Source organism: Hibiscus syriacus, unplaced genomic scaffold (assembly GCF_006381635.1).
Source record: "Hibiscus syriacus cultivar Baekdansim isolate YM2019G1 unplaced genomic scaffold, ASM638163v2 tig00111843_pilon, whole genome shotgun sequence".
In the NCBI taxonomy this organism is placed as follows: Eukaryota; Viridiplantae; Streptophyta; class Magnoliopsida; order Malvales; family Malvaceae; genus Hibiscus; species Hibiscus syriacus.
The window spans coordinates 282,964-420,734 of record NW_024063198.1 but is presented as its reverse complement, the minus strand read 5'-3'; the positions used below and the strand labels follow the sequence as shown (position 1 = coordinate 420,734).

At 34.8% G+C, this 137,771-nt stretch overlaps 7 protein-coding genes and 3 pseudogenes across 9 annotated transcripts; 6 read left to right on the top strand and 4 right to left on the bottom strand.

The window, feature by feature from the left end:
- The first annotated feature begins 20,417 nt into the window (after window positions 1–20,417).
- LOC120172174 (plastidial pyruvate kinase 4, chloroplastic-like) lies at window positions 20,418–24,536 on the top strand. The gene is made up of 5 exons (XM_039179705.1): window positions 20,418–20,548; window positions 20,855–20,949; window positions 21,236–21,660; window positions 22,121–23,770; window positions 24,272–24,536. The coding sequence occupies exons 2-5, from the start codon at window positions 20,908–20,910 to the stop codon at window positions 24,405–24,407; spliced, it is 2,253 nt and encodes a 750-aa protein (XP_039035636.1). The 5' UTR covers window positions 20,418–20,548; window positions 20,855–20,907; the 3' UTR covers window positions 24,408–24,536.
- A 1,439-nt stretch (window positions 24,537–25,975) lies between these two features.
- Window positions 25,976–26,141, bottom strand: LOC120172178 (annotated as a pseudogene).
- Window positions 26,142–26,510: 369 nt separating this feature from the next.
- LOC120172153 (vacuolar protein sorting-associated protein 32 homolog 2-like) lies at window positions 26,511–27,167 on the top strand. Its single transcript, XM_039179694.1, has 3 exons — window positions 26,511–26,606; window positions 26,739–26,852; window positions 26,979–27,167. Exons 1-3 carry the CDS (start codon window positions 26,511–26,513, stop codon window positions 27,165–27,167), a joined length of 399 nt encoding a protein of 132 aa, XP_039035625.1.
- A 2,469-nt stretch (window positions 27,168–29,636) lies between these two features.
- On the top strand, window positions 29,637–32,941 carry LOC120172146 (probable protein phosphatase 2C 76). Its single transcript, XM_039179687.1, has 8 exons — window positions 29,637–29,750; window positions 30,522–30,649; window positions 30,854–30,952; window positions 31,222–31,380; window positions 31,724–31,810; window positions 31,943–32,034; window positions 32,418–32,492; window positions 32,765–32,941. Exons 1-8 carry the CDS (start codon window positions 29,650–29,652, stop codon window positions 32,921–32,923), a joined length of 900 nt encoding a protein of 299 aa, XP_039035618.1. The 5' UTR covers window positions 29,637–29,649; the 3' UTR covers window positions 32,924–32,941.
- Window positions 32,942–34,273: 1,332 nt separating this feature from the next.
- On the top strand, window positions 34,274–36,398 carry LOC120172145 (low affinity inorganic phosphate transporter 4-like). The gene is made up of 2 exons (XM_039179686.1): window positions 34,274–35,176; window positions 35,686–36,398. Exons 1-2 carry the CDS (start codon window positions 34,282–34,284, stop codon window positions 36,396–36,398), a joined length of 1,608 nt encoding a protein of 535 aa, XP_039035617.1. The 5' UTR covers window positions 34,274–34,281.
- A 10,887-nt stretch (window positions 36,399–47,285) lies between these two features.
- LOC120172154 lies at window positions 47,286–55,324 on the top strand (annotated as a pseudogene).
- A 9,724-nt stretch (window positions 55,325–65,048) lies between these two features.
- LOC120172164 lies at window positions 65,049–66,593 on the bottom strand. Its single transcript, XM_039179697.1, has 6 exons — window positions 66,506–66,593; window positions 66,331–66,405; window positions 66,084–66,147; window positions 65,966–65,993; window positions 65,580–65,650; window positions 65,049–65,071 (listed from the first exon to the last, which is right to left on the bottom strand). The coding sequence occupies exons 1-6, from the start codon at window positions 66,554–66,556 to the stop codon at window positions 65,049–65,051; spliced, it is 312 nt and encodes a 103-aa protein (XP_039035628.1). The 5' UTR covers window positions 66,557–66,593.
- A 6,524-nt stretch (window positions 66,594–73,117) lies between these two features.
- LOC120172150 lies at window positions 73,118–111,019 on the top strand (annotated as a pseudogene).
- A 12,714-nt stretch (window positions 111,020–123,733) lies between these two features.
- On the bottom strand, window positions 123,734–128,825 carry LOC120172147. 3 transcript variants are annotated; one of them, XM_039179688.1, is made up of 11 exons: window positions 128,681–128,824; window positions 127,721–127,729; window positions 127,483–127,671; window positions 127,249–127,385; window positions 127,011–127,055; window positions 126,870–126,923; window positions 126,539–126,643; window positions 126,252–126,455; window positions 125,952–126,037; window positions 124,364–125,385; window positions 123,734–124,267 (listed from the first exon to the last, which is right to left on the bottom strand). In XM_039179688.1, exons 3-11 carry the CDS (start codon window positions 127,661–127,663, stop codon window positions 124,044–124,046), a joined length of 2,058 nt encoding a protein of 685 aa, XP_039035619.1. In that variant the 5' UTR covers window positions 127,664–127,671; window positions 127,721–127,729; window positions 128,681–128,824; the 3' UTR covers window positions 123,734–124,043. The 3 variants fall into 3 exon arrangements, with proteins under 3 accessions (XP_039035619.1, XP_039035620.1, XP_039035621.1); XM_039179689.1 differs by lacking the exon at window positions 127,721–127,729 and having other exon boundaries at window positions 127,483–127,712; window positions 128,680–128,825; XM_039179690.1 differs by lacking the exon at window positions 127,721–127,729 and having other exon boundaries at window positions 127,483–127,626; window positions 128,680–128,824.
- Window positions 128,826–131,544: 2,719 nt separating this feature from the next.
- LOC120172162 lies at window positions 131,545–136,405 on the bottom strand. Its single transcript, XM_039179696.1, has 10 exons — window positions 136,351–136,405; window positions 135,838–135,935; window positions 134,580–135,505; window positions 134,327–134,538; window positions 134,111–134,214; window positions 133,926–134,016; window positions 133,495–133,570; window positions 133,285–133,399; window positions 132,665–133,196; window positions 131,545–132,091 (listed from the first exon to the last, which is right to left on the bottom strand). Exons 1-10 carry the CDS (start codon window positions 136,359–136,361, stop codon window positions 131,599–131,601), a joined length of 2,658 nt encoding a protein of 885 aa, XP_039035627.1. The 5' UTR covers window positions 136,362–136,405; the 3' UTR covers window positions 131,545–131,598.
- Between the last annotated feature and the right edge of the window lie 1,366 nt (window positions 136,406–137,771).

Below are 137,771 nucleotides of genomic sequence, written 5' to 3'. Positions count from 1 at the left end.
AATTACTAACTGTGGAGTAGGTGGTACAACCACCCCCTCATATGCCCCTGCCCCAGGAGAATTCATATGATTCAGGCCTGATAACCAAAACATAATCTGGTCAACCAACAATTCTTGGTTCCTAATGATGGAATCCAATGTATTTGTTGATTTGACTTATTTTTCTTGCAGTTCCTTCTATAACATTAGCATGTTCTTCAAGTTGAGCAATCTAGCTTCCATTTCTTTTTGTTTGAACGAATATTGTAAGGATGAGGTGTGTACAATAATCAGTGTATCCAATGTTTGTTCCTTTTTTTATGAGAGTTCTCTTGTTAGTTAATGTGAATGTAATGAGAAAAGAAAAAGAAAAAGAATATGAAATATGCAAGAATGATGATGCATAAGTTTCGAGGCAATGATCCAAAAACATGTCTTTTGTAAATAATCTTTATTGGGACAAATTTTTATTTCTTAAGAGATAAAACCCTCGAGGTACATTCTGAATAAGTTCTAACCCCCGAACAACTCTAACAGGTTGGCTAATCTTCTATCTTCATCTGTCGTGAACTGAATACCTTGTCGGCCCACTCTGGCTTTTTCGCCAAGTCGTGCAGGTGATGTGCCGCTTTCTGTACTTGTTCCAAGAAGTTTTGAATGACTGTATCTCTGGCTTTCACTCTCTGCCAAACCTAATCCCAATGAAACGCCATTGGAAACCTCCATCGACGGGAACTATCTGAAGCTCACTTGCTTGCTTCTTGAATTCGTCAACAATGACCTCCAATTTCAGCTATCATTTTTCCATCTTGTTCTTGTTGTCTTTGAAGGGAATATCTAGGTCATTAACCTTTTTCTCATCTGCCCCTGTAACTTTTGACAACTCAAAAAGTTAACTTTTGATGTGCTCGGTGTAAATCGTGGTCTATTCTGGGTCTTTTCTGACCATAGCCAGACTTTTGCGTTTATCACCTCTTGTATTACAACCCCTTCATCCATTAATGCAAATTATTTATGTTTAACTAACACATTTTGGTGGATCAACACCTCTTTTGAATTATGTAAATGATAAAAATAAAATGAAAGAGAACAAAAATGAAAGGAAAGAGTTAGTGAGGTAAGGATAATAATCAAAAAATAATGAAAATAAAAAGTCCTACCCGGACATGATCTCTATCCTGCAAGTTGATTTTGAACAAGTCATAACCACATAAACTTCTAGTTCACATGCTCTGAACAGAAAATAAACAGGAAATAATCTCAAAACAGCCTAGGTTTCGAAATGAATTTTTGGGGTGAGCTCTAATTCCTTGTAGTCTCCTGCTTTAGGTTCTAAAGAAGGTACCCGAGTTCTCTTTGTCGGTTCCCCCTTGGGTTTGCCTGACTCTTAGTCCTAAGCCCATTACAAGATTATGTGGACTAATTTAAACTCGAGATGATACATTCCCTTATGCCCATTCAAAGAATAAATTCGCACGAAGACATAAGGTATATGAATCCCGAAGGTTACTTGCTAGGTCCACACGGAGAATAAATTCTCACGAAGGCATCGTTTTTACCCCCACTTAAAAAGGATTCGGAACTCGGGTATAGAGCTAGAGATGAAAACTTTTCCAAAAATCTGAAATCATTGAAAAAAATGTCAGTACAACTATTTATTTGAAAAAAATAATCAAAGATAAATAATAAGAATCAAAAAGTTTAATTAAAATTTAAACTTATAATTTTCGCTAAAAAATACAACTGAAAATTAATTCTGGCTTGACTCACTTACCTGCCCCCAGCGGAGTCACCAATCTGTCGTAACCATCTTTCGGGTAGGCCCAGAATTGGACTTCGACTTGAATAAATGGGTTAGATTCACCACCGATCATCTAAAAAATATGTAGGTTAATCGGAAACCATCTTACATGATATATGTTTTACCATAAATATGTCATATTCGGGAGTCGGTTACAGTAAAGGAATGATTAACACCCTTCAACTGCCCTTTCGACCATTTAATTTGTCGGTTGTCTTAATGGCGGAAATTTGAAATTTAAATTGAAATTTAAAGTTTCGATTCAAATTACTCACCTTTGATTGGTTAAAGTTGTCCATAAAAAGTTGAGATAAATATTAAATGGTGAAATATATAAATATAAAAAAGGAAAAAAAAAATAAAATAAATAAATAGATAAATAAGTAAAGAATAAATAAAATAAGAATATTAATAAAACTACAATAAAAAAGAAAAAAAAGGTTCAATTTTGTAAGTAAAAAAATGTTATGAAGATAAATTTTAATAAAATATAAAAAAAACCTGAAAAATAAATAAATACATAAATAGATAAAAGTCAAAGGATCAAATTGAATTAAATTGGAATTTATGGATTGAAATTAATACTAAAAATGAACTGCAAGAGAAAAAATTAAGGGGTTAATTCGTAAATATAAAAATAAACAATGTTTAATTTGATTAAATTGAAAATTTGTAGGCAAAATTAAAACAGGTGACCAAAATGAATCACACTTCAAAGCTGAAGGGACTACAAAAATAATTTAAATATTTGCTAATTATACACATGTCCCTCATCTATAAATAGCCCTAAACCAAAAATATAATTTCCAACCTTCACCAAAAAACCAAAACACTATCTAGAAAAACTCTCCACTTTTCAACCAGCCCCGATGGCTGGCCACCACTCCAGCGAAGCTTCACCGCTCCAATCGTCAGCTCTGTTGTCCAGAAAACAAAAGATTTACCCTTGTCGAAATCCCTCGACCCCAGGAATCCGAAACCAAAACCTAAATCCCCAAAATCCCAAAAAATCAGCGTAGATCTAGGTTTAGTTTCTCGGTTTTTACCTTTTTTTCCAGTGAACTGTTCGACTTCTGGTGGCTCATTCTTCTCCGAGCCTAGATTAGGGCTGCTTTTGTTTGTTTTTTGGTATTTTCTTATCTGGTTGGATTGTTTTTGTGTGACTAGGTATTTGTGGTTTTCTGTTGGGGTTCGATCTTTGGTTGCTCGACTTTCTTTGTGTGTTTTCTTGATGTTTTTACTTGAGATTTTGCTTGTGGCTCTCTGTTTGGTTCCGTTGTGTTGTGGTGTGTTCTCCTCAATAGCTTCAATGGGGATATTTATACCCCACCGCCGGAGGATATCTCCGGGATTCATGTGGGTTGTTTCCATGGTTGCAAGTTCGTGTGGTTATGGGTTGATCGAAAACCCCATGATAGTTCAGTCCCGGGGATCTCGGTCGGTTGGTAACCCAGATTTGGCTGTGCTGTGATGATATTTGAGGGTTAAATAAACCCTAGCTCTCTTGCAATTTTGGTCGTTGATCTCCATCTCGATCTAACAGTTATAGGTTATGCAACGTTGGGACTAAATGACAAAACCCTATTCCTCTACTGGGTCAGACAGACGGGCTTGGGCCCTTGGATTTGTATCTGGACTTGAAATGGACCTGAAACGAAAATAAATAAATAAAAATAATAAATAAATAAAAATAAAAATAAAATAAATAAAAATAAATAATATTAATATAATATATAAAAATATCATTTTTAAAACTATATATTATATATGTTTTTAAAAATTGTTTTCAAAACCATATAATATATATATTTTCAAAAATCATTTTCAAAATCATATAGTATATATATATTCAAAAATCATTTCTAAAAACTATATATATTTTCAAATTGTTTTCAAAACTATATATATATAAATATATTTCAAAATGTTTTCAAAAACTATATTATATACGTTTTAAAATGTTTTCAAAAATATTATTATATGTTTTTAAAACATTTTCAAAAACTATTATATATATATATATATATATATTTCAAAACCGATTTTTAAAAGTGTATTATATGTTTTCTAAAAACTATATATTATTTTCTCAAAATTTTCAAAAAATTATACTATATTACCATATATACTAGATAAGCCTCGGTCGAAAATAAATGTCTACAGGTAATTGCAATGCTAGCTTGACACAAAAATGAAATTGTAAATGGGGAGTAAAAAAAGGGAATCTCAGAAAGAGCTTAATCGTTTTCTCTCTTTGATAGTCGACATTTTATTTTGGGGATTTTGATAAGGTTTTTATGGGAATTTCTACATTATTTTATGGGGGATTATGGATTTCTGCTTGGTTTTTGGTAATTGATTTTAAGGGTTGCTTATGGATTGGAAGAAGTTGTTCTTGAGTGTGGAAGAACAGTCTTTGGATTTCTTCCCCCCCTAAGATTTGCGATGGTTCTCCAATGGCGATCCTTCTAAATGATGTCTTCGATGAGGGAATCTCAAAAATTATGGAGATAACTCGACGATCAAAATTAGTCTTGCATGACCAACCTTGTATGTGTTTTCTTTTGTTAATGCCACCACAAGGGACTGAGTTTTAGAGAATGGTCCTAGGCACATTCAACATAAATTGTTGGTGTTGAGGAAGTGGGAGCCAAATTTTACAAAGCTCAGTTTGGATTTGGAAAAATGCTTATATGGATCTAGCATTTTAATGTCCCTTTGGAATTGTACTTGAAAAAATGAATTAGTTACATTGCAAGTTCTCTTCGGACTCCATTGTATATGGGCTTTATCATAGCTTCAAAGGAATGAGTGGAATATGTCAAAGTCTGTGTAGAGGTGGGAGCTGGTTGTAGAGTATCGAAGGAGGTATCTGTCAAGATGAGCGATGGGTCTATAGGGGAGGTGAAGGTTGTGGTCCTATAATTTTCCCTTGTTGCTCTTACCATAAGCCTTATGGGCACTTTGATAAGACTCATGAATCATTTTTAACTACTCTAATTCAGGATGAGGGCAAGGGAATAATGTCCATGAGGATCTGGGGAGTCTTGCTGTAAATAAAGAAGGTCCTATGTCCCAAGAGGGGGTGAAAGAAGGGATTTCAGTGGCTCAAAGGAGTGTTGTCAAGAGTGTTGTTCATGAGACTCCTAAGAAAAGTATTATCCATCCTCATATAAAACAAGGCAAATGAAGGAAAAGAGATAAGAATAAGGTTGTAACATCCACCGACCAATGTAGGTGATTCGATCCGAGGTATCACATTAGGGCCACCGGAGCCACCCACTATAAAAATTTCAGAAAATTTAAAACTTTTATTAAAACATGTAAAATCATAAAATGATTTATAAATACAAAAGTAAATTTTACCAGTATTTACAAATAAAATAGGTTTTCAGACTCATGTATAAAATAAAATACAACCTACATGCCCCCTAATCACATGTACCATACTATGCAAACAACGCCAGAAAAACTCCCTTACTAATGTCGATAGTTGTACTGGTTCAATCATTTTAACCTGAAAAGGGTAACAGAGTGAGCGTTGGAAAGCTCAATAATATAGAACTACTAGATGATGTTGAGGAACATGCAGATAACATATAGGCATAATTTTCTTATGGGTTCAAACATCTATAGATTTTTATGCTGAGTAGAGATCCAACTGATATTTCAGGTAGTAATGGACAATAAACTTTGAGTTCACATGGAAATATTTCGGATAATTGAGTTCAGGAGATCAGAATAGGTTGTCTAGTGTGTTATCGCAAAACAATTTAAAACATGTTTTCAAAACCATAGTAGTCCTTCCAACCGAACGCCCACGCAGTTCCCCAGAACTATATAACCTAAGAGATTACCTTGGGGCCTGAGAGCCTACCCAAAACAATTATTGGGGCCACAGAGGCTTACCCAAGAAAAATCTCAAGGCCCTAGAGCCTACCCAAGGGTTGCCTTAGGTTCATAAGGAATTACCAGTCGGTGCAGAACCTAATAAAGGAATTAACCGCATCGACTGAACCTGCTAGTCTTCATACCAGATCCCATAGTATCCCAAATAAAACATTTTTCGTAAAAGGAGATATCGAAAATCAGATTAGAAATGAGAACAGAAATCATAGCAGAAATCAGAACAGAAATCAGTGAAAATATCCATGTGATCGGGGAACACACTAGAGGTTCCAGATATGGTTCACAGATACTGGATAATCTTATCGGATAGAGAAACATTGATCTTCAGTATACTGATAGAATACTAGAAATTAGAATCATTATCAGAAGAGTTTATTAGCTGACGGAATCATCAGTTCTTCAGAATGTGATTTATCATGATCATATAATATTCGGACATTTTTCAGAGTCATTAAATAATCAGAGGGGTATTCAGAAATACTTTGTATTTGAGTTACTTGTGTATTCAGATATGACCAGAATTATTTGAGCTGATAAAAGAGAACGAAGATTCAAGAAATTTAGCATCTATGTTGATAAATCATATTATCTAACAACTCGAAATGAACAGCTCCCAAAACTAATGCTTGTCAACTGTTCAATTCATTGTCCTTACAGGGTATTTACTATTTAATACCAAATATTATTTTCTATAGATCATCTTCAGAATCATCACTGAATAGATCTTTCGGCCGGTCTTATTTCATTTCTAAGTTTCAACAATATCACAAATGATGTCGTACTTGTTTCGTGATTCCAGAGTCTTCATACCATATCTTAGAGTATCCCCAAAAAAATATTTTTCGTAAATGGGGATATCAGAAATCAGAGCAGAAATCAGAACAGAAATCAGAGCAGAAATCAAAACAGAAATCAGAGAAAATATCCATGTGATCAGGGAACACATTAGAGGTTCCAGATATGGTTCAAAGATATTGGATAATCTTATCAGGCAGAGAAACACTGATCTTCAGTATAATGATAGAATACCGGAAGTTAGAATAATTATCAGAAGAGTTTATTAGCTGACGGAATCATAAGTTATTCAGAATGTGATTTATTATGATTATAAAATATTCGAACATTTTTCTGAGGCATTAAGTAATCATAGGGGTATACAGAGTGATTTGAGCTTATAAGAGAGAATGAAGATTTAGGACATTTACCATCTATGTTGATCGATCGGATTATATAAAAACTTGAAATGAACAGCTCCCAGAACTAATGTTTGCCGACTGGTCAATTCATTGTCCTTCCAGGGTATTTACTCTTTAATACCAAAAATTCGTGTCCATATATCATCTTCAGAATCATCACTGAATAGATCTTATGGTTGGTCTTATTTCATTTCCATGTTTCAACAATATCATAAATATTGTCGGACTTGTTTCGTGATTCATGACCCATAAAGACAGTACAACATCCATATTTATTTGGATTCCTTAATTAATCCAAGAGATTTACTTATTCTAGGTCATAAAGGTATTTTGGTCATTTTGGTGCTCAACATTATTTCAGTCATTTCAGAGCTTGAGAATATCCAATCATTTATGGGCTTGGTGATATTCTTGGGTCATTTGCATTCTAGGGGTATTTTGGTCATTTTACAGATCCAGAGTATTTCAATCCTTTCATTCCGTCCAATCGTATTATTTAATTCAAACTTCTAGTATCTTGTATAAGCCATATTAGGGTTAGAATTCGGTTATCCATTTTTTCTAAGCAAAACTAGTATTTTCTATGCACCTCAGTAGTTCCATCTGATCAATATGTCTTTTCAGATTTATTATCCAACTTCTAGGGACAATTCTTGTCTTTTTACGACATAAAGGTATTTTCTTAATTTTATCTAATTCAAAGTATTCTCATAATTTCTCATCCAAGTACCTTTTAATGAGATAAATTATAATTTATAGATCCAAGGTTGACTGCTTTATCAATTAATCACAAAACTTGTAATTTAATTCTAATGGTCCTCCACTTTCTTATATTATTCATCTGATCCATATTCAGTTACCAAATTTTTACCGTATTCGGATCGAGTGTATGAACTAATTAACTACATAGATGGGACCAAACATTATCTTATTCATGCATTTATCAATATTAACATGTTTCATAAAGCATAAAGAGGTAGTAATGCATTACCTCGATTTTTGTGCCATACTGATTGACTATTTAAACTCCATTTAAACACCCTCGATCTTGAAATCAACTTCCAATAATTCCTCAGATACATATCAACAGAAATTTCATCGAAAATAGAGCTTAATTGCGAAAAATAGATCGAATCGACGATTAATCAGTGAAAATAGCTTACCGAGTTTGAATTTGACCAAACATACCTCAAAAATAGACTCAGGACTTCGAAAAAATTCAGGACAGGTGTACCTGGAAAAGTCAACGGCGGTTAACGGTCAACGGTCAACGACTCGGTCAGCGGCTTGGCTCAGCTCAACTCGGCGGCTTGACACGGCTCGGTCCAGACCAGTAGACTATACCCACGCGCAGGGAGAGGTTTGTGCGGAAGCACTGGTCATCGGTTCGGCGTGAAATTTTCCAGATTTGTAGATCGTCACCCCAAAAATCTCATGCAAGTGTTATTTTTCGATGAAACATAATGGATTTCAGAATTTTAAAACGTACAAACCTCCGACGATCGATTTTGGTAACAATAGCATGACGATTTTGGTCGGGTTTTGAGCGTACGATGACGGGAGTCTGATGGTGCAGATGGTGTGATAAAAGGGTGGCCAAATCGACTGAAATCGACGGGAAACCAACGACGATCGAGTTAAAACTTATGAAGCTCCGGTTGAGTTTTACGGTGAAGAATGTTGATTCATGATAGGATAGGGTTCGAGTTTTGTTCACCGTTCGATGGTGAGTCTATTTATGGTTTCGGATCGACGAACGGTGGTCACACGGTGGAAAATCAGAGCTTGAAAGTGCGTTGACTAGAAAGGGAAAATTGGGAACTTTGTTTCTGGTTTGTAACCAGAAACTAAACTTTAAACATTTCAACATATTCTTTGCCGACACAAAATGGGTAAATTTGTGTTCAAGTCCCTAAATTTTCCTACACATCCTAAAATGGTCTACCAGCTTTGCAATTTTATAGTTTAATCCTCAATTTCTTTCAAAATACCACTTTAATTCAATACTTTATAATTTCTAAAATTTAGCCTCTAAATTGGGGTGTGACAATTCTCTCATCCTTAAAGAAATTTCGTCCTCAAAATTTATTCATGTCATTGAATTGCAAAAAAAGAAACTTCCATAAGTTATTCCATGTCTTCTTATAGCTTTTATAGAATTATTGGTCCTCTATTAATCTTTAACCACCTGAGTATACATTTTCATCTAAACTCTCCCTTATTCCAAAAAATGAATCAGAACGGGTTTATCCTTGTAGAATCAATTCAGCCTTGGTTACGAGAATAGGTTAATAGAGCAATAATATATCTTAGTTTCATTTCGGCTGTCGGATCAAAAATTCTCAGATGAGTAACTATCATATGGCTCGTAAGGTACTTTACAAAATTTCGACACACATTATTGATATTCTTTTCTGCATAGGTCGAGCCCTAACGAGTAGATAACATAAGTTAACTCGTCACAGGGAGGTACTCGACCTTAGAGTTCTAGCTTTGAGAAGTACGGTTGTAGTCTAGGGGCATGTACTGACAAGACATTTTTTGACATTCGACCGGCCGATCTATCCAAAAAACTTGACTCAACCTAAGCTCTGATACCACTAAATGTAACACCTACTGACAGATGTAGGTGACCCGATCTGATCTAAGGTCTCACATTAGGGCCACCGGAGCAACCCACCGTAAAAATCTCATAAAATTTAAAACTTTTATTAAAACATGTAAAATCATAAAATGATTTATAAATACAAAAGTAAACTTTACCAGTATTTAGAAATAAAACAGGTTTTCAGACTCATGTATAAAACAAAATACAACCTACATGCCCCCTAATCACATGTATCATAATATGCAAACAACGTTGGAAGAACTCCCTTACTGATTTCAATAGTTTTACTGGTTTAATCATTTTAACCTGAAAATAGTGAGTAACAGAGTGAGCTTTGGAAAGCTCAGTAATATAGAACTACCAGATGATGTTGAGGAACATGAAGATAACATATAGGCATAATTTTCTTATTGGTTTAGACATCTACAGATCATTATGCTGAGCAGAGATCCAACTGATATTTCAGGTAGTAACGGATAGTAAGCTTTGAGTTCAGATGGAAATATTTTGGATGACTGAGTTCATGAGATCAGAAAATGTTGTCTAGTGTGTTTCCGCAAAACTATTTAAAACATGTTTTCAAAACCATAGAAGTCATTCCAACCGAATGCCCATGCAGTTTCCCATAACTACATAACCGAAAGGATTACCTTGGGGCCTGAGAGCCTACCCAAGACAATTCTTGGGGCCACAGAGGCTTACCCAAGAAAAATCTCAGGGCCCTAGAGCCTACCCAAGGGTCGCCTTAGGTCCAAAAGAAATTACCAGTCGGTGTAGAACCTATAAAAGGAATTAACCGCAGCGATTGAACCTGCCAGAGTCTTCATACCATATCCTAGAGTATCCCAAATAAAACATTTTTGTAAACGGAGATATCAGAAATCAAAGCAGAAATCAGAGCAGAAATTAGAATAGAAATCAGAAGAAATCAGAACAGAAATCAGAGAAAATATACATGTGATCGGGGAACACACTAGAGGTTCTAGATATGGTTCACAGATACTGGATAATCTTATCAGGTAGAGAAACAATGATCTTCAGTATACTGATAGAATACCAGAAGTTAGAATCACTATCAGAAGAGTTTATTAGCTGACGGCATCATCAGTTATTCAGAATGTGATTTATCAGGATCATATAATATTCGAACATTTTTCAGAAGCATTAAGTAATCAGATGGGTATTCAGAAAATACTTTGCATTTGAGTTACTTGTGTTTTTAGATATGACCAGAGTGATTTGAGCTGATAAGATAGAACAAAGATTCAGGACATTTACCATCTATGTTGATCGATCAGATTATCTAACAACTCAAAATGAACAGTTCTCAGAACTAATGCTTGTCGACTAGTTAATTCATTGTCCTTCCAGGGTATTTACTCTTTAATACCCAAAATTCTTGTCCATAGATCATCTTCAGAATCATCACTGAATAGATCTTTCGACCGGACTTATTTCATTTCCATGTTTCAACAATATCATAAATATTGTCATACTTGTTTCGTGATTCATGACCCATAAACACATTACAACATTTATGTTTATTTGATTCCTTAATTAATCCAAGACAATTACTTAGTCTAGGTCATAAAGGTATTTTGGTCATTTTGGTGCTCTACATTATTTCAGTCATTTCAGAGCTTAAGGATATCCAATCATTCATGGGCTTGGTGATATTCTTGGGTCATTTGCATTCTAGGGGTATTTTGGTCATTTTACACATTCAGAATATTTCAATCCTTTCATTTCGTCCGATCGTATTATTTAATTCAAACTTCTAGTATTTTGTACAAGCCATATTGGGGTTAGAAATCGGTTATCCATTTTTTTTAAGCAAAACTAGTATTTTCTATGCACCTCAGTAGTTCCATCTGATCAATATGTCTTTTCAGAGTTATTATCCAACTTCTAGGGACAATTCTTGTCCTTTTACAACATAAGGGTATTTTTGTAATTTTATCTAATCCGAAGTATTCTCATAATTTCTCATCCAGATACCCTTTAATGAGATAAATTATAATTTATATATCCAAGGCTGACTGCTTTATCACTTAATCACAAAACTTGTAATTTAATTCTAACGGTCCTCCACTTTCTTATATTATTCATCTTATCCATGTTCAGTTACTGAATTTTTACCGTATTCGGATCGAGTGTAGGAACTAGTTAACACACAGATGAGACCAAACATTATCTTATTCATGCATTTACCAATATTTGACAAAATAAATCTTAATTGTAAAAAACAGACCAAATTGAATGATTAAGCAGCGGAAAACAACTTATCAGGTTCGATTTTGACAAAACGGACTCAGGATGTCAAAAACGTCAGGATAGGTTTACTAGGAAAAGTTAACAATCGATCAACGATCAACTTCTCAATTAACGGTCAACAACTCGGTCAGCAGCTCTGCTCGACTCAACTCAGCAGCTTGCCTTGGTCCAGACCGGTTCAGCCAGTCAGTACCCTCCCAGACCGGCAGATGACTCCTACGCGCAGGGAGAGGCACGTGCGACGGCTCCAATCATCGATTCGGCGTGAAATTTTCCAGATTTGTAGATCGTCACCCCGGGAGTCTCGTGTAAGTGTTATTTTTCGATGAAACATAATGGATTTCATAATTTTAAAATGTACGAACCTCCCCGGGAAATTTAAGGGAAATTGAGAGCTTTTGTTTCTGGTTTGTAAACAGAAACCACACTTTAAACATTTCAACATATTCTTTGCCGACACAAAATGGCCTACCAGCTCTGTGATTTTACACTTTAATCCTCAATTTCTTCTAAAATACCACTTTAATTCAATATTTTATAATTTCTAAAATATAGCCCCTAAATGGGTGTGACTCTATATCCCAAGAGGGGTGAAAGAGTGGATCTCAGTGGCTTAAGAGTGTTTTTAAGTGTTGTTCGTGAGATTGCTGAGAAAGTATTATCCATCCTCAAAAAAAGCAAGGTAAATGAAGGGAAGAGATAAGAGTAAGGTTGTATTTACTAGTTCATCTAATAGTTTTGAGATTCTTGGTTGTACTTTGGAAGAGGGTGAAATTGGGGGAAGAAAGCCTAGGCTGGCTTCCCAGGATATGGTTGCTATTCTACATATATGGAAGTAAAAAAGAAGGACATGGAGGAGAAGAGTAAGAAGGCCATTAATGATGTTGCAAGTTCAACATGAGGTATGATTCTTCCCAACTCTTTATGACTGTCATTTTTTGAAATGTAAGGGGTTTAAATCACCCTAAAAAGCAATATAGTGTGATGTCTAGATTTGAAAGTTTGTATGAGAAATTTTTTTGTCTAATTAAACCTAGGGTTAGATATATTAATTCCCCTACTGTTGTTTATAATTTACTGATGTGTGGAGTACTTTTTTGGAATTATGATCATATGGAGAATGGTAGGATATGGGTTTTCTGGAAGAAGGGGTTAAACTTTTTTGTTATTCAGATACTAGTCAGACTGTTTCTATTTAGGAAAGATTAGGGGGTACCGGTATTATTGTTATTGTCATATATAGTAGTAATGATAGGAGTATAAATAGACCTTTGGAACCATTTATAGGATATTGATGGTAGAATTGAGAGTTCCCTTTGGTTGATTAGTGGGAACTTTAATGTCACTGCCAAAATTGAAGAGAGCTCTAATTTTAGGGAGGTTGGTGTTTATGCTACCTCAAACATAGATGACTTTTATAATTGTTTGGGGAGTTTAGGTCTAGTGAATCACCTTTATTTTGGGCCACTCTACACTTGGTAAAACAAATATGATACAAACTTTCTTGCTATGAAACTTAACAGGGTCTTAGTGAATGCTTACTAGTTTGACCATTTTACTAATTCTTATATGGAATTCAAAGCTCCTTGGGATTCTAATAATTGTTTGGTTGCTATGTGTTATGATTAGGAGAGTTTGACTTCTAGGGTAAAACCCTTTAAGTTTTTTAATATTTGGACCTTACATCCTAAATTTAGGAGTATTGTTAGTAGTTCTTGGTGTGAGGATGCTAGGGGGATCCTATGCAAGTTCTGTTCTACAAGCTGAAAAGGCTTAAGCTTAGATTGAGGGAGCTGAATAAGATTCACTTTTGTTAAAATATCTAAGATGTTGCTTGTAACACCCTCAACCCGATCTAGAAGAAATCAATTAAGGATGTTAACAAAACTCAAACCAAAGTGAAATATTCAAAATCATACGTAACAAGAACTTAAAATCATAAAAACAAAATTTGAATAATCATAATTCATCTTATCACCGATACTATCGTTAATAGCCAAACATTATCATATTATAACTTAATTCATGCTTATGGATATTTTCAAACTCATAAAAAAATCAGGGCTTGTCTATAAATATTGAAACTATGAGAATTTCTCACTTAAACATTGTCACACAATTAATACTTGACATATTATGGATATTATATCAATTTAATCATTTTATGGTGTTATTCCTTTTAAAGGTTGATATTGGAACTTTTCAAGAACTTGGGGATTTAATCTGAATTAACCAAATATGATCTTAAAACAAACATGATATCTTATACATAAGAAGTTAATATTTGTTATTAACTCTTAATAAGGTTAAGGATCATTATTAATCTTTCAAAAGATTGGGGACTAAATTGATAATTATAGAGGTTAAAGATCTATCTTAAAAAACATATTAAATTTATTATTTCATTAACACATAATTCACATACTCAGATATCTGATTCCAACATAAATTCCATATGAAAAATCAGGTTGCAACCTAAAATTTGGTTTCTATAATAAAATAAGGTTGCAACTGAAAAGAAATCAAGTTACAATGTGATAATTAGGTTGCAACTAAAATCAGGTTTCTACATGATCAATCAGACTGCAACCTAAAAGTTCGGGTTTCCATATGATAAATCAGGTTGCAACCTAGAATTCAGTTTTATATGATAATCAGGTTGCGCCTAGAAATTCAAGTTTCTATATGATAAATCAGGTTGCAACCTAAAATTTCAGGTTTTATGATAATCAGGTTGTAACCTAGAAATTCAGGTTTCTATATGATAAATTAGGTTGCAACCTAAAAATATGTTTCTTAAATTGAGTTTCGGGTTTTTCCATTATACTTATTCTGGTTCAAACAAAACTTAATTACTCAACAATTTGCATTTATCAACCAACATACAATCAAATACATGTTTCATCGTAATAACAATTTCATGCCAACATGATTATGCCAACTACCTTATGGTTTATATACAAATAATCATACAACATGATCATTCATAACCATTAACAATATTTCTTAGCTATCATAGGAGTCTATCCAAATCAACACATCAAACCTATTATCATAATCATGATTATCCAAATTAATTTCCGCTTAACATACCAAGCCATAACATGCTTATAATCTTTCATGCAACTTATCAAGGCATATTTATTCGATATGAAAGAACTGCACATACCTTACGACCTTATAGCATACTTGTAAGGACTTGTCCTTTAATAACAATCACTTTCCGGACTCTATCATGACCAACACATACACATATACACCAAAGTAAGATTTTCAAAATTTGAACTAATTAACATACGACCTTAGTTACTTACTAATTACACGACAAGACATATACCACCCTCTAGGAGTTTAAATGCAAAGAAATTACAGTATTTACTTTGGAAGTGACTTGCAATGTCCTAAATACAATCGGTGAGCTATCAAACTTATTTTCTGAAATGGTGAAACACAAAGAATGCAAGCTTATATAGCTTAGTGAGGTAGTTAACATAATATAAATAAAATGAACAAAACATATTAGGTTGTTATTAATATGCTTGAATGACAATTGACACAATGAACTTATCATAACAAGTAAATTTCAAAGCAACTACAAATAGCATAATTCATCAAGCATGACTTCCATGTAAATAACATGTATCATAGCATGAACTTCCATGACATGGACTTATATAATATGCCTAGCGCTAGCTTAAGTTATGGAAAATCATAATCAAATCATAGTTTAATTTTCTTTTCATGGTATCATAATTGTATTAATTCATTAACTTAACCGATTGGATTTCTTAGTAAGATTTATATCATTTAGAGTCATTATTTAGCCTATTGGATTATAAGTAACTATGGACACACGAATCCCCACCTAAACTGTCACCAAATAACATATAATTATTTATCCCTTTAAATTATTACCAATGACTAACAACATATCCCTCTTATTGTCGCCAAGTAAGGATCATAATCCATGAATCGTAATCCAACCCTATCATAAGCTCAAATGGACTCTATGTCATGCCAATTTATCCAAACTAACTTAACATCCAAGGACATATTCTTTTTAAACTTGTCACATACGAATTTTATCTTGGCGTACCAAGTAACATAGTTGAGCCTTAGCTCTTTATCATTCACATGGTTTCTTATCTTGGCTTACCTAGTAACATAGTTGAGCATTAACTCCTTATCATTCACATAGTTTTTATTCATGGATTTCAGCACAATTTACCTTATTTTCAAAGAACATGTCATAAAATGTTTTCACCACTGAAATTAACACATATTATGTTATTTTCATTCTTACACTAACATAACATTAAAGCTTCACATAATGCATGCTTGCGTAGTACACATTATGAACACATAGAATTTATTATAACATATTTTATTTCATACTACATACGAAATTTATTTATTTCAAGATTTCATATCACACACATCATAGTCACATGCTCGTGAAACATAATATAAGGTAAATAAGCTTACCAAGCTTACCAAACTTATCTTGGTATTCACGTTGCCATTAATGTTCTATGTGAGCTTAAAACACATCAATTTAATTCACCTATAAAACATTAAAATGTCGAATCGGAATGACACTTAGTCATTCAAACACATAAACTACACTCATTGTCTATCTCACATCATCATACCAATATCGAAAGCTTGATTCTCTCTTCCAAATATGAGTTTCTTCAATCTATTTCATATCAAGTATAGAATCAAACACAAAATTTATAAATCAATCATTCAAAACACATTATAACAATTTTTGACGAACATGGAAGCCTTAATCTTTTGATGTTCTAAAGCCTTAAAAATCATGGAAATATTATCATGAGGCTTAGAATCACTTCTATTACAAAGGAAAACCACTAATTCACACAAACCCTCATTTTTAGGATTTATGTATCAAGAACACTTAGGCTCTAAACATAACAAAATTGATACCAAAAGAAAGTTAAGATCATGGGCTTACTAAATATGTACTCGGATTTCCAAATTAGTGGCTATATTGCAAAGAATTTAACTTGAAAGTAATGAGTGCTTGAAGAACGGTCTTTAATGGTGGAAAGGGAAAAAAAGGTTGATGATGAGTGAAAAATATCTTCTTAGACTTGTTTTTAGGGTGTTACATTGTTACTAAGAGGGACCAATTGGAAAGACATCAACTTTGGTTTTGTCTAAGCCTATTTTAGAGAATATTGATATGGAAAAACAGTTGGAGTTAGAGTTAGCTGATCTTGAACAAGTTGAAAAGATGTTCTATAAGTAGAAAAATAAGGTTTATTGGATTTAGGAAGGGGATCAATGTACAAGGTTCTTCCACTCTCAGGTTGTTTTAAAGAAGAAGAGAAATACTGTGAGAGTTTTGCTTGATGAAAATGGTAGCATGTTGGAAATTTTTGACTCTATAGTTGCTGAATTCATTCATTTTTTCACTAAGAAGATTGGTAGTATGGATGAAAATGTTAAGGGGTGTAGTGTTGAAAGTTTGAGAGAGTTACATACGGATGGCTTACCTGATGGGGTAAAGAGGATAAGGATAAGACACCAGGGCAAGGATAAGGCACCAGGGCCTAATGGCTTCACTTCAAGATTTTTCAAAGTAGTCTGGGATATTATTGGGACTTATTTTACTACAGCAACTAAACATTTTTTTGCCACTTCAAGTCTTTTTCTTGCTTTTAATGAAACTACAATAACTTTGGCGCCAAAACTGTCTAATTCCTGCAGAGCTAAAGAGTACAAGCATATATCTTGTTGTTATGTGGTTTATAAAACCATTACAAAGATTCTAGTTAACATGTTTGATGATTATTTTCCTTGTCTGGTTTCCCTCAATCAATAAACTTTTGTGAAGGTTAGAAGAATAATGGATAATACATTCATTACTCAATAGTTAGTGGGGGGTTATGGTATAAGTACTATTTCCCTTAGGTGTACTATTAAAGTATATTTATAGAAGTCGTTTGACTCTCTCAATTGGGACTTTGTTTTGAATGCTTTAGGACTGCTTATGCAGTTATGGACTAGATCATGGCATGTATCAATGATTTCAGTTTCTCAATTTCTCTAAATGATAGCTTGATTGGTTATTTCAAAAGTAAGAGGGGTGTAAGGCAAGGGGAACCTTGTCCCTTTATCTTTTTTTTTTGCTTTTCATGAGTTTCTTAACTGGTATGTTGAATGAAGCTATTAACCAAGGGATTTTTAGTTATCACCCTAAGTGCAAAATGATTGGACTGACTCGTATGTACTTTTCATACGATATTTTAATCTTTTTGCAAAGGAACACATGATTCCATTTTGGGGTGCACTTTGTGCTTGAGAAATTTTATGAAATTTTAGGATTAAGACTTACTGTAAAGTCTGAATTGTTTGCTTCTGGTGTTTTAATGGATCAATTGGGGCTTATACATATTCTGATCGGGTTCTAACTTGGGAAATTGCATGTGAGGTACTTAGGGGTGCCTCATACTCTTAGAAAGATGTTTGTTAAGGACTATGACATCCTTATGGAGAAAGTGAAGGCAGAGTTGAGGCAGTGGTTTAATAGATTTATTAGTTATGTTGGCAGATTACAACTCATTGAAGATGTGCTTTTTAATGTGGCAAATTTTTTGTGTAGGTAGCTTGTGTTGCTTGTTGCTATGATTAATCGTGTTGAACAACTTTGTACTAGATTTCTTTGAAAGGGAAATAATATCCTTGTAAGGGGAGCTAGAGTGAGCTGGGACAATGTCTGTGTCCCTAAATCTGAAAGGGGTTAAAAATCAAGAGATTAAAGTGTTGGAATAAGCCATATATTCTTACCTTGTTGAAGAAGATTCTTGCTAAGGAGGGGTCATTGTAGGTAGCTTGGATTCAGGATTATGTTCTCAAAGGAGTTGATGTTTGACAGATGGTTAGTAAGCTTAATTTTACTTTAGGGTTGATAAAAGTTATAAAGCTGAGAAGTGAGTTTCACATGTTGTTTCTTGGTGCAAACTGGTCAATGATGCAGACTAGGTGGTTTTGGAGTAAGATAAAAGTCATAAGGGAGAAATTGGAGTGGCATAGGTTATTGTGGTTTTCATTGAATGTTCCTAAACATTCAATCATTGGTTAGATTGCTTTTCTAGTCAAGTTGTCCACTACTTGATAGAATGTTAAAGATGGAAATTTTTGTTGATGACCTTTGCAGGAAATGTAGATGCATGCTGGAGATTAGGAATCACATTTTGCAAATGTGCTTTTACGAGGGAAGTGTGGAGGGCTATGATTAGGTTTTGCAGTGTTATTCGTGAAGTGACGAATTGGGAAGGTGAGATTGCTTTGGGCTGTGGCAGTCTTGAAGGGAAAATCCTTGATTGTCTTCATTCTAAAGATTACTTTGTGTGCTTACATTTACTACATATGGGAGAAGATGAACTATAGAAGGTTTAGAGAGACTATTAGGTGGGCTAAATCCACGAGATGATGTGTTGGGATTATTTATTTCACGAGATAATGCTATCTCCATATTATTTGTTGAGATAGGGTAAAATCCACAGTGCAACCATAGGTCGTCATGCCGTCCCCGCGAGCTGTTGAAGGTCGCCATGCAATCCAACCAATCAAGGTTGCCATATAATTACTGCGACCAAGCTGGTAAGAAAGAAGATAATGAGAGTTGTGTGGGGCTGCAAAATCATGACATGTGTTTCAAAATTTGAAATAAAAATAAAAATTCAACTTTCACTTGCCAAAAGGAAAAGAAAACAAACGTAGGTGAAACCAACTTTACAATATTTGGGCCACACAACTCTCATTACTTCTTTCTTACCAGCTTGGTCGCAGCAATCACATGGCGACCTTGCTTGGTTAGATTACATGGCGACCTTGCTTGGTTAGATTGCATGGCGACCTCCAACCATGCGCATGGCGACTTTCAACAGTTCGCGGGGATGGCATGGCGACTTACGGTTTCACCCTATCTCAACAAATAATATGGAGATAACATTATCTCATGAAATAAATAATCCCAACACATTATCTCGTAGATTTAGCCCTATTAGTTGTGTAGGGGATATTTTTTCTTGTATTAAAGATGTGGTTATAATTAAAATGTATAGGAATTTTGTTACGAATGATCCAATTAATTTGATTCTTTGTAATGCTTGGAAATTTATAAGGGATCCCTCTGTTAGTGTTGTGGTGCTATAAATGTTCTTTGTAGCAGCAAGTTATGCTGCTTCTTGGGTAATACAATGAGATTTATCCAAAAAGGAAATGAAACTATAAAATTTTTATTTTTGGGTGAAGAAGATACAAAAAAAAGTGATGTGGATTATACATAAATTTTATGTCAATAAAAAATAGTCTACATCAACACACATAACTATTGTTTCACTCTTTTATTTATGATATAACAGATGATAATTAAAATAAAAATAAATCAAAAAAATAATAAATAGATTTTTTTTTCAATTTTAGTAAAATGAAGTGAGAAGAAAGTTGAACAATAAAATTTATAATTTCCACAATAAAAATCAAAATACAAACGTTGACTACTTACAATGTCGTACTCCCGAATAGGCGGCTTTGTCTAACACTACATAGCTGCCACGTGTCATATCTTAGCCTATAAAGGCACGTGTTATCCACACTTCCCTGCTTTTCAGATCTCATCCCTTTTTAACTTTCATGCTTTCATTCCTGGCGCAAAACCCAAAAGGCAGTGTCGCCGCGGCGTAGGAACACAGGCCGACAAGCTCCGGGAAGGGACCAAAACCTGACATCAATACGCCGTTAAAAGGGGTACCTGATTGCATTCCTATTGTGTTTATTCTCTATTATTCCAATATTTTCTCTCAATTTCGGAATATCAAAACCAAGAGAACAGTTGTTCGTGATTTCGTTTCCGTTTCCAGAGAATTATCGATGTAGTCTTCTTCTTCCACGAAAAATCCTAAAGGAATGGAATTAGTGTGTAGTTTTCGTTTTTCTTCTTTATCAAAATCAGAGTGTTGAAATCTGTTTTTTTTCCTTTCGTTTGATTGGTTTCAGATTTATTGATGAATCTGAAGAGTTTTTAATGGGGATATTTGTTTTACGTGTTTGTAGGTTCGAACTTTCTGCAATCTGATTCTGTGTCTGAGCCGAGGATCAGCTTATAGATGGCGGCTTCTATTATCACAAATCATAAGCCTCTACGCCATGTAATTTCCCCCCCTTTCGTTCTTTATAATTACCATGAGTTATCCAGAAACGCTTTCATATCATTAAAAAAAATTCTAACGAATTATTTTCGGTATATTTATAAAATTATTTTAACACTGAATTCCTATGGATTTTTCCTTGTAAATCCTATACACATGATTATTCCCCAATTCTTTCATTTCTTTGGTAGGTTTTATTTTTGTAGTTCCATATATATATTAGTGATTGGTTTTCTCGATAATGTGCTGTCTACTTTTAGCTAAGCTTGATATGCTTCCTTTCCAGGCCATCCACGCTGCTGATGTTTTGGAATTGCAATTATGCAACCAGAGGGGGAAGTTTGCAAATCTGCCTTGCAGACTTAATGCAAGGCAGTCAGAGAAAACTGTTCAATTATGGCCAAAACTGAAGAGCACCCTAACCATGAAGACTGCAGCTTTTGCTATTCCTAACAGAAACGATGAATCTGAACTAAGCGGTTCACATGCTTGTTCCGATGATCAAGTGCTTATGCCTTCCAAAAATAATTATGGCTCCTGTGATCTGTATGAGGAAGCTGTTGGTTCTCTTCCAGAATCAGGTTCTGGTATCTTTCAGATGGTTGAACACTCGGTAAATCTGGCTAGCCTCCTGGACAAATTGAAGGCTGTACATTTACATGTGCTAGCGTCTGAGCAGTGGAATGCTTCTAGGTTGAAAATATGTCACAAGTATGTTTTGAAAGTTGGAACTATATCTGTTCTTATGTTTGTCTTCAGCAGTACTGCCAGTGTCATGTCATATATCTAGTACCCTTCATTGGTTTTTCAAAGTTTTCTTCCTTTGACTAATCTATTGCATATATATTTATTTGCATAAATTTAATCCATCATCTTATAGATTGACATACATGCTCTCTTTTTCTTCTGATATAAGGCATAATTGGTCAGTCTATATAACCTATCTGTCAAAATTTCATTTTCCCCTCTACTTAAAATACAAAGCTTGTCTTTTATGATTTGTATGAGGTTTTTTAAAATCGTAACATCAAAGAAAATGGAAAATACATAAAAGTACTTAGTCGAGTGACTTGTGAAGAGATACCTATCTCAATTGGAAGCTACCTTTTTATGCGCTTCAGGTTTCTTATTTTCAGGCATTTTCTGATTTACAGAGACTTTCTCATTGCAGAAATTATATGGAGAGTGCAACAAACTTAATCCATTATTTGGCTTTGAAATGTCTTGACAACGAGCCACTCAAAGAAGATCTTGCTTTGATCAGTCTACTGAATCTGGAGATGGTAAATTCATGTGTCTTAGCCAGTCTAACCACATGCATTGAACTGTTGGAGAACCTACAGTTGAAGTCCGTTAGAACTAACAAGAAAGTAAGTGCTGAAATTTGCACTCAGGAAACGATATATCAACAAAAGAAGGGGCATTTTGCAATAGACACACTGAGAATGAAGGCATTTTCAAACCGAGAGTTATTATTGGGACCGCTTCGAGGTAGCAAACTGAATCATATAATGACAACAGTTGGAGAAGAAGCTGTTGAGAGTGAAACACTAATACCTGATCTTATGAAGGCTAGGACCTCAATTATCAGAATCAATTGTGCTCATGGAAGCCCTGAAAGCTGGAGTGAGATAATCAGAAGAGTAAAGAAAAGTTCTCAAATGCTGGAGGCCCCATGCCGAATTCTTATGGATTTAGCTGGACCAAAACTTCGCACAGATGATCTAAAGCCTGGTCCATGTGTTGTAAAAGTATCCCCCAAGAGAAATGCTACCGGAAATGTGATTTTTCCTGCACAAGTTTGGCTTTCTCATAAAGGAGCTGGTGCTCCTCCTCCTCATCTATCTCCTGACGCTGTTCTATTCATTGATGACCAAAATTTTTTGAGCGAGATCAAAGTAAGTGATACTTTGAGGTTCTTTGATGCTAGAGGTAAGCCAAGGATGCTAAAGATCTCCAGAGTCTGTCACGTTTTTTCTGGTACTGGCTTTATGGCAGAGTGTTCTAGAACTGCTTATGTTAGTTCTGGAACAGAATTATATATTAAGAGGAAGAAAGATAAGTTCCCTGTTGGAAAAGTGGTAAATGTCCCTGCTAGAGAGTCATTTATCAGACTAAGAGTTGGAGATATACTAATAATATCACGGGATGACACATGTGACCAAGATAATTCCAATGGGCACGAAAGTGGTGTCCATAGAATAACATGTTCATCGGGCTATCTGTTTGATGCAGTCCACCCTGGAGAGCGTATAGCTTTTGATGATGGAAAGATTTGGGGAGTCATTAATGGAACTAGTATTTCTGAGATTGTTGTCTCAATCACTCATGCTGGCCTCAGAGGGACTAAACTTGGATCCCAGAAATCCATCAACATCCCAGACAGCAATGTTAGGTTTGAAGGTGTGACTTCAAAGGATCTAGTGGATCTCGATTTTGTTGCTTCCCATGCAGACATGGTAGGTGTATCATTTATTAGAGATACTCGTGATATTATTGTGCTTCGCCAAGAACTGGAGAAAAGGAAACTTCAGAACCTGGGGATTGTTTTAAAAATTGAAACTAAAAGTGGGTTTGAGAAGTTGCCCCTCTTGCTCTTGGAGGCAATGAAATCTTCAAATCCTTTAGGGGTTATGATTGCCAGAGGAGATCTTGCTGTGGAGTGTGGGTGGGAAAGATTGGCTGATATACAAGAGGAGATATTATCTATTTCCAGTGCTGCTCACGTACCAGTTATTTGGGCAACTCAGGTCCTCGAATCACTTGTAAAAACTGGTGTTCCGACGAGAGCTGAGATTACTGATGTTGCAAGTGGAAGGAGGCAAGTGATCGAATTATATTTCCCTAGCTATTTCCGTATGTTATCAATGAAATTTATCTAATGATTTATAATTAGTTTGAGCTACATAGGCACTCCCAGAACAGGCAGCCAACTTTACATGCATTTTTCAGTGCCCATAGAGCAAACTTCATTTATTAATGTTCCCTTAGAGCAAATTTCATTTATAAATGTTCTTCTGACTGTTATACCAGAGCATAGCAAACTACAAATACATTTCCTTCTGTCATGTATAGTGTTCTTGCCCAAGTTTGAAACTTGAAAGCAATCTGACCTCTTTTCTCGAACATTTATTTGTTTAAATTAATATATATACACAAACACACTAGCAGTAGGCATACCACTTCCCTTCGAAATAGGATTTCAGTTAAGGTCTTTATGTTTATTTTGTGGATTTTGCCCATTTCTCCTGCTGGAAGTCGATGCTTAAATGATCAAATGCATGGAAATCGCATGATTAAAAGCTCCTCTTAATTTTTCCAGGGCAAGCTGCATTATGTTGAACAAAGGGCGACACATCGTAGAAGCTGTTTCAACTCTAGATAATATCCTCAACTCGAACTCGAAACAGATGAAAGCAGAAGTTAGGTCACTTGTTCCATCCAGCCATCTCTTCTAGGGTAGTCCAGTTTCTTGCATCCCTATCTTATTCTTGGACTATGTAAATATCATTAGTATCAGCAACATGCAACCAGCTATAACTGCTATTTCAACTCTAGTTTATATCATGCACCGGTCCTATCTTATACGATTAACAATCATTTATATTCGAAACGCTTCCTTTATCAATACCATGCCTATTTCAATATAGGTACGAATCTGCATATGCACATCATGTACAAAACCCAGACTCAATCATTGGCAACTTTCATTCACTCATATGTTATTCCTGTCATTTATTAAAAGGGTTTTCCAAGCAATGCAATGCAAAGAGGAATGTCCCTAACAGTGTATGCCATTGACATTTATTCACATTTCAATATTTTCAATACGCACAAGGGAGTTTAACTTAAGCCATTTATGCTTTCATTTATCATTCACATTAACTAAAATCTATTCATATTAAGGTATGCAAGAGTTCTTAAAAAGTTTCTAAAACTCTTAAGCACAAAGAACATGCAATCGTGTAGAATTCAAGGGCAAAGAAATCAATCCTAAAGTCAATTCTACAAATCTCAACAGTCATGTTGTAACACCCTAATCCTATTCAACCCGAAGATCGATGGACTAAAACCTTACACGGGACCGCCAAAATGGTTGACCTAAATTTTTTCTTAAAACAACCATCAGCATGATTAAATCATCTCATAAAAATAAACATAAGTTAGACATTAAAATAAATCAATTGCAAAATAACAGCTCCGTCGTGAAAATCCAAAATACTTAAGTTTAATAAACAAAGTTTACAACTCTAATACAAATAAGGTCCCTGTGAAGTATATGCCAATACTAAGTATTCAAGACACACTCTAATCAAGATAATCCAAGCTAGAAGTTTACAATTGGCGATGGCTCCTCAATCCGTCCAACTAAAAACACGCGGACGAAAACACATTTCAAACGTTGAGCTCACAAGCTCAATGCCACACAAATAATCACATGGGCATGCAACGAGTATAAGCATGAACATGCAATCAATCCAACACACGAAAAAAATAGACATCATGGTGTAGTCAGAGTTTCACATAGCATCTCGGGTTAGGTAGATATTGGAAGAGAAAAATAAATGTCAACAAGTTGTTCGTGTTAAACGGCTTCAAGCCTCTCATTTGACTCTTGACAATTAGAATCACCACCTGGAACAACAAACAACAAGTTAAAAACCAAACTAATAGTATCAAATTAAATGGCCATATATTTGCAGATTGAAACAAAGGAGTTCCTATTATAATTTTGTAACTTTTAATAGTTTAAGGACTCAATAAAATATCATCCAGGGACTATTTGTTTACTTTACCCAAAATAATTCAATCAAACCCAAAGCTATATAAATTGTTGTAGAAGTATTGAGAGAGTTATAAACGAGTCGAGTCAAGCTCAAATATTGTCGAACTCAACTCAAACTCAAAAACTTTAAATATAAGCTCAACTCGACTCAAAAATTCGCGAGTCTAAAATTTTCAAACTCGACACAAACTCGAAAGATAATATTGAAACTCGACTCGAACTCGAAAAAGCTCAAACTCAAAAAATAATTCAAAAACTCAATTGAAACTTGAGGCTCAAACTCGATTCAAGCTCAAGCTACAATATAAGGTTCTCACCCTCAAAAATAAATTTCATATCTTATGAGCCATTAGCTTATGTATCAGCACACTACACTTGATCTTAGCCAAAAGGCCGAGAAATATATACTTAAATTCTTAACGCAGGCGTTAGTACAATCCTTTTATAACTGCTCTCCAGCGCTCTAACTCTTTTCAGCGTCCGGTGTGGGATATAAATTCAAAAGGCTTTGGACTAAAAATGAGCCTTTTTCTGCGCAATAGCACTACCTTGTCTTCCCATCCATGAAGCATCTTTTACTTTTCCTTTCTTCATCTCCTTTATGTTCTGTAAATATTTAGATTTATAAACTCCGAGTTGCATTCAAGATCGATCAATAAATCATATGCTTTTCTTGAAATTTTCTATCAATAAGAGTATTTTGTTGATCATTTCCTTTTTCTGCAATGATCGCTAAATCGATCGAGGAGGTGCTAAAGCTACAACCGAACTGTAGATGATAATGTTAGAAGGTGCTAAAGCTACAACCGAAACTGTAGATGCATTGAGAACTATAGCAGCTGCAATGAAGGCAATGCAAAAAGCAACGTACGTACATATTTATCTGTATTGTTAGCTGAGAATTTTCTTTAAACTTGCAATCTGTGCCATGTATTTAGCTGTTGGTACTTATTCTTGGACCTTCATGAAACACTATTTTACTGAAAATATCTATCTTTACAAGAACATAGATGATGTCGACAAAACAATGGACGAGATCAACGAACAAACCGAAAACATGAAACAGATTCAAGAAGCACTGTCAACCCCTATTGGAGCTGCAGCTGATTTTGACGAGGTTATTACTTTTAGTCGCATTCTCTCATCTTCTCTCATCATCTCCTACTATGTATCCATGTTTAAATATATCATGTCTACCATTTATACATATCGAGCAATGAGTCGAAAACTTTTGATGTTGTAGGATGAATTGGAGGCAGAACTGGAAGAACTCGAAGATGTTGAGTTGGAAGAACAGCTTCTCCAACCCACAACAGCTCCTGCAGCACAGGTGCAGGTGCCTGCTGGCAGGCAACCGGCTCGTCCCATTCCTCAAAAGTGCACGGCTGATGAAGATGAACTTGCGGCATTGCAGGCTGAGATGGGACTTTGAGGTAATCTTCTAATTCAGCCTGTTATATTTGTAATCTTCTAATTTTGTCATTAATCAAGGTTTACGTTTTTATGATTCGAGTTAATTTATTTTTATTTTATGTTTTGATCACCGTTTGTTTTGATAATGAACCTATTGATTGATTTGACCAAGTATGATTTATTAGTTTATTTACATATAAACTCTTGTTAATTTCATTAATTTCATTTTGCATAATTTGTATGTTACCTTCATGTGCATAACTTAACCCTTATCATATAATCGGATTAAGGGTTTAGGGTTTAGGATTTAAAACTTAGGGTGTAATCTAACATGTGTTTAATTAAATGAGATTTTATTTTTCTTTTAGTATCCTATCACATAATCAGATTAAGGGTTTAGGGTTAATGACTTATAATTTAAGGTTTAGGGTATAATCTAACATGTGCTTAATTAAATGAGTTTTTATTTTTCTTTTAGTAATATACAATATAACAATTGGACTTGGGTCTCTTAATTAAAAAAAATTAAAATTTGAGGCAGTTGTATTATAGAATTTTTAATATATTTTTAAAATTTTATAATTATCAATAATGTATTTTTAATAAATTTTTTATAATGTAATTTTAAAAAAATATAAAATTATAATAGAATATTTTTTTGAATTATTTACGAGTTTTTCAAGTCGAATATCGAGTAGTTCGTTTCGACTCGTTAAGAACTCGAGTCGAGTCCATTCGATCCAAATTTTTATCAAGTCTTGATCAAATCAATCTCAAGTATCTCGCGATCTGCCTCGTCTTATTTACAGCTATATTGAGAGAAAAAGATGGAAAATTCTAAGCGCAAGCGCAGAGGAGAAGCCTCCCAAAATAGAATTGGATATGCATGGAGAGTGCCACGTTTCCCCTTCTCCCTGTTGCCAACCGACAATACCTCTTACTGCTTCCTTCAAATCTCTCTCGTCTTCTTCATTTTCCTCTCTATAGGCTTTCACATTTCCTTCTCATTCCCATCACTTTTCTTTTTTGTCGACAGAAAACGCTGCACGACGCGGTCGATTCCCGCCGATTTCCATTCAGTTTCGGATCCTCCACGTCGTCCGACCTGGGCCCTGCAATTGCTGTTCGTTTCCCTCGATCGGATCCGGTTCTTTTATCCGGACTTTTCCACGAGAGGTATTTTTTCTTAATTTACAGTTTCGTTTAAATTTAATCGAGAACGCGGTCTTTCCTTCATATGTATTCAATCTCTGTTGCATGATTTATTTACTCTAGAAATGAGGCGAAGTATATCTAATATTTGGAATCTCACCTTAATAATGCTAATTCTTGCTGCTTATGGACAAACTGTATTCCTGTTGTATTCATATATTACCGTATATTTTTATATATTTATATAGATTTTGATACAGTGAGTTTTTTTGTGTGTGTGATATAAGTTTTAAGATATTCCTGTGGAGTTTTAGTTGCCTTTTTTGTTTGTATCATGTATGTGTTATGTTGTGTAATCGTATCAGGTCAAGGTCTACTTTTGAATAATAAATTAGTTCATCTAAATATATATTATTATTATATTGAAATTGAAAGTGTAATGATTCATTTTTTGTTTGAAGCTATTCAATCTACTGAATTGTAAGAGTTAATTATGTTTTGGTTGTCTGAACAAAAAAACGCGTTAAATAATTTTGTGGTCCTTTTTGTATAAAGGGGAACAATAGCAGTTGGAATTAAATTGTAGTTGTAATCACGTTTTCAGTTGTATGCTTATCGCTATTGCGGTAATAGTGTATGCTATTACTGTCATGGCAAGTATCGCAATTATGAAATAACTATTTTGGACGGAACTTTTACCGCTATATAGTGAACCACTATTTCGATAGCAGAATGCTATTTAAATCCCTGATAGCAGTACATACAAAAATTAAATTTCCCTGTTAATTAAAACACTATGGTTGTTTTTGATTTTGTAATCTTGCTGATTTGTGTTACCCACCTTTGCTCGTGGGTTCAGAGAGGAAGCCAGGGGGCAGGTAGGGGACTTGGCCCCTTTGTTAAATGGGCAAATTTCATTTTTAGTCCCTTCCAAGTATTATTAATTCAATTTAAGCCTCCTAGTCCTTTAGCTAAATGAAAATGTTGCATTTTTAAACTACGTAATTAATTTAATCCATTTTAAAATAAATTTTTTAGCTTTAATCCCCAAATTTTATAATTTAACTTGACCGTATACATAAAATTTCTAGTTTTGTCTCTGCGTGGGTGTAAATATTCGTTACCATTTCAGGGAAGTTTTGCATTCAATACATTACTTTTACTGAATTTAAGAAATAATAATGTGTTGATTATGATTTTCGTTCAATAAATATCACCTTAAGTTCTATCAATTGATTAACATTTTCCTTCTTCAAACTGGGAATATAGGAAAATTAAGGGTGTTTTTATAAGGTACTGTAAGGGGTTCGTATGCTTGTGCTGAATTAACCTTTTTGTTGAGTGCAAGGATGATGGTTGATTCAGGCGCAAAAACAGAACAGGTTCCCATTGTTAATAAGATATCTGAGAAAGGTGGTGATGGCGGATATGTTAGTGGAGGTTGGAAAAGGTAGATACCCTTTTTCACTTGTTCTAAATAGTTGTTTTTCTTTCTTATCATATACATTACAAAACGTCATGATTTATTTGTAAAATGATTTTTGTTTGTATGCTGGTTTAGTTATTTACTCTGATTTGATAATTTCTTTGATGGTTTAGTTCAATTAATGTGTTGCCTAATGATTGAAAGCTAGACGTTTTGTTGTTGGTACTATAAGCTACCGATCATTTATGCAATCTGAGAATTTTAACAATGTCAATTGTACATGTGTTGATATTGGTACAGTCTCGTAAATTTGTGCATGGTCTCATAGTGGAATAAGTGAAAAAGGGTCTTTTAGTTCATTCTTTTCATCTGTTTGTCTTTACATCCACTCGGTGGTTACCTAATTACTGGGTGATATGAAGAAAGAATACTTTTGTTTCCTTGCAACACTTGTAATATCATTGTTAATATCAATTGTATTCTCTATTTAATTTCTTTTACTTTCCAAAATCACCTTTTTCACAACTCATAAGTATTCTCCTCTTCAAGTTCTTCACATAGACCATGCTTCTCACCTGAATTTCTACATTTTGCATACAATCATCAATCCTTTCCTTCTTGTGTCCAGAGGATATAAGTTATTGCCTATATTCATGTATGACTGTTGTTTTATTTGTTGATTTAGATGTTTAAGAGATTCAATTTTGTTGTTGTAATTTTGTACAAGTGATGCTATTAACCAATATTGGATTTTAAATCACTCTTACATGGTAGGTTTCTTGTTTGCTTTGACAGTGAAGATGGAAACTTAAGCTATGGCTATTCAAGTTTTAGGGGAAAGAGAGCAACCATGGAAGATTTCTATGGTATTAAAACTTCCAAGATTAATGGGAAGACGGTCTGCATGTTCGGAATATTTGATGGTTAGATTCTCTTCTAATTTGTTGCCTGTGGAAGGTTATGAAATAAAAAATGTTGTCTTTGTGCTATTTATACTATTTTCCATCCTGGTTATGCGCTTTTAGATGATGAATAATGATTCTAGAGAACAAGATTTCCTTTGATACCTGAAATGGAAGTTTTTTGTTACACCCCCCCCAATTGAACAGTATTATGTGTAATTTCAGGGCATGGTGGTTCTCATGCTGCTGAGTATTTGAAGCAACATCTTTTTGAGAATCTAATGAAGCATCCAAAGTTCATGAGCGACACCAAACTTGCCATAAGTGTGTTCGACATCTTTGATATTCTCTATTTATGGAATATTTTAAAATGTTGCATATCCTACCTTTCACACAAACACGCCCCAAAAAAAACCCGAAAAAAGTGTTGCATATCATTTGCTATCAGCCCTCTATAGAGGATCCATGCATTACAAGTTCTAATATATCTTTCTTGTTTTAAGCGAGAGATAGGATTGTATCCTACATAAAATGATTACCAAGTCATTTTAATCCTCTTTTATTCATTTTGGTTTTATTGGATATGCTTCTAGGTGAAACATATCCACAGACTGATGTAGATTTCTTGGATACTCAAAGAGATACTTATCGAGATGATGGTTCAACTGCTTCAACAGCAGTGTTGGTTGGCAACCATCTATATGTTGCCAATGTTGGAGACTCAAGGACTATAATATCCAAGGCTGGAGAAGGTACTCCATACTCTTTTTTTTTTTTTAAATATTGAGTATTAATTTGTTACTTTCAAGTTCACTGCTACATGCATTAACATATTTTGCCTTTAAATATTATTAGTCTTACTTGAAGTTGATGTGAATGGTTCAATGATATTGCTTGAGGAAATAACCCAGTAAAACGGGAAGAAGGCCAGGCCCCATATTCTGAACAATTTTCTTTTTTCTTCCTTTACCAACTATAGATGATGTGATACTTGTGGCTTTATTAGTTTAACCTGTGGCTAATGTGGTGATGAATTTTGAGATGTTTGAATTTTTAAGCAGGATTTCTAAAAGCAACTTCTTTTACCTTTTCAAGCTATCCCTCTCTCGGAAGATCATAAACCTAATAGAAGTGATGAACGAAAGAGAATTGAAAATGCTGGTGGGGTTGTTATGTGGGCAGGTAAAATTGTTTAAAGATCTAGCTTGTGTTATTGAAGCCAGAACAAATATTTTCATTTATACCTGGTACTCAAATCGGAAGTTCCGACTCCTGAAATTTTATATTGAAATGTCTTGTTGATAATATTGTTAGGAACTTGGAGGGTAGGAGGTGTATTAGCTATGTCTCGAGCTTTTGGAGATCGCATGTTGAAGCAATATGTTGTTGCAGAACCCGAAATTCAGGTGATCTTCAAAATCATATACTAATAAGCTAGTAACTGCTCTCATTTTATTTAATTTTGCTATTAATTTCTTGCTTTGGCCTTGGTAGTATGGACTCATTTGGAAAAAGCATCATCTGATATGAAAACGTTGAAAATTGTAACATCCTATTTCCATCCTTCTTAATTCACCACAACCATAAGTCAGAATCTGATGTGTTAGAATGAGATGATGAAGTAAAAATGTACTTGTTTGTTCTTTTTAATTCGACTATAAATGTTAAATAACTTTGCCTCATTTTCACTTCTATTTTTCCTTGCTCCATCCTATTTTCATCGTTTTGTGTTCAAGTTGTTTTTTATCTTCTAATGAGATACTTGTATTTCTTAATGTTCATTTCTCAGTATACAGAGATAGATGAAGAGTTTGAGTTGCTTGTGCTTGCTAGTGATGGTTTATGGGATGTAGTGCCTAATGAGGTAAACCTCTCTCTAAAGTATCTGTCAACGTATATCAACCATGTGCCTGGTCTTCATTTCGATTTGTGAGCAACGTCTAATGGTAAAGCTGTACTTATTCGGGACATTTGAACTTACTCCAAGGAAAGAAAAATAAAAGGGACAACCAGCTCCTAGGAGCTTACTGATTTGACAATGAGTCCCGGCAATATTAGATTAGTAGATTGGTTGATCTTTCAATGCTTGAGGGGATTTTTGTGTTTGCTTGTTGTAAACTAAAATTATGTTATCAGGACGCTGTTTCGCTAGCCGGGGCAGAAGAAGAACCTGAGACAGCTGCCAGAAAGTTGACAGAAACGGCTTTCACACGCGGGAGCGCCGACAATATAACATGCATTGTGGTTAGATTTCACCACGACAAGGCAGTTCCAGTTAATCCCAAACATGGGTAAAGGTCCCTTATATATATATATGTATGTATATGGTTTGCATTTGATGTGTAGATTAATTGGTAATTTTTTAATTTCGAAATCTCTATGTGCCTTTTAAGGGCAACGTGCATTAATTATTAAAGGACAGATTTGTTTGTTGGTTTTGGTTTCGGTTTCCTAATGCTCTGTACATGGACCTCACGTCCTATGTATTCCGACTGTCATTTCATTGTTTAGGTTGAAGTGTAATAAAAACCATTCCGGTTAATACAATAATTGGTCATCTACAAGTTATTTTCACTATACAACATTTAAAATATGCTTTATGAGACGGTTTTGTATAACGAATGAAGCTTATGCCGTCCATACAATCACCGATTTTTACACGCGGAAAAGATAAAGAGAGAGCCTCCACTATCGTGTGAAGAAACCAATCTAAGGTCTATAATACACACTGCCTTTACATGCAATAGCTGTTACTGTCATGAATGTCTTCCGTTTTCGGTAGCAGACTGCAAATTACAAAGATATTCCACCGCTTTCATCAACATAAAAACAATTCTTATGTATTATAACATACTCCACATTTATTTATGATTATTATAACATAATAGGGAATAAGTGTTGTATTTCCTCAGCATTTTTTTCACAAATCATGTTTCTGTCGTCACCTCTCGTTTATCGATGTCGTCCAGAGGAATTCTTTCGTTGATCATAATCTAGACTTAAATCCTTTAATCAGCCTATCCCTTTATATGACCTGCTTACATTATCTACTACAATTAATTGTGTTGTCATGTGATCATATCTATTTTCATGTCAATCTATTAGTAGTCATAATAACTTTACATATCTATTTATCATATCAATCTACTAGTGGTCATAATAACTTTATGCTCATAAAAAATCGAAAAAATTCTTTCTCTCTTTGAATATGATATACTGTGATTTTTAATTCATCGTTCTCCCTAAAATTACTATATGATTTTTCATCCAAATCATCTAAAGAAGTAAATCGCCTAAGACTCTCGTAACTCAAATTATTCCGTGATAATATTTTATTTCTTTTTTCCAAGGTGAAGCAAGTTAACTCAAATTAAAGTTAAATTATTGATATAGGAATGCATGAAAGAACGTTTTGTATATGCATAGTTGTGTATTTACGAATCTCGAAGGCACGGATTCAAGATGATTTTAAGGTGGCTGTTTGTTGTAAGCTAGTAGAATATCCTCCATTTCCATGAATTTCTTGTTCTAACACCAAAGCCTTGATATCAACGTTTGTAGCGTTGTTGTTTTATCCCTTCAATGTCACAGTTTCCTATATAAAATGAGCCACACAATCAGCAATCAGATCAGGAAATTAAGCTGACAAAACAATGGCATCCGGCAACAATCTAGCAGTGCTAGAAGCTCTCGACACTGCCCGGACTCAATGGTACCATGTGAAAGCTATCGTGATCGCCGGTATGGGTTTCTTCACAGATGCTTATGATCTCTTCTGCATCACAACCGTGTCCAAACTCTTGGGCCGCCTCTACTACTATGATCCTACTTCCGGCAAGCCGGGAAATCTCCCCCACGGCATCAACAACTTGGTCACCGGTGTAGCCTTATTCGGAACTCTCAGCGGCCAGCTTGTGTTTGGTTGGCTCGGTGACAAACTTGGCCGCAAGAAAGTGTATGGGATCACTCTCATCCTCATGGCAATTTGCGCCATTTGTTCAGGCCTGTCGTTTGGGTCCACCTCCGGTTCTGTGATCGGAACCCTTTGCTTCTTCAGATTTTGGCTTGGTTTTGGCATTGGCGGCGACTATCCTCTTTCCGCCACAATCATGTCGGAATACGCTAACAAAAAGACTCGTGGGGCGTTTATTGCGGCGGTTTTCGCCATGCAAGGCGTTGGGATTATATTTGCCGGCTTGGTTTCCATGATTCTTTCGGGTATCTTCCTTGAAATTTATCCCGCACCCAGTTTTAAAGATGATCATGTATTCTCTACACAACCGGAAGCTGATTATCTATGGCGGATTGTGCTCATGTTTGGTTCTTTACCGGCTCTTTTAACATATTATTGGCGGATGAAGATGCCGGAAACCGGTCGTTACACTGCAATTATTCAAGGGAATGCTAAACAAGCGGCGGCCGATATGGGTCGAGTTCTCGAAATCGAACTCGATGTTGAGTCAGATAAGCTTTCACAATTCAAAGCGGCGAACCAATACACATTACTATCACACGAGTTCTTTAGACGCCATGGGTATCATCTGATCGGTATTGATATATTTTAAATCAAATTATAACTGATAATTAAATCAGATTTTAATATATTTTAATTATTAAAGACTATTTAATATTTAAATTTATTTAATAAATAAATATTTATTTTAGTAAATAAATATTAAGAAATAAAACTTATTGGTAAGTCAAATATTTAACTTTACAAATAGAGAATATGTTAACCTTTAGAATTAAAAAAATTATTTTAAAGAAATATAATCACTTTAAAAATTATATAATTTGTGGGATTTATGTTGGAGAGATGATTTTGTAAATATATTAGAACAATGTTTTAAAATACGTTAAATTTTAATATAGATATCAAATTTTAGAATAATCATATAATTATACTCTTAATGATCTATATATTTATAATATATTATTAGTTTTATCATAGGTAAAAAGTAAACAAAGTAGAATCATATTAAAATTTATGTATTATTATATTTTATTTTACATTGATTTTGGTTGGTTTATTATTTAGGGTTTTAAATTGTGAACAGGTACAATGAGCACTTGGTTCTTGTTGGATATTGCTTTCTACAGTCAAAACCTAACCCAAAAGGACATATTCCCAGCCATTGGTTTAACCAATAAAGCTCCAGATATCAACGCCATTAGAGAAGTGTTCGAGACCTCGCGTGCCATGTTCGTTGTTGCTTTGCTTGGTACATTCCCAGGGTACTGGCTCACTGTACTTTTCATAGAAAAGATCGGTCGTTTCGTCATCCAACTGGTTGGATTCTTCATGATGTCCATCTTCATGCTCATTCTTGGCGTCAAATACGATTATCTCAGGGATCATAATAAGTTCCTGTTCGTTCTTCTTTATGGGTTAACGTTCTTTTTCGCCAACTTTGGCCCCAACAGTACAACCTTTGTGCTGCCGGCGGAGCTGTTCCCGACCAGGGTGCGGTCCACTTGTCATGCGCTGAGTGCGGCGTCAGGGAAGGCCGGAGCCATGATCGGAGCTTTCGTTGTACAAACATATACGTTGGATGAGAATGTTAAGAAAATCAAGGCTGCCATCGTCGCTTTGGCCTTTACAAATATGTTGGGATTTTGTTTCACATTCCTGGTCTCGGAAACCAAAGGACGATCTTTAGAAGAAATTTCAGGCGAGGATGGTGGTGGCGGTGGCGACCAAAATGAAACTCGGATGGCTGCCACCGTATCGGTTTCTATGCATGGAAACGGCCGCTTTGAAGAGATTTGAAGGGTAAGATGACCTAAGGAGCTAGCTTAGAAGCGTGAAGGGGAAAAACTAAAAGAAAGTGTTGAATAAATAGGCGAGAGACGATGGGTTTTCTGCCTGGGTTTTATTTTGGATTTTAATGATTTCGGGGTGTAATACGTATAAGAGCCGCAACCGTTGCTATCTAGGCCAATATTGTGTAAAGGGTGATTTCCTCATGTACACGTAAACTACATTGTTAAAAGCCACTAATTGTATTATATAAATCTAATTTAGGATCATTAGAAAATCTTAGCAATTGTATTCTGACATAATTCAAAAATATATTCCTAACTTTTCGGCTTCTCCTCAAGTTGCTAAATGGTGAGGCATTATAAAGAAAAACAGGGCACCAATAACTTAAAAAAATCCAAAATATAATTTGTTAAAAGTACGGCAAAAACCGATTTCTTAAAGTAAAGTTGAAAAACGACAAGAATCCGTTGTAATTGAAAATGTTTTCAAAAGTGTAATTTTTTTAGGTTAAACAGGATAACATTTTACATTAATCGAAATCGCAATCGAATATTTTTGATTTCAACCGAAAATATTATAGATTTATATTAATTTTTTAGGCTAAACATAATAATATTTTAAGTTAAAATAACATCTTGAATTAATAGTAAATTAATTGTTGCATAGCATAAGGGCCCCAATAACATAATCATTAAGGATCAACTTATCTTTGAGGGTGTTTTATACTAGATAGAGACGGACGTAAAATTTTATATTATAAAATCGAATTTATAAAATTCTAATTTTATATTATAAAGACGAATTTATAAAATTCTAAGGGATGACAAACTTATAAAACTTTAGAAGATGAGAAAATAGATTTTCAATTAAAAATACATAGAAAATATATAAATTTTTTAAGGGGAAACTGTCCGTATCCGCTCCCCTACGCTCCCCTCGGTCCATCCCTGGCACCGGATGTATGTAACTTTGTTCAACACTTGAGCTGTGTCTGAACAAATAACTATATGTACTCTATGTTTGCTGGAATTATCACAAAGCATGGTTTAAACGTATAATATAACTTGGAAAAAAGGAAAACAAAATCATAATACAATGGGCCATATATCTATATGAAATGCACGATAATTAGCTCATAAAATGGCCATAACTTGCTTACTTCAATCTAAGAGACTAAGACAAGAGACGGCAAGACGAGAGAAAAGGCATAAGATTGCAAATTTGCTGTGCTAGGATATCCTCAAAGTTCAGGAAATGCAACTGCTTGATTGAAAGATATACATGATGAGGAACTAACTAAAGGTGTAGACACGGGTTCTCGTTTTTATTATTATTATTAATTTACATATTACAATTTTTAAAGGCCCAATATAATCAGGAGCCCAACTACAAGCAGACAACCCAGCACTCAAGACCCACCACCCGACCCGGTATCAGCCCAAGACCCAAACTAAAACCTAGGATCTGACCCAACAGCTGATCCAACCCGACCCGAAGAGGACCCGAACCGGACCAATCTTCAACCTAGATTAATTAGGGTTTAAACCCAAAACATTATCATCATCAGCCGCCATCGCTCAGGGCAGAATCTAAGTAGTCCGCCGGCGCGTGAGATGCACATGCCACCTCTTCATCTAACCAATCGGCGCGTGAGCCACCACCGACACTCCCGAACCGACTGTCGTCACCAAAACCTGCCAAGCAACGATTGAATCGTCACCCACAGTGCAAATTATCACCCAAATCAGAGAGAATAGCTGCCAAGTCAGAAACCCTATTTTTAAACACTATAAATCCTGAAAAATTGGGATTTTACCAAACCCCAGTTAGAGAATCATTCCCCTATGATAGATATCTCATCATAACTCGCTCAAAAGTAATCCATAAAATCACATGCAACATAAAAAAAGGGCAGCAACCAGAGAGGAGATTCGGTGAGGGTTAAAAAATGAGAAAGATTTAAACCATAAACCCAAAAAAAGAGAGAATGAGACATGCCTTTAGCCAGATCTAGCCCTTCGTTGGCCTCACCGAAGCACTATTACCTCATTACCGAAGGTAATTTTTATTTTGGGTTCGGTTCTTGGGGCAAAGGAGAGCCCTGATTTGGGTTTCTAAAATGTGTTGTTAGGTTGGTTCGAGTGAGAAAAGAGTGACCGAGAGTCCAGGGGTGTGAGGAGTAGCTTTGGCCTCCATTTTCGGTGTCGCACACGACGGTTGTGGCCCTCTTTTTTTTTCCTGGCAGTGAAAGAAGATAAAAGGGGGAAGAGCTTTTGGCTATTATTTAGGGTTAAAAAAATGAAAGAAGTGAGGAGAGTGGGCGGTTATGGCCTTGTTTTTAGTCATATATAGGGTCCTTGAAACGACGTCATTTGTGGGGAGAGGATTCAGTGTGTTCGGGTTTGGGGTTAATTGCTGGGATGTTCCTTGTAGCTTTGTAATCTCTGCGTGTTTTGGGTTTTAGGGGTTAATATCATATTTGGTCCCTTTAGTTTGTAAACCTTTTGTTTTCACTAATGAATGAAACTTTAAATTCTTTTTACTTTGAGTTCCTAGCTTGTTTAACATTGCAATTTCGTAATGGTTTGTTTTAAATTTTTTATGGTATTATCCCAGTTTGGTCATACTGTTTTAGTATATTTGTATTTAAGCAATGCATATTTTATGTATCTCATTCCATTCCTTATTTATTTATTATTATGGTGTTTTTGTTTAAATTACTATTGTTGGCCTAATATTTTATATCTTTTCATTTTGGTCATGCATACTGCTTTGGGTTTTATTTCGGTTTTAATACTCATATTAAGTAATATTTGTACATAAGCTATGATTTATTATATTATTATTATAGCTTCAAATTTGTTGTTTTTGCATATTTGGACACTTATTTTTGTACACATTAGTATTATTAATTCTACCTTATTTTTTATCACCATGTTTTTCTATATACAAAAATGAGGAAATTTTATTGTAAGAGAAATCTACAAAGATATCTCCCAAATACAAGGGAAAGTATCTTTTCGAAGATTTTTCGTACAAATGTTTTTTATTCAGTATTTTTTTTTATCTTTCCGTTTATTAATTTTTGGTTATTTTCTCATTTTTTTCATTTTTATTTGTGTTTTATTTTTACTTATTTTATTCTTTGAAAAATATGAAATAATATCTTTTGTGAGGGGAATATATGGGATAGTCTCCTAGCTGTAAAGGAAGTGCTTTCTCGAAGATTATTCACACAAAAGGTCGTTAATTGTCCGAAAATTGACACTTCTTGAATAAATTCGAATGAATAACAAGATCGTAATTTAAATATATTTTTGAAGTTTGTAATTCCCAATATTTAAACAACATATAATCGCAGGTACCAAATTTGGGCGTTATGGGGTGTTCACCCTTCCCCATACGTAATCGACTCCAAAACTCTTAAAATGAATTTTTGGTAAAGCGCAGACCATTTTTCTTCTTTTAAGGTTTCCAACCTCCCTAACTTAAAGGTTGGTGGCGACTCCAAAATCAAACTGTTTTACAAATCATATTTCATCACCTTCCCCCTGAATTTAATTTTTTAAGTCTAACGGACTCCCTCGGGGAGACTTTATGACAGCTTGGTGACTTTACTAGGGAACTCGACAGTCAGGCCATAAACGATTATACGTTGTTTTATATTGAGAATTATAAAATTAAATTGTATTTAATTTACGATCCTTTTATTTATTTTGAGTTTCAACATATTATGCATTATTTTATTTTTTAATTAATTGATTTTTGATGTTAGTGGTTTTCAGATTTGAATAGATTTTGGAAAATATGAGTGTTGTTTTTTTGTCTTGTTTTAAAGGTTTGTTAGTTTCTCCTCAAACACAACGTGTGCATTTACATATCACAAGCTCACTTACGAGCTTTGTCCCTTTTTAAGTTAAGGTGAAAGCTTAGCCTACGTGAGATAAATTGTTTCTTTGCACGGGTTTTAGCAAGTAGCATTTGGGGTTCATATACCTTATGTCTACGTGAGATAAATTGTTTCTCCACATGGACATAAGGGAATGTATCCTATCGAATTGAACTCGATCCGCACGAGCCTGTAATAGGCTAGGGTTGAGGGTTTGGCAACCTAAGGAGGCACCAACATGGACAATTCGAGTATCCTTTTTCTTAGAACCCAACACAGCATATAGTGAGTCCTAGTAACCCACCCCGATAAAATTCATACCGAACCTCTGTCCGTCGGTAGGTATCCAATATAAGTGTACACAAAGGAGAAACGACTCTAAATCTCTTCTCTTTACTTGCATTATTTTATTTGCTTGATATTTGAATTCTTTTATACAAACACATTTTCTATGTTTGATTTTTTTTATTGTTTGACATTGTATGATCATCATAAATAAAAGAAATGTGTTGATTAACCAAGTAATCATCATAGTAGAAGAGTGACCATTAAAATGGAAAAGAGCTTTCATAACAAGGAAGAACACAATCCGACGGTCTGAGCTTGGTAGTTTGCCTGGGATTACGTATCACAAAACACATTCGTAGATTGATCTCTCTTGTAAAAATGAAAACTCTTTTGGATAAATGGAACTTTTTCTAAGAACGGTTACTTTTGGAAATCGATACCTTTTGCATTTACATTCTGCACTGCATTTATTTAAACATTTTCACATTTTTTTACATTTGTATTTGCATATTCGCATTCTGCATGGCATTCATTGAAGCATTTTTTTACATGCATTAATCATGGAATCATGGGTTTATCTCGCGGAGGACTTTGAGGAAATGCTTCTAATTTTGCAACTTCTTTCATATAGTATTGAGAATGGAATCGAAAGAATCGAAAAATAATTTTATGGTTCGTTTTGACTAAAATTGGGTTTTCCTTTTTAAAATAAAAAATGTGGTTCGATGGAGTCGCCACAAATCTTTGTTTAGGATGTGATTGGATCACATAAAAATATTTTATCATTTTAATAAAATTTAATTTGAAAAATCGTTAAAATAACGTTTTGGTCTACTTTTCCAGAAAAAAGTGATCGGAAGTCGATTACATGTGGGGAATGATTAACACCTCCACAACGCCCGAAAATCGGTACCTAGTCGATTAATTATTATTACAAATTCAAATTTTTATTTAATTAATGATCCCTTTTTGGTTAAACAAATACAATGCTATTTAACAAATTAAAACTTTTTGAGAGAAAATTAACAATCCATGCATTTAACTGGAGAAAGTTAAACACACAATTTAAGGTAGAGTGACACACCTCTTATTTCCAACTAAAGCGATGAATCACTAATTTTCTTCCTAGAAATTTTAAAGTTAAATTGTTAACATTTCAACGTTTCAAACCAAAAGGAAACACCACCTAATATAAGGTAGAGTGACAATTTTGCCTTAATCGGAAGGAAACAATAAATATTAAGATCATTGTATTCTTTTACCTAAAGTTATGCCACAAAAAAATCTTATTAATGGAAATTATTGTTCCTTTAAGATAAATAGGGGATGTTCAAATATTTATAAGTATCAAAATTAAACCTCCAAATAAGGTCAAGAGGCTCACCTTCGATAAATCTAAATATGGGAACATCTCTTTCTACCATCCTAATCAATTTTAAAAGTTGCCATATTTTTTATGGTTTCACTAGAGGATACCCATTCACTTTAAACTATCTAGGTGGATTATGATAACTCTCTTCAATAATTTGAATTAAATGTGCATTGCCTTTTAATTTATTATGAAAAGGTTGAGTGATGCGAATGAGGATATCATGCTTATTAGAATAAATAAAGATGTCATGTAATCAAGCAACATGCTTCATAAAATATTAATTACAAAATCAAAGAATCAATTTAATTAAAATGGTAAGATTATAATGCAAAGAGTTAAAATTACATGAATAAATGGAAAATGCTAGTAATTAAAAATATAAATAATCCAAAAGATATGAAAAGTAAATGCAAAAAAAAGGTATAAATACCAAAATTACTAAAAACTAATAAAAGGTAATATACATATGACAAGAATAATAGAAAGTAAAGAGAAAATATAAAAAAATAAATAAGAATAAATAAAAAGTAAATAGAGATAAATAAAATAAGTAAAAATATGTATATTCTATAATGTGAATATACATTAAGAGAATACAAAAATAATTAAAATCATAAATATAAATTGTGAATTTAAAAGATATGAATATTAAATATAAAAAAATATTTACTAAAATTAATCATAATAAAATAGTATATATAAAAATGAAGAAAGTAATAAAAAGTTTAGATGTAAAAAATAGAAAACAATTTTTTTCTTTTGATTAATTTGTGGTAAGTACAAGGCAGTACTTATTCAAAAATAAACTTTTAACCATGTCTTCAGGAATAACGACAATTCCTTTACTACGGAGATTACTTGGTTCGTGCAAAAAATAATAATAAATAAAAGGTAAATGTAAATAAAAATAAAATATATAAAGATATGATATGATACCTAATAAATATAATAATATAAAAATATATTTTTATATTTTAATACTAAATATAAATGATATAAAAAATATAAACATAAGTAGATATGAAAAGATAGGGTGTGTAAAAATTATATATATATTGTCGACACATTTTTCGCCCGGGCGGAAAAGGATCGATATCGACTCAGGGTTTTTCTCTTTGAAAAGCGTTTCAAAATGTGAGGAGTTGCTACCAATCATTTAAGGTACGATTGGGACACCATAAAAACCAGGTGATTTTTCATTTTATTTTTATCAAAATACTAAGTTTTTGGGTCTGTGAAATTCAAAAATTAGGTTTAGAAGTCGGTTACGTGTGGGGGGAAAGATTAGCACCCCCACAAGCGCCCAAAAATTGGTACTTAGTTGATTACTTTATATTTAAAATCGGAAATTTTGAGTTCAATCTTTATTTAATTTAAAAATCATTATGGATGCAAAAGTTGAAAAATATATTCGTTTATTGAGACCGATAGCATTCGCCCCCTAGCATAAACGCAGGAAATCAACTATTGTGCCTAATAACTGAACATTTCCTTAATTTTAAAAATCATGATGCGGTATTGAAAAGGATGTCGACATATTTCAGGAATTAGTAGTAGTCACCCCCGAAGCATAATTGCAGGAGATATACTATTAACTCCTTAATAAGTGAACATTGCCTTATAGTTTAAAATAAAATGCGATCAAACAAAATTTATTTATCCTAATTAATATAAAACTAAATTAAGGTTATTTCAAGCTTAAAGTTTCAAATTATGAAAGTTAAATGACCTAAAGGCTCAAGCCTAGATGTTTAGGTTCTAATATTAACCCTATTTTATTTTTATACCGATTATTGAATCGAATAATCGAGGTGGTCCTTTGAGCATTTAGGTGAGGGCCAACTCGTATCATTCCCTAAATTAAAAGACTAGTTTGAAATATAGTTAAAAATGGAAACTATTTAATCTATTTAATTATGTCAATCTTATAGTTCTAATTGAAGTTCAGGGACTAAAAGATCAAAAATCTAAAAATATTGATTTCTAAAAAATCTAAAAGCTTAAAACCTAAATCAATAATTTCTAAAGTTAAGGACTAAGTCTAAACTAAAAACCTAGTTATTATCTAAATTATTAAACCTAAAGTATTTTTTTAGAAAGTATTAATCATTAATAAATTTTAAAAGCCGAGCAATCGGTTCGAGTAATAGGGTATTTTATGCGAAAACTCGACTCGAATTGCTCCCTAATTAGACTAGAGTGTCATCCTAATTTCTAAGTTCGATTCAAAAATTAATCTAATTTAACACTAAATCTAAAATTTAAACCATGAAAAAACATTTAATAAACCTAATTAAAAAAGAATTCAAACAATAAAAAAATAATATAAAACATAAAATAGAAACATAAATAAAAATTAAATAAACTTAAATATAAGGACCTAATTGCATAAATATAAATAATAATGACTAAAATGAAAGAAAATAAAAGTTAGTAATTAAATAAGAAATCAATAGTGACCAAAATGAAAAAATTAAAATAACAGTAGCTAAATCAACAATTAACAGTGACTAAATTAAAATCAAACAAAACATAATGATAAAATTACAATAAGTTAGAAACGAAAGGTCTAGTGACCAAAATGTAAAAACACAGCAAAGTTTAGGGGACTGAAAATGATAATAACCTAAAAATATAAAGCATGTTAATAGAAAAGGCAAAATATCAATTTTGGTCCCTGCAGGGACCAAATGCAAAAACATAACAAAGTTACAGGGTTTTAATCCGTGAATAACCCCTTAATTTTTTTATAAATACCAAGTTTTTGTTTTTTTTCATTTGTAAGCAAAATCAGGAAAAAAATGGAGAATGCACTCCCTTCTCAGTCAGCCACCTCAAACCCCTCTGGCTGTCGTCAGACCGCCGCACATGGTGGCCGAAAATCTCAAAATGACCCGAAACACTCAAAACTTCCCGATCTATCTTCCTAAACACCTATCTAGGCCTAAAGCTAATAAAAAAGGTACTAAATAACCCAAAAAGGTCCCCTGACCTTTCGATTTTCTCACCCTCCGACGACCTTCGTTGAAGACGAAACGCCCTCTAACAACCACGGAGATGAGACGACCCTTCGGTTCATCTCCCTCTTCCCAGGTAAACACTCACTCTTTTTCTCCTTCTTACTCTTTATTTACTATAAAAACCATAAACATCATTTTTTTATTTTCTTTTTATTCGAAAGAAACACATAAAAAAATATACCTCAAAAAACTATTTGTATTGCTTCTGAAAAATGGGGAGAAAAATATCCCTCTTTGTTATTTTGTTCAATTTTTATAACCGAGATGATACATAGGCCTAGAATAAAATAAAATCCTAGATATAGTGTTGAACTCTATTTGGGATTTAATGTCTCGGATTTTTCGGGGTTTTGTTGGTTCTGACTCTGTTTTCTCTATTTTCTGTGTTGCTGAGATGATGGCTGCTACAGTGGAGGCTGTCGGTACCTTGGATGACAGCAGTCGGCGGTTGGCAGGTCTGGTGGCAGTGATATCTGAAAGGTTTTTAGGGTTAGGTTAGGTTTAGGTTAGGGTTATGTAATGGGCCCAGGTTTGGATACGTTTGGGCCAGTGTTTGGGTTTTATTTTGGGCCTAGTTTAGGGTTTAGTTTGATGTTTTGGGGTTTGGTTTGGGTCTGTTTTAGGTTTTGGGTTTGAATGTTGGACACAAGTTGTATAATTAATCTAAAAAACTGATATATATATATATATATATATATATATATATATATACACACAATGTAATTAACGTTAATAACAGAAAAACATATATAATATAGAAAAATAAAATAAGAATGATAAGAATTAAAAAATAATTGGTTTTCATATAGAAACCTCAAGAAATATTAGATTTAAAAAAATATTCGAACTCATTTTTCTTGTTATTTAGTTTCTCTCCTTCTATAAAGTTTAAAAAAAATAATAAAACTATAACTATTAAGTAAACACGAATAAAAGCCAAGAATAAAAAGAGAATTATCTTGAAATGAAATTTCTCTTTTATTACTTCTACTCTCCAATTACAAAAGTATTCCCTCTCTCCCGAAAGGAAATAATATGTCTGTACATAAAATGAATTTCTATTTATAGGTCTCAAAAACACTAAAAGGGAGAATTCTAGCACGTTCTTCATTAATGCTAGATACAATAATAAAAAATCCTAAAATAATACAAAGATCCTAAATTAACCTAAATAAATTATGGAAAGTATAAAGTTGTATTTAATTACAAGTATTCAATAAAATTATTGAAAATTCGTAACAAATTAAAATTCTCATATTGGGTCTGTATATAATTTTTTTGCACGCGCTTTCTTTGATAAAATAAACATATTTTTAGTTTTCGATGTCCGGTTGATGCATTTCAAAATATGTTGAAAAGCTAACTAAAAACCGGTCATATTTCAAGAAGACATCGTGACTTGGAAATACACGAATCTCACTTGAAAATTTGTTGCAAATCGGATGATGTTTCATGCTTTAAAATTCACTCTGATAAAAAATATTTAGGCCTTAAAAAATAGTCCGGACAAAAATCGGGTATTACAAATAGTAAAAGCTTTCTGATTAAAGATGAAAGAGTAATGATGAATAGGTGCGCGAATAGAATCGTATCAATTTTACTATTTACAGTTGTAATGGTATAATTTTGATATGATTATATATGATTTATCCGTATAAGTTTATAACGTTTACTCATATGGTAGGTTGCATCACCGACTGGTTCATTTATATCAAATGATAATATACGATTATTAAATCATCCATTGATTTAAATTTATGATTGTATGAAGGAAAGGGAATGGAAATAGGAAAGAAACATTTTCTATCACTTGAAGACAACTTCATATTTGTCAATGACTCTTGTGTTTGTTTAGTTTTCTTATTATTAATTTAGTCAAACCTTAATCTTTTATTATTAAGAAACCATAGGAATACAGGTAATGGTGAATCAACTCTATAACCCTTAGCTGATCAACTAACAATCTGAATACATTTTATTATTTTCTTCTGATTTGTCTTTTCCGATCAGAACATCATCGAAGAAAACAAAAAACAGTGATAAACAAAAATGGAGTGAATTTATGGAGCTAATGGTTGCTATCCATTATCATCTTTCCTTTAAGTTTTGGTGTTAAACTATATATATTTATATATATATTCTGTCAACCTGTATGTGGAAAACATGTGTTGGTTGTGCTTGTTTATTCTGTCACACCCTATCATCTTTCCATACAACTCTCTTCGGAGCTTCTTATTTAAACCATTTACTTTTCTTCAACTGTTGTTCAAATTTCGTATAGATCTCTCCAGGCGTCATCATACCATTGCTGCGGGCGTTTCGGGATGGACCATCGAGAGAATCGGTTCTCTATCGAGTTGCAGGAATCGGACGAGCTGGTTCCGGCGCTCCTCAAACTTCTAACATCCAATGAAGTGGCTGAGTTTGATGATATCATAGTGAGTAACACTTACATCTTCTATGTAACACCCATCTCCGTATATCTTTCCGTACACGAGATATAGATGTCACATCACTTTTAAAACAGTGTTCCATTTGAAAAACCCTTAAAAATTTTGTCTTGAAATTTAAAACTAAAAGCATTTTTATACAACAAGAAAAAGTCGTTGAAACTTATTTCCCAAAGTTATCACTTTAATTACATTCTAGAGCAATTTTTCTTAATTTTGATTACATTCCAATAATTTTTCAAAATAACATGATTATCCTACTGTTACTGATGAGAGTCAACCTTAGATTGATGATGCTGCTCCTGCTCCCAGTACCCGACTAGTCTTTGATGTTACATACGCGTGAAATCAACACACATTATGTATATACTTAGTGAGGCATAATATTGTAAAGAATCTGCAATTTATACATAAGTATTTCATGACTATTTAATGACGAACTAAATCGCATACTCCATAATGATCAGATAAAATCCTTCTCAGTTAAACCAAATTTTACTTTCATACAATCATCGAAATCATTCTTAGAAGTCCCATCATACCTATCCTTCTGTAAATTTTTCCCAATTATTCTTTAATTGTCCTATGTACGTTAAATGAGAAAGTATTGTACATGTATTGCACCAAAGTGCCAAATGGTCCTTTATCTTTTATAATTATCATGAGTGATACTTTATATACCATTAATATACCGCTACGTATTTTCATTTGTGGCATCCTTTCATGCCAATTATGCGTTGTTCTTCATCTAACTTGTATTAGTGACACCTTCTGTCAAATTGCACCATTAGGCATTAGTCTTTTATCCTAAAGGCATTTAACCTTTCTTCTAACTTGTATTATTCATAATACCAATTAACTCTTTCAATTCATTATAACTTCTATAGTTTGCACACGTAGTGCCAATACGATAATTCATAAACTTATTATGTATTTCTTAGCTTTTGCACACAAAGTGCCCATATGGAAATTCATAAACTTATTATGAATTTATTAGCTTTTGCACACAAAATGCCCATACAGAAATTCATAAACTTATTATGAATTTCTTAGTTTGCACACAAAGTGCTCATACAGAAATTCATAAACTTATTATGAATTTCTTAGTTTTGCACATAGTGCAATTTGGTAATCACCATACATATATTAAGCATCATGCATCTATAACTATCATAACATATAAATACATAATGAATGTACTCACTCGGCTTGCCTCGTTATTATATCCAAAATGCAAATCTGACTACTCAGCTACTTTATCTTTGCCTTTCGTTTTGATAGACTCGAGAGTTTGATTACGATCTACATAAGTATCCATTAAAGACATATATCATATTAAATGTTAGTATATTCCCTAACATTTATACTTTAATAATATTCGCAAGTACTAATATTTAAATTTCTATAACAATTTCAACTTATCTTATACTTTTTGTCTGAATCACTATTTCAAAACATTTTCTCATCTTTTATTATTTATTCAAATAAATTCTAAAATTTTAAATCTTTTCAATAAAATCACTGACTTGATATTTGGGGTATTACAATTCTCTCCCTTAAGAAAATTCATCCTCGAATTTAAAGACTTTATGCTTTTACCATAACACTTCAACTAGAGAAATCATTTTATTATGCAGTTTCTTGATTTCTCGACTTCAAATCCTTATTGGTTCTTTTTCATAAATCAAATATGATGGATAATTAATAAGCAACGACACGTGAAAAACATTATAGGTCTTGTCCATTTCGGTAGAGAAAAGCTAACTGATAAAATCTCATAAGGTTCAATAATTCTCAGACTCAGTCCAAGCCGCAATACTTCCTTCCAAAGCGATACTTTCGGAAAAAACTTTATCGCCTTCTTGCTATTCAATCACTTTTCTCTTTAGATCAGCATAACACTTTTGTCAATCGGAAGTGATCTTAAAAAATTATCTTGGGTAACTTTCATTTTATAATCCATTTCTTTCATTCATGAATCGAGATTGATTGAAACAATTTAGAAGATACTTAATGTTCAGTTTTTTCTCTATAGTACGTCAGACATTTTGCTAAAATTTTCGTGATGGCTCTTTTCAAACCAGGCTACCTAACCGGCTCTTTAAATCTTGGTACCTCTTGTTTCAGCTTGAATGTCTAGTCAACGGACTTAATGCCTCAACAAGAATATCTTTCTAAATTCTTAATCGTCAAGAATACAAAATCTCCCACGATAATACGAACATCCGTCGAACCTGACCTCAAAAGTCCTTAATCTCTTCACTTTCTACTTATAAAATTCTTAATAAAAAATATTCATCTTTACTTTGTAATTCTATTATTAGCTCTAATAAAACATCGGTGTCATCTTTAATTCATTCCACAGTGTCATTTTCATTCAACGCTAATTTCACATCCATAGCTCGCAAAACTAAAAAAGGTTCTGAGCAAGTACCCTCCACAACAACATTGACTTTTCCTAGAAGATAATCAATGATCACTTCATACACCTTTAAAGGTTTCATCCATCTTTTCTGTCTCAGGTTCACTCTCTTCAATTCCACTAGTATTTTAGGCATGTACCGTAACCTTACCTTTGTGCATAAGCACACTTCTTAAACTGTTGATAAATGCATCAATAAAACCACATAATCCTTACCCAACTCAAGCTGTATAAACATTGATGTCTCTATTACCATCCTCTTTCCTTTCAAAACTCTCTTGACCCTTTTTTGTTCTACAAAAGACATATATTTCTTTAAAACTTGGTTAGCAACAAGGCTAACATCGAAAAGTTTTTCACTAACTTTCAATAGTAACCAGCAAGCCCTCAAAGAAATCTGAACTTCCAGATCATTCTTTGGGAGTTTCCAATTACTACAACATAAGTTTTCTTAGGATCTCTTCTTATACCACATGCTAAAACAACCTGGCCAAAGAAAGTCATCCATGCTAACCAGAATTTCACATTGGTATATTTTGGAATACAAGTTCTTCTTTCGAAGAGTCTTGTTTAACTGTCAAAAATCTATGCAAAACCATATAGATTTATCTTTCTTTTTGCTAATAACACAATTACTTCCCAAGATGAAATACCCGGGCTAATAAAACTTTGATCAATCAACTCTTATAATCGAGCCCCTAATTCTCTTAACTCACTTAAATCATTTGATACTAAATCATAGAAACATGTTCAATACCTTAATAACCATAAACCTTGAATTACACCTCTCGATCTGGAGGTAACTCAATAAATTTATCTGAAAAGACATTCATAAATTCCCAATTTTGTGAAATTATCTGATAATTCTACTTTAATTAATTGAGTATCTATCACTTTAACCATAATATATATATATATATTCATTTTCTTCACCATCATTATCGATATCACCTTGAACGATGATTTTACTTTCTCTTCAAAACTATAATTTTCACACCCTCTGTATCTTTCTGAACTAATCATCTCTGGAGACAATCAACTTATACTCAATATGATTTTAACTCATCAAATGACAATTCCATCAAATCCATCCACCGGAAACATAGCCCTATGAATCTTTATTAAATGTTTACTAACTGTCAAACTCACACTTGTATTATAACCCGCTAGGGTTTACTGTTATCATCTAACTTGAGATTAAGTTAAATAGAATACTTTTATTTTAAAATCTTTCATTTCGTTCTCGAGGTAATCCATGTAACTTTTCAGGATCCATATAAAATATTCTCGTGCAGTTGAAACATTTTCTATCTAAACTATGAAAGTCTAATTATCCACCTCATTTAATAAGAAGACTTGACAACTTTGTAGCAATAACTTCATAGTAGTTAATGCCAAAAAGTTCTCGAGAATTAATATCGATTTTAAATAATAATTTGTTGAAGTAGGAAATGGCTAGAAAATGTTTTTCACAAATTACCTTCTACAAATAACTCAATGAGGTCCATAGAACTTAACATATATTCTTAGCAAACTTATAATCAGTTGATCCACTAATAACTCCTCTTTCTATAAACTTTTAGCAATCAATGTATTTACCACTTACTCATTTCCTCAATTATTTAAGCTTACATGAAGAAACCTCGGAATCATCTCTAGATTCAGAAATCTCCTCAAGATCCTTATCTGATTCAACTTCTCTTGGGTCGATTTTTATCTCGACCCTCTTTTCAATATCATCTACTTTATTACATTTGTCCTTAGTTTCTGACATCTATTAGGACATACATAATAATAACACTTAAGTTAATAAGGAGTGACATCAATCATACTCTAATTGACACCATATCAGTAACTTTGACAATCTTAATGGAATGTAATTTTTTTCTCAATTCAATTAAACTTGATTTCGACTGTGAATCGGCTAAACCTGTAGCTCTGATACCAATAAATGTAACACCCATCTCACATATATCTTTTCGTACACGATATATAGATGTCATATCACCTTTAAAACAATTTTTCATTTGGAAACCCTTAAAAATTTTGTCTTGAAATTTAAAACTAAAAACATTTTTATACAATAAGAAAACAGTCATTGAAACTTATTTCTCAAAGTTATCACTTTAAATACATTCTAGAGCATTTTTTCTTAATTTCGATTATATGTCAGTAATGTTTCAGAATAATATGATTATCTTACTATTACTGATGAGAGTCAACCTTAGATTGATGATAGTTGGTCCTCTTCCCAGTACCCGACTAGTCTTTGATGTTACCTACGCGTGAAATAAACATATGTTAAGTATATACTTAGTGATGTATAATATTGTAAAGAAACTGCAATTTATACATAAGTATCTAATGACTATTTAATGACGAACTAAATCGCATACTCCATAATGATCAGATAAAATCCTTCTCAGTCAAACCAGATTTTACTTTCATACAATCATCGAAATCATTCTTAGTAGTCCCAACATACCTATCATTCTGTATATTTTTCCCGATTATTCTTTATTTGTCCTATGTACGTTAAATGAGAAAGTATTGTACATGTATTACACCAAAGTGCCAAATGGTCATTTATCTTTTATAATTATCATGAGTGACACTTTATATACCATTAATATACTTCTACATATTTTCATTTGTGGCACCTTTCATGCCAATTATGCATTGTTATACATTTTCATTTATGGCATCCTTTCATGTCAATTATGCATTGTTCTTCATCTAACTTGTATTAGTGACACCTTTCTGCCAAATTGCACCATTAGGTATTAGTCTTTTATCCTAAAAGCATTTAACCTTTCTTCTAACTTGCATTATTTGCACATTTATGCCAAATGCACAGTTAGGCATTAGTCTTTTATTTTAAAACAGTTTCTACTCTAATAATTATTCATATTACCAATTAACTCTTTCAATTCATTATAATCTCTATAGTTTGCACGCGTAGTGCCAATACGGTAATTCATAAACTTGTTATGAATTTCTTAGCTTTTGCACACAAAGTGCCTATACGGAAATTCATAACCTTATTATGAATTTCATAGTTTTGCACACATAGTGCCATTTGGTAATCACCATACATATATTAAGAAACATGCATCTATAACTATCATAACATATAAGTACATAATAAATGCACTCACCCGACTTGTCTCGCTATTATATCCAAAACGCAAATCTGACTATTCAACTATTTTATCTTTGCCGTTCGTTTTGCTGGACTCGAGAGTTTGATTACGATCTACATAAGTATCCATTAAAGACATATACCATACTAAATGTTAGTATATTCCCTAATATTTATACTTTAATAATATTCACAAGTACTATTATTTAAATTTGTATAACAATTTCAGCTTATCTTATAATTTATGTCTCAATCACTATTTTAGATCATTTTCTCATCTTTTATCATTTATTCAAATAAATCCTCAAATTTTAAATCTTTTCAATAAAGTCACTGATATGATATTTAGGGTATTACATTCTAGTTTGAAGACGTGATCTTGTTTTATATGTTGTTGTTATGAATTAGTAATGTTGTTTGGGCAGCCGGAAAGTGAAACATATGTTTCCTCGAATCCGATAAATATTTCTCAACCCAATGGTCATCAGAGGAAGCTTTCTGTTTCAATCAGCATGCCCTCTTCTTCTACAGGAGCTAGCTCTGCATGCACCAACAATATTTTAAATGTTGAAGAAGATGGCAAAGGTTTCAAAGATTCTTCTCCGGGTGAGGCTTTGAGTAAAGCAAAGCCAAAAGGAGTCAAGTTCCTCTCTCAACCAATGCCCAAAGGATCAGTCTTTGGGGAGGCAGCTAATATTACACACACCAATCGACATCCTAACATTAAAAAGCTCAAAGAAAAGAGGTTCAATTCTTTCAAAACATGTTCAGGTAAACTTGAAAGACAGCTAACGAATTTACGTAGAAGGCGGTTGGGAAGTGAATCGGAAGACGACACTGCACGAAACACAAAACATGAAGCGTTACCTGTGGACCGATACTTTGATGCACTGGAAGGACCAGAGTTGGAGACCTTAAGAGTATGTTCTTATTTTTATCATCCTGTGTTGAATACTTGTCTTGTTTGAAGAATCTGAGACTATTTAGTTTGACAGGCTTCGGAGGAGATTGTGCTTCCGGATGGCCAGACTTGGCCTTTTCTTCTAAGGTATCTAATCTCTTCATTTGGTATCAGTCTAGCTAGGAGTTAGCAGCCAAGCCATTATGTGGAAAACCCTGGCCACTGCTAACTCTACAAAATTTCTTCACGTAAGCCTCACAGTAAATCTCATCCTATGGTGGATATCAATCGCTCTAGTAGCCGCTGTTTCTGCCATCTACCTTACCAATGTGGTTCTCTACTTCGAAGCTGTTTGTCGAGAGTATTACCATCCCATCGAAGTGAAATTCTTCTTTGGTCCTTGGATATCTCTTCTATTCTTAGTTCTTGGAGTGCCACCTTCGGTTGCATCGACCGTGCCAGTAGCTCTATGGTATGTTTTAATGATGCCATTTGTCTGTCTGGATTCTGGAGCTTAAAATCTATGGACAGTGGATGTCGGGCGGTCAATGGAGGCTTTCGAAGGTGGCTAATCCTACGAACCATCTCTCGGTTGTTGGGAACTTTGTTGGGGCACTATTGGGTGCGTCAACGGGGCTTAAAGAAGGGCTTATATTCTTCTTTGCAATTGGATTGGCTCACTATACAGTCCTTTTTGTAACCCTTTTCTAAAGACTTCCAACCAATGAAACAATCCCCAAAGATCTCCATCCTGTGTTCTTTCTGTTTGTTGCAGCACCGAGTGTTGCTTCAATGGCATGGGCCACGATCCGAGGCTCCTTCGATTACGGATCATGGATTGCTTACTTCATTGCTTTGTTCCTCTATTTCTCACTGGTAAGTTAGCCACTTTGCTGTAGGCTGCACGCTTAATCAAAGCTAAACTATTGTACTTGTACTATGTTTTGCAGGCAGTTCGGGTTAACTTTTTCCGAAGATTCAAGTAAGTGCAGCACTATGACACTATCCGTAGCTTATAAAGTTCAGCTCTTTTAGTTGGTTTGGTTCTGATTTCTCTTCTATTTACAGGTTCTCACTGGCCTGGTGGGCGTATACGTTCCCGATGACTGGTGCAGCGATTCCTACTATGAGATACTCAGTGCAGACACAAATGTAGTAACCAAGACTTCCTGTCCTGCTCTGTGTTGTTGCTACACTGACCGTAACAGCTCTGCTCGTAACGACTACGTTGCACGCCTTTGTCCTACGTGACCTCTTACCCAATGACATTGGCATTGCTATTAGCGACAGAAAACCGAAACCTCAAAAACAAGTGGTTCAAACTTATACGCCATGGAAGCTCAGATCATGACATTGAAACTTTCTTGAAATTTTCAAATTCTGACAGAAAGGACATAGAAGGTGCACTGAAAATTCACACTGCTGCTACATGAGTCTAGAAACTTCATGATCAGCCTTAGTTTGTTTGGAATCTTGAGCACTGTGACATGTGAGGAAAGTCCAACTGCGGAGTTGGTATCCAGTGACCATGTGTGCACAGAGAGAATAATGATTTCTGGGTGTTTTCAGAAAGCGTTGAATCTTGATTAGCTGTAAATTGCAGTGTGTATGAGACATATATTGATATAATAAATAAGTTCTTGTGATGTTCTTTAAAATAAGGGCTGGCTGTAAATTCTAGGAAATCAGCATTCATGGACACTAGGAAGTATCCTCGCATGATATGTTACTTAAAATATATTTATTTTCTTCTAGTATTCGTGTTTGATATTTATATTAGACATATGCATATAAAGATATGATTTTTATGTACATAGACAGATACATGATTTTATGTTAAGGGGATAAATTTGAACTTATAAAATTATATGAAGGCGAACTTATACTTATAAAATTTTAGGGTGCAAAAACAAATTCTCAATGGAAAATACATAGGAAAAACGTAAAATATAAGATAATTTCAAAATTTTAGGGGGCAACTACCCCACGCGCCCCCTTCGATCCATCCCTATTTAAGAATCTTTTAAATAAGTATAAACTTTTTTTTAATTAATACATATAAAACCTTTAAATACTCGTACCCAATATTCATACCCTTAATTGTATTTAATTGTACTATCTTAAAATGCTAACAATTCAACTGTGTCTTGACACGTAGATAGCTTTGAACCATATGTCCTATCTAATTATTTAAAATAAACAATTAAGTTTGCTCTCTCTATGAACCCTTCTAACGTTAACGATACTCCGGCAGCTCCTTCCTTGGATCCGGCCAACCCCAATGATACTAAAAAAGTCCGTTTTAAGGAACCAGACCCAGGTGATCCAGGCAATCCTGAGGCAGTGGTAGAAATGTATAGTATAAAATTACAGTTGCGGATTTTGTTGCGGTTGTAATGTCGCAGTTGCGGATGCTGCGGACATTACATAACGTGTTGCGTCTGTTACAGGCGTGATCTCTTCTTAAAAAATCAAAATACGTCTAAAATATTACATTTATACATTTTACAGTTATCTTTTAATATACTAATATTAATATATTCTTTTAATATTTTATTTTAAAAATAAAACTTTAATTTCATAGATAAAAATTTATTAAAAACAAATATAAATCATAGATGTGCTATCATACTAGATAATGTGTAATAACAATTATAATGTTAATGAATAATATATAAACAATATCACTAAAATCGTATCAAAGTTTTTATATTATAACATAAAAATGTTCATTTTACATAATTTAGAAAGAAAAAAAATACATAACTACAAATATAAAAATTTTATATCTTACAGTTCACCACCAAAATGAATGGCGTGACGGATCTAAAGCATTTTCATCTTCGTCATTGTCTTGATTTTGATTCCTTACTATTCGATGTGAAGAAGACATCAAATTATGTGCGTCGTAAGATGCATCATTGGTAAAAAAACATGTTGTATGATAAAATTTTATAGTAAATAGATTAGATAAAATTTTATAGTTTCATAGCAAATAGATAAAATACATATACTATTATAGTATTATAAAGTGAATTCCTCTCTTATACAAAATTTATATAACAATAAATAAACATCTAATTATGATAGTTAATGTTAATATAAAAAATTTAATTTAAAATTAATCACGTTAATTTTAGATATGAGAAAATTTAAATTAAATTAAATTTAATGTAATTTAATTTTAAAATAGCATTAATAAATTAATTAATTAATTCAAATTTAAGTAACTAATTTTAAACATAACTATTACGATATTATTAATGATATATATATTTATAATTCAGTTTTAACAATTAAATTAGAATAATTCATCTATGTAATTTTATATTTAAGATAATTTCAAGTTTGTTGCGGCGTTGTGGCACGATTTATAACGTATTGCGGTATTACGTAACAGTTTTTTACTGCAACAATCATGATACGGTTCCTTTATCGCGTTGCGTCGTGATAACCTTAAAAAACGTTACGCTGCTGTCGTTACGCTGCGTTGCGGCCGCAATTTAGTACTATGGTGGTGGTAGGAAACAAAGTCCAAGTGGTTGAGTACAAGAACCTTCATTTGATCTATTTTACGTGCAGCGGATTCAGCCATCTCAAAGACAATTGGCCCAACTTTTCCCAGAGACAGGAAGGAACAACTCAACATGTTCAAACCTTTCCCCAGTCTAATTCAAGTCCTAGCCATCCGACGCATAGCACTGCGAGTAAACCTGGGGCCACAAGCATGGAGGTCTTTAACCGACCGGAAACCAACCAATACAGGCCACGGATGATAGTCAAAAGACGCCGGCACCATGCCCCAACGGATACTTCCAAAACAACGACACCAATTATGGAAAATGTGGATCCTAGGGTGAAATCGGGGGGGACAGAATGTTTCTTCAAACGTGAAAGGAGAGAATATGCGAGTTCAAGAGAATACCACGCCTGCCATCCGTTGTGTACTGTTTCCAATAATAATCCCACCAATCAAATCCCTCTAAATCTGTCTAAATTCTCCCTCCTTGCAGATAAAGGCAAGAATGCTTCTAACACAAATGGTAACTTGAAGGTGGCCATAATCGACGCATTACTGTCCAAAACACCCCTAAGACTAGCAAGGTAGTGGAATCATGGATTCCGACTCACGCCACTCTACCCGTGCATGGTGACTCCCCATGCAATGCCATGCAGACTACTGAAGACACGCAAATGGGATTACCTCTGCCTGCTGAAATGGTAAGTGTCAAGGGTTCTAGTTTCATTTTAAATAATAACCCTATTTTCGAGAACTCTCTAGGGGTGCAATTTAACACCCACACCCACACCCACACCCGTAAACATCTAAAATTACGAACTATATATGTCACATCAAACTGACTAATGTTCATTATTCACAATTGCTTAAAAAATTTGTTTCTTTTAAAACATTCTTATTTTCAACTTTTAAAACTAGTTATAACTACTAGAACTTCCGTACTATTTAAAAACATAATATATATACATATATATATATATATATATATATATATATTTATGCATGTCAAATACTGATAAACTAAACTAGTCAAATTAAATCATCCTAATTTACTATTACAAATCATTTAGTCATAACTGATAAAGCAAACTGACAACATAATTATACATGCCACTACTAGTCAAAAGAAACATCAATGATCTCTTACTAATACTGATATTATAGATAATCTGTACACGATGCTTGGGAGGCTCCTCGCAAAACGTTCGTATCTTAATCAGACCATACGCATAAAAATCATCACGCGCTAAGTATAACTTAGTGAGACAATAACTCTAAAGGTGAAAATAAATAAATAAAGTATCGAAATATATAAAATCATTTAAAATAAAACAGATAGAACTTTCATAATATTCAAACCGGATATTTCATGATGTTTCATTATTAGAAACCTGAAACGAATCATCTTATGATTTTTACAAAAAATCATAACAATTCATATTAGACAGAATAATCAGTCAACATTCTTTTATAATCAGACACTTTTCAGAATTTTCATATTTCATTTTTATAGACCAAAGTATATTTAAGAGAATATAATGTATGTGAGTTAGACGAGTGTGCGCAATACATATCTCAGTGCTATCATCAGAATCGGAACAGATAATCACACACGATGCTATCACATCGAAATCGCAATATGCACACAAAGTACAATCACATCGGAATATATAATACTAGTGTACACTCTGGTACACCACAATATATCAGAATCGGAATATAATCACTCCTCCTCATGGCATGTCAATTGTACATTTGACTCTCAATATAACATGCATTAGGCTTTCAGTTCATTTCGTAAACATTTGATAAAAATTATATCAGAATTAGAAATATATTTAAATCACATTCATAAAACATGACATATGCAATTCATTACCCAAAGTCATTCATAAAACTTATTAAAACATTACGGATATAATTTCATAATCAAAACATAATTCATATATTTAAAATAAATAATTTGAGGTTGACTTAGCACAAATCATCATCAATCAAAATAATTAAATAAATAAATTGCACTCACTTTTGTCTCACTACCAAACCTTTATATAATAATCCTAGTCACGAGCTTTGTCCGTTACTTTCGGATCGTTAGGATTGTTAGGTTTCTTGTAGTCTGACAATACCAATAATAACACAAAATGTTCGAACTATGTATTAGTATTGTACTAACATAAGCTGATTTTAATATTAAAAAATCTATAAAATAAAAATCGAGATTAAATCGATATCAAACAAAATCATATTTCCATTATAATTTCCAACTTCTCAAAATACTCTTCCAAATCCATGGATATTTATTTTAATCCTTAACCCTTCATCTTTTGCTAATTTACACAAATAAAAATAAGCCACAAATTGTGAATTCTATTTTTTAGAATTCACCTCAACCTTTCCATTTAATTCATAATGGTCCTTGACCATTATGATCATTGCACGTTAATTACTAAAATTCCAGCACTTTAATAAAATACCCAAATCAATACTTCAACATTCAAAACATAATAATTTCAACCCAAACTTTCCTAAACTTTCAATTTTCAACCACCTAACTTTATAATTTTGTAATTCAACCCCAACTCAATGTTTAATTCAAAATTCAGCATACTAATAAATTTTCCATCATTCAATAATTTACCCAAACAATACCTCTGCATTTAATAACTTGCAAACAAGTCCCCAAGGTTTTAAGACCTTTCGAATTCACTTCTTCTTCTTTTTTTACCAAATTTGCAATTTGTTTCCAAACAACTTTCCAACTTAATTTACAGCATTACAAATATCAAAAATTAACATTGAAACCTTCAAATATTACATTCTTACAGTAATATCCCACAATTCCAAGAACTTGTAAACAAGCCCTTTTTCACTTTCAAGTTCCAAATTGATCCAAATCAATCTCCAAATCACATATAATACTTCTAATATCATTTTTAATCCATAGGAAAATTTTCAATATTTTCTTCCATACGGCCAAATGTTTCATGTTACCTAGGGGAAGTTTTTGTTCAATTTCAAGCATTAATTCAACCTCTTATGATTAAATTGATGCATTTCCAATCATCACAACATCAAATTGAATCAAAATCTTAACACTTCCATAAACTCTAATTAAGTGAAACCTTATATATGCATGTACAATTAATTTTAATCATTGTACATGCTTTAGAAATAATCACTAACACCAAAAACATAAAAATCCTTCATCAATTCTTTAAAATCACTTAACTCTTCATAACCCTAATTCTCAAATTTCATCACACAATCATCTTCACCATGAAATATTTATATCAACTGATAGAGAATTTCATGTAGATTAATTCTCTATCTAAAGCTTAATCCAAAAACTAATCATTTAACTTGAAAAATCAAAATACAAATCTTACCTATTTTTGCAAGGGAGTTTCGGCCAAGGTGAAGAACAAGCTGAAAATGGCTTAATTCTCTTGATTATTCTAGTATTTAATGGATAGTACACATGGCATTTATCTAATTATTTGAATTTAAAATTCAATTAACGAGAAATTACAAAAATACCATTAATGAATCTTGAAAATTACCAAATTTCATTGTATTATCTTCCAAAAAAATATTTCTTGGTCAAAGATGAACCAACTTGACTTTTACTTTCTAATTTGTCCATGCAATTTTCAAAAATTGCATTTTAGTCATTAAAATTCCATTGTTAGGTCAAATCTGAAAACTTACATTGTTTTGAGACAATTTTCTCTGATCTAAAATATGAAAATAATATTTCCAACCATTTTCTAACATCCTTCCAACTTTCGTAAAATTTTTGATTCGAATCAATTATCCGATTTCAATACCGAATTTCATTGCTTTATAATTTTTAACAAAATCCCGTAACGAAAATCTGATTCCCACAAAAATTCTTGTTTTAAGCCAAACTATTCATTTATGGGCTAAAATATATAACTTTTCAAAATTACAATTTTGGTCCCTAAACTTTTTGAAGTTTATATTTTAACTACTAAACTTTCAAAACTTATATTTTAGTCTTACACAAAATTTGGGGTATTACATGCAGGGCCTTAGAATGGATTCCTCACTTGACTCCAAGACCTATACAGTGATAGGCTTCATCAAGGGAACCCTTCATATTTCATCTTGCGCCAAAACCGAAGTTGTCACAAGCAACCCTCGTCGTTCAGTTGCTCCTAAAGAGCGGGTGTCCCCGTATGTCGTCCGAAACAAAGGTGCCAAGCTGTAAATAAAAAATTCCTCTTAACATAATATTCATGAAGCCATCAAGGTTGTAGTTCAAAAGCATTGATAACTAGGATGGTTCCCAAACCATGACAACAGACCCGAAAATGAACAGTTCGAGTGGTCTCCAATAATGGTTTTGCCTCTCTTATCTATTTTGTTATGGATTTCAAACTTATAATATGGAATTGTCAAGGTTTTGGTGGACATAGGTTTCCAATGATTTTTAAGGAGTATTCTTTGGAGCATAAACCTGACATGTTTGTCATCATCGAGTCTAGTATTAACGGAAGCAAAGCATACCAAGTTATATCAAAGTTGGTTTTTAAAAATTCTTTCCGAGTCAAAGCGACTGGATTTTCTGGAGGGATTTGGATGCTCTGGAATCATTATATCTCAGTTGAGGTTCTTATGGCCCATCCACAATTCACCCCATCGAAGGTTCACAATGGTCATTGGCCTCCTTTCTTTGTTAATTCCGTCTATGATCAGTTGGATAAAATAAAGTGCAAAGCCCTTTAGAGAGTCCTCGGTAATTTCCATATAGATAGTGGGAGGTCATGGCTTCTTGCGGGTGATTTCAACGCTATCCTTGCTAGCAACGAGAAAAGAAGCGAGCGCAGGAAGGGTACCGATTGTAAGCTGTTTTAGGAGTTCTTAGATCATTATCACCTTGTCGACTTGGGTTTTAAAGGGCTGCCCTTCACCTGGACGAGAGGTGGTGTTTTTGAAAAACTCGATCGTATGATGGCCAATAAAAATTGGACTTCTTTCCCCGACTCGACCATCGTTCACCTCACTAGAATTAAGTAGGATCATTGTCCAATAATGATTCATTCGACTAAGGCTCCCCAACCAAGCTCCAACGACCTTTTCGCTTCCTTGCAAGATGAACCAAACATCTTGATTTAACAGTTTTATCAACAGGAAGTGGTCTAACGAAGGTAACATTCTTAACTTCGTGAATAATATTTCTAATGCTCTCAAAAATTGGAACATGAATATTTATGCATATCATCCAAAAGAAGAGGAAGCTTAAGGATAGACTCACGACTTTGCAAAAAGAGATGGATCTCAATGTGAATGAGGACCTAGTTCTTGAGGAGATAGAAACTTGTGCAAAGTTAAAGGACATCCTCGATCACGAAGAGCTCCTATGGCATCAGAAATCCCAAAGGACCTGGCTCATGGAAGGTTATAGAACATCAAAAGTTTCCATGATTGTGCCTTTAGTCGATGCAAGTCAAACCGGATCCTAGCTTTGAAAGTTAGCAGTGGAGAGTGGTGTTACGATGATGAAACCCTTCATCAGGAAGCCACTAAATTCTTTAAGTTTCTCTTCCACGATGATGGTATCAATCCAATCAGATTTTCTAGTAGGTGTGTTTTCCCCGCCTTTCCCAGATGGATTACAACATGCTTGATTCGACTGTCTTTGATGAGGAGATTAAGAGGGCTCTATTCGACATGCCTTCACTCAAGTCCCCCGAGAATGATGGTTTACACACCCTTTTTTTCCCAAAATTAGCGGCATATAGTGGGGAACTCAGTTTGTTCCTGGGCCAGAGGTATTTTCGAGGGTAACTCTATTGAGCTGAAGCTTAACAAGACCCTTCTTATCCTCATCCCCAAAATAGAATCCCCTGAGACTTTCAGTGATTTTCAGCCTATTAGCCCGTGTTCAATTTTGTACAAACTCGTGATGAAGATCATTGCCATTAGGTTCAAGCGCATATTTTCGAAGATCATCGGTCCTCACCAAGCTAGTTTTATTACTGGGCATAATATCACAGATAACATCATCATTGACCAAGAGATTGTCCACTCGATAAAAAAGAAAAAAAGGAAAGGCGAATTGGACGATGATTAAAGTCGACTTAGAGAAAACATATGATCGTGTGAAGTGGGACTTTCTCTCAGACTCTATCAAGGACATGGGCTGCCCTGCCAATATCCATCATATCATTATGGACGCCGCCATGTCTTCCTCTATCCAAATTCTTTGGAATGGCTCTTTGTCTGAAAACTTCAAGCCATTTTGGGGTATTCATCAATGGTGCCCGCTTTCGTCATATCTCTTCGTTCTTTGTGTGGAGCGCCTCGCCCACAGTATCCACTATGCTATGGACTATGACTTATGGGAACTTATGGTCTTGTCGCGCGAAGGACCCAAACTTTCCCACCTCTTTTTTGCAGATGACCAGATTCTGTTGTGCAAAGCTTCTATGATTCAAACCTCCCTCACTGGCACCATCCTCGATCAATTTAGCGTATCCTCTGATGAGAAAGTCAATTATAGTAAAACTAAAATTTTATTTTAGGAGAATATCGATAATAATCTAGCTGATCGCATTAGCTTGTCTCTGGAGTTCCAAACGTTCCAGTGATCTTGGCAAGTATAAGGGTTTACCCTTATTCCATAGTTGAGTCACTACAACAAAAAAGAGTTTTAGCGGCGCTTTTTTAGTCTTATAGCGGCGTTTTAAGCCCCGCTAAAAGTATTTGCGGTGATAGGAAAAACGCCGCAAGAAGCGCCGGCAATACCAGCGCCGCTAAAGTTAGCGGCGTTTGAGAACAAAAAACGCCGCAATAGGTCAATATCTATTACGGCGTTTTTTGAACAAACGCCGTAAAAGGTCGATATCTATAGTGGCGTTTTTGGAATAAACGCCGCAAAAAGTTATGATATATAGCGGCGTTTCTAGAAAAAATGCCGCAAAATGTCAGATCTATAGCGGCGTTTTTGGATACAAACGTTAGAACAAACGTCGTAAAAGGTCAGACCTATAGTGGCGTTTTTGGACACAAACGCCGCAAAATGTCAGACCTATAGCGGGGTTTTTGGATACAAACGCCACAAAAGATCAGATATATAGCGGCGCTTTTGGATACAAACGCCGCTAATTACCATTCTTTAGCTAAGATTAATTGATATTTTGCATATTTCATTTTTGTTATACATCACCTAAATTCAATATCATGTAATTTTATATAAATTTTAACAACAAAATAAATTAAAATTTATAAACATTAAAATTAAATGTAATATAGCTTTGATGTTCATTACATCGAAAATATTGAGTTCAAGTCCACATATGGAAAGAAAAATAAATTAGTATGCATATAATATAAGCTACAAATGCCATTTGGCTGGATTCCTGGCCTAAAAGCTATTCCAAATTTTCTTGGAGATTCAACTTCTACAACTCCTCCCATTTTCTTTGTCTGCAACCATTTTCAAGGCCATTTTCCGCACTGTTCCTGTGACAAGAAATGATGCTTTAAGATTGGCATAGCCTTCATAGCAAGCTCTACTTTACAAGAAAGGAAACCATCTACATCAATATCATTTATAAGAATTAGATCAATATTCAAATACAGTATAAGATGAAACAAATAACTTGTCTCCATAATTGTTCATTTTAAACAGCATCAACCAGATCACCTTCACCAAAAGTAATATGTGGAAGTTAATAAAATTTTTAAACTAACATAAAAAAGGAATATATGGTTGTATCAAGCAGAAACAAAAACGTGGAAGCCAAGGACCTGCTAGTCTAGTACCACAATAGTGTTACTCCAACTCATTATACGACAAAATTACACCCAAAATCTCCATACTATTGCATTCACACTTTTGCAGAGAAAGAATTTAAAACAACCTCCGCGTTAAGATTATTTTCTTATTTTGACATACTGCCTGACCTAGTACCTCTTGGTAAGCCGGCCCTATTGCTAACTGCTAAATGAGCTTGATAGTACTTAGTTGCCAATGGTCTAATCCAGATAAATTGCTCATCAAATGAACAATTAGAATATACAGGAACTAAATTCTAACAAAACCCCAAATGCCACACCATGTTTTAATAATAGTAACCAGTTTAAACAAGGAAAAAATGCTAATAGGCATTTGGTAAAATTAATATCATAGAGGACGTTGATCAATATCATACCATCGCCAGAAGAGAAAGCCTTGCATGACTTTTGCATGATAGTCTCCGACTGAATGCTAGAGATGACATCCCTGCACATAAGAAAAGCTATCAGGGGAAAGAAGTGCCAAGGAGCGGTAAACTGATCTAAAGAACAAAAAAAGCACGTGCATTGGAATTTCCTTTCTAATTTCCCTGCCTAATATAGTTTCTGGATAAACAAAAATGAGGTGGACTAATTAACACTGAAATGGTCCTTCTGGTAATGATAGATATGCTAATCACCCTACATAAATCATATCACTCCTGCAGTTCACTCATATCCTCACCGTGATAAGAAATGACAAACAAGTGACAATATAATTCCAAAAATTGATGTGGGTTACAAAAGTTCACTACCAACTAACCTTGTCTTTGTCAAGCCAGCAGAAGAGCCTGAAATAATGAAGAAATAATTTCAATTAATAACAACGACAATCAACATAATTTTACCAAAATGAGAACAAAACAAAGCCAAAGATTTACCTGGTAGAACAAGATGAGAGAAGTTGCGGACATGGACAATTCCCCTCGGCTGAAGAAACATAATCTGTTCAAACACTTAAATTTAATTCTCGTGAGAATGGTTACCAATGTATGATAAAAATCCAAACATCTTCTACATAAATTAAAGGTTTAATAGCAACAAATAACGACATCAATAAAAATTCAAGAGAAACCGAACCACTAGCATGGTTATCGAATCATATTCAATTTCAACTGAACTATTTACCTCTTTTCCAACATTTGAAGACACTCTAGATGCTGAAACGCTCTGCCGAATCACCTGCAAGGACTTCCCTAATACCTGTAAAAGAAATGGAAAAAACAATTCAATAAAATCCAAGTGCTTTATCCTTTAGCTGAACAAACCACAATTAAAATAAAAAGAGGTTAACAGTTCTAACCGAAGCTGATGAACCTCCGGTCGCAACTTTTCTCCTTAAAGCGCCCAACATCACCGCTGTCCAGAAGCTAAACGCAAAACTCAATAATATAAAGGAGAAATCAAATAATAATTTATAACATAATAGATAGTCAGATATAACTGCGTGGATCTGAATCTAAACATTGAATACAAATGAAAAGGGCAATAATGAGAGGCGAAGAAAAAATTATATATGGAAGAGAGGTTTAACTTAAACCTGATTCCTGCAGACAAATATGAGAGTCCTCGAATACACTGTGATTTGCTAAAGAAAAAAGAAAATATCTAACAAGTTTTTTTTTTGGTTTCTTTCTTCGACAGTGAGGGAGAGAAACAGTGAATATCATGCTAAATACCTCGCGATTAACAACAAAAATGGGGCAATGTTTTTCGATAACGTCATGCCAAACAGTTCTAGACTGAAGACAACTTTGCATTTGCAACCTTTTTTGTAGTGAGAATTTGTTTGAACGAAGCGTTGAGAAGAAGAGCCCCCCATTGGAGAAGAAGCAGCAGATGGGTTTGAGTAAACGACGGGAATGAAAAAATAGGTGAAGGGAAAAAAATGAAAAAGGGTTAAAGGGGTCTTAAAACTATAAATTTGCGGTACAAACGCCACTAAGTACGAGTCTTTTGCGGCGTTTGTATAAAAATGCCACTAGCGTACGAGTCTTTTGCGGCGTTTTTATAAAAACGCCACTAAAGTACAAGTCTATAGCGACGTTTGTAAACAAAAATGCCACTAAAGTACAAGTCTATAGCGACGTTTGTAAATAAAAACGCCACTAAAGTACGAGTCTATAGCGGCGTTTTTAAACAAAAACGCCACTAAAGTATGAGTTATAGCAGCATTTTTATAAAAATGCCAGTAAAGTATGAGTTATAGCAGCGCTTTTATAAAAACGCCACTAAAGTACGAGTCTTTAGCGGCGTTTGTATAAAAACGCCCCTAAAGAACGATTCTATACCGGCGTTTGTGTAAAAACGTCACTACAATACTAATCTTTAGCAGCGTTTTTATACAAACGCCACTAAAGTAAGATCTTTTGCGGCGTTTGTTCAAAACACGCCGCTAAAAATGCAGCTATAAACCCATTTTGCTGTAGTGAGTCACGAAGAACACGTTCCAATTTATCACTGATAAAGTTCGTAACAAGCTGAATCAGTGGGGCCTCTAGACTTTCCTTGGCGAGTCGAGTTACCTTGGCAAAAGCCACTTTCTTGGCAATTCCTAATTATTTCATGCAGACAGTAGATATTCCTAATGGTGTGTGTGACCAAATAGAGCAAATTGCCAAACAATTCATCTGGGGTGGGACAACTAATTGCCCTCGCGCTTGTTAATTGGAAGAATTGTTGCCAACCTCCGAGCCATAGTGGCCTAGGAATCCGCTCGCTGCAAGCCCAGAATGAAGCTTTATTGATTAAACTAGGCTATAACATCGTCATGCAACCATAAGCCTTGTGGGTGAAAGTTCTCCGATCTAAGTAAAGAGTTCAAGGAAGTATGCCTACCCAGCTTGAATCTAGGAAGGGCTCTTTCGTTTGGAACTCTCTCGTGCGTATTTGGCCTTTGGTCTATGAAAATACTTGCTGGTCTATTGGCGATGGACGCTCTACGTTCTTCTGGACTGATACATAGATTTTGGGGCATGAACCTCTTATTTGTTCGGTTGAATCGTCCAACATTCCGGATCCTATGGCTATGGTGAGAGACTATGCCACCAACAATAGTGATTGGATCGCTCAAATGCTCAAGCAGGTCCTTGATGATGAGAACTGTCGGTGGGTTCTTTCCACCCCTCCTCCGTGCGATTTGATTGGTAAGGACTATCCTACTTGGTGCCGGGAGTAAACTGGTCACTGTAGCGTCATTCTGCTTATAAAAAAATTCATGGCTTTTGGAATTATCGTAAAAACATTTGGACTTCGCCTGGAATCATGATGGACCTCAACACGTGAAGCACTTCCTTTAGCTGATCTTTCACAAGCTATTATGACTAATTCTGAACAAGCGAGACGTGGCCTCACTACAGATAGGGATTGCCTTTTTTACCACAATGGTGAATAGACTATTATCCATGTTTGGAAGCAACTGATACCTCCTTCTTCTGAGGTTAGTTTCTTTTCATCAGATTTAGATGAGTGGCTTTGTTCTAATCTCACCAGGAATGCATGTTGGGATCAAACTGACTACCAGTGGAAGCACCTCTTTGGTATTCTTATTTGGAGCTTATTGAAGCAGAGGAATATTTGGTTTTCAACGGGAAGATCTGTTCTACCCCTGAAATGATTAAAGCAGTCTGGACATGGGCTAAAGTAATCAAAACGAACCATCGAGAAGACGTTCGCAAAACTGGCGCCAATAATCGAAAGAAGCAGTGGCGACCACCCGAGAATGGCATCGTAAAGCTGAATACATACGAGGCGATGAAGAAGCCAACAATGGTGGCGTTAGGAGGAGTTATCCGAGGCACGGATTCAAATTGCGGTCGCGGCCGCGTTTTCGGTCACGTTGCGTTTATCGTGGTCACGGACGTAACGAATGTTATCGCGGTCACTGCGGGTATCGCGAACGTGAATTTTTTTTAAATTCGCACAATTTATTATAAAATATAGTAATTATAATTATAATTATAAAAATCACTTTTAATGATTTTAGAGTATTTTGTAACACTTATAGACTTTTATTAATACATAAATACAATTTTTATCATAATTAATTATTTTTTTTATTTATTCATAAATTTCTTAAAAATATTATATTAACTCATTACAAATAAAAAAATAAAAAATATTGAGTTCAACATAGTGTAGGATTGTAGAAAGTTTTCAATGCAACAATTGCATGTTACTAAATAAATAAATTTTTATTGAAATCTTAAAATTACAAAAGAACGAATACTTACATGTCTTTGGAAAGACGTGACCTAAAATATTAAAAACAACATAATATTTTAGGTTACGCACAACTTAAAATGTTTTCTTACTTTTTCTTAAAATGTTAACTTTTCTTACTTTTTTTCGAGTGCAAATATTCTTCGTAATATTTTAGGTTGCAACAAAAAATATTACATTTTTCATAATATTTCAGGTTAAACCGAAAATATTAAAAATATATGAGCTTTTAGGTTGTGCGTAACCTAAAATGTTATGTTGTTTATAACATTTTAGGTCACACTTTATAATATTTTAAGTCATACATTTTTTAATCTTATATTAGGTTACGTACCCTAAAATTCCTCCAAACGTAGCCCATTAGCCCAAACATGGAGACCTGATTTTTCTTTCTAAGCCCAAGGGATTTCCCAAATGTTTCAAAAAACAAAATGGAAGATTAGGATGAAAAAAAATCTTTACTTAATAATTTTTTAATTATTCATAATATATACAGTCTATATATATATATATATTACTCAAATTCAAAAACTCTATAAAAATCAAATTCCTTTTACCTTTAAAATTTACTTTTTGGAGTTATTTTATAAATCCAAAAAAATGATCTAAAACATTTAAATTATTAATTCAAGTTATAAATCTCAATTAATATTTAGATTTGATTTATATTTAAGTTTTTGGAATCTGTTATTAATATATTATATGTTTACTAAGAAATATATTGGTTTAATAATTAAATTATAAAAAAATATTTTAATTATCTAAACATTCTTAAGTTAGATTACTAAATTAAAATGATGTTTTATTGAAATGTTAGTGCCTTAAAAGTTGAGTGCCCATTTGGGCAATTTTACCCCTATTTCCAGCCTAAACCCTAAATCTAAAATAGATCCGAAAGCGGTGAAATCAGACTTAATCATTATCCTAGACTTCGGATCTCAACACACCCATCTCGTGGCCTTATTCTTCTTCAGATGAAAGCTTGAAACAACAATTAGAGGAATTATAGAACAGCTTGGAAAGAAACAGAGATTTGAAGCAACAATTAGAGGAATTACATAATCAAACTTGATGTTTGGTGTTGTACGGGGATTAATGGGAAAAACGGTCCGTTATAGAAGAGATCGACCGTTACCTGTTAAATTGCGGCTGTTATCGGTGTGATTCCATTTCGCACCGTAATTTCGGCTGATATCGATAACGGGAGCCGCCAATACCGTAATATAACGGCCGTTATACCGTTACACGGCTGTTTTTTGAATCCTTGATCCGAGGTAGCAGTGGTAATTGGCTTGTAGGGTTCCATCACACAACATCGGGCGATGCTCGACTTATCAAGCAGAATTGTGGGTGATCTTTGATTTCTATAGCTTGGAACCAAAGATGGAGGAACTTTATCATTGAGACAGTTAATAGCACAGCAGTTCATAGCCATAACTCTCAAGTTCAATTGTTTGAAACTGCCCTTACCCGTTGCATCCGCATACTTCTGGAGTTAAACTGGAGCGTTAGGATCAACCATATTAACTAGGAAGCCAATGATCTTACTAATCGACTTGCCCACCTGAGAAGGAATGTTCTTCAGGCATAGTGCTTCTACACCAAATACCAAGCGAAGTCCTTAACACTTTTGACAAGGATAAAGCTAGTATTGACAATGATTTAAACCACTGATTGTATCTGATTATTTTTGTAACAAAAGAAATTGTACTATCTTAGTCTTAGGAACTAAATTTTGTAACAAAAAAAATTGTACTATCTTTGAAAATAATGTGTAATCTTACAGTCGTATTGAACCTCTTTCATAGATAATATCTCCATTCACATTTTTCGTTTATCAAATATTAAAATATTTTATATAAATCTATAAAATTTTATATCCTCCCATATTATTCTCTGGTCTTCGACAATCCTCCTGAAATATCATTTTTAAGTAGAGTCGCTACATCTATATGAAAGCATTCAATTTTTGGGGCTTTTGGAAACCTAGGTGTGTGGCTTAGAAATAGAATCAAACTTAGTGTTATGGGAATATTCGGATTCAAGAGTCCTTGATGATTTCCGATCATGATTCAGAGAAAAGATGTGACTCTTTCAGTGACTTGGACCTATCTTTGCATGAGTCTAACTCTAATCATGAGTTATATGTCTACGTCGTTCAAGAAAGAACGAAGTTAAAGGTGGTAAAATTTTAACTTGTCGATGGATCTGAAAAATATTTTTTTAGACAGACATTATATAAAAGTTTTATATGAGATGACCACAAATAAAACTTCAGCAGATGGATAATTGATAAAAATATGTTATTTCTTAATTATTTTAAACTAAAAATATATATTTGAAATATTCTATTTAAATATATTTAAGCTCACAAAAAAAAAAAATTAACGGACAAATACACGTTAAAAAGGCTTAAATGGGAAAACAACAGCAAAACCCTGCTGTAGTGGTGTTACGTTTTCCGATCTGAAAACCAGATTAAAAAACCCAAGGCATTCCTCGACACAGAAACACAGCTCTTTTTTTTTTTTGGGGGGTTTTGTTTCTCAGATTGGCTCCATCAATCACAAAATCGTTTATGACGCAGGCCACCATCTGAAATTTATTTTTCCTAGGTGAAGTAATTTCATTTCATATTCCTTTGAATTTATGCTGAATTTGTAAACTTTATATGTTCTATTTTTTGCTTTTAATGGTCGAGACTTTCTTAAATTTTCGTCCCAATTTCTGATCTTTTTTCTTCTTCCCATTTATATGTTTTTTGTGGCAATTGATTTGAGTTCATTGCTTCTGTTTGACTTTGGCGGCACTAACAGCTTTACTCCTTGGGTTACTTTCTTACCTACCAGTTTTATCATTTGATAATTAGGGCCGTTTGGTTCAAGCAATGTGAGATTCTCATGAGAATGAAATTCACATTCTTATGTTTGACTGGCCGGAAATCTCATTCACAGTAATGTTTTATTACCTATAGTAGATTTTTTTGGCATATATTACCGGAAATGTCATTACTTCCCTTTCCTTAAGTAGTGTTAGATTACCGGCGTTTTGTACTAAAATGTCCTTACATTTTTTTTTAAAAATATCATTCTTATGTCATTGAATAATAAAAATTATACGAAGGTTAAATTACAAATTTATCCTTAAACTATTTTAGATTTACAAAAAAATATAATTAAAATTTTATATGAAGTTCAGGGGTTAAAATAAAATTTTACCATTTTATTAAACATTTTTATATTTTCAATTTTGTAAAAAAATATAAATTTTATGAATTTAATTTTTTAAAATTTTTTTAAAGAAAATATATAAATATTTTTCAACTTGTTAAAAAAATAAATATATAATAAAGACAATTTGATCAAATATGCATTCCAATAATCTTTTATTCCTTTAACCAAATACGGTAATCTTACATTCCTGCTAAACCAACCAAACACAAAATACGACATTCCCAGTAATCTTATTCCCTGATAATCTTACTTTCCGTGAACCAAACACACCCTTAGGGTTTTTCAGTTTTCCGCCAATAATAGAACGGGGTGTGCAGAAACTATCCTCACTTTATTGAATTAGAAAAATAGTGATCTTTCCGAACATGTGTGTAATTTAACTTAATTTCTGCAATAGCTGAATAAGATTTGTTTCAGGTAGACGATCCCCATGGCTGCTTCAGAAGAGAATGATGCATTGTTTCCAATTTTCATTTTAACAATAATTGCGCTGCCTTTAGTGCCTTACATAATAATGAAGTTGTGCCGACCTGCATCTAAGAAAACTAAGGTCATTCATTGTCAGTGTGCACAATGCTCTCGCTCGGGGAAGTACCGCAAATCCATATTTAAACCGTCAGTCCTTTTCTGGTCCCTTTAATTTGTTCTTGAATTTTCAGTTTATTAGGAGTTTTTAACATTTCATCTGCATTGAGACTGTTCGGCTTTGGAATTTTTCTTGCAGATCTCAAACTTCTCAACGTGTAGTAACCTTACTCTGGTGCTGCTGTGGGTGGTCATGATATTCCTTGTTTATTACATTAAAAACGTTAGCCAAGAGGTAAAGACATTTAGTTAGATTATGATTCTATATTAATTTTAGATCTTGTTATTCATATATTCTAGATGCTCTGTTATAGTTGTGCTAAATTAACTGTTTTGTTTTTTTTTCCTGATTCAAGTGTTTGAACCTTTCAGTATACTAGGATTGGAGCCTGGAGCTTCAGATTCTGAAATAAAGAAGCCATATTGGAGGCTTTCTGTTCAGTATCATCCAGATAAAAATTCAGATCCAGGTTGAAGGTGTTTTAGTTATTCAGTTGTATGATTTCCCATATATGACCTGTAGGTTAGCAAGAAAAATTAGGCATTTGAATGACAATTTTTATTTACTTATAGTTGCATTTATATTATCTTCTAGAGGCTCACAAGTATTTTGTGGAGTACATAGCCAAGGCTTATCAGGCTCTCACAGACCCAATATCCCGTGAAAATATTGAGAAATATGGTCATCCGGATGGAAGACAAGTAATTGATCTCTTATCTGATAGAATGACCAGCAGTTCATTTTAATACTAGTCACTATTATAATTAGCCCTCTTCAAGAGTTAAGACTGTTATCTTTTTGATGCAGGGATTTCAAATGGGCATTGCTCTTCCTCAGTTCTTGCTAGACATAGATGGGGCATCTGGTGGCATACTTTTACTGTGGATTGTCGGCGTTTGTATTCTCTTACCTTTGGTGATTGATGTCATATATCCCTCAAGGTCATCAAAATATACTGGAAACTACGTCATGCATCGAACGCTGATAAGTACTTAATTTAGTTAATATTTTATTTTTAAATTATTCCTTAATTATTGATTTTTGTGGCTTATTTGTGTATTTTAATTCATTTTCTGTACAGGACGTAAGATTCTGGAAATTATACGAAAAAGACACAATTCTGCAGTTTTTTTCATTTTCAGAATCAAAGCTGGCTGGAATTCGGATTTGAATTAAACTCAAGTTTAGGATAAGATTTAAACATTATATTTTATCGTTGTATTTTAGTTTAAATAGGTTTTAGTATTTTAATTAAGTTTTAGGATATTATTTTTATATTTTATCGTTGTTTTATGTATTTTAGTTTAAATAGGTTTTAGTATTTTAATTAGGATTTAGAATATTATATTATTTTTTTAGGTATTTCAGTTTAAATAGTTTCAAGTGTTTTAATTAGGATTTAAGATGTTTTAACTTGTTTTTAGGAATTTAAAGGCTATAAATACCCTCTAAGGGTGTGCCTAGAAACACGTCTCTTTCATCTGAGAATAAAATCTTATTTTTCTCTCTAGCTTTCTCTCTCTATTTTTCGCATACTTTTCTATTATGCTAAGTATGAATTTGGTCATGTTTAGCTAATTTTCTTTCAAGCCGAAGTGTAACAACCCGGAAATTTCAAAATAATTTTTAATTAAAATTTGAGGTTTTAATTGTGAAAATTTATAAATTTTGGAGACTAAATTAGAAGTTTTTAAAACTTGTAGCTTGTTTTAGAGTTAAAGAAAATTTAGGGACTAAACTCTGAATTTACCTAAGAAAAATTGTTAAGTTTGGTTGATATATACGTGCAATTGGTTTCTGAAAATCAGAAACCAATTGCTCCCAAAGTTCCCTCCCCCAACCTCAACTTCCAACCTCGATTTCGATGCCGTCCGACCTCCGATCGTTGTTTTGAAAACACCGTAGTGTTCATCATCGAGCGAGGAACAAATCCCTTAAGTTAATTGAAGTGAAACGCTGCCAAACACCGTGAATTTAAAGTCAAAGCCTCAATGTTTTTTTTAGCATAACCGCCTAGAAAATCCTAAATTCATTGTCGATCGTTGCTCCGTTTTTGACACCTCCTGCACCATCGTGTTCATTGTGTCGTTCCGAATCCACCGGTATCCTCCTTGTCTTCGGCGGCGGCGGCTCGTGTGGAGGTGAAGCGGTCAAAGTTTTCGATTTGTTAAAATCGATCTCTCCGCCGTTCAAAAATTTGAACCGAGATTTGTAAGTATCTCGAAATCGCTCAAAATATTTTTTAGAAATTTTTCCGTGAATTTTACGCTGCTGGAAGAGCACTCACGCGTCCCCACGCGCCGCCACTACGCGTGGGAAAGATTAAAATGACCAGTTTGACCGGTTTTTCAAAGAGTTTGGCCGATTTTGACCCGACCCGTTAACCCGACCCGACCTGATCGTTGACCGTTGACCGGGTGTTATTTTAGTAATTAATTCGAAATAGGTGCTATTTCAGTAATTAATTTGAAATGGGTGCTATTTTTAGTAATTAATTCGAAAAGGTACTATTTTGTAATTATTTTAAAAAGGGTGTTATTTCTGTAAAATGGTCGACAATTTGTTGACCGGCTATTAAATGACCGTTAATCTTTTCTGAGTATACCTATCCTAACAGATTTCGACGTCCCGAATCTGTTTTTGGGGTCTGTTTCACCAAATTCAAATCCGAAAGTCTCCAAATCGTCAGTGAAACTCGTTATATTTGATTTTGACCAAAAATTCAAATTTTTGGAAGGTCATATTTTATGTATTTTGACGTCTTGAATCTGATTCTGAAGTCCGTTTTATCAAATTCTGACCCGAAACCCTGAATCGAGCATGTGAAACCAAAAAGGTTTAGTATTTTGATTATTTATTTGAGATATGGTTAAGGAATTGATTAAGTAAGATATTTTATGAAGGTACTCGTGTTTCACCTGAGCGAGGACTAGTCAGGTCCGGTATTGTCTGTTTGTCATATCAGTCCAAACCGCGTATTACAAGAATTACCCGTAGGTTTCCGTATATTATTTAAATAAAAATTAAGATTATTTATATTAGGATTCTAATATGGATTTTTTTTCCGATTCGTAGGATCTAGCGCTGCAGCAGAGCGTGATCGACAGACCCAGTAATAGGATTCCCTATCTGATTTCTCAGACTATTACAGGTGTGTTTCCTGAAGGTGTTATTTTAATGTGTTAAAATATCGGTCTGAATACCGTTTGTTTGATATATGATTTATGGCACACTTATGATATGATCTCTGGTTACGGTATATTTTTATACCTGATTTCTGAATATGGCTTATCTGATATATAATTTAATGTACGTTAATGATTCGATTTTATTTGTTTTCTGTAATTCTAAATATGATTTCTAAGCATGAAACATTTCATGTGTTAAAGTATTAATCATTGTTTTCACTCGATGCATTCATGTTTAGTAATATCATTGGGGGTGTATGTTGGAGGAAAAATATATGCAGGTTCCTCAGCTGTGTGCTCAGGGCCTTACTGTTGTGCCGGGGTTGTATGGTTATGGGAAACTACACATTTGTTGTGATCGGATGGTGGTAGTGTTCATATTTCTTTAACGACATGCTTGCATAAATCGATTTTACTGAAATATTTTTATCAGTATGTTTTTATATACACTGTAAGGAGCACACTGGGCTTTTTAGCTCATTCTGTAGTTTTACCCTTTTTCATATAACAGCAGACTGTAAGCTAGCAGATTTGGCATTAGGGAAGATCAACTACTTATTTTGTACGAACGTATATCTCTATATGTTTTTCAGTTGTGTTTAGTGACATGTATTTGCTATCGTTTTGGATATATCTGTATTATTAATATTTTGTTCTATATTACATCTAATGTATTATATGTTATTTTAAATATAAAAAAAATCTCTGAATGGGATATGTGACCACTTAGGTTTGGGTTTAACTTACAGACCGGATTTGGGGGGTTACATTTGGTGGTATCAGAGCTTTTGGTTTTAAACAATCGGACTGTATATGGGTCCTAAACTTTGGATTTAAAAAAAATGTGTCACCTTATGTTATGATTTAAAGTTTTTTTTGAGATCCCTGATGCTAATCTGACATATGTTTCAAATTCTTTCTGTAGAGACTTATAGATCCAAAGATGAGTGCTGCTAGAGGTCGTACAACAGTACGTGGACGTGGTCGAGGGCAAGTTGCTCGACCTTTCTATTACGATTGACGACCCGATGTCTCCACGTGATCCTCCTGTTCCACAAGTAGATCCGACCCTTTCTCATGATGATCAGTTTACTCCTATGAGAGACCCTCCTGTTACTGAAGATGAGGATACTGATATGAATGAAGACACCATTAATAGAGCTATCGTTCGCATGTTTCAGAGAGCTGCTAGAGCCCCTAGTAACATGACTGTAGTGGAGATTTCAAATTCTTTGGTCGCTGCTGGTGTAATTCCATTCGAGGGTATTACTGGTGGACCTCCGACAGACGCTAAGTATTGGCTGGAGGACACAGAGAGGATTATGGATGAGATGAACCTCAGACCTGAGCAGCAGTTGAAGGGGGCCCTAACTATGTTGAAGAAAGAGAGCTTCAGATGGTGGCAATCAATTTCTGGTAGTATTCCGAGAAACCAGTTAACATGGGATCGTTTTAAGGCGCGTTTTTAGAGTCGCTACATCGGAGAGATATACCTGCAGGAGCGACGTCAGGAGTTTCAGAATCTAGAGCAGGGTAACATGTCTGTTATGGATTACGAGGTTGAGTTTATCCGATTGAGCTGTTATGCTCCTGGATTTGTTGAGACAGAGATAGATAAATGCTTGAGGTTCGAGAATGGACTTCGATATGAAATCAGGAGCCGAGACCGGGAGAGGAATTTTGATGCCTTGGTTGAGATAGCCAAGACTGCTGAGGAAATAGATCGACTGGGTATGGAGCACAAGAGAGATAGTGATCGAGCTCAAACCCAATTCAGGAGACCTTCTGGTTCTAATTATTCATCTGTACACCCCAGCAAGAGAGGAAGGGGTGAATTTTTCCAGAGAGGTGGTGCAAGTGCCAGGACTGTGGCATCTGGTTCTTCAGCTGTTCAGTCTTCTAGACCTGTTGATTTTGGGTCGCAACCATGTAATTATTGTGGAAAACCTCATCCTGGAAAATGCAAGAGAAAATTAGGTACATGTTTTAAATGTGGTTCTGGTGACCATTTTATAAAGGATTGTACATGGTCAGGTCCTATAGTTCAGACACCAACTCGTACTCCTGCTAGTTCTCATAGTACAGTTCAGACCCCAGCAAGGGGTCGTACTCAAGAGAGAGCACATGGATCCACTAGTAGAGGCCGAGCATCTCAGAGTAGGGGTCCAGTCAGATCTGAGGCCAGACAACCTGCATTGGTTTACACTGCCAAACTTCGACAGGATCACGATGGGCCTAATGTGACTGCAGGTACTGTTACTATTCATTCAGTTCCCTACTTTGCATTGTTTGATAGTGGTTCCACCAATTCCTATGTATCGCATTCTATTTCTGAGGGTTTAAATATTCCTGTTGAGAATACTGAGCATTCGGTGATAGTTCAAAGTCCATTAGGCAAGTCTATAGTGTTGGATCGTATTTTTAGAGAATGTCCTACAAAGATCAATGGGGAGATTTTTCTGGCCGACCTGATGGAGTTACCCTTTGAAGAGTTTGATTTGATTCTTGGCGTAGATTGGTTGGACAAACATCGAGTAAATATTGATTTTGAGACCAAGAGAGTTGTTCTGAAAACCCCAGATAATCGAAAGATTGTAATGATCGGAGAACGCCGTGGATTTCTGACGAATGTTGTGTCTGCTTTGGTAGCTCAGAAGATGATCAGGAAGGGTTCTGAGGAGTTTCTTGCTTATATTTTGGATACTAGGAGTTCTCAATCTGATATTGAAGGTATCCGGATTGTCAAGGAATTTCCTGATATTTTTCCCCATGAGTTACCTGGATTACCTCCAGATAGAGAAGTCGAGTTTGAGATTGAAGTCTATTCTGGTTCCACTCCGGTTTCAATGGCTCCTTATTGTATGGCCCCAAAGGAGCTTAAGGAACTGAAAGTCCAACTCCAGGAGTTGTTGGACAGGGGATTTATCCGACCCAGTGTATCACCGTGGGGATCCCCAGTTCTCTTTGTCAAGAAAAAAGACGGGACATTGAGACTCTGTATTGATTATAGGAAACTGAACAAGCTCACGGTTAGAAACAAATATCCTCCGCCCAGGATCGATGATTTATTTAACCAATTTCGAGGGGCTTCTATCTTTTCAAAGATAGACTTGAGATCTGGTTATTACCAACTTAAAGTGAAAGATTCTAATATCCCGAAGACAACTTTCCGTACTCGGTATGGGAACTATGAGTTTTTAGTGATGTCATTTGGGTTAACAAATGCTCCTACTGCTTTTATGGATTTGATGCATTGGGTGTTTCGACCTTATTTGGACCAGTTTGTAGTTGTGTTCATTGATGACATACTGGTGTATTCTAGAAGTGAAGCAGAATATGAGAAGCATTTAAGAATTGTTCTACAGACTCTAAGGGAGAATAAGCTATACGCTAAGTTAAGCAAGTGTGAGTTATGGCTCAGCAAAGTGACTTTTCTTAGACATATCATCTCTGCTGATGGCATTTAGGTGGATCCGAGCAAAGTGGAGGCTATTCTGAACTGGAAGCAACCCAGGAACGTATCTGAGATCCGTAGTTTCTTGGGCTTAGTTGGTTACTACCGTCATTTCGTTGAGGGGTTCTCCCTTATTGCAGCTCCTCTGACGAAACTATTGAGGAAAGATGTTCCATTTGTCTGGTCTGAGGACAAACAAGCTAGCTTTGAGAAATTGAAGACTGTTCTAACTCAAGCCCCAGTGTTGATTCAGCCTGAATCTGGGAAAGATTTTTCTGTCTACAGTGATGTCTCATTCTGGATTAGGATGTGTTTTGATGCAAGATGGGAAGGTTGTCGCTTATGCGTCACGTCAGTTAAAGCCGCATGAGCGTAACTATCCTACTCACGATCTGGAGTTAGATGCTGTGGTTTTTGCTTTAAAGATCTAGAGGCACTACCTCTATGGAGAAAAGTGTTATGTCTATATTGATCATAAGAGTTTGAAGTATCTGCTTACTCAGAAAGAATTGAATTTGAGACAGCGTCGCTAGTTGGAGCTTTTAAAGGACTATGATTTTGAGATAGAATATAATCCATGAAAGGCTAATGTAGTGGCCGATGCTTGAGCCGTAAGGTGATTTCAGATTTAAGAGCCTTATTCGTCAACTTGAGTTTATTTGATGACAATAGTCTGTTAGCAGAGTTGCATATTAAACTTACTTTGGCCGAGGAGATTAAGGCCAAACAGCTCCTTGATAGCTCATTGTTTCCCATTATTGATCAAGTTAAGCAGGGATCGAGTTTGGAGTATACTGTGGATAAGGATGATATTTTGTGTTTTCATGGTCGTTACTGCGTCCCTAAAGATGATGAGTTGAGACGAGTTATTCTTCAGGAGGCTCATAGTAGTCCTTATGCTATGCACCCTGGCGGGGACAAAATGTACAATAATCTCAAGGAGCGCTACTTTTGGACTGGTATGAAAAAGAATATTTCAGATTTTGTGGCAAGGTGTTTGACTTGTCAGCAGGTTAAGGCAGAACACCAGTATCCATCTGGATTGTTACAGTTAATTAAGATTCCTGAGTGGAAATGGGAGCACATTACGATGGACTTCATTACTGGTCTTCCTCTGACTCCTTCCAAAAAGGATTCTATTTGGGTGATTGTTGATCGACTGACCAAGTCAGCGCACTTTATCCCTATTCGGGTTAATTATTCTCTGGACAAACTGGCTAGATTGTATATTTCTGGGATCGTTAGACTTCATGGTGTTCTGTTGTCTATCATATCTGATAGAGATCCGAGGTTCACTTCCAGGTTCTGGAAGGCTTTGCACGAGGCTCTTGGTACTCGTTTGAATTTCAATACAACTTTTCATCCTCAGACTGATGGACAGTCTGAACGAGTTATTCAAATGTTGGAGGATATGTTGCGGAGTTGTGTGATTAATTTTCATGGTAGTTGGGAAGATTTCTTGTCGTTAGTTGTGTTTGCTTACAATAATAGTTACCAGGCAAGTATTCATATGACACCGTACGAGGCTCTGTATAGACGTAGATGTCGTACTCCTATTTGTTGGACAGAGTTGCATGATAGAAAAACTTTGGGTCCAGACTTGGTTCGAGAGACTGAAGATACTGTCAGACTGATCCGTGATCGCTTAGGAGAGGCATTTGATAGGCAGAAATCATACGCAGATAAGCGACGCAAGGATATCGAGTTTGAGATTGGAGATCAAGTTTTTTTTCAAGGTATCTCCATGGAAGAAGGTATTGAGATTTGGACGTAAAGGAAACCGAGTCCGCGATTTATTCGGCCGTATCGTATTCTGAAGAAAGTCGGACCTGTTGCTTATCAGCTTGAGTTGCCTCCTCAGCTCAGTCGTATTCATGATGTTTTTCATGTGTCTATGTTGAGGCGATACCGTCCAGATCCAGATCACATAATTCAAGTTGATGAGGTAAAGTTGAGACCTGATTTGTCATATGAGGAAGAGCCTGTTCAGGTTTTAGAGAGAGATGGGCGAGTTCTTCGGAATAGGCGTATTCCAATGGTCAAAGTTCAGTGGAGTAATCGTAGCCCCTCAGAAGCTACTTGGGAGACATTGGAGTCAATGGAGGTACATTTTCCTCATCTATTTTCATAAGGTAAATTTCGAGGACGAAATTTCTTGTAGAGGGGGAGAATTGTAATAACCCGAAAATTTTAAAATAATATTTAATTGAAATTTGAGGTTTTAATTATGAAAATTTGTAAATTTTGGGGACTAAATTAGAAGTTTTTAAAACTTGTAGCTTGTTTTAGAGTTAAAGAAAATTCAGGGACTAAACCCTGATTTTATCCAAGAAAAGTTGGTAAGTTTGGTTGATATATACGTGCAATTGGTTTATGAAAATCAGAAACCAATTGCTCCCAAAGTTCCCTCCCCTAACCTCAACTTCCAACCTCAATTTCGACGCCGTCCGACCTCCGATCGTTGTTTTGAAAACACCATCGTGTTCATCATCGAGCAAGGAACAAATCCTTTAAGTTAATTGAAGTGAAACGCTGCCAAACACCGTGAATGTCAAGTCAAAGCCTCGACGTTATTTTTAGCATAACAGCCTAGAAAATCCTAAATCCATTACCGATCGTTGCTCTGTTTTTTACATCTCCCGCACCATCGTGTTCCTTCTGTCGTTCCGAGTCCACCGGTATCCTCCTTGTCTTCGGCGGCGGCGGTGCGTGTGGAGGTGAAGCTGTCAAAGTTTCCGATTTATTGAAATCGAGCTCTCCGCCGTTCAAAAATTTGAACCGAGCTTTGTAAGTATCTCGAAATCGCTCAAAATAATTTTTAGGAATTTTTCCGTGAATTTTACGCTGCTGGAAGAGCCCTCACGCGTCCCCACGCGCCGCCACTACGCGTGGTGAAGATTAAAATGACTGGTTTGACATGTTTTTCAAAGGGTTTGATCGGTTTTGACCCGACCCGTTGACCCGACCCGATCGTTGACCGTTGACTGGGGTACTATTTTAGTAATTAATTCAAAATGGGTGCTATTTCAGTAATTAATTTGAAATTGGTGCTATTTTTAGTAATTAATTCGAAAAGGTGCTATTTTTGTAATTATTTTAAAAAGGGTGCTATATCTATAAAATGGTCGACAATTTGTTGACCTCCTTTGACCAGAATTTTGACCGACTTTGACTGGCTATTAAACGGCCGTTAATCTTTTCGGAATATACCTATTCTGACAGTTTTCGACGTCTCGAATCTATTTTTGAGGATCGTTTCACCAAATTCAAATACGAAAGTCTCCAAATCGTCAATCAAACCCGTTGACTTTGATTTTGACCAAGAATTCAAATTTTTGGAAGGTCATATTTTATGTATTTCGACGTCCTGAATCTGATTTCGAAGTCCGTTTTACCAAATTCTGACCCGAAACCCCGAATCGAGCATGTGAAACCAAAAAGTCTTAGTATTTTAGTATTTTGATTATTTATTTGAGATATGGTTAAGGAATTGATTAAGTAAGATATTTTATGAAGGTACTCGTGTTTCACCTGAGCAAGGACCAATCAGGTCCGGTGTTGTCCGTTCGTCAGATCAGGCCGAACCGCGTAATACAAGAATTACCCGTAGGTTTCCGTATATTATTTAAATAAAAATTAAGATTATTTATATTAGGATTCCAATATGGATTTTTTTTCGATTCGTAGAATCTAGCGATGCAGCAGAGTGTGATTGACAGACCCAGTAATAGGCTTCCCTATCTTATTTCTCAGACTGTTACAGGTGTGTTTCCTGAAGGTGTTATTTTAATGTGTTAAAATATCGGTCTGAATATTGTTTGTTTGATATATGATTTATAGCACACTTATGATATGATCTCTGGTTACGGTATATTTTTATACCTGATTTCTGAATATGGCTTATCTGATATATAATTTACTGCATGTTAATGATTCGATTTTATTTGTTTTTTGGAATTCTGAATATGATTTCTAAGCATGAAACATTTCATGTTTTAAAGTATTAATCATTGTTTTCACTCATTGCATTCATGTTTAGTAATATCATTGGGGGGTATATGTTGGAGGAAGAATATATGCAGGCTCCTCAGCTATGTGCTTAGGGCCTTACTGTTGTACCGGGGTTGTATGGTTATGGGAAACCTACACATTTGTTGTGATCGAATGGGGTAGTGTTCATATTTCTTTAACGATATGCTTGTATAAATCGATTTTACTAAAATATTTTTATCAGTATGTTTTTATATACACTGTAAGGAGCACACTGGACTTTTTAGCTCATTCTGTAGTTTTACCCTTTTTCATATAACAGCAGACTGTAAGCTAGCAGATTTGGCATCAGGGAAGACCAACTACTTATTTGTATGAACGTATATCTCTATATGTTTTTCAGTTGTGTTTGGTGACATGTATTTGCTATCGTTTTGGATATATCTGTATTATTAATATTTTGTTCTATATTACATCTAATGTATTATAAGTTGTTTTAAATATAAAAAAAATCTCTGAATGAGATATGTGACCACTTAGGTTGGGTCTAACTTACAGACCGGGTTTGAGGGGTTACACGAAGGCTAAGCGAAGACTCAATTCTAAACGTGAGAATTGTAAGGTACTTAAATCGCTTCAGATTTTCTCTCTGTTTTTTGAGCTTACTTTTCAAATCAAAAAGATTTCGACATTGGTCCGGATATTATTATGGTTAACGTTTGAAGAAGGATTTGCTTATTGAAGCATATTCAACTTCTCGAGAACACACTTAGTAGCGAAGAATTGTTCTTGTAAGCTGACGTGAATCTTGAAGTAAAAATTTATTTTGATGATCCGAGAAATTTGAGGCAAAGCTGAAGTCTGAGGTTGCTTTCACAATAAGTTTCTCTTTATCTCAATCTTTTTAATTTGTTTATTTAATTATTTATCTTTTATTTAAAAACTGAGGTTGCTTCTCTATACTACCTTTCCCTTTTTATTTATTAAGAAGCCATGAATTATGTTGATAGGAAAACGATGGTTATTAAATTGGCGTCGTTGCCGGGGACTAACGGCAAGTACTAATTTATTTTTCTAGTTTTTTTTATGACCAGAAGGAACCCAGGTGAATTAGTAGATATAGATCCAGAGATCGAAGCAGACCCATAAAACATTTTGATGGCAAAAGAACAAATGATTCGAGAACTAGTCACAACATCTTCACAGACGTCATTATGCATTAATTTTTCTAGTGGCGGGACTCGGTTTCAATTAAAGGCGGGACTCATTCATTTTCTTCCCACCTTCTATGGCTTTCCCATTGAATATCCGCACAAACACTTGTTGGAATTCAACATGGTTTGCACTAGCATGAAACCACAGGGCAAACGAGTTACGAATGACCATTATTTCCATTCAGCAAAAAGAACGAAGAAAGTCTTTATGACTATTGGGAGCGATTTAAAAAGCTTTGCTCATGTTGTTCGCAACACGGATTAAGTGAGCAAACGTTACTTCAATCCTTTTATGAAGGCCTTTTACCAATGGAGATGAAAATGGTAGATGCCGCCAGTGGAGGAGCATTAGTCAACATGACCCCAACAACAGCAAGGGAATTGATTTAAACCATGATAACTAACTCTCAACAGTTTTCAAGTGAACCCCGCTGACGGGTTCACGAGATAAGTATATTTTCCCTTGAAAATAAGTTAGATAAATTAACTGAAGTACTTAATTCACTTGTTGCAGGAAAATATGGAGCAACAAAAGCATGTGGGATATGCAAAAATCTAGACCATCCAACGGATTGTTGCCAACTAATACAAGAAAGAGGATGATGAGACCACCTAAACTTCAGCTATGCGGAAAATCAAATATCAACTTATCTTCTTCAACAACAAACACAAAAACCATAATTGGAGGAACTAATAGGGAAGTTAGCAATTTCATAAGAAAAGTTCATTGCGTCCCAGGAAAAATCCCAAAGCTAAACCGAAACACATCTTCAAGAGTTAGATAACCAAGTAACCCGACTAGCTCAGACTATGGGAAAATTGGAATCACAAGGAAGAATACCTTCTTAAACGGAGTTAAATCCAAGAAAAAATGTTAGTGCCATCACACTCTGAAGTGGAAAAGTTATCTCACCCGAAGTTCCAGCAGAAAAAGTCGTACATCAGGAAGAACAAGAGGACACACTACCTTTAGAGATACAAGGTACATCTGACTCACATCCTTCTCTTTCTTCTCATGAAATCACGCCACCACTCGTCTCATCAAGGTTGATGAAGCGTGATAAAAGAGCTGAAGAAAATAAAATCTTAGAGGTGTTCCAAAAAGTTCAAGTCAATATACCTCTTTGTCCGCTCTTTGTGAGTACTATAAATGGTGTGGAAATATGTGCAAGTATACACAATCGAACAAGTAATACAGTGATGAGTGAGTATCATTAGAAAATAAAATCTTAGAGTGTTCCAAAAAGTTCAAGTCAATATACCTCTTTGTCCGCTCTTTGTGAGTACTATAAATGGTGTGGAAATATGTGCAAGTATACACAATCGAACAAGTAATACAGTGATGAGTGAGTATCATTCTCCATAGGGATTGGGGAAAATCAAATAAGTTTGTCACGACACTTTACTTTATCACCTAAGTAAAGTTAGTGATGGTATATACAAATGATAATGTTGTGGCAAAATGGAGTGACTGATGCGGAAATAGAATGATGGTAATGTGATGGCAAATGGATATGTCGTGGCAATACAAGTTGTGTTGAGTGCAAAAAAATGGAAATGTCAAGGCAAAATAAAATGTAAATATATAATTTGATTAATAGGACTTTGTCTTTCTCACACGACAAGATACTGTGGGAATGAGTGATGGGAGTCACTAGGAAAATCGAAGTCTACTTCTCTGAATGGTCTTATCTCTATGCCTCTCCTTCCCGACAGAGTCTCCGATAGTACCCTATGCTATCTCTAGTAAGGGACTCGACAAATTTAAGATGCCTTGGAAAAACCGATTGGCGTAAACCCCTGCAGTGATCCTATTGGTCCAGATAACATGATATGTCTCGGCAATACCTTTTTACGACAGCATTGACATCTAACCTATCATTCATGCACACTTATTTTAGTCGAATGAAATCCTAGCCTTATCTCTAAGGTGGATTAGGCATAGCTACTACTTAGAACCCCTTGTTTATGTATTTCCTCCCTAGTTTCTCTCGAACACTAAGGATGTGTTATCTCGGTATTCTCTCGAACCCAAAGAATCTCCTAAGGAATGGCTACTCTCGTAGCTCCTACAACCTTAAGGCACTAAGTTTCACAAATAAAACAGATTATAACATAGAAAAACAACCATTCATTAAAATAAAACTTAAATATCCCGAAGAATTCCCACCAAATAAAATTAGTTCATGGTGGGGTTCGAAATAAATCCTCAGCCACCAAGACTACTCTCAGCGAACTAGCTCCTCTCGGAGGCTTAGAACGCCACTCCCTCTGGCTTGTCAAGGAGAAATGCCACGACAAGTAAGAATAACTGAGAAAAGTAAGACCTTCTCTCTCTAACGTTTAAGCTCAAATTGGCATGGGACAAAATGTTCTTTTTCATTACGGCTTCATCCTCTATATATAAGGGGAAAAACCTTAGGAATTGGTGTTGAAATTCCTAGGATACCCCAAACTTTGCTTGATTCTCGTGAGGATTAGGCAGTGGTCCAGCATGGGGCAGTGGTCCAGCATGGGCATCTGGAAATGGCCCATACTGGGTGGTTGCCTAAGCACCTGACATCTGCAGTATGGTCCAGCATGGCCTGTGCAGTGCTAATCCAGGTGGATTTCTCGCTCTTGGTAAAATTGGGGGATAGTTGGCTTTAAAAATATATTCTCATACTTTGCTCGCTTTCGAAATGCCAATCCAACTCGGCATTTTCATTCTGCTCAGCGGTCTCCTAATGTCATGGCATTTCCTTTTCTCTTTTCCTTGCTCTCAATTTCTGCACTGATGACAAAATAAAATGTCGCGACAAAACGTATTCCACCACATGCAACTATATGCTCCTAAATGCATCTATATTGTCCTAAATGAGCTCTTACACATTCAATAACTTAAGTGAAAAGGTCCCAAAATACGACCTTTTTACGGAGTTATCACACCCCCAAACTTAAGCTATTGCTTGTCCTCAAGCAATGGATAGTATTAAGCAAAATTAAAAAAATACCATGGCAAGTTCAGAAGCAGAATAGTTATATGGGATAAAATTTCAGCCCTCAACATCTGGTTTCAACATGCTAGACTAGTTCGATAAATCAAGTATTGTCCCCTAGGGCAAGATCCTTTGTATGGGTGTGTGCGTGTTTGTATCCAGTCCATGATTAACAAACCTAAAAATTTTCTAAGCAAGCTTTCTTAATTTGCCATGACATTTACAATTTTTTACTCCACATTGTTTTCTTTTCTTTCATTAACTCTGCTACGAGAGGAGTCAGCCCATCACTCCTACCATCCCACACTCTAAGTGAAATGGAGCATACCTTCCAGCCCCGAGCTAGTCAGGTAGTGTCATCCTGTGACTTCTTTCATTCACTCATATGCTATAGATGACATTTATTTAACTGCAGTTTCCAGGAAATACCGTGGCATAGCGGAGTGTCTCTCTACAGATATACCGAGGCATTTATTCACAACTTCATTCCTTTTTTATGGGGTTTTCATCATTCAAAGATTTATGCCGCGACATTCAAGAATTCTCTTATAAAAAATTTCTAAGTTTCTCAAGCATGGAAAGCATACAATCGTGTATTCAAGGGTTTCAAAGAAGCAAGTCCTAGAGTTGGTTCTATCATCCTCAACCAGTCATGTAAAATCTATCCTAGCCATCAAGAATTCTTCATCATCGGACATCTTTAACTAATTCCAGCAAACTATTCAGGCACTTACTAATGTCATGGAAAATTTATTTTACTAACACTATCATACAATGATTGGAGAACCCTACTTCCCCCAAACTTAAGAGAAGCATTGTCCACAATACTTACTAAAACCTAAGGGAAAAGTAGACTACATGTTATGAAATACAATGCAATGTAAGGTACCTTGACTTCATGCGGGTGGTGGTGCGGCGGTCGCACGACGGGTGCGCTTTCTCAGTTTTACGGGGTTGAATTGTTTAGAGTTATAAGCTGGTGTAGTTGGAGGAGTACTGGGACCTTCAGGGACGTTGAATAGCTGGGGCTTCTTGTTCTTAGATGCTTTCTTCAATCGGCGTCTACTTCTTCACAAAGAAGCTTGCCGTGGTATCTCGGATTGGCCCCCCTCCATGGACTCGATGGGCTGGGGTAAGGGCGGGGAGATAACAAAAGTAAAAGTGAAAAAAAATTAACCCTAAAGCAACAGTAAAAATAAAAAAAGTGAAAGTTTTTTCTCTTTTTTTCCTTCCTTGTTGCTGCCCATTTTTCCTTTAGCTTCTACCGTACGGTATCACATGCTGGCTGTGTGGGATGGATAAGAGTAAATCTAAAATGTAACGGCATCTTCAAGATGCTTGGCCAGTTTCGACATTGTGCAAGATGAGTGCAAACTTGTCACGCTCGATCGGAGCACCAGTGTATACCAAAATGCCCCACACATATAACAATTCAACCTTAAAAATGTTTTGTCCTGGCATTTTGTGTCTTTCAAATCTGAATTGTAGGACCTTAGCAGTAGTCCCCTCTTCTTCAAAGTGCTCTTTTCCTGAAGCTGAATGGTAGTGGAATGAGATCTCTTTTCGCTCCTTTTTTCCGTGGCAACTTGAAATCATTTGGGCAGCAAATTTGTTGAACAGGTCGGGGTTATCCCTATGCCAGTAGCCACCATCGTGTATGACCTTGTTCTTTCCTAGGCTATTCAAGTAAGGAAGCAAAACAAAACTAACGAGAAAATGACAATGTCAGCATACCGCAAAATTGTCGCGGCAAATAATAATTTCTCATTAGGGATTTTTTTCTTAATCTCCATTTCATTCCTTAGTTCTTTCACGATTTCTAGCCTAGAAAAATGAGCAGCTACTTGGGGTTTAGGATGAGTAAATTTAATAGAATTCAAAGGTTCAAATTTCATACCTGGTCTAGCTATGGGTGAGCTAGACTTACTCATCTCCTTTGGAATATCCTTGAGCTCCTTCAAGTGATTATCAGCGCATAAAAATTTGTTGTGGCAAAATTCTGTAGCTTTTCTTTGGTCACCATCTTCTACTGATGGGAGTTTTTTTTTGCCGTGGCAAAATTTTTCTTCTCTTCATTGGCTGCACTCTTCGAACCCTTATCATTGTTTTCCAACAAATGTAAATCTTCTTGCACCTTCGGATCTTCGTGCACAACCTCATGATCGGGCTCTCTGAGTATCTCTCCCCTAAACTTAGCATCTTTATAAATTTTGATGTCACTCCTTAAGGTGAATATACCACACTTCTCCCTGTCTTGAGCCTTAGTGACTTCAGTATCACTAGGTAGAATACCATATGGACAAAAATGTAATATCGTGGCAATTTAGCCAACCTGACCCTCCAAGGCCCTCAAAGACGAACTGTGACTTTGAGGCAAAGCTTCTTGGCTTTTTATAGAGGTAGTATGGTCATGCAGTATGGTCTTCGTTGTAGCGATAAAATCTTGCATCGTGACCTCCAAAGAGCTTGTATTGGATAAAGATAATACTCCCTCATTAGAATTATGCCATGACATATTCGTTTGAAAACCCTGGGAGTCACTGAAGTTCTGCTGCCTAGCAGGCTGACTAGAGTTGTTGGTTCCTTGATTTCCCCATAAAAAAGTTTGGATGTTGATGCCATCCAGGATTATATGTGTTAGAATAGGGGTTGTTGTTGCCTCGATTATAGTTGCTCACATAGTTGATGGATTCTTGATTGATCGGACACTCACTCTCATTGTGATTACTGTGGCATAATAAACATGCTGAATTGGCTACCTTTATTTCTCTCATCTCACTTGTCCTTTGTAAATTCTTCAACATATTGGTGATAACATCAAGTTGGGCGAATACCGTATCCTTAGAATCTAGCTCGAAAGCTCCATGTGATTTTTGCCCAAGTCTAACCCTTGTAGATGAAAATTGATAATCATTGTTGGTAATCCTATCCAGAATGTCAAATGCCTCTGCTGGTGTTTTATCAAGTAATGTCCCATTTGCCGAGGCATCTAGCATCATCCTCGTGGACGCATTAACTCTATTATAGAACATCACAACTTGAGTCCAGTCGTGGAATCCATGATTGGGGCACTTACGAAGCAAACTTTTTGTATCGATCCTAACACTCATACATAGACTCTTCATTGCCTTGGTGAAAAGATGCTATGGTATTTCTAAGATGGTTGTTCATATCGAGTTGATTATGACGTAGAAATTTTTTTTTGCACAAGTCAGCCCAATACCTTATCGAGCTGGAAGGTAATCGATTGAGCCATGCCCTGGCGTGATCTTTCAAAGAATATGGAAATAACTTCAATTTCAGTGCATCTTCATGCACACCTTGTTATAGAAAATAGTCACAGATCTCCAAAAATACCCGAACATGATGCCTTGCATCCTCATGAGGAGCACCACCAAGCTGTCCAATAAAAATCCAACATATCAAACATAACCGGTTTGAGCTCGAAGTTGGCTGCCTAAATCATGGGTGCCACAATTCTAGGATTTAGATCGTCCATGATAGGGTTTAAATGATCTCGAATACTATGAGTCCTAGCAGCATTCCCAACATTCGTAATTGCCTCGATATTCTGATCTTCCATTTGACCCATTCCTTGATTTCCAATTTGGTACATCTTTGCTTGAGCACGTTGAGTATGTAAAATAAAAGCCTGAAAAATAAAAGGAAAATAATAAGTAAAACTATACAAAAAAAATTGAACAAGTAAAATAAAAATGCTATGACAAAACTAATTAACTTCCAGTTGCCAATCCCCGGCAACGGCGCCAAAAACTTGTCCGCTCTTTGTGAGTACTATAAATGGTGCGGAAATATGTGCAAGTATACACAATCGAACAAGTAATACAGTGATGAGTGAGTATCATTCTCCATAGGGATTATGGAAAATCAAATAAGTTTGTCACAACACTTTACTTTGTCACCTAAGTAAAGTTAGTGATGGTATATACAAATGATAATGTTGTGGCAAAATGGAATGACTGATGCAAAAATAGAACGATGATAATGTGATGGCAAATGGATATGTCGTGGCAATACAAGTTGTGTTGAGTGCAAACAAATGGAAATGTCAAGGTAAAATAAAATGTAAATATATGATTTGATTTAATAGGACTTTGTCTTTCTCACATGACAAGCTACTGTGGGAATAATTGATGGGAGTCACTAGGAAAATCTAAGTCTACTTCTCCGAATGGTCTTATCTCTATGCCTCTTCTGCCCGACAGAGTCTCCTATAGTACCCTATGCTATCTCTAGTAAGAGACTCGACAGATTTAAGATGCCCTGGCAAAATCGATTGGCGTAAACCCCTGCAGTGATCCTATTGGTCCAGATAACAGGATATGTCTCGGTAATACCTTTTTGCGGTAGCATTAACATCTAACCTATCGTTCATGCACACTCCTTTTAGTCAAATGAAATCCTAGCCTTATCTCTAATGTGGATTAGGCCTAATTACTACCTAAAACCCCTTGTTTATGTATTTCCTCCCCAGTTTCTCTCGAACACTAAGGATGTGTTATCTCGATATTCTTTCAAACCCAAAGAATCTCCTAAGGAATGGCTACTCTCGTAGCTCCTACAACTTTAAGGCACTAAGTTTCACAAACAAAACATATTATAGCATAGAAAAGTCACCATTCATTGAAATAAAACTTAAATATCCAAAAGAACTCTCATCAAATAGGATTTATTCATGGTGGGGTTCAAAATAAACAAGCACAAAGCAAGTTTCATCCGTTCCATACAACTCAAATAACAAAATATGAAAGCAAAGAACTAAGGGGAGGAGAAAAAACCTTCAACGTGCACTGCCAAACGCTTTCCTCGGCCACCAAGACTGCTCCCAGTGAACTAGCTCCTCTCGGAGGCTTAGAACTCCACTCCCTCTAGCTTGTCAAGTGAAAATGCCATGGCAAGTAAGATTAACTAAGAAAAGTAAGACCTTCTCTTTCTAACTTTTAAGCTTAACTTGGCGTGGGACAAAAAGTCCTTTTTCATTATGGGTTCATCCTCTATATATAAGGGGAGAAAAACCATAGGAATTGGTGTTGAAATTCCTAGGATACCCTCAACTTTTCTTGATTCTCGTGAGGATTGGGCAGTGGTCCAGCATGGGCATCTGGAAATGGCCATACTGGGTGGTTGGCTGAGCACCTAACATCTGCAGCATGGTCCAACATGGCTTGCTGATGTAAGGCGAATCTACACACTTTCGTGAGAAGAGTAGATAACCTTATTGTGTCCCGATCTAGGATTGACAAGTACTGATGTCCTTGAATTTATAAGCTTGGGCTACAAAATAAGATAAGAAAAGGAAATAAGATTAATGATGGAATTAAGAAATGGATGATAATATAAGTAATGGAAATGAAATAAAGATATAATAGAGATGGCTGCGGAATTGATGGATTGATGGATGTTGTTAATGATGGGAATGATGAAAATGGAGATGGTGGTGATTTGTATCCCAAACACGCCAAAGAGGAAACTATGCTATGAAGCACAATCCTGTTCTTCACAAACTTGCTTGAGGGGTGGTGATAGTGTCTTCAACCCACAAGATATCAATCTAGGAATTTTAGAATCAAGATGGAAAGAATGACACCACAAGTATATGAATTATACTTGCTTAATCGATAAAGTTCACAAAGAACTTTGAAGAGAAATAACTCACAAGAGTATGTTTTATATAAGAGATGAGATGCGTACAAATGAAGGCAAGCCACTCTATTTATAGGAAATGAGAGGGCTTGGCCGAATGGTTACAAGTTGTTTCGCTAGATACATAACTTTATGAAGATACATAATGTTTTAAAATAAAAGATTAAGTCATTTGGGCTTGTGATGGTTCGGCTAACTCTTTATGAAGGGCCTTAATGATTCGGTCAAATGATGGAGAGACATCTCCCTTGGCCGAATGGTTCATGCTTGTTCATCTTGGCGCCAATTTCCTCTCATTGGCTGAATAGTCATGTGCCTTATCATGTTTGGCGCCAAAGGCTCTCATGTGCATGCCATGTGATGTGGCCGAATATGCATGGCATTCTTCCTCATGATGATTTAAGCTTCCAATGGTTGCAATTTCTTCACCAACGTGCTTCTAGATGAAAAGGCATCTTCATGGGCAGTATCATTCATGAAAGGTCACGGTGAGCTGGCCTTAGATGACTTGTAACATGATGAACGTTTGGGCAGCTCCTTGTGGAAAGGTACCTCTCGAGGTGGCAACTATTCGCGAAAAGGTACGATTTCAAAAAATTTGACTTAGGACATATTTGAAGTGTCCTAAGTGGTGATGATGATGGTGCAATTCCCCAGCTGAAATGAGTTCATCTTGTAGCTCAAATCTTCAGCTCAATCCAGCTATGAGCTCACGGCCTCCGGATAACTTTTCACCAATTGTTCCTTGTGCTCTCTTAATCGATCCCATGTAAGTTTCCTTGCTGTTACATGCTCCATTTAGCTCCAATGTAGCTCCCAAGTGTTGGCCGAATGTGCCTACATGCGTAACATAAAAAAAAACTAAGTATATAAACTTGTATATTATAAAAAATGTGACTATAGTATATGATAATAACTTGTATCTCATATATAAATGGATAACTTATTATCATAATAACTATAGGTATAATATATATATATATATGAAAATAACTATCTTATAACATATGAAATAAGTATCTATAGGTATAAAGATAGAAAGTTTCTTTCCTGGAGAGGTTGGAATAGCCTTGGTAAATATGATGCTGAATTGGATCACATCATCCTCCCCTTCTTTTAATCGATTTGTCCTCAAATCGAATGATCGTCTTTTCTTAGTGTCCTTCCATTCAATCTTTACAAAAAGGTTCATATCCATTGAAAGACTGCTTTGGAAGTTCTTAACCTGAAAAGAAAGAAAACTTTCATTAGTATGAATGTGATCAAACAAATTTAATGTTAATAAATACTTCCTGAAAAATGTAGGTTCAAAGTTCATGTCTATTGAAGACATTTGGCTTTGAATGTTAGTTCCCTTTTGTATTCCAAAAATCATGCTCCTTTCCATAGATAGATGCATTGATTCATGAAAGGTGGTGACTCTTGGAATGGTGATGTCCTCATAAGTCACGCCCTTTGGATGAAAAATCATTTCCCTTTGGGTTTCAATAGGCATGGCTCTTGATTCTTGATGGATCATGTCATTTGGATGAAGAGTTACCATTCTTTGCTCTTCAATAGTCGTACCTCTTGGCTCTTGAAAGGTCACGTCCTTTAATTTCCCAAATTGATGGATTGTGTCACTTGGATCATCCTGCAAATCAAAGGAAATTCATGTATTGTCAAAGTTAGAAAAATCTTCATTGACCTTGCGCCTCGTCAGTAAACATCTTTGTAACAAGCACTTAGATGTATAAGCACTTGTTTTTGGAATGTTTTCTTCCTGGATTAACTTCGATTTTCCTTTCCTCATGTCCTCAACACTTTGTTTCATCTTGATTTGATCAATTTGAACTTATCTAGGCGTCAAGGGTGTTAGGATGATCTTCTTCCCTCCATGGTTGAATGAATATTGATTGGTAAAACAATCATGAATGGTCCTCCTATCATATTGCCATGGTCTTCCAAGGAGTAAATGGCTAGCATGCATAGGAACAACATCGCACATAACCTCGTCCTTGTACTTACCAATAGAGAAAGGAACCATCACCTGTTTGTTGACATTAAGTTCACCTCATTCGTTGAGCCATTGTAGTTTGTAGGGATTTGGATGTTTCAATGTTTGCAATCCTAATTTTTCCACCATAATGGTACTTGCCACATTCGTACAACTTCCACCGTCTATGCTTATGAAACACACCTTTTCATTCACATGGCAGCGAGTATGAAAGATGTTTTCCCGTTGTACATCGTCTTCTACTACTTGAGCACTTAGACTTCTCTTGACCACTAGGGCTTCACCTTCCACCGGAGCACCAATTTCTGCTTCTTCCTCGACTTCGGTTGGTGTTGCTTCTTCTTCTTCATGGTCAGATTCAATCTCACCATTTCCAAGTAGTAACATGGTGTTTCTATTGGGACATTGTGTGGATATATGCCCCCTCCCAAGACATTTAAAGCAACGGATGTCTCTTGTTCGTTCAGGGATCTCTTTTCCTCGATTCTCCTTACCAAGTTGAGATGCATTTGATGATTCGACCTTTTCTTTGGTAGGAAGAGGGGTAGACTTCCTCAAATTATTGTTTGGACTCCATCTTGAAGATGTAGGCACTGAAGTACGAGAGATAGGTCTTCTTCGAAGTTGCCTTTCTATTTTCATAGCCATTTGCACCATTTCATCAAGTTCGATGTAATGATACAATTCTAACGTGTTGGCAATCTCAGGATTGAGTCCAGCAAGAAATCTAGCCATGGTTGCTTCACGATCCTCCTCAATATTGACTCGGATCATTGCCACTTCCATTTCTTTATAATAATCCTCCACACTCCGTTGGCCTTGCGTCAAATTCTGTAATTTCTAAAACATGTCTCGGTGATAATGAGTATGAATGAAACATTTACGCATGATACCTTTCATTTCGAGCAATGTTGAAATTGGTCTCTCTCCATTCCTTCTTCGAGTAATAGTAAGTTGATCCCACCATATCAAAGCATAATCAACATACTCCATGGCTGCCAATCTTACTTTCTTGAGTTTGGAATAGTTATGGCAACTAAACACATGTTCCACCTTGTTTTCAAGATAGGCTTCTGGATCAGTCTTTCCTTGGAATTGAGGAATTTTGATTTTGATGTTGCTTATATTATCATCAACATTGGCACGCCTAGGTCCTTGTATTAATGATGGTTCTTCTTCATCATAAGGATTTGGAACATCATCTTCTGGAAGAGGTTGTTGCCTCCGAGGAGTATCATTGTTTTTGGTTTGTGGTTGATCTTGTCTTTGGTCTAGTTTCTCATGGAGAGCATCAAATTCTGTTCGAAACATTCTCATCATTTCTCCAATCAGTGCTTGCATTTGCAAATTGGTTTGACCTGCATTTCCTTTAGGACTTTGAGACATGGTTAGTAAATAAAACAAAAATAAACCTTACCATCACACTCACAAAGTCTCACAATTTCACTCCAAAGAAAAGATAAGATCACTCCACTCAACACTCGTGTTTACTCTCGGGAATATATATATTTGGCTTTTAACAATTCCCCTTCTGATCTCACTCTCTCAATAGCCTTTTTCCACTCAATTTCTCTTGCTGAGTCCTTTGAAGAACTTACTCAAGATTAGAACAAGTTAATTCCTTCCTTATGTACATCGGCTGCAAATATGGTTAGGGTAGAAATAAATAGAAATGGAAAGGTAGAAGAAAGGATTCAAAGGTATTAAAAGAAGGAAATGGTTGAAGACAAGGAAAATGAAAGGATAGAAAATAAAGAGGTGACTTACAATTCAAGAAACAACACTTATTGCAACCTTTCTCAAGAACAATAAGGTTATCTTCTCTTAGTGTAGATGGCCTCTTTGATGTACTTTGCAATGGTAGAGCACTTTCCTTGGCTTGCTTTCTCTTTTTCTTTTCTTTTCTTCTTTTATGATTTTGTTTTCTTCTTTTGTCTTTTTTTTTCTTTTTTTGCACTCCAATTTTGATGTATGAGTCTTTTCTTTTGTTTTTCTTCTGTTTTGCACGCCAATGACACTTTTGTTGTCAATCCAACTATTCTCTGATTACCGCTTGATGTAAGGCGAATCTACACACTTTGGTGAGAATAGTAGATAGCCTTATTGTGTCCCGATCTAGGATTGACAAGTACTGATATCCTTGAATTTATAAGCTTGGGCTGCAAAATAATATAAGAAAAGGAAATAAGATTAATGATGGAATTAAGAAATGGATGATAATATAAGTAATGGAAATGAAATAAAGATATAATAGAGATGGCTACGGAATTGATGGATTGATGGATGTTGTTAATGATGGGAATGATGAAAATGGAGATGGTGGTGATTTGTATCCCAAACACGCCAAAGAGGAAACTATGCTATGAAGCACAATCCCGGTCTTCACAAACTTGCTTGAGGGGTGGTGATAGTGTCTTCAACCCACTAGATATCAATCTAGGAATTTTGGAATCAAGATGGAAAGAATGACGCCACAAGTATATGAATTATACTTGCTTAATCGATAAAGTTCACAAAGAACTTTGAAGAGAAATAACTCACAAGAGTATGTTTTATATAAGAGATGAGATGCGTACAAATGAAGGCAAGCCACTCTATTTATAGGAAATGAGAGGGCTTGGCCGAATGGTTACAAGTTGTTTCGGCTATATACATAACTTTATGAAGATACATAATGTTTTAAAATGAAAGATTAAGTCATTTGGGCTTGTGATGGTTCGGCTAACTCTTCATGAAGGGCCTTAATGATTCGGTCAAATGATGGAGAGACATCTCCCTTGGCCGAATGGTTCATGCATGTTCATCTTGGCGCCAATTTCCTCTCCTTGGTCGAATAGTCATGTGCCTTATCATGTTTGGCGCCAAAGGCTCTCATGTGCATGCCATGTGATGTGGCTGAATATGCATAGCATTCTTCCTCATGATGATTTAAGCTTCCAATGGTTGCAATTTCTTCACCAACGTGCTTCTAGATGAAAAGGCATCTTCATAGGCAGCATCATTCATGAAAGGTCACAATGTTTGAGAAAGGTGTCCCTTCATGTTTGAGCTATTTATGGTGTGAATGAGCTGGTGGTGAGCTGGCCTTAGATGACTTGTAACATGATGAACGTTTGGGTAGCTCCTTGTGGAAAGGTACCTCTCGAGGTGGAAACTATTCGCGAAAAGGTACGATTTCGCAAATTTTGACTTAGGACATATTTGAAGTGTCCTAAGTGGTGATGATGATGGTACAATTCCCCAGCTGAAATGAGTTCATCTTGTAGCTCAAATCTTCAGCTCAATCCAGCTATGAGCTCACGGCCTCCGGACAACTTTTCACCAATTGTTCCTTGTGCTCTCTTAATCGATCCCATGTAAGTTTCCTTGTTGTTACATGCTCCATTTAGCTCCAATGTAGCTCCCAAGTGTTGGCCGAATATGCCTACATGCGTAACATAAAAATAAACTAAGTATATAAACTTGTATATTATAAAAAATGTGACTATAGTATATGATAATAACTTGTATCTCATATATAAATGGATAACTTATTGTCATAATAACTATAGGTATAATATATATATATGAAAATAACTATCTTATAACATATGAAATAAGTATCTATATGTATAAAGATAGAAAGTTTCTTCCCTGGAGAGGTTGGAATAGCCATGGTAAATATGATGCTGAATTGGATCACATCACTTGCAGTGCTAATACATGTGGATTTCTCGCTCTTGGTGAAAATGGGGGACAACTGGCTTCAAAAATATCTTCTCACACTTTGCTCGCTTTCAAAATGCCAATCTAACTCGGCATTTTCATTCTGCTCAATGGTATCCTAATGTCATGGCATTTCCTTTTCTCTTTTCTTTGCTCTCAATTTCTGCACATCATTAGACAAACACCTTCTCCATAAAGCAGCACTGATGACAAACACCTTCTCCACCACATGCAACTATATGCTCCTATATGCATCTATATGGTCCTAAATGAGCTCTTAGACATTCAATAACTTAAGTGAAAACGTCCCAAAATATGACCATTTACAGAGTTATCACTCTTCTTTAAGTAATTCGACAAGTACCAAGGTATGCTCGATTTTTAAAAGAACTTTGCACTACAAAGAAGAAATTAATGGGGCACACAAAAAGGTAAATTTGGGAGAACATGTCTTTGTATTTTTTCAACGAAAACTCCCACCAAAGATGAAGGATCAAGGTATGTTCGCTATACCTTGCAAAATAGGTGATTTTAAAATTAAACGTGCAATGTGTGACTTAGGAGCTTCAATCAACGTTATGACATTATCTATTTATAAAATGATTACTAACGAGCCTTTGATGGAAACGGGAGTAACCATACAATTGGTTGATCGGTCCGTGATCTATCCAGTGGGAATGATGGAAAATGTCTTAGTCAAGGTTGATGTATTTTTTTTCCTGCAGATTTCTATGTCATTGACATGGAACATGATAGGTGGGATACTTATTCCGAAGTACTCTTAGGCCGACCTTTCCTAAGCACCGCACATACAAAGATCGATGTTAGAAGTGACATACTGACAATGGAATTTGATGGTGAGATCGTTGAATTTGATGTTTACAAAACAATGAAATTCCCTGATCATGTTGAAAGAATTAATTATGTTGATGTTATAGATCCTCCAATTGATGAATATATTGAATCAAATCTTTCCATGGATCCTGAACTTTGCCACGAAGAGGAAGAAAGAGAGTTTGAAAATATTCATGCAATCAATTTTGATTTATTTTTTACATTCCTCTAAAACTAAAATTTTACCTTCTGCTTTGCAGGCACCTGAGATAGAATTGAAACAAATGCCGCAAAACTTAAAGTGTGTATTTTTATGAGAAAATGTTACTTCACCGGTTATTTTGGATAAGTTGTCAAAGCTAAAAAAGATCCGAAGAATAACCTATGAGAATATCGAATTCTACAAAGAGAAAATAAAAGAATTATACAATCGTAGAATTTCTCATAACAAAGTTCTTAGTTGGAAAAAGCATATGAAATGGAGGAAGTATTTCTCTCGAAACCTATAGTCTGAATCAAGTCGTCGAGCTAACGACGTTAAACAAAAGCGCTTGATGGGAGGCAACACATTTTGTTTTATTTTCATTTTATTTATTTCATTTCATTTATTTTATTTTATTTTATCAGATGCTTAATTTTATTTTTCTCTAAACATATTCGAATTCCGATCGAATATTTCTTACCTTCACCCGGGGTTGTCTCGACATGACCATGGCCTCGGTCGCCACTAGATTGGGGAGTATTCCTTTTCCCTCTCTTTGATTTTAAATTTGATATACGTTTTGGGACAAACGGAATAAGTGAGGGGGTGGATAAGCATGTTTCAATTTTTTTCTTGACTTGTTTAATTGTTTGAAATTGAGTTATTTTGATGTTGATATGTTGGGATTGTTGGTTGCTAATCTTGAATTTCGCTTTATACTCTTGAATTTTGCTTTATACTCTTGATTCCTTTTGGATTATGACCATGTTTTTGATCGAATTTAATTTCCATGATTGGTGATTGATATAGTTGGTGAATTTTTTATTGAGTATTGATATTTCATGCTTTTGTCGATAAGATGAACTTGACTCAATGCAAATAAACTTTTCTTGTGAGATTTGAGCCTAACGAGCATATATTTTCTTTCTTGCTCATTGTGTGTGCCAAACTAATTAGAATATTCTAGAACTTGTAATCAAAATGCATATCGAGACTATATGTTGAACATAATGTTTTAATGTGATAGGGGCACCTAGGATAAACCCACTTTTCCCAAAAAACCTACCTATTTATATATCCACTAATGAACCACGTTTGAGTCTATTTCCCTTTATTTATTTTACACCTTATAATTAAACCCGAAGCCTTTCTTTTTATTTTTCCTCTCTTTTCACACCCTTACCGAGACTTGAGATCTTGTATTATTGTTGTTCCACAAAAAAATGAAAAAAGAAGTTATTCACTGTTTCGAACAACAACAAAAGAAGAAGAAGAAAAAGACTCTTTTAACGAAAAAAGGGAAGGAAAAATCGATTGTTTCAATTGTCTTTCATCTATTCTTTTTCCTTGTTTTGTTATTCATTGCGCTTCATGTTAATTTTTGGATTGTTCTTAATCATTTTGATCTCTTGTTTCGGTATTTTAAACCTTTCTTTTCGACCTTTTCCCTACCCTAACCGAAGCCCCGTTACACCTTGTTTAAAAACCCCTTGACTATTGCATTATGTTCATTTTTCATAGTGGAGACTTGATTAGATTCCAAGCCTATGATAATATTTTGGTTAGTTTCGGTTTGAGCAATTTCATTTACCCCAAACACTTTGAGCGGATATGTGTGACTCTTTGTGAGTTAATGAGTCATGTTTCATTGAAGTTGACAATTAATTGTGATATCTTGCTTACTTTAAATTTTCTTGGTTGTATATTTGCTTGATTGTAACTTGAATTTGAAAAATATCATGGACTTAGTTCGATTGGAAGTTTGAGAGATAAGTTGAAATTGAAGATGACAACTAATGATTTTGATATGTTAATTGAGGAATGCTTGAGGACAAGCATTGAATAAGTGAGGGGGAATTTGATAAGTGTTTAATTTAGTTAATATTTTATTTTTAAATTACTCATTAATCATTGGTTTTTGTCATTTTCTGTATAGGACGTAAGATTCTAGAAATTGCACAAAAAGAAAAAATTTTGTAGTTTTTTTCATTTTTGGAATCAAAGCTGGTTAGAATTCGGATTTGAATTAAACTCAAGTTTGGGATAAGATTTTAAACATTATATTTTATCTTTGTATTTTAGTTTAAATAGGTTTTAATATTTTAATTAAGTTTTAGGATATTTTTTTTATATTTTATCTTTGTTTTAAGTATTTTAGTTTAAATAGGTTTTAGTATTTTAATTAGGATTTAGAATATTATATTATTTTTTTTGGTATTTTAGTTTAAATAGTTTAAAGTGTTTTAATTAGGATTTAAGATATTTTAGCTTGTTTTTAAAAATTTGAAGGCTATAAATACCCTCTAAGGGGAGCCTAGAAACATATATTTCTCATCTCATAATAAAATCTTCTTTTTCTCTCTAGCTTTCTCTATATTTTTCGCATACTTTTTTATTATGCTAAGTATGACTTTGGTCATGCTTAGCTAATTTTCTTTCAAGCCGAAGGCTAAAGCGAAAGCTCAATTCCAAACGTGATAATTGTAAAGTACTTAAATCGCTTCGGATTTTCTCTCTATTTTCTGAGCTTACTTTTCAATTCAAAACGATTTCGACATTGGTCCGGATATTGTTATGATTAACGTTTGAAGAATGATTTGCTTATTGAAGTATATTCAACTTCCCGATAACACACTTAGCAAAATTGTTTGCTAAGAGGAAACTGAGATTGAAATCAGTTATTATTGAAACGACACAATCTGAATTGGCAATGAAGAATTGTTCTTGTAAGCTGACGTGAATCTTGAAGTAAAAATTTGTTTCGATGATCTGAGGAATTTGAGGCGAATCTGAATTCTGATGTTGCTTTCACAATAAGTTTTTCTTTATCTTAATCTCTTTAATTTGTTTATTTAATTATTTTTCTTTTATTTAATTATTTTTCTTTTATTTAATTCTTATCTTTTATTTTTAAAATAACTTTTAAAAATCTACTTTTATATTTATTACTATTTATTATTATATTATTATTATATTATTTATTTTATTTTAATATATCTTTTCAACTTCATCTGAAATTTTATCTTCTTCTAAAAATGAAGAAATAATTTTATTAAATCAAAAATACCACAGTCCCTATGGATCGATCTTACTTCTTTATACTACCTTTTCCTTTTTTTCATTAAGAAGTCATGAATTATTTTAATAGCAAAACAACGGTTATCAAACGCTATTTGCCTACTATTACTTCATGAAACCTTCTTCGGCCCCAAGGTACTTGTCTCTTTCTAAAATATTCATTATCACAATTACAACTCAAATAGTGTATCAATCTGTATCATATGGACCTGCACTCCATGATCTGTGAAGTTAACCCAAAAAAGAAAGCATGTAACGATATTGGAGCTTTTTCCTTTTGTGAGTTCCTTCTTTTTTAGGATGGGGCCATCATTAGGAAACAATGGTGCCCTGTTCCTATCATTTTTTTATATATTTTTATACTTGTATTAATGAGGCACAGCACATTATACTTGGATATCAGGTTCTTACCTTTAAGGTTGAGCAAAATTTGATTCAACTAAAAAAAAATTATTTTTTTAATTTTGAGTTATTCTAGTTAACTCAAATTTTTCGTTCAGATTTTTGTTCGAGTTGATTTTGAATTTGCAAAGTTTGAATAAATGGAAAACTGAAAATTAATACGATGTCGTTTTGATCTTTATCTTAGTAATTTGATTTTTTGCAATTTGGTCATTGATTTCCTTTTTCTTCAATTCTGACTTTGTTTTAAGTCTATTTTTGACCAAATTTGAGCCACATGCTCTCAACCACATTAGAATACCTATATAGATTTTATTCCTCTTTATGACAACAAATTTCTTATTTTTATAATTTAGTCCATCAACTTTACATTTTATTCAATTCGATTCTCCAATTGATACTTTTTGCAAATTCTTTCTTCTCGTCAATTCTTTTACTCCTTTATAAACCCTTCAATACTTTATCCTTGAAATCCTTTTTTTTAAATATCATTATAAATATATATTATATAATTTTAGATGATATTTGATTTATTAAATAATATTATAAATTCTTTTACTTACACATTTGAAAAAGAATATGAATCGGTATATATGTATATTGTATGCGATTAGAGATAGTAGATTATTTTGGAATCAATTAGTATCACAACATTAGACATAATTACATTTAAATTTGAAGAGAAACTCGAACAAATAGATTCTATTCAACTCGACTAAAAAATTCAAATAAAGTTTAAATGATAAATTAATATCCATAAACTGGACTAACTCGAATTTTTTTAACTCGATCGAATATTCATCCCTAGTTACCATGAGCTTATGAATTTAATGGTAATATTGAGGGGCTATAAAAAATGACCGGGAGCCGTCACCAAAATTGCCGAGTTCCTTGATTCTGTTGTCTATGTGGAAGTTGATATATAGTGTTTAACCCCTCTTGATGTCAAATTGAATAACATTTTTCGACCTCACTGCAAATATAGAATTGTGGAGTTTGTATCCTAGGTGCAAAATTATCTGATTCATCTTGTTACCTGGTTCACAGCAAAGTTATGGAAGTCTTCACTAAGGCTGCTGAATATATGGAAATTCCAGTTCGTAGGACTGATGACGAACCTCTCCAGAAGCTGTTCATGTCTGTCAGGAGTGAGTTGAATCTGGATCTTAAGAACATTAAAAAAGAGCAAGCCAAATTCTGGAAGCAGCATCCGGCTATAGTGAAGGTAATTTATAGACTGACATTTATCTTTATTGAAAAATAGTAGTTTTTCCCGATTTATGGGGTTTCTTATTATTGCATGTGTCATTTTGTATCCAGACTGAATTGCTGATTCAAGCCCAATTAACCTGTGATTTAGCATCCTTATCTCCAGCCCTTCTTGCTGATTTTAAGCGCATGCTAGAGCTTGCACCTCGACTCCTTGCAGGATTACTGAAGGTCATATCTGTACCTGTATATCATCATTGAGTGTCTATGATTGGTCTGGATACCTCCACATCTTGTAAATCTGTTCTATACCTTCCATACGAAGTATTTTTTTCCCATGTTAGTTCAATCATCTAGGCAAAAGTTAAAGTTGAAATTTCTGGTTCATATAGTTACCATCTAAGAAGCACTAGGATGGCAAAGCAGTCCCGTTTCAAGTACCCGATACGTTTCCGGCACGGGGATAGTTGGGGTACGTACTGGGGACGTGTCACGGTGGCAGGGTATGACTGACCGAATTCAAGGACGGTCAAAGCTTATCTGGGGATGTTTCGGGGACATCCTGTATCACCCATTTCCTGTATATGTTTCTATAAATGAGACACATATATCACATCACCTTTAAAACATTTTCTACTTTGAAAATTTGTAAAATTTTATTTCTTTTTATAAAACATTTTAATTTAATAATAATAAAACATTCATTAAACTTATGTATGTAAACAAAAAGAAATGTTCAAACATTTCATCTTTTTACATCATTATAATTCAAATACTTTTCAGAGCGTTATTCCTAGGTCTATTATATGCCAACTAAATACATCAAAAGTAGACATGGTTGTCGTACAGTTACTGATGAGGCGACCCTTGATTTGTGATGTCAGATGAACTCCTTACTACGCTCATTTTAAAACTCACGCGCGAAATTAACACACGCTAAGTAATCACTTAGTAATGAATAATAATTATATATAAATAAATTCTAAACACGAGTATATTATAACAATTTGAATATCCCTTGACTATTTCAATTCATTATAAATTCTATGGTTTGTACCCGTAGTGCCAATACAGTAATTCACAAACTCATTATGAATTACATGGGGTTGCACACTTAGTGCCAATACGGAAATTCATAAACTTATTATGAATTTCTTAAGTTGTACACACAGTGCCAATACGAAAATTCATAAACTTATTATGAATTTCTTAGGTTTCACACACAGTGCCAATACGATACTTGCAATACATATATTAAACATAATGCATCTATGACTATCATAACATATAAGTACAAAATAAATGCACTCACCTGGTCTGCCTCGCTATTATATCCAAAATGTAAATCTGACTAATCGGCGACTTTATCTTTGCCTTTCGATTTGCTTGACTCGGGAGCTTGATTTCGATCTACACAAGCATCCATTAAAGACACATACCATACCAAATGTTAGTATATTCCCTAACATTTATACTTTAATAATACTCAAAAGTACTATTATGTAAATTTCTATAACAATTTCAGCCTATCTTATAATTCCAAGCTCAATAGTATAGGTACCCCTACCATGGTATCGATACTTCTATACTATGATACCGATACTCCCTTTCAGTATCGATACCATTTCTACATTGTGGAATCCATGGTGTCAATACCTTTTTCTTGGTATTGATACTCACATCAGTATCGATACTAATTGCATCAGTATCGATATTGTTCATCTGATTTCCCCAAATTTAAACCTATAGTATCGATAATGTTCTTACAGTACCGATACCCTTACCCATATTTTTCATTTTTCAGCCCTATTTTCACCCAAATTTGGTCAAATTCCCTTATTTTTACCCCCAACAATACTAGTAAACTCTTCTTTACTTATCCCAACTAACTTTCCTTCATTTAGCTTATTATAACATCTAAAATCTCCAAAAAAACATCTCAAACCAAGAATCATACCACTTTTTCTAACATGTTTTTAATCACATCCAAGGCTTCTAATCTCTTATTTACTTCTTTGACAAGTCAAATATACTAGTAAACATCAATAAAAACTCATATTTCAACATATCATTCAAAAACCCATTTTCTTCAATCTCAAATAATCTATCCATCTCTTAGTTTTAATCTTATTTAATCCTTCTTTAAGTCTATAATACTCAATGTTTCAAAAACAAATAAAAAACGAAAGGAAAAACTAGCTAAATGAAGCCTTACCTTTGGCTATGGAAGAGAACACTTACATGGGAAAGAAAAAGAAGAGATAACTTTGTTGGCTTTAATTTTCCCATTTCCCCTTCTTAAATCCCTAATAAAGAAATGAATTTAAAATTCATTTCCCCTTTAAAGGACCAAAATGCCCTCTTTATTCATTCATTGTTACTAATTGGTCTTAAACATTATTCCAAATCATTTCTTATCTTTTATTATTTATTCAAATGAATCCTCAAATTTTAAATCTTTTCAATAAAGTTATTGACATGATATTAGGGGTATTACACATCCCCAGGGGTAATTTTGGTGATGTTCCTTGGCTCGACGTGGAGTCGACGCTCATCGATAGCAAAGGCATGGCTGTTCATCCCCACGGATCCATCCCCTCTAGTTCTATTCTTGCTTCTCTTCTTGGCAGCCTTGTGCCAGTTCTTTGGAGACTTGGTCATTTGCTCCTCAAATATTGATTTCTTCATGTGAATCTGCGACACGACCCACTACGGTGGCGGATGAGAGCCAAGTTTTCAGGTTTCATATCAACACAGCCTCACGTCGATAGTGAGGGTTGGGGTCACAACATGGAAGCTTTTGGACGATGACCGACGACTTACATACCTTAGATCTGTAAGAACGACGGTTGCGCGACGATTGTGGACAAGCGTTCGTTAAACAACAAAGGAAGAAGGGAAAACGAAGGAAGGAGGAGGAAAAGAAATAGGGGAGGCGCGTCTGAATATTAGATTAAAGCTCGAGATTTGTGATTATAATAAAAATGGCATAATCGTAGAGTTAGCCCTCAAATATTCTAGGTTTTACTAAACAGGTTACATAATTTACAATAATTACAATTTGATCACAGAAACAATTTAGGGATTTAGGCCAAAATTTCCAAATCTTAGGGTTTCAAATTTTTATGAAGTATGGACTTTATAAATTTTATTTTCTAATATTATAATTTACTTATGGATTTTATTTTCTAATTTTCTATGAAATATTAACTTTATTTATGATTTTGTACATCCATTTATAATTTATTTTTTTATATGACGTGCCCTTTCCGTCTCCGTACCCCTATAATTTTAGGAATTGCCGTTTTCCGTCCCCGTATCCGTATCAGTGAAACATAGGTTACCATATTGCCAAAATCCTCCCCAGGGTGGATGCATGGATATCCTTAATGCTTCAGGATAAGAAACTATAAGATGACTCTGTGATATGGCTCATGTTAACTTTTTTTAATTAAAAAAGTTGAAAAATATTCATGCGTGGTTATGAGCACAAATTTCCTGTGTCATTTGAGAAGTCCTACCAGGCACCAGCCCCTTGCATTGTCTAGGAGCTTTAGATATTTAGGGCATATGTTAAATTTGAATTAAGTACACCCAAAAAAGACAGATGAGATGAAAGATTTCGGAGTGAACGATAGAATGAAATTGTAGACAACAAAAATTGGCATGTTAACCCATGGGGGGTTGCCCATGAGTACCATGTTTTCATGCTTTACCCTGCTATCTTACTTTCTTCTATCCTTGTATTGCTCTGAATAATATCAAACTTTCATATCTTGTTTCTGTTATTAATCTGTATTCTATTGCAGATTCCCACGAACTGCTCAGGGTCATGGATGGCTTAGGCCAGCAGTAGGTGTTGTTGAGCTTTCTCAAAGTATTATTCAGGTGCTTATTTTTGGGGATGATTAGCTACTGCTTTTCGTTTAATCATTTCTACGTCATTGCCTTGCATAAGCAAGTTATTGATTATTATTTATTAAAATCCTTTACTCATTATTTAACTCAAAATATTTTGAAATAGTTGAACCTGGTCTAAATTACGCCCACCCCTTTTTGCATTGAACAAAAATTTACCTCCATCCTCCACAATTCCTTTTCATTATCTTGTCGTAAGAATTCTCTCTTAAATCCAAATATGTTTTTATTTTCATTTCTGATTGATTATTTTCTCCCTTTCCTCTTCCTAGTGACAGATTACCAACATGCTGCAGTTTCCCTCTTTTTCCGTTCTTGTTAATGCTTGATGTTATTTATTTTGATTGGTGTAACAGGCTGTTCCGCTAAGTGCAAGAAAGACAACAGGTGGATCTTTGGAAGGCATTGCATCATTCTTTCAGCTGCCTCATTTTAGTGAAGCTGTCGTCAAAAAGATAGCTCGCAAGGTAAGTGATGAATGTCACTGTTCAATATTTCTCCTTTCCTTTCTGTCAATGAAGGTGTCCGATCTGCTTTCTGGTCTATGTAGGAAATTTAATGTAATCTGCTTTGATGCTTTTTTTTCTCTTTGTGCTTCTATTGAATAACACTTGGGTGAATTTTCTTCTGTATGTGTAAACTACAAAGGAAGCATTTTTTTTTTATATCTTGGATATGTATAGGAAGATTCTGCTCATTTGGGGAGCTTTCAAATGAACTTTTTCAATGTTTCTTAAACTAGACTTAAACAGGGAGTATTCATTTGAAGAAAATAGTGATTTCGATCTAGGTTATATTTTCCTTACACCCCTACCTGAATTTGTTTACATATTTATTTAGTTATTTACATTTGATCTAATGTTCAAGAGTTATTAATTTTCTGTTGCAGAAGGTGAGAACGTTTCAAGAACTCCGAGACATGACCACAGAGGATCGTGCTGAACTTTTAACTCAAGCAGCTGGATTTTCTACAGAGGAAGTGAAAGACGTTGAGATGGTATTGGATATGATGCCTTCCTTAACAGTTGAAGTTACATGTGAGACCGTGGGTGAAGAGGGTATACAAGAGGGCGACATTGTGACAGTTCAAGCTTGGATAACACTCAAGCGTGGTAATGGTCTGATTGGCGCTCTTCCCCAAGCCCCCTATGTCTCATTCCACAAGGAAGGAAATTTCTGGTTTTTGCTTGCGGATGCCGCCTCAAACAATGTGTGGTTTTCCCAAAAGGTGAGCTTCATGGATGAAGCTGCTGCGATAACCGCACAAGAGGGCGACATTGTGACAGTTCAAGCTTGGATAACACTCAAGCGTGGTAATGGTCTGATTGGCGCTCTTCCCCAAGCCCCTATGTCTCATTCCACAAGGAAGGAAATTTCTGGTTTTTGCTTGCGGATGCCGCCTCAAACAATGTGTGGTTTTCCCAAAAGGTGAGCTTCATGGATGAAGCTGCTGCGATAACCGCTGCTTCTAAAACTATTGAGGAGACGATGGAGGTTTCTGGAGCAAGTGGTAAGGAGACTAGTGAAGCAGTCAAAAAAGCTGTAGCGAAGGTGCGAGGTGGCTCCAGATTGGTGATGGGCGATGGAAGGGAATTACAATTTGACTTGTTACTGTTTGTGCGACTCTTGGATAGGTTGTGATAAAAAGACGAACTGGAAGGTTAAAATTCTCAAAAGAACTAGAGCCGGCATCCTTGGTGTTCATGCATCGAAAGGACCTCTTGTGGAGGATGGAGTTGAAGAGGAAGAGGAGAATGAAGAAGAGTATGATGAAGATTACGAGAGCGAGTAAAGTGAAGATGAGGAGGATGAGACGGATACGAAACAAAAGGGAAGTGCAGCTAATGGCACAGTGCCTAAGAAATGCTCAAACTCGGATGGTTCAGAATCAGGTACGGATGAGGAATGAAGCAAACAATTCTATTTATCATTTAGAAGAATAAGTCACCACTTCTCTTTTTCTATATATATAAAGAAAAAGTAGTGAATAACTGAAGGACCATGACAAAGATAGATTCATACTTTTGATACTATAAACGTGTGGGTTAACATTTTTCAGCCTCGCGAGTTTACTTTTAGTATCATTATCAACTTGTCAAATCATTTAAAATGACTTCATGGCTGTTGGAAAAACTGTAAAGCTTGCAGTCATGGTATGGTGTTGGCCTTCGCCAACAACTATCATGGACTTAGCAAAATTCCTCAGGTGCATGTCTCCCTTTGCACTATGTTTACACTGGATGTGTCGGTATTTAAACTCGAAATTTTGCGGACACAGCCTAATCAAAATTTGATTAATGTTTAAACTTGTGGGTCATTCGACTCCATGTCTCATGTCACATTCAAAAAGTATTTGTTTGGCAGAATGCTAAAATTATCTTTTCAACGTTTGTATAAATGGTTATTAGTTAGTATTTTAATTCCTAACGTTTCAAGTTTTAGTTAAAATAATATTTTTCAACGTTTGTATAAATGATCATTAGTTAGTATTTTAATTCCTAACGTTTCAAGTTTTGGTTAAAATAATATTTGTTGGATGAAAATTATTAATTGAATAACGATCAACACATGTTAATGACTTGATATTTTTATGTGATTAATTGTTAACATAACATATGTCACATAATTAAATATGATGACATGATATGTTATGTCATCAAAAGTGATGACGTAGTATGTGTCATGTCATTCAAAATGACAACGTAACATATGTGATATTAATAATTAAATACATGTAAAAAATGTTATTTCAATAATGTGTTGATCAATAGTTAATTAAAGACTTTCATTTAACATGAGCTATTTTGACTGAAAATTGAAATATCAAAAATTAAAATACTAAAAAAAAATCAAGTGTAAAATAACTATTTGTTAGTAATTTGTTCATGATGAATCAAAGTACAACACTAAACATATAAGATGAGGCCACAAGTTGATGTATAAGTTACACTATCAACGCAAGAGAGTATTTTAACGTACACTTGAATGAAATACCAAATAAAACTCATAAATCAGATCATATCAATGCATTTATATATATTTTTTATTAAAATAAGGTGATTACAAAGTAGTATCTGTTCTAAATAATCTTATTTATATTCGACAATGAACGCTCAATCATTTTGTTGTAGTCATTGGTGTTCGAATCTATGATCTTAGAACACCAACGATTATTTTAACCATTAAGATAAGTTGGTTCGTGTAATATCAGTACACTTCTTATCAACGCATTATCCTTAAATATCATATACTCCAACAGTCCAACTTGCGAGATTGGTTGCAGTATTTTATGCGTTAAGTTATAATATAAGCTAATCATAGAGTATTACTGATGTCCGATCTCAATAATATAATAATCGAGAACAATTAAAGAATTACAGCTTTTAACACATGGATCTCATAATTGTACCTCCTTACACTATCTTTCCCAAGGTTTAATATAATTTTGATATATGCTTTCTCCGTTCGTGTTATTGATGACTTCAATATCTCAATCATTCTCCAACGTCTACTTATGGAGTTTAGAATATAGTTGCTAAACTACATATTTTACCTAAGATTAAGATCTTTGCTTGGAGGGTGACACATGATGAGTTATTTGTTGGTAACCGCCTGACTTAAGTGATAACCTTTGTCTAATGTGCGACTTAGAAGAAGAGGCGATAGTTCATTGTAACACACCGAAAAATGCACAATTTAAAACCCGATAAATTGAGAAAATTTCACCTAAATTACTAAATTGAAGTCGGTGATATAATTTAAATTTGGAAAACTTGGAGGCATTTTCAAAACCCTAGTTAATCGGGTGGCTTGTCTTGTAATTAGACCATTTTTCTTTAGACCCAACTCCCCCTAGGGGTGTTCATTCGGTTAAAACGGTGGCCGACCGAACCGAATTAACCATAACCGAATTAATTAAACTTTTTTTTTCTTTAACCGTTAACCGAACCGAATTTTTTTCGAACATATTAACCGAACCGAATAAATTTCGGTTAATTCGGTTAATTTCGAATTAACTGAATTTTTTTTTAAAATTTTCTAATTTATATAAAAATTAAATATTTTTTAATTCAAAAAAAGTTTATAATTAATTTAAATAATAAATAATTATAAAATAAAAATTTTAGATAAATTTTTTAATTAATTAATATTGATTTAAGTTTAAAAGTTATTGGATCTTAAATATTAATGGGTTTTAAATTGTTTGGGCTTAGTCCATATTTTATATATATATTTAATATTTTTTAATTAAAAATAGTTTACAATTAATTTAAATAATATATAATTATAAAATAAAAAATTTATATAATTTTTTAATTAATTAATATTGATTTAAGTTTAAAAGTTATTGGATCTTAAATTATTAATTGGGTTTTTAATGATTTTGGTTGAACCCATATGTTATATATAATATATTTAAAATTTAATTTCGGTTAATTCGATTAATTTGATTAATTAACCGAATTCGAACCGAATTAACCGTTAACCGAATTTTAAAAATTTTCTTAACCGTTAACCGACCGAACTAATTCAATAACCGAACCGAATTAACCGAACTAATTCGATTCGATCAGTTAACCGAATTAATTTAGTTATTTGAACACCCTACCCCCGATTATATCAATGTGCGGCGCTCCCTTTTTTTTATTTTCAAACCCTAGTAGCAGCCCATTTTTCCCTCATTGTTCCATCGTGGTTCATTGGTTTCTGCCACCATTCTTGTCATTCGTTCGTCAAGGTAAGGTTGCAGATCAACGCCGGGTCCCCCGCCTCAACCCCCGTGCGAAGCCGTCGTCGATGATGTGGGTTCCATGAAAACCCGTGAACCTTGGTTGTTTTCGCCTCCGTGGGTCTTCGCATCGGCCTCGTAGGGCCGAGATAGTGTCGAGTTACTGTCGGGGAAGGTCCAGCCGACTTGAGTCGCGGCCGAACAGTACCGTCGGCCTTGGAAATCACCCCCGATCGCTCAGGTTAAGTGCTACCACCGTTGTCGTATGGTGGTCTGCCGTTTGGGGTTACAGTAAGGTCGACCGTGACTCCCCGACTCGTGGAGGCTGCTGTCTGTGCACCCTCGTCGCCGGCAGTCCCCTCCGATGTACCGACATAACCTTTATTCGAACCAAATACCCTTTGTCGGTCTCTATTTTGAATAGGAAAATCACTATTGCCGTCATAAAATTAAATCTGAAATATTTGGATTAATTGGATATTGATTCGAGTGATGAAATTTTGTAGGACATTCTGAATCGGGAATCTCCTCCGTTGTTACCCACCAACTTCAAACCGAACTGTGTAACTCGTGTCGACCGTGAATGTTAATTGACATATTTTAGTACATTATTTACATAGTTAACTTTAGAATAATTTATTTAATTAAATTACTTGTCACAGGCACTGATTTGGATGGACTTACTACTTGAGCTGACCGTGATAGAGATTATTATTGTATCTATCTATCGAAGTGTGTCTCTATTGGTGTTACATATGTTTGATTTATTTGCATGTTTACTTGGTTGCTTGGTATATGACTTGAAAGCATGCTTGAGTGTGAAATTGGTTGCGTTTATTATGATTCGAAAATATTATGTGTTGCATGATGAATTGTCAGAATTAGAATTATGTGTTGTTCGTACAAAATATGTAATTGCATGAAAATATCATAATCAGATTTTATACTTCGAAATTAATATATGGCTTAGAAAAATTGTTAATCGGATCAGATCAGACATCAGATATTATATCTTTTTTCATTTCATATTATGACTAATTTTTGTAGGAGAAGTTAAGTGCATTCACTCGACGGGGTGAATGTCACTTTTTTTTTTGGATTAAGTGGTTTTGCCTATGTGTTGAACCTCACTTTTATAGTGTGTGGGTTGGAATTAGTGTGATTCTAAGAAACTCACTCTTCGGAGTGTGACAGGAGAACGGGCGAGTGCATGAACATTTGCATATCATTGACATTGTATATACCCGTTGATGATAGGACGTGTAAATATTATTGTTCGTTTCAGATTATGATGTGACTTGTGTTTGTTTGCACTTTAGAGACACACTAAGCCTTGTATCTTACTCCCCTTTAGTTTTCTTCTTTCAGATTCTCGAGCTAGATGAATTGATACTTAGAGTTGTGCCTTTATTCAAATTTTATTATTTTTATAGTATGACATTTATTCGGATTTTTTATTTCTTATTATTTACTTGGATATTATTTAATATGTTTAAATATTTAAAACTATGGATTTGAACTTTGGATTTTATATGCATTTTATTTGAAGTATAATTATTTTTGTTTATTTAAACTATTTGTAATAAATAAATGTGAGGGTTAATTTTAAAGTATTTTAAAATAATGTTTTAGTAAATTTTTGGAAATTTAATTAATAGGCCTTCTAGATCTGACCTGTTTCGTTCGGGTCGGGTGAAGGGGTTACATTTTGTGGTATCATAGCGAGGTTCAACCCTTGGACTGTATGTCTCAATCATAAGATTTTTTAATCGAAAAATAATTTTTGGTTACAAAAAAATATTTTCAAGTTAGAATGAGAATTTTTTAAATAATTATACAATACTATAATCTTTGATTTCCCTTATATTTTTATCTAGTGGAAACTCCAAGTACCAATTTTAATTTTAGGTGTTGATTTTTGTATATAGCTCTTATGACACCATCGCGTAGGAGTTCTCGATTAGCGATCGGTTAAGGTTATACTATACCGTCTGAGATTGACCCTCTACCCAAGTGGGTCAAACTTCGATTATGGATCAAGTTAATGAGACAGAAAGAGATAAACAACATGTGAATCAGACTGGAGTTCAGCAGACTGGGAATGAAGACCCACTCGTACCTCAGGCTCAGGGTGAAGGATCATAAAGATCTGAGGACAGTGAGATTGTTGAGTTAAATAATGCTACGGTGAATTTAGAGTTATTATTATCTCTGCTAGATTGAGGGTGTCAAGAAACCCATATTGATTGAGTTCTTAATTGTTGTGATGATTGTATTTGTAGGTAAGACTAAAACTAACCCCGTTGATGCTAAGTACTAGTTGAAGAAGTTGCATCGACTGTTTGAAGAAATGGATTACCCGGTTTATCATATGTTGAGGGTTGTTGTATCTTTGTTAAGTAGTGAAGCTCAAGATTGGTGGGAATCTAAGCAAGATACCGTTCCGGTAGAACAAGCCACTTGAGAGTATCTCCATTAAGCTTTTTGAGATCGCTATATGGGGGTTGAGTATTTGGCAAAGTGTTTAGAGAATTTTATGAATCTAAAGCAAAATAATATGTCTGTGACTTACTATGAGATTAAGTTTATAAGATTGGTCGAGTATGCTCTAAGGTTTGGCTTCGAATGAGAATGAGAAGTATGATTGGTTCCTGATAGGTCTCTGCCCTTCGATTCGTTCGGTGGTTGCCTTACAACATGACATTGTGTTGAATACTTTAGTTGGACAAACCATAACTACTAAGAAGAGTGAGCCATTACCTGCGAGTCCTAAACCCTATTATTCTAATAAAGGTCAGAGACAACCAGGACCACCTACTCAGACGTGTTATGTGAATTAGTTTGGTAAGAGACCGAAAGATTATGCGAGTTCTCAAGGTTTTTCTAGAGTGAGACTAATGATATATGTTGCTCTGACTATTAGAGTTTGTGGTTTAACTGGTGCTTATGAGATATCGTTGTGCTTTTACTATAACAAGAGGCATCATGGGGAGTGATGGAGGAAGTCTAGAGGGTTTTTTCGATGTGGGTCTTGGGAGCACCGTTTCAAAGATTGTCATCTTTTGACTATTGGTTTTTATAGTCCTAGTCAGTCACATGCTTCTCTTCAGGCACCGACTCGAGGTAGATATTAAAGTAGATCGAATGACTGGTTCTAGTACAGGTTCGACTAATAGAGGTAAACCGACTCAGAGTATGGGTTCAAATAGATCTGCAGTGAGACAGTCTAGGTTGGTTTATGCTCCCCGGAGGCACGAGGATCAGGATAAGCCATATGTTATTACTGGTACATTTTCTATCCATTCTATTTCATATTTTGCACTAATTGATAATTTTTCTACTCACTTCTATATGGCGAGTGCGGTAGCTAGGGGTCTTGAAATTTTGTTGAGAATACCAAGGTTGCGTCCTTTTTTTAATCATCTTATGGATACTCTAGTGAATAAGGTTTATAAGAATTTTCCATTAGAAGTTCACGGTGAAATATTTTTGAATAATCTGATAAAGTTACCTTTTAGGAATTTTGACTTTGTCCTTGGAATGGATTGGTTAACCGCTCACCGAGCTAACCTGGATTGTGATCTAAAAAGGGTTACTTTGAAAACTTCAGATAATCCTGAAGTCATCCTTATTAGAGAACGTCGTAGGGTTTTAACCAACATAATGTCGACTCTGAAAGTTAAGAATATGAATAAGAAGGGGTTTGTAGCTTACCTCACTTATATTTTGGATCTAAGACAATCTAATGATGGAATAGAAAATATCAAAGTTGTGGGATAATTTTTGGATATTTTCCTAGAAGAATTACCTGGTGTATCGCCTAAGAGTAAAGAGATTGAGTTCGATATTGAGGTGTACTCAGGCTCAACTCTAGTGTCTATGAAACCTAAGGAGCTTAATGAGTTGAATGTTCAGTTGTAGGAGTTGTTGGATTGGGGTTTCATTTGAGCAAGTGTCTCACCGTTGGGAGCATCGATTTTGTTCGTTAAGAAGAAAGACGATACACTGCGATTGTGCATTGATTATCGGAAGTTGAATAAACTGACGATTAAGAACAAATATATGTACCTCATATTGATGACATTTTCGATAAATTCTATAGAGCTTTGATATTTTCTAAGATAAACTTGAGATTCGATTGTTATCAGCTCAAAGTTAAGGATTTTGATGTATCAAAAACGGCTTTCCGGACTCATTATGGCCTTGGTATGACTAATGCTCCTACCACATTCATGGATATGATGAATAGAGTATTCCAACCTTATTTGGATCAATTTTTTGTTGTCTTCATCGATGATATTTTGGTCTATTCTAAGTCTAAAATAGAGCATAAAAACATTTGAGGATTGTGTTACAAACTTTGAGAGAGAATCAGTTGTATGCGAAGTTCAGAAAGTGTGAGTTTTGGCTTTCAGAAGTGACATTTTTAGGTCATATAGTCTCTGTGAAGGGTATTAAGGTGGATCCGAAGAATATTGAGGCTATTATGGGTTGGAAACAACCGAAGAATGTGCTAGAAGTTTGGAGTTTTCAGGGTTTAGCTAGTTACTAAAGATTTATAGAGGTTTTTTCCATTATCGTCACCCCTTTAACGAAGCTCCTCCGAAATAACGTACATTTTGACTGGATTGAGGCCTAGCAGACCAATTTTGGGAAGCTAAAAAATGTGTTGACTGAAGTACGGATTTTGATTCAGCCTAAACCTGGTAAGGCTTATACCGTGTATAGTGATGCATCTCACATTGGATTAGGATGTGTACTTATGCAGGATAGGAAGGTGGTGGCTTATGCATCTCAGCAGTTGAAGACTTATGAGTGTAATTATCTTACTCACAATCTCGAGTTGGCAGTCGTGATGTTTTCCCTTAAGATTTGGCGACGCTATCTTTACGGTGAGAAGTGTTACATTTACACTGATCATAAGAGTATGAAGTACATCCTCAGTCAGAAAGAGCTTAACTTAAGATAGCGCTAGTGGTTGGAATTGTTCAAGGATTACGATTATGAAATTGAGTATTACCCCGACAAAGCTAATGTGGTTTGGATGCATTGAGTCGTAATGCTATCACGGATTTGATGGTTTTATTTGCTTGGATGAGTTTGTTTAAGGATGATAGTCTCTTAGTAGAGCTACATGTAGTTCATACTCTTCTTTCTGAGATCCGTGTGAAACATCATAACAATCCATTTTCGATTCATCAGATTAGAGAGGTTGAGAGTTGTGTATTTCAAGATTTTACAGTTGATCAAGATGGTGTTCTGTGTTTCATATGTCGGTATTGTATTCTGAAAAATTCTATATTGAAACAAGTTATTCTTCGTGAGGCTTATGATAGTTCGTACTCTATGCATTCTGGAAGGGAAAAGATGTATAGGAATCTCCAAGAGAGGTATTGATGGAAATAACTTAAACGAGATATCGTCTGTTATGTGTCTCGGTGTTTGACTTGTTAGAAAGTGAAGGCGGAGCATCAACGTCCATCAGGGTTGTGGGTTGCAATAGCATATTAAGATTTCGTAATGGAAATGGGAGCGTGTGATTATGGAATTTGTTTCGATTCTACCTTTAACTCCATCGATAAAGGACTCTATATGGGTTATCGTTGATCTTCTTACCAAATTCACTCATTTTATTCTGGTTTGGGTCGACTATTCTTTGAATAAGCTGACACGATTTTACATTGTTGGGATTGTCCGTTTACACAGGGTACCTTTATCCATCATCTTATATTGTGATTCGAGATTTACCTCGAAGTTTTAAAGGTCTCTACATAATGTCCTTGTTACTCAGTTGAATTTCAGTACTTATCATCTGAAAATCGATGGTCAGTTGGAACGAGTAATTCAGATTTTAGATGACATGTTGAGAGGTTGTGTTGTCGATTATAGTTGCAGTTAGGAGGAGTTTTTATCGTTGGCCAAGTTTACCTACAATAAAAACTTTCAAGTCGGTATTAATATGGCTCCGTATGAGGCTCTATATGGACGTAAGTATCTAACTTCGATTGGTTGGACTGAGTTGTTGAGCATATATTACTGGGTTCATATTTAGTTTATGAGACAGAGCAAACTGTCAGGATGATTCGAGATAGACTAAATATTGCCTTTGATAGATAGAAATCCTATGTTGATCTGAAACGTCAAGACATTGAGTATGCAGTGGGTGATAAGGTTTTCCTGAAAGTATCTTTGTGGAGAAAGGTACAACGTTTTGGTCGGAAGGGTAAACTAAGTCATCATTTCATTGGGCCTTATCGGATTGTTCGTCATGTAGTATCGGTTGCTTATAAGCTTGAGTTACTACATAATCTTCCTCACATTCATGATGTTTTCCATGTTTATATGTCGAGACGTTACCGAGCTGACCCGTCACATGTATTAGATGTGGATAAGGTAAAGATCCGACCCGACTTGAGATTCATAGAGGAATCGATTGAAATACTTGAGAGGGATGACAAAGTTCTTCGGAGAATGACCGTTAAAATGGTCAAAGTCTTGTGGCGTAACCGGGGTTATGATGAGTCCACGTGGGAGATCGAAGAGGCCATGAAAGCTCAATATCCATAACTTTTTCCTCCAGGTAAATTTTGAGGCCAAAATTTTCTTTAGGGGGAATTGTAACACACCAAAAAATACCCAATTTAAAACCCTAGAAATTGGGAAATTTTAACCTAAATTCCTAAAATGAAATCAGTGACAAAATTGTAAATTTAGAAAACTTGTAGTTATTTTTCAAAACCCTGGTTAATTAGGTGTTTGCCTTGTAATTAGACCATTTTGCTTTAGACCAAACTTCCCTTGATTATATCACTGTGCGACACCCCGTTTTTATTTTTAAAACCCTAGTAGCAACCCATTTTCCCCTCATTGTTCTACCGTCATTCATTGGGTTTTATCGCCGTTCTGGTCATTCGTTCGTTAGGGTAAGGTCGACGATCAACGTCGAGTGCCCTATACGGATGGTAAACGAGTAGAATTTCTTGAATTTCGCGTCGTATATGCTCCAATTAGGGTGGGGATGGGTATAACTTTAGTGGGTAGTGGGAGGGTGTGGATTTAGAAAGTGGTACCCATCGTAGATAGTGGGCGGGTGATGGGTTTGAGACCTTACCCGCCTCGCATCCGCCCGCCCACTAAATACCTATTAAATTTTACTTAATTATCTTATTAAAGTTTAGTTACTAACTTATATTAGTTTTGTATTATATTATATATGTAGGTAGTAATGAATTTAAATTGGAGCGCTCTCAATTGGAGGAAATAGAGAATGATGATTCTAGTACTGGAGTAACAGATGTAACAAGTATTGTCTGAAATTTGAGAATGTTGTGCCAAAAAACAAAAATATTATGTGTTTGTCATTTATGTTCCTAAGCTTTAATTATGTCTTTTATTATGGTGTTTTATGTACTTTAAGTTCTATGTTAACACTTAACTCATATAATCCTTCGTTTAGTTTATTATGCTTCTTAATGGACTTGTTTGTTTTATGTTTGTTGCTTATGTATAACTTAAGGTTGTTGTCATGTGGGTCTAGTCGCGTACATATTCGGTTCGGTAATGGATGTGGGGATGGATTTGAGAATGTACTTACGTGGGCGGGTGTGGATTTGAAAATTTTTACCCATCATAGGTGGTGGGCGGGTGGTGGATTTGAAAATATTAGGTAGGTATGGGGATAGGGGAGGGGGTATCCGCACCCGACCCGCCCGTTTGCCATCCCTAGTGCCCTACCTCAAACCCCATGCGAAGCCGTCATCGATGGTGTGGGTTTCATGAAAACTCGTGAACCTTGATTGTTCTCACCTCCGTGGGGGCTTCGCATCGACCGTATAGGGTCGGGGTAGTGTTGAGTTATTACCAGGGAAGGTTCAGTCGGTCTGAGTCACAACCAAACAGTATCGTTGTCCTTGGAAAGCACCCCTGATCGCTCTGCTTAAGTGTTGTCACCGTTGTCGTATGGTGGCCAATAGTTTGGGCTTATGGTAAGGTCGATCGTAACTTCCCAACTCGTGAAGGCTATTATCGATGCACCCTCATTGCTGACAGTCCCCTCTAATATACCGACAAAACCTTTATTCAAACCAAATGCTCATTGTTGGTCCCCATTTCGAATAGAAAAATCATTTTTTTCGTTGTAAAATTTAATCTGAAATATTTGGGTTAATTGATATTGATTCGAGCAATAAATTTTTGCAAGACATCCTAAACTGGAAATCGAGTTACCGCCTCCTCCTTCGTTACCCCTAAACTTTGAACCGAACCGTGTAGCTCGTGTCGACTGTGAGTGTTAACTGACAAATTTTAGTATGTTATTTACATAGTTAATTTTAGAATAATTTATTTAATTAAGTTACTTGGCATATGCATTGATTCAGATCAACCTACTGCTCGAGCTGACCGTGATAGAGGTTATTATCGTCACTAGCTATCTATCGAGGTGTGTCTCTATCGGTGCTACATATGTTTGATTTATTTGCCTATTTACTTTGTTGCTTGGTATATGACTTGAAAGCATGCTTGAGTGTGAAGTTAGTTATGTTTATTATGATTCGAAAATATTATGTGATGCATGATGAATTGTCGAAATTAGAATTATGTGATGTTCGTACAAAATATGTGATTGCATGAAAATATCGTGAATCATATTATATGATTTGGAATAAATATATTCTTCGGAATTAATATATGCCTCAGAAATATTGTTATTCGGATCGGATTAGACATCGGATACTAAGTCATTTTTCATATCATGCTGGAATGAATTCTGATAGGGCAAGTTCAGTGCATTCAATCAACGGGGTGGATGCCACTCTTTTCGGATTCAGTGGCCTCTGCCTATGTGGCAGACTCCACTTTTATGGTGTGTAGGTTGGAATTAGTGTGGTTTTGGGAAACCCACTATTCGGGGTGTAATAGGAGTATGTACGGGTGCATGTGCATTTTCATATCATTTACATTGTATATACCATTGATGATTAGACATATAAATATTATTGTTTGTTTTGGATTATGTTGTGACTTGTGTTTGTTTACACTTTAGAGATATACTAAGCCTTGTAGCTTACACCCCCTTAGTTTTCTTCTTTCAGATTCTCGAGCTAGGTAAATTGGTGCTTGGAGTTGCGTCTTTATTAAGATTTTATTATTTCCATAGTATGACATTTATTCGGATTTTCTATTTCTTATTATTTTACTTGAATATTATTTAATTATTTAATATGTTTAAATATTTTGAGACATTGAACATAAACTCTATTTTGGATTTTGGACTATGGACTTGAACTTTGGATTTGGTATACATTTTATTTAAAGTATAATTATTATTTGATTATTTAAACTATTTGCAATAAATAAATGTGAGGGTTAATTTTAAAGTATTTTAAAATAATGTTTGGGTAAATTTTGGGAAATCTAGTTAATGGGCCTTCTGGATCTGACCTATTTCGTCTAGGTCGAGTAAAGGGGGTTACATTCATATTTTATGGGATTGCTGTTATACTCAAGAAACTTTTATTTGTGCGGGTATGCACGGTACATTCTTATCTAGTCAGCTTATTACTCTATTGGATTAGTTAGACTTGATGATTACTAATTTGGATCTAGTTGGCCTTGTTTGCTTTCTTGTATTGCTTTGGAACCTCTTGAATTCGAGGAATTCCAAGATGCATGATAACAAGATTAGCCCCCATGGATACCGGCCACCAATGATGTTTCTCTTAAGCATGACTACCTATTGGCTAGGGAGCAGGCACCGGGGAGAGCAAGAACTTTGCGATCTTCTCCCAGAGTAGTTTCGTGTATTAATCATGCGAAGTTGCAACCTCCCCCTCTAGGTTATGTGAAGATCAAACTTGATGGTGCTTTTGCGATCAGTCAAAAAGATGAAAAAACTTAAATCTTAAAACCCCCAATGGTCAAGAGTACAAAGAAAACATAAGAAAAATGGACTAACACTTGAACCCCAGAAGAGACCTTTCCAAGAGGGCGAACCCAATTTATTACAGCAACAAATTAGACAACTAAAAACAATTAGCAAAACAGAAAATTCTTTAAAGACTGCTGAAACTGCTCTATCACCTTAAGAAACCAGGAGAGAATCATAAAACATATGCTGCCAAAACCTCTTACTTTCCGATAGAAGACTGACCGGTGGTAAAACTTGGAGCCTCTGCAATAGTATATTATATATGATAATGATCTGATGCTAATAAAAATTGCACTCACTTTCCTCCTCTTCCTAGGTGACAGACCTTTGTTTCGGAATGTACTTCATTTTTTCACACTTCTCAGGCTTCGTTCTGTACTTGCATATGCCAGCCCCAACAGTCCAATCCTCACTAGCCCCCGCCTTAACCGTACATTTCTCTGACGAGTCAACTTCAACCTCTGAGCACCCTGGAGGCTCAAGGTTTGAGGAGAGAACCACGGTCACGTGTTCACCTGCAATAGCCTTCTTCCATCCTACAAGGCCAATCAGAAGTTTATCAGAGACGATGAGTAAAAATGGACTCATATCAAATAAAGATATGCATATATATATCAAACATCCCAACTTACTCCCAGCAAGAAAGGCCTTGGCAGCATTGCTGTCAAACTGCAAGCTTCCTGGTTGCATCCTTTCCTCGAGTGTTGAAGAAAGAGTCATTCTTATTACATCATCACTATCATCTACTGCAGATGGCCTTAGACAGCTTTCACTGGACGAGATCTGGACTGCATTTTCAGCGATCACTTCTACCTCAATTTCTCTAATACTATTTTGGACTGGCAGTGAAGTTTTTCTTTCTTGTCGGCTCACTGGCCTCCAAAACTTAATGTTTGATCGGTTTGTAACACCCTGAATATGATCATGCTTGTTGAATCTCTCCTGGACATTGTTCCTCTTTGGTGTTTGACACTCCACGGGGTACCTGTCACAGGCTTCAGCTAGATTTTTTCCTATTGGGACAGATATAGAGCCAATTATAAGCTCTGGATTATTATTCAGATCTAGTTGATTTGCAGCTTGTTTCTCTACCCTAATTTTCAAACTCTCCCCATCATTTATTGCTTTAGATTTCCGGCTCCACATTTTATTACTATTACCCATAGCGGCAGTCCTTTCCCTGTTTGTTCCATTTTTATTCATCCCTCCGAGCTTAAATCCATGAGAATTATGATTAGCATGGAAACCATTAAGCACCACATGCTGTGATTTGGGTGGAGTCTGCCATCGAGCAACAATTATACGATGACATCCATCTACTGGCTCCACTAGTCTTTCGACATTCTGACTAGTTCCTGGCTCACAATATCCATTGTTAAACCCCATCTGAATTCTGTCATCAACACCCTCCTCAGGGTTAGGGAAAGGAATGGGTTCTAGGGATGGAAGAACTTGATCTGTTGATATGACTGCATTTTGTCCATCAATATCAAAAGCAGCCGAAGAGCTGGATGCTTCAGCCCAAGTATTAACCTCCAATGAATTATCCAAGTTCTGCTTACCTTCATCCGTCTCCCAGGGTTTTTGTTCCTTCGCTTTCTGTTCTTTCTGCCTAAGTTTTTTCTGTCTTTTTCTCTCAAGAAGCTCAACTTGCCTAGTGAAGAATCATGAAAAGAATAAGCTAATCCAAGGTTCTTCCATTTTTCTTTTTGCAAGATGTTGAACTATTTCAGAAGAATAATGTAATTAATCAATAACACTAAACTTAGGTGTTAGGAACTACCTGGTACCACTGTCAAACCTATCACATGATTAATTTTCCATATACAAGTTCTACACCTTCAAATTATAGTTACTCATTTCTGTTCAAGAAATGCAAAATTACTTTTACACCAGTATCTTCTTCCCTTTTTTTCACTCTTTAAATCAGTTGGGGAGAAAAGCTGTCTGCATCACATATTTTGGAAGTAATTTAGTAATTATACCACATGTTCAGGTTTGTTAACTCCTGGAAGAGAAGAAATTACTCAAAATACTTTTCCGATCTTTGTCCCCAGACATTACTCAGAGATGATTAAAAGAGAATCACTTATGGTTATGCTAAGAGGAACATTTTTAGAGAAAAGAGGGAATGAGAAGATTTACAAACGGTCAAACCTTTTCACGTGGGTCAAATATGAAAAATTACTTCGTTAGACAAGGGGAATAAGTAATATGCACCTCTTCTGGGCAGCTTCTTCCTCTTCCACTAGCAACTTCTGGCACCTCAAAGCTTCAGCATCCTTATCTGCAAGCCATGCTTTAACCTGAACAGAAAACAAAGGTTAATTTGATGTTGAAATGATGAAGGAGAAATTTAAAAAAGTAAACAGATTCACAAGCACCCCTATCCTGATATTGTACTGCTTGTACCAATGGTTAGGGATAGCATTATGCTTGCCAACCAAATTATTCATAACTAATAAGTGTGCATGAAAACTTCCGAGTAAATCAACCTTGATAGACAAGAAAAAAAAGTACCAATTTCTGTTCTACTAAGAAGCTGGTACAAGCAACCACGTTCTTGGTTTCAAGACCAATCTTTCCCGCTTCCCCATCAAAAATATATTTTTGCATTGATACTGCTGCACCACAAAGGAAAGTCCTCTCACTTGAATCATCAAGGATACTAAAAAATTCTCGGGAAGATATTGGAAACCTTGTGGGTCTAGCTTGGACAAGGTCCTGCAAAGATTTAGGGCATATGGCATCCATGGGATAAGAATGCATTAGCATGCTTTCAGATCCATAACAAATATGTTCCTTACCAGAAGAGCAGAACCTGCCCTCAAGCAAACTTGTGGCACAGCAAGAAGCCCTATTCTCTTTACAAGTGTTGTCAATGATTTTATAACTGAAGATCCTGGAACTTCCTAGAAGGTATAGTTAGCAAGGAAGAAATTGTTTAGGAGTCGAGGACAAACAAAACCAATAATCACGCAATAAGTGCATGTATATCCTAGCAAGAAACAATCATTTGGTTAGAAGATGATTCTGCAAAAGTAACAAATACAATATGTAAACCAAATGTGGATGTCGCTTGAATATTAATAAATGATGTACCAAAGATTCAGTAGGAGAAAAATACTAAACAATTACCTCCAATTCTACATCCGCAAGTGATATAACTTCCTTTGCCTCATCCTCTGAAAGCTGTATATGATATAAATAAGAAAGGAAAGAAACGAGTAAGGATGACTTAAAACGAATATGCAACAGAAAATGTAAAGAAAGAAGTACCTTGTCCCAAAATGCAGCTAGTAAGTCCCTATTTTTAACAGAATCCTACAATGTTAAATCAACATTGTTTAGCGGAGTCCTAAGAGATGTAAAAAGGAAAAAACATCAAAAGTAACCAAGGTAAATTTCAAATTTCCAAGAGGCTAGAATCTTAAAGAAGCATCAAACGAAGAAATTGCAGGAAAAAATCTCAAGTATCAACATAATAGACTAATTCTGTTTCAAAGACTGAGAAAACCTTATCAAGCTTTTTAAACCTATGATGCACACGTATATGCCTTCTGTAGTTAATAGGCGAACAAAATTCTCGCGAACACTTGTCACACTTTTGCATCTGCACCTTTAGGGTAGTGAGTAAAGGCCAGCCAGGAATTTCTGTCAGAGATATAGGCAAGAAAATCAAGTAGAGTAGCATCAGATATATAATATTTTCTAGCCAATGATTTGAACCAACAAACTAATTTTCAAGTACCTTGTTGATCCAAGGCATGCAGCAATTGAATCCATTGGACTGAGCTGTCTCCAGCCCTTGAAAATGGAAGGAGAGGCTCTTTTCCAACAGCTTGTCTGATGAAAGTGTCCAAAGAATCATTTGGCTCCTCTGATTTCATCACATCTGCAGAACTGGCAGCCTTGAGTTTTGCAACAGGCATTTATGCAAACAAACAACGCACAACCACTAACTCAAAGATACCACTGCAACTAAAAGGGAGTGAGAGAAGAAATTAAGATCCTGAAAAATCTACTTACATTCAATGACTTATTAGTGATGCATATATGACTGCTTCAAATATCTTCATATTGAAAAAACCCAATATATGCTATCAAACATTACCTAATTCCAACACACTCAATATGCATACAAGACATTCATGCCGCTGTGGTAAGCATAGTGACAAGTGCAATAATGTTATGCCCATGCTTAGCAATTCTACAATGATAATTAAATGCAAAGGTCTCATACAGAAAGATCCTAGTAAATTGAAAACATACAGAGAGTTCATCTATTTAATAAAACATTGAGGACTGAGGAATTGTCATTATCCAAATCTGAAACTACGCACTAGCCATCTAATACACGACTTATGCGACTAATATCAGCAAGAAAATATCTATAGCTAAAATACCAGTCATTCATAACAATGATTCATTAATGTAGCCTAGTTGTCCGCTAGCATTTTCACAGCAAAACAACTAAAAATGAACCTAAGAATTAATATTAAAATCCATTAGGTAGAAAATTTTAAAATTTTAATTTCAAGAAAAGATTAATCAAACCATAACTCAAAATGACAATCAAATATTTCAGAACAACATAGCTCAATAAACTGTCTACACTTGACAGAAATAACTTATCGAACCTTCATTTGTGCATTATCAGCAGAAAGAAGGACGCATTTTCTAAAACATTCCAATACCGAGCCACAATATAACTACTGAACTTAGTTTCGGATAATTTTCATTATTCACACGAGATAGAATTAAAACTCCGACTTTCCAGTTCCATTTTTTAGAGCTTGTAACAGCTAAAACTCCATAAAACCATAATAAATAATTAAAACAAATTAAACGAGTTAGGGCTCCGAGTCAAGTGTTCCGCGATAGAGGTTTGAATGTAGAAGAAGAAAAACACAAAATATATGATAAGTGAAGCGATCGATTAACTTACCGGCGAATGAGATCGGTTAGAGGAAAGACAGAATCTTGAGCGATCGCAAGGATTTAGAGGCGAGGAGCAGGGGATTGGGGAGTGTTTGGTGGAAGGGAAAATCACCGAAGGAAAATGATCGGGTGAGAAAATCGTTGCGGAAGAAAAAGAAAAGAGAGTTCCGGGGGAACGATTTGTAAGAGAAACGTATATATATAAAGCTGGAAAGGGTGAACCCTCTTTAACCTTCAATGAAAGAAAACGTACATGATGTTTGACGTGGGAGATATGGCATGCCTACGTGCTCTTCTCATTCCCTCAATCACTCCAATTCTAAAGCCCAACCCTTTCACCTCTTTCTTGAGCTTTGGGCCTCTTTCTTCAATTTCTATGTATTTTGCTTATGAATGAATGAGCGGATTCGGATCTAGACCCAACGACTTTGAATTTGATCAGAGTTTAATCTTTTTAAAAATTTAAAATTAAGTTTGAGAAAAGGATAGCCGAGTTTGAATTAAAATCAGTTTTAAGATTAAAATATATTTTCTAAAACTTTTACTTTTTCATTCTTTTATTCTCTTCCCTCCCATAAATTCACTCATATCTCATAAATCTGAAAATAAAAATCTGAAATCATCATTGACAACTGCATCAATCGTCACCGAACTGACTGTTATTCAACTCTACAATTTTTCAAAAATCTCTTTCAAGCCTCTTAATTTTGAATATGGTGCGTATTGTTTTAGAAAACACTTTGATGTTTATGAATAGTAGACTGGCTACCTGGAAGACTGCTTTGGAAGAAAAATGTTTAAAGATCAATATTAAAAAGACAGAGTATTTATGTTCAAATTTCAGTGGGAACCAAAACGATGAATATGTAGAAATATGCGTCGATGGACACGTTCTCCCCTCAAATGAATGTTTCAAGTACCTAGGGTCTATGTTACATAAAGATGGGGTGTAGAGGATGACGTTACACATCGTATAAAGGCGGGATGACTAAAGTGGAGGGTTGCTACTGGAGTTTTCTGTGACAAGAAGGTGCCTCTAAAACTTAAGGAAAAATTTTATAGAATGGCAATAAGACCAGCGTTGATGTATGGATCAGAATGTTGGGCAATCAAGAAGGATCACGTAAGGAGGATGGATGTCGCAGAAATGAGAATGCTTCATTGGACATGTGGTAAGACTCCGTGGGACATGACACCAAACTCTGCAATTAGGATGTCCTTGGGGGTGGTGTCTGTTTCCGAAAAATTGAGGGAGGGAAGACTACGGTGGTTTGGGCATGTCCTTAGGCGACAACCGTCGGATGCGGTCAGGAGGGTAGAGTACAGTCGAAGGTTCCAAAAGGAGAGGACGACCAAGGAGGAAGTGGGTAGACTGCTTTGGGATCTGATTTGAAGGATTTAGCACTTACCGAGGACATGACCTCTGACAGGAAAGTATGGAGACTTAAGACCATGGTAGCCGAGTAGTGTAGGTCACAGCCATGGGGTGTAGCATTTCTGTCTTCTTTTTAATGCCTCTGTAGTAATTTCCATGACTTCTACTTCTATACTTTTCTGTCATTGGAATCTATGAAGGCCCAGAACTAGAGTAACGGAGTAGTGTTGTCTTAGTTTAGGTGGTAACCCATTTGACTTTATTCCTTCTAGTAGCTTGCTATCGCTGACTACTATGTTTTCCTTCCCTTCATCTTTCCTCTTTTTAAATTTAGCCGAGACTTACATTTCTGTCTATATACAGAGATTATTACGCAGGGATTACTTCCCACTACAGACGCGCATATGAAGACTGTTCAACTATGTATTTATTTATTTATACATGCATTGTATTTTATCTTTATCTTTATTTTTAATTCCCTTGACTGTCGGAGGTCTTCCACGGAAGCTGCTCTCAACCTGACGTTGGGGGCAACCTACTACACTACCTCTCCCTTACCCAATTACATATGGGAATAGGGTTTTGTTGTTATTGTTGTTTGATGTTTATGAATCTAGTTTAAAATCATTCCCGTACACTGCTTTCGATCTCCTTCCGCTGTCTGCGTCAAATAAGACCAACATAAAACTATACTCCTTGTATTCATTGTTGGAATCATCGGAAATTATCATACCCAAAAGATGCATGTTTTCCATTTCATTTGTTATTTTGTGGTTTTGTTTCCCTTCTCTAGCTTATTTTAAGAAATAATCTTTAGAAAAAGGTCTTGTTTTTGGTTTAGTGAATCTAGAGTTTTTAAGGTTCGTGTTAGGTTGGAGTAGATTTTCACCCACGAGTTTAGGGTTAGTTTCGAGAGAGGTGAGACTCTTCTAAAAATATCAGGTCGGATTGAATTTTGAGTAGAGATGGGAAATCTCAAGTTGCGATCGAAACGACCGAAACTCGACCATGACCCACATTCTCCATAATCTTATTATAGTTAAATTATAAGGTAGCCTACCCGAAAGTCACTAATCTATTGACTTGATTCTATTTTGACCACTAAATAGAAAATTCTGTTAATTAGATTATTAATTTTTAATTCAGTTTTATTTAAGCCATCAGCGGTTAACTACTATTAACTGAAATTATTAACATGAGAATTAAATAATTTTTTATAATAACACATCTGATCCTCATAATTACATATTTTATCAATTCCACTCTGATTTTAATTAGAAATAATTGAATAAATTTCAGCGCAATACCATTGGACCATACTAAAAATTTGTTTCATAGTATTCAAAACTTATATTGAATTATTACTACAAAACAAAACAGCGCAGCAGCAGCAGCAGCAGCAAATTGATTTCAATTATTACTACAATATCATCGCATTGATAGCTCCTACTATCTATATATGAACTGACAGAGATCAGAGGAAGAATTAAATGCTTCTCAGCTGCAAAATTTATTTATTAGTGTCCATCAAAATACTGACCTCTTTGGAGGCTATGTTCTGAACCTCTGGCTGAGTTTCTCAACTCCTTCACGACAATCCTCTGCCGCTCGTTTTGCACCTTCTTTAACGGCCGAGCTGAATCCCGCTGTGCTCCGCTGCACCTCCTGTACTGATCCCCTTGCCTTTGACTCAGCCCCGTCTTTCAATTCTTCAGCCTTTGCACCTGCCTCGGAGCCCCACTTCTGCAACACCGAAATCAAATGCTGGATCCTCTGGACAATCTTATTGATGAATTCTCTAGATTTGCCTTTTACTTCACTAGCCAATATCCTAAACTTTCCCAACAAAGCCTCGAACCGTCTAATAGTTCCTTCAACTGTAACTGGCTTCTCCACATTTGCCCATGTATCTCCTGCAACGCTCTCTTCACGGAGGTCATTGTCTACGACCACTTTGATGCCGTGCCTCGTCCAGCGTTCTCTAGCTTCCTCCAGGGCTTTTGCCCGTTCTCTTGCTCTTTTTGCCTCATCCTCAGCCCAAGCCCTGAATTTATGAAGTTTTGTACCATATATTACATAACCAAATGAGAATAGAACAGGGACATATCTCTCAGAAAAATTAAACAGCAAATGACAAACAAAATAAAGACGAACAAGAGGTAAAAACAGAATCTCCAAATGATAGTGTCAACCCCAAAAGAAGAAAAGCCAAAGCTATTCATGAATTTTCTACCACAAAAAAAAAAGGAACACAGCAGAAACATTAATATGACCATCATAGAGAATCCAATTGTCTTTCTCATCCCTATAGCTTTACCTAATAGAATATCCAGTAAAAAAGGTGACAATTGATTGAGCAGATATGCATGAATCTATCTGAAGTCTGGTAAATGCAAAGAAATGAGAATTGAGCAAGGTTTCACCCAATTTATTTAGCCACAAAGATATAAGAGAAAATATTCTATCATGCTATCCATGTTCTTGAAATTACTATCCCATAAAATAAAGCATTTAATATACATATATTAAAAGTCATTTGTCCGTTCCCCTTTATTAAGTTATTGAAGTATCAATTTTGAAAGTTGAAACTACATAATAATCAAGCTCATCTCCTTACCTGGCCATTGATAAGGCTTTTCTTTCCACCTCCAACTCATGCTGTAACCTGACAATCTCCTGGGTTTCATCCTCTGTTTCTTTTCGTAGTTTGCTAATCCTTTCCTTCTCATATGATATCTCTACTTTGTCACTAATCATGCTTTCCAACTGCTCCTGCACTTCACGCCTTAACCGTGAAAGAACTTCCATTTCAGCATCAATAGCAGCACGGTCCTTCATTAAGGCAATATTCTCTTCCTCTCTCTCAGCTCTCAACCTTTCCAGTTCATGCTTTGCTTCTTCAGCCATTTTTTCCACAGCATCTATCTTTTCCCGTTCCATCAGAAGTTCTTTCTCAAAACTAGCATTAATATCTTTCTCAACTTCAGCTACTAAAGCATTGTGAGCAGATACTACATTTTCCGCCATTGATTCAGCTTCGATACGAGCAAGCTCCTCACTTACTACGTCAGAAGCTTCACCAGTTGCAATAGCAATGGCAGCTTGGGCTTTTGTCACAGGCTTATTTGGCTGGAACATTCTTGTACAACCTATCGGGATAATGACAATAACAAAGGCATATCAATCATCAAAATAAGATGAAACTTAGAGAAAGTAATTACCATTGAGATGACTTACCAAATGCAAGTGCTATTATTCCTTGTTCTCCAGTAGACAAGTCTGCCATGAGTGCAGGCCATGCATCTGGATTTATCTTATCAATGTCTATGAAACCAGAAAGTTGGTAGAGTATCTACATAACCACAATGGTAAAATTAATACCAAACATATCCACTAGTACATGTAAGAAGACGAAATGAACAAACAAATAAAGTCAAAATTAGCAACCTTTCTGTCAGCTTCTGGGAGCTGTATTTTCTCAAAGGCCATTTTCCAACATATAAGATCCTGACGTGATAGAGGGCTGGAGTAAAAAAAAGGAGAAAATAAGAGGCCAACCACAAAACAGTACACTTTTATCTATAAATAAAGCAATTAATGGTAATATAAATAAAAGTGCAGCAACTCCATTCATTATTTTAGGTTTAAGTCAGGGTAAGAACATACTCATTAACATTTTGCAAATAAGTTGTAATGAAAATGGGTTAAGACAACTTTGGGAAAATAATTAAGAATCATTATTAGATATTAAAAAATAAACCTGCAGATGGGCAATAATACCTTTCAGGAGATAAGAATCTTTCAGGAGATATTCAGGAAATTAACCAAGATAAAAAGATTATCAGTTTTGAAAAAGTTCAATGTGTGAACAGTAATACCTTTCAGGAGAGAAGTAAAATGGACCTAGATTGTTACTGAATAAATCTTGATTTGAAAGCTTGCTTGAGATAAGTCCAGCCTCTGCCAAGACTGAAATATGCAACTCAATTAGAAATAATGAATTATAACAAAAAAGAAAGTTACTCTACCAATATGACCAAGAATATGAAATCCTATTGTCAACCTTGAATCGATGAAAAATCAGGGTCTTCAGTTGTTATGTCATCAAATGCAAGTTCAGTAACATTCTCAATGTACATTGCAGGATAAACTTTTGATACAACATTCCTGCAAATAGCAAAAAGAATTAAATTTATGAGCATGAAGGTACCTATAACATGCTAATTTCCAAAAGGCCACGCACTTCCATACATAGGAAAAACAAGGAAAGCACCTATACCTCGAAAGAGCACTGCTTGCCGACACTAACCACCGAGCATACTCACGAAGTGTACAGAGATCACCAGGTAGTGCATCAGCCTCAATAACCTGGAAAAGACTGAGATATATGTCACAAGTTCTCATATTATCCAATACTCCAATAATTCTGCATATCAGTAAGAAAGAAATACCTTCAAAACTTGAAGGGCTGCAAGTGCTTGCCCCTGAACCTGATCAACAACTGCAGGGACTAGAACCTTCCCTGGGTGAACCTGTAGGTCTGAGGAAACTACAAACGGAGCAGGTATACCAGCTGGGGAGAAGTAACTCCTTGGAGTTGGTGGTTCAGAAACTCGTATGATATCTTTTATTTCATTATAATCTATGTTCCCTTGCTCAATTGTTAACAAATGAGCTGGCACAGGCGTTGTTTCAGATGACTTAGTATCATTTAACTCTTTCACTTCCGGAATTGAATTCTTTATTTCAACTAAGAACGGAGACAGTTTTTGGCTCTCGAGGTTTTCTTCAGTTAGAGATGATTCTATGGTTTCTATATTGTCTTCGGGTACAATCTGATGTTCTTCAATTGGTTCCGACTCTGAACTAATTGAGAAGCTCACAATCGAAGGATCAGTGACTAAACTGGAACTAGAAGAAAAATCCGAGATATAGGAATTATCTTTTCCTTCTGGTCCAAGTAATCCCTCATCAAAACCATTGTCTAGGTTTATTGGGTCAGACAAGTTAGTATCAACAATACTTTCCTGCACATTAATCAATTTGTCTTCAATCTTGGAAGTCACTTCAGGTGAATCTATATCAAGGTTGCTATCTGATTCATTAAGTCTTGATGCAACAAAAGAGCCAACGACAGTTTCAGTTTCAGGCAAATTAGATGATGTTGCAGTTGTGTCTGGGAAAACTGACTCCCCATCCAAAGATGAACCATTTTGCATGTCTCCTGGAACTGGAACAGTATTACTGACATTATTGTCATTGGATGTGGAACTGTCAATTAAGTATGTCCCATTGGCATTATCAATATAATTATCAGCAGAAGTGTCATTGAATTCTGAAGGTGCCGAAAGATCCTTGTGTATTCCTGTTTCAATTTCATTTTCTTCAGCCTTTTCACCTTCAGTATCAATTGAAACTTCCTGTTGAACTGTTAAGGGTTGCAACTGCTGCTTTGTCCCTGCAGTCAACAAATGGTACAGGCATTCAAAACCAGTTCACAGTGATAGTTATTTTGCGAATGCTTATGGAAGCTTTTTTTGCCCAAAAATCTGTTTGAAACACAAAAGCAATCCCAAACACCTCATTCTCAGCCAAAAATTCACGTTTGAAAAGTGATTATTGACTCAAATCAAGCTGGAAAAGCGGTGCTTTTGCATTGGAAAAACTCATTTGGAGAAGCATTCCCAAACGAATCCGATTAAAGACAGAATTGCGAAAAATTAAAAACATATACACAAATAGAAAACCATAGTAAAATAGAACCAAGTGCAACTGAAAGAGACCACTTACTCGAAGCACTCCGATTACTTAGGGACATTGCTGCAAAGGAAAGCCCTGCTACCAAAACAAGTCCAGCTGATCCAGCTCCCACAATTCCTAAAAGCAAACTACTTATGAATTGTCATTAGTCCACAACATGGAAACCGTCAATTATAATTTAAACCCATTTAAGGATAAGATACGAATCCTCACTCCAGGACCACTATCTGCCCAAAGCCTCAGACAATCATGAGAGTTATTTTCAAGATTATGCATGCGTCAAATTTTATCCCTAAATATCATCTGATTACTCTCTGCTTCATTGATACCGAATACCTTTGATTGAAAGTAAAGAATCATTTAGTGTAAGAAAAATAATTAAAAACTTAATCAGCTAACTATCTTCAGATAAACCCATCAAAGCGTTATGCTTGTACCAGCTGGTCACAAGTAAACAAAGAAAACCACTAAACAAATAGCCAAAATTCAGCTAAGACAAGTGGTAACAACATTAGTTTGTGCAAAAGTATAATAAATAAATACCTCCAAACCATTTGTTCCTTCCCGAGCCAATGGAATCTTCAACACTATCCGATACAACCACATTTAGTATTTTGCCTTTGATACCTATACTTCAAACAAGTTTAATATGGTATTTATACTTTTAAAATACTTAATACGATACATGTATTTTTATAAAATATCTAATATTGTATTTTTACTTTTGAAAGATTTAATATGATATGTGCGCTTTGACAAAAATGTTCAATATTGTATTTGAATTATCAGTCTTGTATTATTATAATACCCGTGGATTTGTACTTGATGGCTAATAATAATTTTAACACAAATATCATAATAATGCATGAAATGATAATTCAAGTATAACATTAGTAATGGTGTTAATTAAGTATCATAATAATATATAGAATGATAGTTCAGAAACTATATTAGTCATTATGATAAAATATAAGTATTTCATTGAATATTTTAAATATATATATATATTATATATTATACTAGATATTTTATCAAATTGCATGTGTCATATTAAATTTCTTTATCAAATGTTAATTATCATGTTAGACATTTTAAAAATACACCGTGTACCTTATTAAATATTATGTTACAGTGTATGGGGCAGATGTGATATTATCCCAAACGATTTATATTTTCATCCTTAAAATGTTGAAAGGTAATTGTACAAAATTTTACAAATTTTATTCTGTCACGTTTTCAATACCTAAAATTTGTCATAGTTTTGGTTTTTACAATATAACTAATAATATTTTTGTTTTAAAATTATTGAATATAATATAAATAAACAATATACTAATATTTTTAGAGAAATTTGCAGATAAAATTAGAATTAAATGAATATATAATTTTCTTTTACTTTTCAAATCAAATTTTAAAAGTCAATGTAATACGAATGTTGGTTAGTGTTTGGATTTAAAATATTTATATACTTAATAATCTTAAACTTAAATTCATTCAATGATAAAAATGTTGGAGATAATTAATATATTTTTGGTAGTTTTTAAATTTAATCATTTTATCTATTTATAAATATTGATATTATATTAGAAAATCATGTAAATATTTATATACTTAATAATCTTAAACTTAAATTCATTCAATGATAAAAATGTTGGAGATAATTAATATATTTTTGGTAGTTTTTAAATTTAATCATTTTATCTATTTATAAATATTGATATTATATTAGAAAATCATGTAAAAATATAAGGCTCAAAATAGAACCTATATTTATTGTAGTATTATTATATATTTTCCATACTTTTTAATTTAACCATTTTATCTATTTACAAATATTGGTAGCATGTTAAAAATTAAGTTTATTGTTTTTTAGGACAAACTATTTATATGACCATTTAATTATTGTCTATTTTCATTTTAACCGTCAATTTTGATATTTTGTCAACCAGACGACTTAGTTATTT

What these genes read in the sequence shown, in the direction of transcription:
- LOC120172146 (XM_039179687.1), top strand. Translation starts at nt 29,650, where the DNA reads ATGATGGTTGATTCAGGCGCAAAAACAGAACAGGTTCCCATTGTTAAT. An exon ending in GTTAGTGGAGGTTGGAAAAG is followed by an intron (nt 29,751 to 30,521) that starts GTAGATACCCTT and finishes TTGCTTTGACAG; the next exon opens with TGAAGATGGAAACTTAAGCT. An exon ending in GGGATGTAGTGCCTAATGAG is followed by an intron (nt 32,493 to 32,764) that starts GTAAACCTCTCT and finishes TTATGTTATCAG; the next exon opens with GACGCTGTTTCGCTAGCCGG.
- LOC120172164 (XM_039179697.1), bottom strand. Translation starts at nt 66,556, where the DNA reads ATGTTGGGCGCTTTAAGGAGAAAAGTTGCGACCGGAGGTTCATCAGCT. An exon ending in CTTCAAATGTTGGAAAAGAG is followed by an intron (nt 66,148 to 66,330) that starts GTAAATAGTTCA and finishes GTGTTTGAACAG; the next exon opens with ATTATGTTTCTTCAGCCGAG. An exon ending in CTCTCATCTTGTTCTACCAG is followed by an intron (nt 65,994 to 66,083) that starts GTAAATCTTTGG and finishes TCATTATTTCAG; the next exon opens with GCTCTTCTGCTGGCTTGACA.
- LOC120172153 (XM_039179694.1), top strand. Translation starts at nt 26,511, where the DNA reads ATGATAATGTTAGAAGGTGCTAAAGCTACAACCGAAACTGTAGATGCA. An exon ending in CAATGCAAAAAGCAACGTAC is followed by an intron (nt 26,607 to 26,738) that starts GTACATATTTAT and finishes TATCTTTACAAG; the next exon opens with AACATAGATGATGTCGACAA. An exon ending in CTGCAGCTGATTTTGACGAG is followed by an intron (nt 26,853 to 26,978) that starts GTTATTACTTTT and finishes TTGATGTTGTAG; the next exon opens with GATGAATTGGAGGCAGAACT.
- LOC120172174 (XM_039179705.1), top strand. Translation starts at nt 20,908, where the DNA reads ATGGCGGCTTCTATTATCACAAATCATAAGCCTCTACGCCAT. An exon ending in ATCATAAGCCTCTACGCCAT is followed by an intron (nt 20,950 to 21,235) that starts GTAATTTCCCCC and finishes CTTCCTTTCCAG; the next exon opens with GCCATCCACGCTGCTGATGT. An exon ending in GATGTTGCAAGTGGAAGGAG is followed by an intron (nt 23,771 to 24,271) that starts GCAAGTGATCGA and finishes TAATTTTTCCAG; the next exon opens with GGCAAGCTGCATTATGTTGA.
- LOC120172162 (XM_039179696.1), bottom strand. An exon ending in TTTTACTTCTCTCCTGAAAG is followed by an intron (nt 133,571 to 133,925) that starts GTATTACTGTTC and finishes TTTTTACTCCAG; the next exon opens with CCCTCTATCACGTCAGGATC. An exon ending in AATAATAGCACTTGCATTTG is followed by an intron (nt 133,197 to 133,284) that starts GTAAGTCATCTC and finishes TTATCCCGATAG; the next exon opens with GTTGTACAAGAATGTTCCAG.
- LOC120172147 (XM_039179689.1), bottom strand. Translation starts at nt 127,663, where the DNA reads ATGCCTGTTGCAAAACTCAAGGCTGCCAGTTCTGCAGATGTGATGAAA. An exon ending in GGTTTAAAAAGCTTGATAAG is followed by an intron (nt 127,056 to 127,248) that starts GTTTTCTCAGTC and finishes TTAACATTGTAG; the next exon opens with GATTCTGTTAAAAATAGGGA. An exon ending in TTGCGGATGTAGAATTGGAG is followed by an intron (nt 126,644 to 126,869) that starts GTAATTGTTTAG and finishes TATACCTTCTAG; the next exon opens with GAAGTTCCAGGATCTTCAGT.
- LOC120172145 (XM_039179686.1), top strand. Translation starts at nt 34,282, where the DNA reads ATGGCATCCGGCAACAATCTAGCAGTGCTAGAAGCTCTCGACACTGCC. An exon ending in CCATGGGTATCATCTGATCG is followed by an intron (nt 35,177 to 35,685) that starts GTATTGATATAT and finishes AATTGTGAACAG; the next exon opens with GTACAATGAGCACTTGGTTC.